The sequence below is a fragment of the Ptychodera flava genome, chromosome 15 (assembly GCF_041260155.1).
Source record: "Ptychodera flava strain L36383 chromosome 15, AS_Pfla_20210202, whole genome shotgun sequence".
NCBI classification, from domain to species: Eukaryota; Metazoa; Hemichordata; class Enteropneusta; family Ptychoderidae; genus Ptychodera; species Ptychodera flava.
The window spans coordinates 17,866,814-17,987,988 of NC_091942.1; the positions used below are offsets into that span (position 1 = coordinate 17,866,814).

The window sequence follows — 121,175 nt, forward strand, 5'->3', positions numbered from 1 at the left end:
GGTTGAGATGTGACATTGTTCAAATGAACATGTCAGTGTCAAAAATATGCAAATGAGGTAAGAAAAAGGGGAAATCCTGCGAATGTGCGGGAGTGGTATCATTAACCTATTTGTATGCAGTGTACCTATTTTGTGTAGTAGTGGTGGCAGTGACTGAAACAGACTACTCCACTGACCTCGAGTCATTTCCTGTCATTGTTCATGAACTGATACATATTGGCAGACCTGCTGAAATCATGAAGGACTGTGTTGAAACATTCCTCTGCTAAGCCTGTTCCTAAAGTTGACCTCCAGTACCTAAAGCTTCAGACCGTATTACTTTTGTCATTCTTGTTTTTCTGGTTTAAATATTTCTTGATGGACCAATTCAAACCAAACATGAGCACACTGTCCTTGACGGTATTTTTATGAAAACACTTTTGTACAGACAGGAGTCACTGAATTTGAACCTTTTTTAAGTGTTTCAGAAAAGCCAATATTAACATGTCTCAGGGTAGCATTCAAATCAAATTTCATTATGATGAACATATTGTCCGAAGAAATAAGGGAGAGATAGATGAATAGGCGTATGACTCAAATAGTGATGCTGAGACAAGCACATGCAAATTTTTGAGTTTTTTTGAAAGGGGGTTGGGGGTTAGGGGGTCCTGTTTGATGGGCTAGAATCGTTTATTGAACCATCAGGAGTTAGAGGATAAGATAGGATGTAACTACATCCTCTGTCTGTGTACGTAGTATAGCTCAGTATGATTACTTTGCACCCCCTTTTTGTTGACAATGTGATTTTAGTAGTGATCATTGGGTCAAGGCAACCATGATACAAAGCAATAAAGCTCCTATATCACAGTGATGCCTTGTTTCTCAAATATAAATTTTACACATCAAACCATAAATCAGAAAACTTCAAAACTATTCAGCTTATATATTCTATTCTACCATTGCATGTTGTCTGCAACATGGGATTGAATGTCAATATTGACATCTAGTTTTTGAGGTCATATGCCCAGACTAGCTGCCGATTGTTTCATTTTTCACTCTGATCAAATTTATGTATGAGTCTTATTGATCAACCCAGAATTTCCTATTGCTTGTTATATTGCTATAATTAATGTATACCAAGTGTATGCACTCTCAGCTGTTGTTTGTCTACATAGGTGTATGTAAAGTGTTAGTCACATTAAATGAAAGCAACAAGTTATACATGTATCAATTGTAAATTGTAATACATCATATGTCAATGACCATTATAATGACATGGTCTTCTTGTATAAGCTTCTATATTTATATCAGTGAAGCATAGTGTCAACTTTACACCCGTCTTTTAGGCCAGATGATGAAGGAGACAAAAAGCTTTTACCAAGAAAATGCAATTACCGTACCGTGTAATATTGTATGTGTTCTCAATAGCAATTCACAAAATTATAGACACCCCTAGTAGTTCTCAGCCCTTAGCGTTTAAGTTTTTGGGCAAAGTACGATCTCTTCGCCTTAAAGCTGTGGTATATGACTGACTATTTTTCTACTATGTGTATTTTTCACAGCCACTCCCCTTGTTCATCTGCAACTGGTTGGTACAGACAGCTTGCAGACCAATGATGGTAGGTCAAGCTTGATAGTTTGAGCAGGAAACTGTACGGTCGATCGGTCAGTTCTTCTTTGGAATTTTTGGGCTTTTTGGAGAAAATGGTGACGATATTTGTTTTTAAAACATACATAGGGATCAGCTAATTTCCTGCCATTTTGCTAGAAGACTGAAGCTCAACATTCACTCAGAGTAGGACTTCTCAGAGCAAAGCAAATTAGTTGACTTTAATGGCCTCATGGAAAATGTTAAATGCCATTTGTAAACTTCTTTACATTGTAGATTTGATAATTTGTCATTTTGAGGACCTTAAAGAATCCGTACAAATTCAAATGAAAGTCATGTTATTTTATGTTGGTGTTTTTTAGTTCCCCGGACGATGTCCGTTGGGACTTATAGGTTTAGTCATGTCAGTGCGTCTGTGCGTGCGTGCGTGCGTTTGTCCATTCATGAAGATATCTCAGAGATGCCTGGAGCGATTTCATTCAAACTTGGTACAAGGATTACTCCCTTACCTCAGACATATGCACGTTGATTTGTTAGGTGATCCAATCTGATATGGCCGTGAGACAGCCATTTTATTAGCTCGCGTGTTCACACATGTGACCTAATGTCGCAGCGATGTCTGTCTGTCCATTTGTCTGTGCGCTGGATATCTCAAAAACGGCTCATTAAATCAAAATCAAATCTGGTACATAGATTCAGTTTGCAAATGGCAAGAACTGATTAGTTTTTGCTCTTTTGCATTAATTATTTTAGAAAAAACGGCTATACATTGAAAATGACAGCACACAATTTGATGAGATTTGCTACAAGTGATGATCACACCAAGATATATGAAAGATGTTATGGAATGACATGAAAGATAATTGCTAATTTGCATACTTAATGAACTTTCCTAATTAGAGATATATGTCTGAATCAACTTGATCAAAATTGACACAACTTGATATGTATATTGAAAATACTATGATTTAAAATGATTGAAAGTCATTTAGCATTTTAACTTTCAGCCAATTCCTAATTTGCATATTAATGAACTTTCCTAATTAGGGATATATATCTGAATTGACTAGACCAAAGTTGATGAAACTTGCTACATACATTGAAGATACTGTGATATAACATTATTGAAAGTCATTAAGCATTTTTACTTCAGCCATTCCTAATTTGCATATTTAAATGAACTATCCAAATAAGGGATATATATCTGAATTGACCAAAGTCGATGAATCTTGCTACATATTTTGAAGATACTATGATACAACACTCTTGAAAGTCATTAAGCATTATTACTTCAGCCAATTCCTAATTTGCATATTTCAGTGTTTGATCTAGAGTGCGCCATTGCGCATTTTGCGCAAAAAAATCAGCTATGGAGCTATTTTCACAGACCATGGCGCCATTTCGGGCGCAATAATTCAAGGCCGGCACCTGGTAATTTGTTTCCGCGAGGCCGCTATGTTTTACGCCAATTCTAGCTACGACAACACAAGGATATACCGTAACGTGGTATATATTCAATCACGACATTTTGCGACAATGACGTAAGTTGGCATGACGTCTTTGACGGGACGTGTGCAGAAGGCCTTTGTCGTGCTATGCCGTGACTGTATGTGTATCTTGAGTAAAACCTTCAGATTGTCCCCTCACTCACGCTCGACGATGAAGGAGGTACAACGATGGAAGAGTCAGAAACTGAGGCGCAGACCAATACTGCCGGTACGCAATACAACCGCACTCCGCAGGTGAGTAACATTTTGGAATTTTACCGTTGACTTCGATATGTAACTATGCAAGTCTGTAGTACGTTATGATCAAATAGCAAGCAATGCTTTAGCTGCAGTACAGTAGCTCGAGGTTTTGCCTGGGTATTTTGGGTCAGACGGCAGCTGGTTTTGCCGTCCGACCTAAAATACCCAGGCAAAACCTCGAGCTACTGTACTGCAGCTAGCAATGCTTATATGGTATCACTATTTTACACGATGGAGTTCGAGTGGCCGGGACTGGTATTCAGTGCATTGTGGACGTTAATTTCTGACATGTCTTGGGTTGATCAAAATATCCGAGTGGCACAGACTAGTTATGTTTGTAAACTGGCTGCGAGTTTCCAAGGTCAAGTCACTTGTTTATTTATTCGTTTGGCAGTGACTCGCATACCAGCATGGTAGCCACATGGGGTTTCCAGTCGTACAAAAACAGTTTAGATATTTCATATTTCCGTCATCAAACAAATAGAGAAGAGCGTGAGTGTGTTGAGTGTGTATTTTGTCTCTACAGTTTAATTTTTCTCTAGTATACGCAAATCTAGTATTTTACAGTTTTGATGATTTATTTTTTTCAACTTTTTTACCGTGAACCCCAAATTTTATTATAGTCTTTTACTCTAAACTTGAAATTTTGAAGAAATATAAAATAAAGGAAACACTCTCAAATCTAAGTTTACTATTTCTCTGGATACCGAAATCTAGTATTTAACATTTTTATAGTTTATTTTTTTAATTTATTTACCCCCTCTTTTTATTTTATTCCTTTACTCTTTACTTAAAATTAATTCAGAAATGGTACATGTTAGGGTAAAATCTTTATTAAAATCAGATTTGGCATTGTTCACAGCTCAATCAAAAAATAAATCATATTTTCTTCTTTCAGGTGAAGTGGCTGTCACAATGGCACTGGCTGTACTATGGACATGATGGATGGTACTGATAGCTGATGGTACATGTCTGCAATAAAACATATGCATAATCATCAGTATTGAGTTGAGAAAATGGTCAAAATTTGGAAAAAAACCCGAATAAAAGTGTGTTATTAAATGTTGACTCACCTGTACGTCTGTCTTTTTTTAGAGATCCTTCTTGTGGGTGAACTGCCAGTCACTGCAGTAACTTCATATTATTTGATTAAAGGGCCAGTAGCTGTCACTTTTAATAGGCAGCTTTCAGTGTTTTTATTCTGAGTATCAAAATATTTTTTTGTAATTCTCAAAAATTCAAGTTTGTCAACAAAATCTGTATATCCACTCTGTTTTTAGCAATATTTCTAGCAGCGTTATTGTTGACAATCCAATCTAAATTAGATTGTGAGCAATAAAGGTTTACTTTACAACTAAAATGTAAATAACTAAAACGTAGTTGACAAACTGAATGCTAGTGAAATAACTTGAAGCTCAATAGAAAATTGCCGTTGTTGAATGACACACAGAAATAAAAATATCAATAGTTGCAGCTACTGCACCTTTTTGTCAATTCCTTTAGCACACAGTGGAATCTGTCTTTGCAAATGTTGCCTGGCAACCCAATCTGTCCATTATAAGCCTTTCAAAAAACAACTGATTGCAATTTTTATATGATTAATAATTCCGGGGGGACCACTTTTTATTCGCTCTTTGGGATCAACAAGGGCCCTCTTTAAAAATTGCAAGGGGCCCAGTATGGCCCCCTTTTTTTTGCCAATGGCCCCTTTTTTCAAGGGAGTGGGCCCACAATGGCCCCTATTTTTGGAGTCCTAGATCAAACACTGATATTTAATGAACTTTCCTTATTAGTGATATTTATCAGAAGTGACCAGACCAAAGTTGATGAAACTTGCTATACAGATTTACATTAAAGATATCATGATACAACACTATTGAAAAATCATTGAACATTTTTACTTCAGCCAATTCCTAATTTGTATATTAAATAAGAACATTTCAGTAAATTCCCAATTTGAATATTTAATGAACTTTCCTAATCAGGGATATATACTTTGATTAGCTTGATCAAAGTTGGCAAAACATGCTATGTACATTGATGATTATACTAATACCAGGTTGTAACAATATTGAAAGTCATTTTGCATTTTCATGTCAGCTAATTTATAATTTGCATATTTAATGAGCTTTCAATGAGCTTTGGCGTATGTAGCTTGAAGGACTTTACCAAAGGCAATTATACTTGCTATATAAAGTAAAGATACAATGACAACAGTCAAAGAAATTAAGTATTTTTATTTCAGCTAATTACATTTTTGAATACTTAATGATCCTAAGAATTAATCTGTGGTGAATATTGTTCATATATGTTGATCATAACATTTTCAATGAAGTTGCAAACATGTGGCAAAGGTTCAAATTTACACATAACTGCAATATATAATGAAACGTGAGCATTTTCAGTTAATATCTGGTTAATAAAGTGGGAACTATGTCATTGACAATGACTTTTTAAAAAACAGGTTTCTAGAGTGACTGCACTAAATTTTATGAAACTTTGTAAATATGCTTGTCATACAGAGCTTCAATCGCACACAATGAGATATGTCAGTACTGCATCAATCAATTGTTAATTTGCATATGTGATGAATTTTTGTAATTAAGGTGATATGTCTGGAATACTGCAGCAAATTTTATGAAACATGGTACAGATCTTTGCACACAGTCTCACAATACCGTAGTGTACAAAGACCCATTAGTGTCATGTGAATTAATTGCCAATTTGCATATTATATGAACTTTCCTAATTAGTGGGCTATCTCCAGAAATACTGCACCAAATATGATGAAACTCAGTACAGATATTGATCTCTCAGTATTATACTACCGTGTGAAGACATTAAGCAGTATCATGTCAATTAATTGCTTATTTGCATATTTGATGAACTTTCATAATTAGTGTCATATGTCTAGAAATGCTTCATCAAATTTGATTAAATGTGACACAGATGTTGACCTTTTGGTGGTTGGTAGTAGTATCATGTCAATAAATTGCAAATTTGCATATTTAATGAATTCTTGTAATTAGGCTGATTTGTCAAGAAATGGTTCATCAAATATCATGAAACTTGGTACAGTTGTTGAGCTTACATTACCTTAACTTTAACATTTGAATGAAGACATTTATCAGTGTCATTCAAATTAATTTGCATATTTAATGACCTTTCCTAATTAGTGGGCTATGTCCAGAAATACTGCATCAAATTTGATGAAATGTGGTACAGATGTTGATCTCTTAGTATTGTAATACTGTGTGAAAAAATTAAGCAGTATCATGTCAATTGATTGCCAATTTGCATATTTGATGAACTTTCATAATTAATATGATATGTCCAGAAATTCTGCATCAAATTTTATGGAACTTGGTACAGATTTTGATCTTTTAGTAGTGATATGGCACACAACGATATGTAGTAGAATCGTATCAATTAACGGTGATTTGCATGTTTAATACATTTTCGTAATTAGGCTAATATGTCTAGAATGGTTCATCAAATTTCATGAAACTTGGTACAGATGTTGAGCTCACATTGCTTTAACATTGAATGGAGACACTTAGCAGTTTCATGTTAATTTTTAATTTACATATTAAGAAACTTTCCTTATTAGAGTGACGTCCAGAAATACTGCATCAAATATGATGAAACTCGGTACAGATGTTGATCTCACCGTGCTCATTCGTAGCAGTATCATTTATGAAATGAGGTACAGGTGATAATCTGCCAGTGTTATGATAGAATGCAAAAATGTTTGGCAACATCCTATCGATTAATTACTAATTGACTTATTTAATAACCTTTTGTAATTAGGGTGGCAGCCAAGATTGGTTTTACATTTTCACCACCATGGAACTCATACTTAATCACAGACCCAATCAATGAACAGGGCTCTATCCTCTCCATGGACTTGTAATCAAAGTACCTATTAACAAGTAGGGACTGTGTCATCAATGATGACTTGAAGTTGTTATTTATGTGGTTGAGTTTAACCACTTTAATGTAGATGTTGCCATACTGCACATCTGTAGTCCTTAAGTTTAGAAGAGGAAGTCTTTGCAATTTGATAAAAGCCTTTATTAGTTGTTTGCATTCTGCATACTCTACATGTACATGGATTGAAATATTCAAACGCTGTGGTTTATGTTACTGAAATTATTTTTTATACTCAGAGTTAATGACATAGCCATTACTAATACCCTCTAATTGCCACTGCACTTTAAACAAGCATCATCAAATTTATTTGCCTGTCTCTCACCAGTCCATGTCCTTATCTCTCATTTTGACATTTCTGTAATATTCAATCATGATTGGAATAATCCTGTGAGCACTTTCTGATTACATGTATGTTGTAACATCTTCACCTCCACGGTTTGGCCAAAACCCATTGTGGTCAATAGTGATTTGTGACGTGTTTATTTGGCATTTGGATAACTTAAGAGGCAGTCAGGTGTACATAAAGGCATTTTATTTTCAGTGCCCCAAATCCTTCTAGAAATTAAGATATTCCAACACTTGTTCACTTAAAGGGAACTCTAAGTGAACAATATCACTGTGGTGCACTGGAATTTGCATGACCCTCATTTGACCATCCATCCTTCATTGATGCATAGTCAGGCAACATAGAAGTCCTTGCCATGACTGAAGAATACTGACCCATGCTAAGTTGTGTTATAAATCAACATTATCTTAAGGGTTATAATTGTATTTATTCACCAATGAAGGCACCCTCAGACTACTGATTTTTACCACAAGGAGACTGTGACCCAGTGTTCAGGTGTACCCTCCTGAACCTGTGAAGTTCTGTTCTGAGCGAGTTAAAGAGGTTATGACCATTGCCTATAGATGTGAAAAGTGGTGTATATGAGAGGATCAGTCTGAATTTACTCAAAAGAGGACAAGCAAATATAATTTGAATTATCAACAACTCTATTGTAATACTGTACATGAATTCTATTTTGTGACTTGGAAGTAATTTGTTTTCAGAAGCCTCTAAGCATAACATCACACAAACATACACACATACACACATACATACAGTACATAGCTCATATATATATATATATATATATATATATATATATATATATATATTTGTGTGTGTTTGTGTGTGTGTAAATACACACACACTACACAAAGAAAGAATAAATAAACAAATATGTTGCACATTACCAAATTTCTTGTTCTCTTCCAACAGCAACATCCCCAACACGAGAATACTATGATGGTTATGAGAGTCTCCGCTAACAGTGAGCAGCATCATTTGACAAGGCATTCAGCTGTATGGGTACATGATTGGTTGGCAGCTAGGGTACCACCATGTGGGTTTCAACTTTTGTCGTGTGACAACATGACTATGATTCAACAAATGGGCAGAGAATGATCATCTCCTTTGTTTACCAACAGCTACATTCCAGCAGTTTTCTGTTAATAATGCTTTGTCTGTCAAGAATCAACTCACTATCACTTCTGAAAAACAATTGAACATGATTTAAATGTGCGGGCAGCTTAACACAAGTGAATAAACCAAATACATCATTGGTGACCATTGTTACATACCGGTATGACACACCAACTGAACTTGACAATCCCCATCAATATAAGGTACTTTAATCGCACACAGCCAAGGTTCTCTCCCTTTCAGTGTTCCTCAACTCAAAAGCGCTGCTCCAATTCACTGAAAGTTTTTTTAAAATCATTTCATGAGGATTATAGTGTATTCAAGTCATAGATAAATCGTGTATTCATTAAATTCGGACTCATCATTGAAGTTTGAGTCCAATGTTCTGGAGGTAGTCTGTCAGTTTTTTTGCGGTCTTTCATCTGAATACTGAGGTGAAACATGGAATTCAAGTGCACCACTGTATGAACAAACCATGTGCATGAACACACATAGAACTACATGTATGTATATTCCTCTGCATATATTTATTCTCATGTGTTAGTTCAGTGTTCATCTTCTATAGGAAACTTGTGAGGCAGAGAGTATGACTTCTTTCCAAAGGAAGCCCATTGACAGACAGCATGAGACAAAGGATAAGTTGTTACAATATTTCCATATCCTATACTTTCCATTTGCAGTTGACTACAAAGTAAATTTTAGCTTTTTTCCATCAGTTGCAGATCAATCTTTCTTTATTACTAAGCAAAGCTGTCATCATTCTGTTGTGATATTTCAAAAGAAATCCCTTAATTTAGGTAGAACTCCTGCGTTCACTATTATGATGGCTTTGAGATATTACTATAATCTTAATCTTTATTTCGTATTACATAATGAAATACATCTGTGTGCTTTACATTAAAAATAACAATCTTAAATTTTATGGGGACGTAATAAAGTATTTCAGTGTACTTTGCATTATATAAAGGTGAAAGTGACAACAATAAAAATGATCATGAAAAGTATTGTTATATAAAAATCATGGTATGGTTAAAATAGATTGACATACTAGTACCGATGTAAAAAATGAGGTAGAAGGGTAGATTTTTCAACGTAACTTCAAAATTATCAAGTGTCTGAATTACTTGCAAGTAGGGTGGCAACAAATCTTACAAATGAGGCTTAAGTGTTAAAAATGGGAGAAAAAGAAGATAGGAAATTGGCTTATTTGCATATATATGTAATTACATTACACTTCTTTCTTACCCAACATACATACAGCTTCCTGTCATGTTAACGAGTGAACCCAACCAATATTTTAAATCATAGATTATTTTGATGAAAATTGAAAACCTTTGCAAAAAACTAATTTGAGCACAGACATTTTGTTATGTGCAACGCCAACACAATTTGACAATTACAATTTGTATGGAGCAATAGGGTGGTCTTGAAGATTTTGCTCTGAGTAAGGAAAATCTTGAATGGGTAAATTGTATGTTATTTATCAACACAAAAATCACCTTGTAATTGAATGATACTCCTAAACAATACTAAGGCATCAAACAATATTTGTAAGACAACAGTTCTCCAATGAGATAGTTTGTTACAGGTAAATATCAAGGCATAATATTTAAATAATAACACATGAGAGCAAGGGCAATATCACAATTTATTGCCTGCCCAAGGGATGGTGGTCATGATCGAAATATTGATGATGCCCGAGCCGTATCATCAGTATTTCGATCATGACCACCAGCCCGAGGGCAGGCAAAAAATCGTGATATTGCCCTAGCTCTCTTGTGTCATTATTTTTATTTCACCGTACAAGCAAACATGCAAAGAAACAAAAACACAAAGACTTCTTCGAGTACAGTTCCCCTTCTGAGTCCAGATCTCAGCGTAAAATGTTGTCAGTGCCGAGTCTTGGGTTGCCACTAAAGTTTGCCGAATTCCTTGGTGGCGTATCCAAATTTGTTGCTTGCATAGTCGCTGAACACAGAAATTGCATTCCTTGTTGCCATTTTCGTTTGTTTGCTGTTTACTTGCATCATAATATTGTCTAACTGTGCCGGTGACAGCTCTGCATGACGTTTCGCAGCCATAAGTTGACGACTGCAAAGTACAATAAGCAAACGACAATTTGTTTTGCGCAGAAAGGATGCGCAGTAAGTCAAATGATGTCATCCATGTAATATCAAATGAAGAGGGCATCATCACGTTCTTTTACATGTCACGTGAGTGCACGCTGAATGAGTGAGGTGTAATAATCCTTTATCTTGCATATTCACTTTTCCTTCACAAAGCTTGTCTCTCAGCATGATCAGGAAGCACAATGTAAATTTTATGAACAATTCAATAATTTCAAAATGGCTCTATCATCCATCCACCAAAAATGAGTGTCCTTTAAAAAATTGAAAAGGTCTGTCCATATACAATTAGATATTTGCCAGCAATACATATATCTTTACCTTTGTTTTGAATAGGACAAAGTCAGTAACACTGTATTTAGTAACATATATCCCTGTATAAAAATGTTCAGCAAATTTGTTTAAGAAATCGACCAATCTTTGGCTTTTATATTCTGTGCATGGACTCTCCAGGATCGTTTTATGTGTGTGTTGTTGTTTATTATAACAAAGCTACAAAAGTTTTATTTTGCAGTCATTGATATGTAAAGCAGGGCTACAAATTAAACATCAGGTTGGGTTAAAATTTACGCCTGTAAAAGTGTATGTACTTGATAAATAGTACATTACAAGTCATGAATGAATCAATTTTATGGAATCAAAAAAGGTGCACAGAGCAATTGACACCAACTTTTTTTGTCAAGCTTCACAGAACATGCAGACTTATGTTACTCTTAATATTTTCTTAAACCGTTTTTAATAATTTCTGTAAGAAAACCTTGTAAAATCAAGATGACAAATAGTGATTCATCATCAAATCACAAATTTTGACAGGAAAAGATTTGCAGAGTTGTACAGAAGGAAAAATATGAATTAAAATAAAAGATAATATTTTATGTTTCTGTAAATCAGTTGATCTGTGCAGTGTTTCTTGTAAGACTGTACATTTGTTCATCACTGCTGTAATACTTGTATCTTTTGGTTATATTGATTCAAAAGTAGCACATCACACTTGTATGATATCAGGGAGGGGTGTACTTATCATTAGCATTCATTAAGCATGTTTACCAAAATATGAAAGTGTGATGCACTAATTTTGAATTTATTTAACTGAAATGCAAACCCAATCCGTATCTGGTAGTTCCTGACTGCATTGAAAATGGCCTGAATTGTCAATAAGGCATCATTTCTCTTTGGCCCAGGCTTTATATGTCACAAGGCCAATGGTATAAAATAAGGTCTGTTTGATGCTTGACCTATCAACCTGCCCAAAAGGGGCAGAAATTTGGAAATTAAGAAAAAACAATGAGAAGCTGATACAAACTGAAAATTCTATCCTGTCTCAGTATATATTGCAAGTGTAATTACCTTCAGTCAAGTCCTTCAAACCCCATATGCAAATTGTTAAAGCTCATTACATATGCAAATTATAAATTAGCTGATATAAAACTACAAAAAAATATTTCACCAATACAATATAATTTTCTCCTCAATGTACATAGTAAGTTTCATGAACTTTTTTAGAGTTTCATCCTATGACCCTTATTTGGAACGTTAGTTAACAGATGCAAATTAGTAAGTAGCTGGTGTAAAAATGCCAATACAACTTTCATGAATGTTATACTGGTATCATGGTATCTCCAATGTACACAGTAAGTTTCGTACATAGCAACAAGTTTCCTAAAACAGTCTGTTTCACGAAGCTGTAGGCCGAGGTAAACGGTACTGTTTTTGGCGACACTCAGGCCAGACTGATAACAAAAGCATTCTGTTACCCGAAAATGGTAAGTCAATGCGTGTCTTGTGACAAACCTCATCCAATTTTCTTTCCAAAATACTGGATAATTCCTTATTATCACTCGTTTCGAAAGCAGTCGGGGATCGCGATTGCAGACGTGTGCGTGTGTAGACGACACAATCAAACTTCCCAGTAAACAGTTTTTCAGAACTTTTAAACGGTCAATAGTTTTGGTAACATTAAATGGAATGCAAAAAATTAAATGGTTGGAAATGACAGAGACTCCACACTACAATGTAATGTGTTTGGCAAATAGATTAGTATAATGAAAGCAACCGGCAAAAGTAACTTATCAAGTCATGAATATGAAAGAACAAGGTAAGAAATGTAGAAAGAGAAATATCATATATATATATATATATATATATATATATATGCTTATATATATATATATATATATATATATATATATATATATATATATATATATATATATATATATATATATATGTTTGACACTTTCATAAATGTATTTATTACGTTCACGCAAAATTTTACCGATTATGTCATTAGCCCTACGACTTTCTGTGGTAAAATGTGAACATCATCAAAAATGTATTTCCAAACGGTAACATTGCAATCTCTATCTGTCAGTAATGCTCGGCACCTTTAACGGTTTTGAGCAAGAAGGGGAAGGAAAGATTGATCTGAACGAATTACCTTCATTTGCTGAGCTTACACGACAATCCTGATAGTGTGCAAGTTGGTTTGTCCACTGTATTATAACCTACCTGCATGTGTTCTCGACTTGATCTGAGGCTAAACCGTGGGCTCAACACGATCTCTTTGACCATTCTTAGGACCTTGATCTGCTGGATCTGAAACTGATCTACAAAAAGGAAGTAAATGCGCACCTAAAACTTATTCTAAAAACTAACATTTGAGAAGCAAAACGTGGCTCTATAATCATAATGCAAGCATACCTGATTACCATAAACTTGTTTCACCTTATTAATTTACACTGCAAGATCCGAGATGCAAACTTGTTATAGACTCACCTCTGTACGTATCGAACTGTAGCGAGTGTAGCGAAGGCTTGGGAAAGAAGTGTAATTACAGCAAGATATATCAATGCGCATCGTGTTTAAGTCGGGACTATTTTAAGTATAGTGTCTCGTATGCAACCATTCTCTCACGGTCACGATCACGGTCTCGTTCCCTGTCCCCGCGGTCGTCCCGCCTTTCATACCTGCGAGCACAGGTGTACGGAGTTGCCGGTGTACATGCATAGAGAGAATGGGAATAGAGAGAATTCTCTCTATGCATGTACACCGGCAACTCCGTACACCTGTGCCTGCGAGGCATCACCGGTGGTTCATGTTTGCGAACTGATCGTACTGAAGGTTTGTTGGGAGTAGCTGTGGGTCCATAGCTGTGGTGTTTTCAGACGGGATTCCTGCCTTTTACGGGCTTGTTTTGACTTTTACGATTTTAACCCCGCCTCCATAGCTATGGGGAACTGCGTAGAATAGCGTCCACGTTACGCCCGACAGCACCCTTGTCGCAACTTTGTTCGGTGATATTTCGAAAAGTTTTCATCCAAATTACAAATTGCCAACACTAATCGACAACTTGGTTATTAGGGAGCCTTCAGTAATTACAGGGGGGTGCCTGGGGAATTGGGGGATGGTCACTTTTTAGAAAACAGTTCAAGGGGGAGGGTCCCTTTTTATAAACCTATCTTGGGGGGAGGGTCACTTTTGACAGAAGCTGATTTTATGGCAAATCTTTGATTGTCCATGTGATATTTCCTAAAAAGGAAATAACCAACAAAATAGCATACATAAATGCACAGATTTAGGCCTATATAATTTTGTACTGAAAAAAAATTATTCATAGTTTCACCATAGACCGCTATGCATAGTGAATCAACATTTCAGTGAAATTCCAAAATCAAATTTCTTACACAACCATAGACTTGTAACCACTCTAGTCTAATCAAGAACATTAATATCAATAATCAAGAGTATACAAATGCAAAGATTTACCTATTTTTGTATTGGAAAAAACTATTCATAATTTCATCATATAGACACCATGGATAGTGAACCAACCTTTTAGATGAAATTCAGAAATCAATTTCTTTTACACAAATGCACATTTTACTTCCCTATTCAAGCAAAGTACATTTAAATACATTATCAAACATATTATAATATACAGATATAGCATGTTTTGTGGGGGTAAATTGTCAATAATTTGCCTGATAGACTCCATGTATTATGATTTGATATTTTTGGATGAAGCACTAAATAAGCCACATCTTGCCTTCTTATAGTTTCACAAAATATGGTGACCCTCCCTCAAATGTATGAAATACCATATCTCTTCAAAAATTCTTGCGTGATAAATTGTGACTGTCCCTCCAAAAACACCAGCCCTCCCTTCTGTAATTTGTCGCTAACGTAACAATTGAACCAATTGTTATGTAAATTAGCTGATACTGTTTCAGTTTTTCCTGGGGAGAATACGGCAGTGGTTGGGGGGGGGGAGGGTCAAGTTTTAGAATGTCGGACAAGGGGGGGTCACATTTTAGACAGGAGGATAGGGGGGTCACATTTTACGGTGCACTGTACGCAAAATTCCCCCGGCCCACCCCCTGTAATTACTGAAGGCTCCCTTAGGGAGTCACCACGACCAGAAATCCGCCTAAAATTCACTGAAATATCACCTTTTTTCTAGCTTTAATCGACATGACTACCCGGAGACCGCCATTTTGCTAGCGTAAAACTGTTGGTCTGAGGCTCTTTGCAGAACGTCACTACAGTGACGTAGGCGGTGACCTCTCAACTTATAAACACAAACTGAGAGATTATGGCCAGCATTCGCGCCCCATGAACAATCGCAATCAGAGATCCTTGGACTGAACTTTTTTCCCTGTAAAGTTAAAGTTTGATTTCAGTTATATGAGACTGGCAATGTCCGTAGGACGAACAATGGTCATCGATGTCACAAGATGAATTACTCAGTTTGTTACAGAGGTTTCTTGCCAATTTTCCTCTTGTCTTCAAAATGCGGGAAATCTGAGATATGTTGCTCTAGCACTTACACGAGTATTTCTTCTATGTTACATGCAATATAATTCGGCGGTTGACGTTTACTCGAGCTTCAAGTTGGAATATCATCTCATCCTGTTTTGACAATATTTTACGACGTATCTGTATTAATGAGAGTATACGCCTGGTCATTCATTCATTACAACATGCAGATTTGGAAAATATTTAAGTTGTACACTTTCTGGAGTAGAATGGAGCTGCGAATTGAGTAGAGCTGAGAGTTGGAGATTTACAAGTCGAGTCTTCACCGGTACTGTTTAGTAATAAAGATTTTAAGTGGTTCTTACAACCGACAACTTCGTGTGTCAGCTTCAGTTACTGCAAGCACTACGATCCCAGAGAGGTACCTCAACCCAGAAACCGCAAAGAAAGCGACCTAACAAATATCCAGATTCTCCACCAATTTGTTACGTCGCTTCCTTTGCATATCACTGAAAAAGTAACATCAAATCTGAGTGTATGATATCTAGTTCTAGAAGATGGCGCTTTAATCCAACATATTGTGTGACCACAACTTGCTCTAATCATTGTGCACAGCCAAACACATGTACCAAGTACTTGCTTTGTAATTTCGTTACATTTCCTCGCAGTCATCAACAATACTAAGGGCTCAACACATTCATGATGTGGCAGTCTCCTTTTAATATTCTAATGCTACAGCTTTTCATACATTTAATAATGATTGGCATGATATGAGGAATGCATGGGATATCCTATGCTGCCTTTCTTGATCATCAAAAACGGAAGATATGAAAAGACAAATATATTGTCAGCTAGAAAACGTTGTGTAAAATCGAAGGTATATAACAAACTAATCAAGGGAGAGAGAGCTGGAATAATGTAAATGTGACAAAAAGATAATAAGAATTGATCTTAAGTATCTTTCTTCATAGAATTAAAGATAATGAAACGTACATGATTGTATTTGATAGCATGTAATTGTAAATTAATTGTAAATGTAATTGCCTCTTGTCTAGAAATTTATGCTTACAGTCTACGCACGATAATTTGCAGAATTCTCGAGCGGAGATATAATGCAAACGGGGTTAAAGTTGTTGGCCTGATTAGCACCTGTTGGTTCTGACACCCTATGTGGAACCCTCTTTCTCCGACTGGACCACATACTCCACAGGAATGCGTAAATGGCCATAAAAGGCCAATTCTCTTATTTTGGTATGAAATGGCTCATAAATCAAGATTTCAAAAACAGTAATGTGCATATTTTCATTGCTTGCTGCTATTTCATGCCTGTTACCCTGGCCCTGTACTGGTACTGGGCAATGTACCTTAGCATATACATATGCTCAGGGATTAGTGCGCTCTTAAACAGTGGCAATTTCCAAAAACCATGACATTATGGTACAAAGTCAAGACGAGGCTGTTCTTGAGGTCATCCATGCAGGCCATAGACACTTAACAGTGGTGACATTGGGGATAAGTCAAGTTAATGACATAAAATCAAAGAGTACACACACCTCCTCATGTTTACATATTCAAAGTTATTTAAAATTGTACTTTTTTATTATCCTGCAAGACTTGGTCATAATGATGTACAAAAGCAGCTAACCTTATTACAAAAACATAACAAAATTAATGCCGAGATGCCAATAAATTCACTATACATGCAGTGCATTGATATTTTATGAAACCATTGTGATATGTTATTATGAAGATGGGTACAACACAACTTCACAAGAATGATCCAGTCTCACAGAATTTTATTCCGTGAAGATTTAGTTTTTAATATCTGAACTGCTCAGTAAATGAGTTCCAATGATAGTGCTGTTTTGTACATTTGTAATGTTCAAAATGTTAACTTCTGCAAAGCACACTGCATATTCCAAACGTACATTAACTTTTGTTTTTCACAGACCTAACATTGTACAAATATTATCTTTAAATTCACCAGAAGTTTACATTTAGTACATTAGAAATGGACAAAAATAGGCCATTTGGATTACATTAAAAAGAATATACAGAACCATATTAAAAAGTTTCGGTTCTCAGGAAAGGATGGCAAGACGCCCCTACCGTGGATAGATAGATAGATAGAAGGCCATCTGTTACCCGAAAATCCATCTTTGCCTTTTACATGTGAAAACTTTGCTAAAACATGATTAAAAGAAAACATGTTTGCTCGAAATAAAAGGATATGTAATCAGCGTCTGCTTGCTGACTGGTACCACCAGAGCTTATTAACCACTAGAGAATTGTTAGCTTAAAAAGGTCAATTTCTTGTCTTGGAACCTTAACAGATTGATTAAAAAACAATAAATTACTCTAATACATGAAAGATACACATGAAGAAGCAAACCAATTACACAATAAATTGGTCGTAATATCACGTACTACAACATAGGAATGACATACTACTGTAGACTTAGACAAATAAAATAAAAGACTCATTATAATAATAGCCTTTGCTTTTTAAATTAGCCTCTAAAAGGAGGTTAACACTTTGAATAAACAAAGGAACCATAAAAAAAAACATCTTGCTGCTTTTAAGCAGTCATATTTGGACTTTGACTTTGAAAAATATTTCACACAGGATGTTATCTGTGACCTTCACAGCCAAACGGCCACTGAAAACATTGGACAATTATCACAGTCCTGAGGTGACAGGGTTAAGATTCTACAAAATACATTGTTACATGACTTTGATTAATTATTTCATTGTTGCATGCACTTACTCCATGATATTTTACTTTACAATTTAGCATTTAGTTTTAATTTTATATGGTTTTTATATGAAGTTGTTGTTTCTTCTCTTTTTAGCTCCTCAGGTCTATTTATAGACTGTGGAGCTATTCCAGTTAAAAATGGTGTAGTAGCACTTCCGTCCGTCAACCTCAAGGCATTCTGATGGGTCATATCAAAAACTGGTTGGGGTATTCATGGTTTGTGTTGAGGTGTGGGAGAGCGATTTTGAGCTGTGACAAAAATCAATAGGGACTTAGGCACTGTTTAGCCTTTCTTTATGGCTACTGAGTTGACTGTGACCTAATACAGACTACTGAGCTAACGTTGTAGGGGTACAATCTTTGTGTTTGCTTGCTCTGTATACACTAGGTTTGTTGGTACCTCTTTGTATGGTAAAATCCTTAATGGCCTCACACGACATGGACATGCTGCATAATCAGATGGATCACATCATGGAAGTGTAGGGGTTTCTCTGGTCATTTCTAATTAGTTTAGCATCTGTTGTAACAATACATTACTCAATGCAAGACAATACCGGTAACTTCAAGATTGGGAATGTAAACAGACTTAGAGAAGTACAGGAAGCTACGTCTGCTCGCAATCATCAAGGGAATAAGCATAGAAAACCAGCGTAGTCTTAGAGGTTACTATCAGTTGGGTTGATTACTACAAGTCAATCAATGTTAAAAGACAGCAACATTTTCACTTTAAGTCTATTTAACCACAATACTTATTTGTTAGCTCCGCTGTCAGCGACGCGGAGCTTATCAAATAGCTTGATTTTCCGTCGTCGTCCGTCAACAATTGCCTTCTCCTCTGAAACTGCAAGTCCAATTGCTTTGAAATTTTATATGCAGTTCACTTGGGGTGACCACACTTAAGTTTGTTCAAGTCGTGGTGAAATTTGCATATTTGTATTTTTGGGGCAATTTTTGGTGTTTTTGGTAAAAAAATCTTCTTCTCTGAAACCGCTTGTCCGATTGCTTTGAAATTTGATATGCAGTTTACTTAGGGTGACTTCAGTCAGATTTGTTCAAATCGTGGTGAAATTTGCATATTTGTATTTTTAAGGCAATTTTTGTCATTTTTGGTAAAAAAATCTTTAAAAATCTTCTTCTTCAAAACTACCAGTCAGATAGCTTTGATAAATTGGTACATATGTCCCTAGGGATGATCCATTTCAGATTTGTTCAAATTGTGCAGAAATATGGAAATTTGCATTTTTAAGGCAATTTTTGCCATTTTTGGTCAAAAAATGTATTTCTCAAAAAGTACTGGTCTAATAGTTTTAAAATTTGGTATACACGTTTCTATAGATGAACTGAGTAATATATATTGAATTTCTGATGAAATCTGAAATTTTGTATTTTTGGGGCAATTTTCGCCATTTTTGGTCAAAAAATGTGTATTTCCAAAACTATTTATCTGATAGCTTTGAAATTTGGTATACAGGTTCCTACAGATAAACTACATGATATTTACTGAAATTGTGATGAAATCTGCAATTTTGTATTTTTGTATTTTTGGGCAATTTTTGCCATTTTTGGTCAAAAAATGTGTATTTCCAAAACTACTCATCTGATAGCTTTGCAATTTGGTATACAGGTTTTTACAGATCACCTTAATGACATTTGTTGAAATTATGATGAAATCTGCAATTTTGTAATTTTAGGGCAAATTTTGCCATTTTTGGTCAAAAAATGTGTTTCTCAAAAATTAGTGTTCTGATAGCTTTGAAATTTGGTATACAGGTTTCTACAGATGAGTTCAGTAATATATAATGAATTTCTGATGAAATCTGTAATTTTGTATTTTGGGGGCAATTTTTGCCATTTTTGGTCAAAACGTGTATTTCCAAAACTACTCATCCGATAGCTTTGAAATTTGGTATACAGGTTTCTATAGATGAACTAAATGATATTTATTAAAAAATAATGATGAAATCTGCAATTTTGAATTTTTTGGGCAATTTTTCCCATTTTTGGTCAAAAAATTTTGGTCAAAAAATGTGTTTCTCAAAAAAAGTACTGGTCTAGCAGCTTTGAAATTTGGTATACAGGTTTCTATAGATGAAGTTATGAACTAAATTTGATCTCTTGAAATTATGATGAAATATGCAATTTCATTTTTTGGGGCAATTGTTGCCATCTTTGGTCAGAAAATTTTATTCTCAAAAAACTACTCATCAGATAGCTTTGGTTGACATGTTCTTAGGGATGATCTGATGTGATATATTCAAAGTATGATGAAATCTTCAATTGTGTATTTTTGCAGCTTATTTTAGCCACTTTTTTCTGGCCTCTGCATTAAGCTATCAAAGATTTCCACCTTCCTAATCAACATGTGTAAAAAATAGTTATTCTCTACATAAACACAGCGGAGCTATATCGGCCGCGAGGTCGCTTGTTTTAATACTTGTTCCCGTAGATTAGTACTGTTTTTATTTTTTTTTAAACTTGACACTGAATGGTCTGGTTAACTTTCATGGGGTTTCACCTCAACACTACCTGAAATAACAGACACAAGGTTGTGCATTACACATGCACTCAGGTCAGGGGAAGTACGTCATACTCTTTTGAGATTTTTATTTCTTATTTCTGCATTGAACTATCTTTGGGCAGTTTAATGTAGCTTAAAATTTTTCTGATTTATCATATATTTAGTCATCCTTTGGGGGTTTTTTGGTCCATATCACACCCGATGCCACTAAATCATCTACTACTTGCCGCCAAATCCATGCCAGCACCCAATTATCTGACCTAGTCACACACTGGAGCAGCCACAGTGTCATTGACACGATTTTTGTTACTTAGCTGCTAAAAAGTTATGGCAAGCAATCTATGAAGACATTTTTACCACACACACCCACACACACTTTGTAAAACCTAATTAAAACACTCTGAATATCAAAGCATGTTCTTCTCTTTTTGTTAATAGCTGCTAAACATTTTTGGCAAGAAATCTGTAAAAATATTTTACCACCTGCTTTTGTAAAACATAATTATAACACTTCGAATAACAAAGAATGACTCCAGTGAACTATAATGTGCAAATGTTGTGAATAAGAAATCTTGCTACTGAAGATAATAAACGTTTGTAAAATCAGTGCAGCAGTAATTGAGTGTTGATATGGCATGGATTACAATAATCTGTTACTTGCTGAATGATTCAACAATATCGTATCCATCAAATATTACACATTATTCATTCAATCTTCAGCATGAAAAATCTTTTCTGTGCACTTTTCTGGTGTATCTTACAATGTTGGTCAAATGCAGAGCTATATAAACCATCAATTCATCACAGTCAGATTAAATATACAGATTGTTGAAATAACTTTTTGAATATCCCAATGAATTTAAAATTTGCAAATATAGTTGAAGATTTAACAAAATTAGCAAATGAGGCCTTTCAACCCTTTACATGATGACCTGATACTGTTGCCCATATCATTTTCAGTGAAGTCAGTTTTAAAGTATGTATAATCAGCATGCCCCACCTATCTAAATTTTGTTTTATCATAATGTGACATTACTTGATCCAAGGTACTGCTACATCACTTAATGTAAAATTTGCTTGAGCAATTCCTGAGATTTTTTTCAGATCATTGGTTATTCAATTTACCTTTAACAATACTACCAATGGACACATGCAACTGTCCAATTAACATGTTTAAATCTTCAAATACATGTGCAAAATACCAAACCATATGATCTTTTACGCTGCCCATTTTCAGTTACTACAAGTACATTATTGTCAATTCATACACGAGGAGGACATTAGACATACCACCTTCACACACTGTAGAGTTTCAACACATAGGATGTACACAGTGGTACAGTTATATGCTCTACTTCTTGTATATGGTATCCATGAAGGTTACATTTATGCGTTAACTTTTCAAATTTCATGATTGTGGAAAACTAATAATCTGTTACAATTTCCAAATTCTTATCAAAACTTGACACAAATTTACTGCGCGAGTCACAAAATGGCAGACTGCATTTAATAGGCCAAAGTGTACAGAGTTAAACAGCATTTCAGTGTATTTACCAGTAGAAAAAAATAATAATTCTTTGTATTTTACACCAAAAAAGTAAAGTCAATACAGATGTGTCACATGACACTAAGTATGGCAAAACAATTTTAAATTATTAATTGACAACCTGAAACACTATATTTTGTTATTTTGTGATTTTCTCAACATGATATTCATGTAATCACTTTTGAAAATTAATATAATTTCAAGACATAAATAGCAAATACATATGGTACTCAAAAAGTAACATAAACATAATTCAAGTCAAAATATCTGATACCAAATTACTTGTTTGATTGAGTCCAACAGATGGCAGGGTGAGAGGTGCTAATGTTGACTGAAATGTCTCTTGTACTTTAAAACAATCCCCAGTAATCTGTAGAAGGAAAATATAAAATTGATCAGTTAAACTTTTCATTCAGAAAACTGCTGACACTTTTCCATGAATCTTGACTGATGCTCAGTTTCAGTGTTCATAGGTACCACATTGTAACGGATTGGAATGAAAATCAGGAAGGCATTATACTGGTATGGTGAACCAAAAGACCTTGCTAAAAATGTATACTGAAGAGATGGCATGCAAGAGACTCTAACGTGTAAGCAAATCTTCGAAATTTTCATACCATCTGTGTACACATTATCTCTATTTAAAAAACCTTCACATATTTGCTGGAGTTTCGAATATCAGCCCCTAGTTTTTCCGCTGTTTTGTGTTGCCGAACTGGGGCTAATACTTCGACGAGTACGGTACTGACTTGAAATGAAAATTGACTGCTCTCTCATGGTTAAAACATGATTGTGAAGATATAGGGGTACAATTGAGGTCGATGATGACTCTGTCTTGATCTAAAGTAAGAATGAAATTCGCCATGGCACTAATTTACAAATATTCATTTTCAGCGATAATTCTGAATGTCAACAGATGGTAACTAGTTCTTCAAATCCATTGTTTCTATGTATTACCATGTTGATTACTGCAACACATGCTTTATTTACTCCAGTTTATTCACATAAACATACTAGGACATACTACATCCTGGACTTGTGTATGGAATCATTTAAGTCTAAAAGATGTAAAAATGGTGAGAAAATATTACACTGGTATGAAATTTAAGATTGCAGTGTCCAACCGGGTATGAGTCCCTTTTTCGTCATTATGATTGAATAGGGTATTGTTGATTGGAAAGATAGTTTGAAAATGTGTCACTTAATTTCCTTACCGTGGCCATAAATACACCGAAGATTACACTTCCCCAAAGTATTGTTATAACTCCTGCTAGTAAGGCAACTGCACTGTTATGTGCTATTATCTCTGCAACATGTCCATAGTGAAATCCCCAGTACAGCAGAGAAATAAACATACAAACACCCACAAGCATATATATTGCAGTCAGAATTCCAAGCCCTACAAGCTGTCCTTGGTTTTGAAGAGGGCAACCATATCCTGCTCTGAAGACGGATATTGCCACAATTGCTCCGACAAATGAAATTAATGCACTGGTTATACAAAATATCTGAAATAAGAATAAGAAAAATACAATATCAGATATGTAAATAGTGGAGAAATCATGGTGCAAGAAGTTGTATGCTGTCATACGGGGTTGAAAACATGGTTACTGATCATGCAAACTTGTTTTTGTTCAGCTGTTTCAGTTTCTATCTTTATAGTTATACACATGAATATCATCGGTTCACAAATACCATAATCACATTAGCTGAATATTTTCTAAATCAAACTTGGCCTTTATAAAATTCTGCATTTCATACAAGTATCTTACGAGGTTATTACAAAATTATCATGAAGGATTGATGCACAAGGACATTAGCACGGTATCGCTTGACACGAAGCGGAGGGCGATGCGCAGCACCAACATTGTCTGAGTGCATACTTTGCTGTATTTTCCTGATAACAGTTAGTGATGATAATTATACATTTTTCAAATGTGACAGGGGCATCGAATTGTCTGAGTAGTGACTGTTTTCGTGCAATGTCATCAATTTTTCTGCTGATTCATAGCACAAGTGTTGAATGCTATCTTGGATGTGCTTCTGGATAGCCTGTGCACTTCAGCACGTGAGACACCTTCTGGCACTTGTCCAATAGGTCCCTTGAAACCATCTAACAGTGAATGCGCAGATACAGCCACAGAGGTGTGGGCGCCTTGAAACAGTAAAAGCCATACAGAACATCCATTCAGTACAGCTTTTTCAGCGCATGCAAAATTCTGTTGTTCTGGATGGTAGATGAATAATAATACACTTTATTGACTATTGTTCAGTTATTCAAAGTTGATCATGGCTCTATACTTTGTGTTTTCGGTGTAATTTTCCCAGCCATCTTATCTTTTCAAATTTGTTGACCTCACGTATCAGCTTTAGTTTTCCTTCATGACGTAATTCTTGAACTGGACCAGCTTTTTATCTGTGTCAATCAAACTTCACCTCTTCACAGAACAAGATGTTCACGTCAGTTGGCCCCTTCAACATGGTTGACGCACTTGACTGTACCACTTCCTATGCTGCCTTTCGCTGTTTCATTTTTCAAACACTCTCATGCGTTTCATCTTTGGTATTAAAATGAAACATGTTTTCCATTTTATCATCTTCACCATATGTCTCTTGTACTGGACAAGTATTTTTTCTTGTGTATAATATGTACTTTTTACCATTGTGGTGGGTCAACTTCTACTGGTATACAGTGATGCCGTGTTTGGGCTGGCTACTTTACGTACTCCTGTACACAGCTGTGCAGAGCTTGGCATGGGGCCGAATACTCTGTATGGTTACATTACACACTGGGTTGCCACTCAGAGCAAGGAAAGTGTGCTCTAATGGAAGTACCACCATCGAAACACCAAAGTGACAACACAAACCATCCAGGTTTGTGTTGTTGGAGCCCTAAACCATCCATCTTTTCACCATGATAGCAGACTACCTGACATCTTCAAGAAGTTGGTATCAAGTTAGCTCTGCATCGCAGGGCTGTGTGTTACCCGCATTATACGGCCTCCCCCACAGCCCTGCAGACTGCCATAGACAAAACCGCTTGTGGCTCCTCAGAATTACGGCACGCAGTTTCTCCGCCGAAAACAGCCGATTTTGAATCCAAAACTTGCATTGATCTTTGTTTTCGAGCACACCCATGCACCTCCCCTAGGTACACGATGTGCTCAGCCGCGCTTGTAAACTTACGCAAAGCCCACTTTTCTCTCTCTATGCAAGGGAAGTGTTCGTATCCACTGCCCCTGTTAAAGCCGCAACTTTCAATCCCAGGTTCTCGCATTAGTGGAGTTCTCCTCCCAGTCAAACACTTGGCCAGTACGATGTTTGATTTCTATTACATTAATTACACAAACTGATCTCAACCTTTGTCACCTTTTGCTAATCCTGCAAACAGAGTTTATACAAGCGTTTGATTGACGGTCGGTTCAAATCGCCAATGGTCATTGATTCCCCATCACCAACATTCGAATTTCCTAAGAAATCGTCTTCCAGCCGCATTAGAATTTGAATATAACCACAGAGTTTGATCGGCAGCAGCTTCGCGCTGACTGCTTGGCAGGCAGTCTGCGTGTTTGCGACCGGAAAAAACTAAAAAGTGGCATTTTCAGGAGCATGTGCCCGCGCGTTGCCTGTTTGGTGTCCACTTACACAATGAACGCCGCCATAGCTTCGCGTCCTTTTAAAGGGAGGCTCCGCCTTTAATCTCATTCAACCCATGAGCACTCGGGCGAAAACCAGCTGTGCAAAGAAAAGAACATCGCGATGTAGCACTCTGTAATTAACATTATTTCTAACCACCACTCAGCTATGTACAATCTATGTTTATTATTTTCTGTTGACAAATAATTTTTCTCTTCAGAAGTTTTACATATTTCACAATTTTCTCTTGTTCAATTCCTCTCAGAACGTCGACTTTCGAAGTTCGATATCGCGCGATGCTCTTTTGTTTGCAAAGCTCATGAGTTGAATGAGATTAACAATGGCCGCGGATATGAAGGCTTCCCTCGCATAGAGAGAGAAAAGTAGGTTTTGCGTAAGTTTACAAGCCCAGCTGAGCACATCGTGTACCTCGGCGAGGTGGATGTGCTCGAAAAGGAAGATCAATGCTAGTTTTGGATTCAAAATCGGCTGTTTTTGGCGGAGAAATTGCGCCCCGTTTTGTAATTTGTTTTAATCTGCGATTTTCCACACACTCATGTAATTCATTGAAGGCAAGGTCATGGTATGGCTTGCCTGTTATATTCATTGTCCACTCACCATTTTCAAAACAGTTTATACACCAGCTGGGAAAAAGTTAATGTCATGCAGTGTATTTGCAACAAGTTCTCCATATCTGTCTCTTGCATATGCAGAAAACAGCAGAGCTAAGATTTTCATTGATGATATGCGTAGAAACCAGTTTCCAGTACGGATAGCAATATACATTGCTATATACCCATTCAGAAAGAACAAGCAGCCATACCAAAACCTTGACAATTCATCTGAATTTCTTTCAGTGCTGTTGTAATCAACCGAGTCCAAAAATGTCATTGTAGTGTCAGCTCTCTGCCATAAATCTTCAGCTTCTGAAAGCAAAGATTCGTGCAAAGAACTGTGAATGTCCTGCTATTGGTAAACACTGTCTGGGTTTTGGTGCCCACATAGTTTTGCTAGTTCTTTTAAGCCTGGCCCATCCAACAAAAGATTTTTCAGAACCTCACTTGCTGTTTTAAGCATATGCCAGTCACCAGGAACTGGTAGGCACTAATTATATAACTCAGGATCTTGTTTTGTAAATTTTTGACTACTGCATATGTCTGTTGGTCTCCTCCTAGTACAACTTGTGTTGGCCCACCATTACCAACATTTAAGTCTGCCTTAAGATCAAACAAATAAGATTTTTTATCTTTTATGTTTGCATCAGCTTCTCTGACAGTTGCACATACAATGTTGTCCTCTGCTGATGGGCTCCAATGTGGCAAGTTTGGTAAAAGATCATCTAATAAATTACCACAGGAACCATTTCTAAGCTGTGTAGTTTTCAGTAGTTCAACTTTCAGCTTTTCATATGCAATTGTGTCTTTTTCATTTTCTTGTAGAATAAAGTGCTTTCTACTACTGAACCAGTACATACAATGCCATGTTGACCATTAGGAGATGCAACTTCATTGATTGGGGGAGAAGCTCTTTCAATCACAGTGGAATCATTTCCAGTCTGGTCATCCATGGTTTGACCTGATGTTAGAAGATTAGCTGACCCTGACCGGGGATAAAGTTGAATTTGTGAACCATGTGGACTGTTGAATGATTCATTCAAAGTGCTTGGAGTATGTACATTTGACCTGTGGCTCATTTGTGATTAACATTCTGGCAAGGGGTGCCCTGCCTGATTTCAGGGTCTTAGCAAATTTCATTTTAAAGTTTAGATTGTCAAAAGTAACACGCCAAAACTTTGTTTGTAGCAATTCTTGTATTGCTTTCCTTGTTCTTGACCAAAATGAGCCATGAGCTCGAATTTGGGATATGCTACATAACACTCCAAACATGTTTAACACCTGGAAACCGTGATCTTGCAAGCCATTTGCATAGGCAGATAATCCAAGAAGGGTTTGAAGGAAAATGGTTCGCTTATCAGATATGTTACAGAGTAATGGATTAGTAGTGGATTTTAGCCCTTCACTCTCTGTTTCATGTGTAACACACTCTCTACTTTGCAGTTTGTCTTCAATATTACAAATTTGCTCTAAAAATTGAAGTAGCTCAGGCTCTAAATATTGCCACATCAAGGAGAAATTGTTGAATTTACCTAATCACTTTCAGAATTTGAAAACATTGTGCGAAAGTCAAAGTTTGCTGTTGATGGAAATTTTTTGCATTGGTTTTTGAGGAGTTGCTGTATTTTTTCAATATTTATTGCATTTGTCTTTGTATCCTGCAACATTGACTTAAGATTAGACATCTCTTCCTTAAGTGTATAGATATGGCTTGCAACAGCCAACGAGATTGATTTGGGATCAAATATCATGTTTCCTAATTTTGAACTTTTAAAGCAGGTCATTAGATTGTGTTCAGTTATCATCTTTGTGCAATACTTATAGAAAACAGTCTTTTGTCTTTTCTTCACAAAAGGAATACCAAGACGTTCTATCAGCAATTTTTCATACAGACTCATTAGTTCACTTTGAAATATGTATTGACGTTCACTGATCACATTAAGTGCATGCTTTGCTACTATTTCACATGATTCAGTGTATACCTTTGAATTACATGTATCTGTGTCTGCAATATCTGTATCATGATCTGTATGAAAACACAGACTACAGTCAGTGCAAATTATGGAGGACTTTGTAGTAGACTTTACCTGCCCTTCATCACCAGCAAAAAGGAATTGATGCATATCGTCTGCTGCATCTTCAGCAAATGACCAATTTCCCATGCATTCTCTTTCACAAACAGAACATGTTGCAGTTTCATCAAAGTACATAAACTCTTTCCAACAAACATTGCAAACTATTTTTACACAATAACAACATGGGAGCCTGCCAAGTGCAATTCATATGTAGGATTAATAAGATGAGCAACTAAGAATGACTACACAAGACAAACAGAATAAACAACAATTACCCAGTAAATTTTACAAATTTAATAAGAGACACTCACTTCTTGCCAAAGCTACTTGTCGAAAGGGACCCGTGGATTTCCAATACATTTGTTCACCGTATCATTTTGGCATTATCAAATTAGATTCATTTTCCTTTCCTATTTTGAAAATTATGTTTCTTTGAAACAATTATTTCAGATCATTCGCCTATTATTGCAGTATTGTATCATTTGGTTCACTTCGAAAGATTAAATTCTTTTCACTTATATTTCCTTTTATTATTTTACTTTTGAAGTGAGAGAGGGGGAGGGGGACAATTAACATATTTAATATTATTTACAAACAGACTGAGTTTGCACCCATTTTCCAATTTGACCCCTTGTAGACTAATTAATGAAGATTTGTGCCCTTGTGTGTATCAATGTTACGACGCAGGGTCCAGGTTTTGCCAATGTTTACAGTACGTCCGTTGCCGATGACACACAGCGGTATTTCCCTGTCACATTTTCAAGTAATAATAGTATGACCATTTTCCCTTTTCTTTATTTTCAGGTTGCCTTGAGTACATAAGCAGCATGTTTTCACATGTCCAATGGCAGTCATCGATTTCTGGTATGGGACAAGGGGATGAAGTATGGAGAACCAGGTTTAACATCAAGCAGCAAGCTTGGCCCTCTGAGCAGAGAATTGGTTTTGAAGTTGGTGGTGACTGCATGGGACAAACTGACAGATGTTCGATTATATAGTCAGCCGATCCTTCATGAAGTGCGGTATATCCAATTGTCCAGATGGCACCAAAGATGAATATCTCTACAACGACCTTGAAAGTGATAACGAGTCCTTTGATGAAGACTTGATTGACCGCTTCGTTGACATCTTTTGGTCTTCAGACTCTGCTGATTCAGACTCTGCTGAGTAGTCAGACTGCGGTCACCGTCTCTCGTACTTCTATGACACACATACCAAACGGCCCTTTTCAGGGCCACCACATCCTCCAAAAGAGAACTATTGTAATATAACTGTTTTTTAATTATCTGTTTTAAAGTTCCATAAGCTGTATCTTTTGGCTATTTTTTCAGAACTTTGGTTTTGTGGTTTCCCTACACTTTCTGCATTGAATCCCTAAACTGTAATTTAATGCCAAGTATTTAGCATTTCAACACAACCTATATGAGTTATCTACATTGTTATTGTTGAAAATTGTATTCAAGTCCGGACTAGAATTCATTTGTAAACAATAAACAATGGTCACTACACACATACAAGCTGTGTTGACAAAAAGAATACTCGAAATTTCAGCATGACAAACGGATTAGGGTTAGACATGGTAGTTGATATACAGAAGCAGAATACTGAAAAACTTTCCACAAATTACAGCTTATGTCCCTTTAAAGTTATTTATTCAATAAAGACAAACTTCCATCAGTTCATGTTTTGTGTTGCTCCGCACCCCCTCCCCAAAAAACTGAAAATTTCCATGTTTTCAGTGTCATGCCTAGTTTAAAAAACATTAAAAGTATGTATTATCAGTAGCACCTAGGCTCCATAGAAATAATTTGAGTTCAAAATTTGCATCATTATAAAATGTATTATAAAATGACTTTAACGGTAACTGTTGCACATTAATCAAATTCAAATCTCACTCATACAAATATTATCTTGATCAATCATTATGACAACATGTTTCCTTTCTTGTTCTCACTCATAATTCATGTAAACTTACCAAACAGTGACGGCCGTCTGACTGTAAAGCTAAAAAAAAGCAGAAAAATAGAATCAATGATTTTGTTCTCCTGTTTGATCAGAACTAAAGTGATCGGAACTACAGTGACTACATGTTTTTGACATATAAAACATGAAAGCTGCCAGTATCTAACAAGCCATTTCAGACAACATGTCTTTGCAAAAAAGTTGGTAAATTTGGCTCTGAAAATTCACACATGCGAATTTTACCATCATTTAACAAAATCTAAATGAAGTTATTATTGGGCTACTAAGGACCAACTTTTGGAAGTGTTAAGAAAAGAAGAAAAAATTGTTGAGAAATTTGATAGTCATACGGCAAAAACCATAATTTTTGAGGAAAGTTTTTTTTATCAAAGTGAGTATATTTGTTCAAAAAAATTTACATATGCAAAGTCAACATCATGAATTATATGAATTATATCATTCCTAGAACTTAAGTAAGATAGTCAAGTGGTTAAAGGATGAAACCCCAAAAATTTAGGACAGTTATCTCAGTGGACGGACATGCAAATATACCGTACATACATACATACATGAATCTGGTACACTTTGGTTAGACATATGGTCTAATTATGGAATATCATAAAATATGTGAATGTGCAGATAATCAGTGTGTCCTTCTCATCAGTCATTCTGCATAAATTAAACCATGAAGCCAATGTAACAGAAGTCTGACCACATTCAGTGCATATAATGAGCTAACTATCTGTATGTCATGCTCACAAAAAGTTTCATAACTTAATCTTTGTACCTCAGTGTTCAAATCCATATCAGTGCATTAATTATGATTATGGTCTGAATCGGCCTGATTACAGTAAATCATCCATATGCCAATGAGCTAATAATCAACATGTTATGATCATGAAACTTTTTAACACAAACTAAGTGAGACTTGTGGACCTCAATGGGTCTAATCAAAATTCTGTTCAACTTTGACAGATCACTTCATTGCAGAAATTCATCAAATATGCAAATGAATTAAAAGTCCATATGCCATTCCCAAGACTCAAACTATGTAAAACCAATATGCTGCAGGCGTAAAATCAAATTAAGTGTTGTCAGATTTTATTTATCACCTGAGTACAGAAGTTCACAAAATATGCAAATGATAAGGCTACCGAAAAGTTAATATGGTTGCTGTTACCTGCTCTACCCTTATTCGCATTTGTTGACTCTTAATTTTTAATGCCTTATGTAAACAGAAGAGTGAAGGATAATTTTAAACAAGCTACCTAGAGCCAATACAGCTCCACAGTGTTATGTAGAGAATAACTATTTGTGGCACGTGTGATGAAGACGGTGGAAATCTTTATGAGGCAACCACCTCCTCAAAACAAAAACCTGAGTTTGGTATTGAAAACTCAGGTTTGTAGGTTTAAACAGAATGTTTCCATTTTCTCTTTGAATAGAATTGGTAGCATATGCTAAAAGTGCCTTGTGTTCATTTTGACAAATGGGATCAAGTAAAGTGGTTGTACAGGGCGACATCACATGTAATCTTGCAAGAGTAGCTGGCAATGTGGTCCAAGTGAAATGTGCTCAAAAGTGAATGTTTGACAGGTTCCCTAGGTTTTGTAGAGGACAATGAATTGCAGTAAAATACTTCTGGGATAGAAATCGAGATAAAAAGTACCCATTGAAAAGTATGATGTACATAGCAAGTTTCATGGACTTTGATCTAGTCAATCAAGATATATCCCCAATTAAAAATATTTGTTAAATAAGCAAATTAATAATTACCGGTAGATGTTCTAAAAAATCTTAACCAACTTTTGTAATATTATACCATAGTATCTACAATTTACTTCATTGATCAAGTCAATTCAGATAAATATCATTCATTAGGAAAATTCATCAAATATGCAAATTAGCAATTAACTTTAATGTCACCCCTTTATGTCTTTCATGGCAGATAAATTACACAATCACAATTTGAACATTGAAAGCTATTGGACGAGTAGTTTTTGAGAAACAATTTTTTGACCAAAGATTGCAATTAAAAGAAAAAAATTGCAGATTTCATCATGATTTCAATATATCACATTTATATAATTCCAAGGAAACTTATTTATACCAAACATCAACGTTATTGGACATGTGGTTTTTGAGAAAATAAAAAATAGACCAAAATGGCCAAAATTGCCCCAAAGATACAAAATTGCAGATTTCATCATAATTTTTAATATATCACATTTTAATCATCCCTATGAACCTGCATACCAAATATCAAAGCTATCAGACAAGTGATTTTGGTGAATCATGGAGATAAAAAATCTTTTGTTGGCTGCCCATACTAAATGGACAAGCTGGGGACTTTTGAACAAAATTTAGAACATCATCATATAAGTGTTTCTCATCATAAAACCCACTCAGTCCATCTTAATGTACGGGCTACGTTGCTAGGCCATGGTTGGAAGTGCAGCAGACAGCATTAGTGTTAGTGATGAACTAATGTGAGTGCAATTTTGCTGAGACTAGGAAGAACTTGAACATAACATACATTCCTTTTAGTCGCGAGAGATTTATATGGGGAAGGGCTTCTACTTGAGCAATCCATGTTATCTGCCATAAATGCTTTATCTATGCTTATTTATTTTAGACCACTTGAACTTTCAAACACTTTCAAAACTTGACTTACATCCAAAGAAATTGTAACGGATAAAAAAATACCGACAAGGATTACATTCTCACCATCTCGAAAACTGGCATGCCATGATCACATTGATATTGATAGTTAGACAACCATAGCCAAAATCACAGTATATTATACAGTTGTTTCAAATCACACTATAGTATTATCACAATCTCTTGATATAGAAGTGACCATTTGTTGAAATTTCCTCTTGAATCATATCTTAAAATAAAATGTAAAACTTGGAACAAAGACGTTATGTATGTTGCCAATCAACAGCATAGTGTGAACTGTGAATCGGCATGCATTGGTTACACATAAAAGCAACACAAATTTCCATTCATTTGTTAAATCGAGGTCAAAGGTCATCATGGTCATGTGATATTTTGGCAGAAAACTTTGCTCAAATCATCATCCCTGTCCACCAAAAATCAGACTTCTAACTCTATTGGCTAGCTTATAATTATACCCTTCTGGTAGGGTACATGTACATAATTAATGAGGTAAAAATGGGTCAAAGGTCAGTGGAAACTTGAAATTTAGGTGACGTGCATTTTGGTCCCATACCGGCCATTGTTCAATAGACACCAGCCTTCTTGGACTCTTATATAGGATTAGATATAGCTACAGCATAGCTGCAGAGGTATAGGGTGCAGGTCAAAGGCCATAGAAAATTGTAAAAAAATAATACTTTTTAGGTCTTCTCAAATTTTGATAATAAAATTTTATGCAAGTGAGGTAAATTTTAAAGTTAAAATCCAGATGGCCTCAATTGAAAAGGTCTAAATAGCATTGATGTTGACTGTGACATGTTGGGGAGGGTCAGTGTTTGTTGTGCATGAAAATTAGGGAGGGTCACTTTTTATGTTGCAAACACTTTTGAAGAGACTATTTTATGCAGAGCATCATTTTGAAAAACACTGCCCCTCTCTCCCTGTAATTTCTGTCCATCCTCTTACTGTTATAACCTAGGCCCCTACATGTAGAATTCATGAGCATAATTACACCATGGATTACCACTTCCTGCAGATGGAGGACGCTGTTGAAGCCCTAATGGCAAGTTATCAGTGTAAATGAATCAATAATGTAAATTGAGGTGTGTCTAGCTTTAAACTGCAGAACGTGAATCGTGAAATTTGGCGTGTGGCACGCAGCAAGTGGCCTGTGGCACTTGAATTAGTTAGTCCCAATGTGACTTCAAAGTGGGACTATTCTATAGGTAATTGGGGATGGAGGGTTTATGGAATCATAAAGGTAGTGGAAAAACGTGCCATTTTCCTTATGATGCTGTCACACGAACTTCAATGTTCGATTGCAAATTAACATCTTTTAATAGTTTCTCTGATCTGAAAACTAATCTTACCAACTGTAACGACCCATTGTACTTTCCTAACCTTTCCGTATTTGAGTTAAACTAGGGTAGGGGATATATACACAAGATGTACAGCATGTTCAACAGTCCTCCGCAATAAGTGGAGGTGCTTACATGTATACACAAGTATACACAATATACTCAGACGAGTATGATACCACTAGTTTCACTTTACTTGTTTATGTTGCTGAATTATTCAAAAGCAGAAAAATCTAGGAAAATCTCATGTATTTTGCAAGTTTGTAGAAGTTTGTAGTTTGCTGTAATTTTGCAGACACAACACTGATTTGGACCAATTCATCAGGATAAGTGTTGTAAAGTGTCAAAAGATAGGACTTATTTGTGGCTTGCTCATTGACTGTCACTTACCTGTGCGTAAAACTTGAGTTGTTGATGACTGACGATTGACACCAGCCATTCCCCCTTTGGTCCGTGGGGAATCAGGTTGATCGTTCACAGGACTTTGATCTGGAGTTGATACACCAGCTGTCATTATGGTAAAAAGAAATTGAGCCATATATGAATTTTACTTTGCTTATGTCACAGAAATTGTACTCATGACATTAAAGCTATCTTGCACAACAAAAGAAGCTGCCTTGTAAGACAAAGTACCTATCAAGTAATAATGGCACGGGAATGATCAAACAACGATATTATGTTGAAGGATATATAACATTATAGCACCTGACAGAATCAAGTGGGTACCATGTGCAAAAAGGAATGCATTAGAAACATGGTGTAGAAGCGAAAATAAACATAATACAGGTGTTCATGCAAGTTTATGTTATATACAACCCTTGTTGTTTTATGTTATATATAGCCCTTGTTTCTTTATTTGCCCATAAAGGTAAACATAGATCATTCGCAAATGTCATACCTATTCAAATTTAGTGTGTTCAGCACTTTCATATACAGCCTAATTACAGAAAGTCATTAAATATGCAAATGAGCCAATTATACATTGACAAACTTCCACCAAGACTTAATCTAAGTATGACCAACGTGCTCCGATCAAATTCAATTCATTCAGATTTTAATATGGCCAAATTGTGACAAGTCTTTAAAAATGCTAATGAGCATACTATACTCACCAAACTTCCAGCATAACTAAGTCTCAGTGTATTGAATGTACAATGAATCATAAGATATCACACTTATCAAACTTTGTGCATAGTTAATCTAAATATAAGCAATGTATCAGAGTTGTATCATATAATTTTTTTATTTTTTTTGTGATCTGGCCGAATTGGAGAAAGTCAAACAATATGCGAATGAGCTGAAAATAAACATGTCATTAACTTGCCCAACTAAATCTGAGTATAACCAATGTATCTAAGAGGTCTTATAAAATGTGTTGTTTTAAGCTTTGCTATATGGCATAATTACAGGAATTCAATTAAGATGCAAATTAGCTAATAATAGACTGTAGTGCTCATCATACTTTTAGCACACACAATCCTCAGAGTGATAAAGAAATGTCAGGGATCTGGTCAATATCAGTGCATTCAGTAGTAAAATACCGGTAAAACCTTATATCAGTAATTCATTAATTTTAGTATGCAAATGAGCTAATCTTCAAAATATCACACTAATAAAACTTTCAGCATAACTAGACCTACATGCAGGTATGACAAACATATCTCAGGGGTCTGGTCTAAATTATTATATCAATGCATTCAAAATTGATATACAGCTTGATTACAGAAATTCATTAAATATGCAAATGAACTGATAATCAGAATGTCATGCTTATCAAACCAAAGTAATCAGCGAATCGTAAAGGTTAAGTCTAAATCAGTGCATTCAGTATTGATGTATAGCCTTATTACAGGCATTCATTAAATTTGAAAATGAGCTAATAATCAGAATGCCATGCTTCATTAAACTTACAGCATACATATATTAAGGTACATGATCAATGAATAGCAGAGCTTTGGTCAAAATCCATGATTCTGTATTGATAATGATATATGGCTTAACTACAAAAAATTATTAAAATATGCAAATTAAGCAAATAATGAGTATATTATGATCATCAAATTTCACCATAAGTAGGCCTAAGTATAACTAACATAACTCGCGAGGTGTGATGAAATTTCATTCAAGTAATTTTTATTTATGGCCTAATATACAATTTTTTGTTAAATATGCAAATGCACTCAAATCTATAACTATATCAATCTGTAACTAAATCTAAACTACACCTACCAAACTTTTATCACAGTTAGACACTAGAACAGTTTGACAGCCAGAAATGTTAAATCACATTTTGCTCTGTAGTACCTGAGACATCTGAGTCACAAATTCATTAATTATGCAAATGACCGTTAATTATTGAGACCACAACCACCAAAATCTAATCAGACCTAGATCTTCTCATGATTATGCTATGTACCAAATTGCATGACATTCTGACCAACATTTTTTTTTAATTTATGACCGGAACAAAATCTGTCTACACACAGACAGATGGATGGACATGTGAACATACAGACATTGTGGCAACTCAAGCCTGGCCCATGGTGTCCAAATAAACTAGAGATATGGAAAGCATTCATGTGCAAGGTTAGCAAATGGTATATGTAAGGGCTGTGATGCAGGATAGTGTGGAAAAGTGCACTCATCAAGCCTGTGGTAGTTCATGAACTTGTTTTATTGATGAATGCATGTATTGGAAGAGAGCATGAGGATAAGTTTGTCCATTTAGGAAACAACCAATGCATACAGTCACACCAATGCATGCACATAATAGACATACATGATTTACCTTAATCAGAAAATACCCAAACATATATTCAAAATGTAGAGTTGAAGGAACCTAATCACACACTTTAAAGTTGTCTGACTCAAACTTTTCACAGAGTATTATGTCACTCACTTGAAATTTGGATAGCCTCACTGACTGACAGCAAACTTGAAGTATGTCATCTCTAAGCACCAACAATCCAAATTTGAAACACTATCACTCAAGAAATTTCAGAGAACACACTGTTTTAATCAAAAAAGTGGTAATTGGATGAAAAACTTTACATAAGGAAATTGAATTTTCAATGCAATATAGAGCAACATTAAGTAAGCATCTGTAGTAATGCATACTCATAGTATCAAGGTAATTGGATCAGTTGTACTTGAGTTTTCTATTTTGACCACATGCCCATTTTTCAGCTCATTTACATATTTTGCAAGATATCTCATTTTGCAGAATATAATCCTCACAACAAATGAATGCGGTAGTTTTCAAATTTTTGTGCTTGATAAACATACATTCATACATACATACCAGGTACATGCATGCATACAGACATATACATTCATACATACTGTATTTATTTAGGTCCCTTCTACTTGCCCCTCCACTGCACTGTGTGCTTCTTTAACAGCACAGTTATATTCTGGCAAACGCACCAACCACAAACCCCTAACAGGCTCTAGCAAGCGAATGTGATGAAGCAATACTTCTTACTTTATACTGATGTTCAACAATCTGGTGAAATGAAATAAATTGTAAAAGAAAAGTGTTTCAAAATTTGTAGCTAGAGCAAGTCAAAATCACAACACAGTGTGGTATGCCAACCTGAACAAGTGCAAAATGAGCATAATTTTCTGCTCCCCTAGGTTTCTTTGGTACAGTTATGGTGTCTATTCAGATTCAAAGCTCCTATCATTGATGGCAAAAACAATGACTAAAAGGTCTAATCTAATATAAATTTTCACAGCAATATAGCTAGTAAGTTTTATGATAGTGTGTAGGAGTAACTTCAGCTGAAATTCCAAGAAAACTGCAAAATTACTGTAGACTTTGCCGAAAAGATCAATACCAATAGTTTGAAGTAAGTTGACCTCAACAAAATGAAGTGGTTTCTGTAAAGATTGGAACATCATGGCGACATTTTGTCCTGATTTGAACAAATCTTGATGAGCAATCGTAAAGCTTTTCAAGGAAGAAAGAAACCATTCTTTGCTTTAGCTGGCAACTAGGACTAAAAACCAAACAATTTTCAAAGCTTTCATCTCCCCTCCAAAATTTCATGCTGTTCATAATACCTTTGAGCAGTATTTCTACATATTTTTTCAGTAAGCTTTTCAACTATCAATGACTTTATCTTTAATGAATAAAGATAGGAAACTAATTGTTTCACACATCTTTATTGACATTGTTGTTTTATACAATAATAATTGTGAAAACTAAAGGATTGAAAGATTATAAAGTTGGAAGTAAATTGATATTCAGGTGTTATCACGTATTAGAAGGATACCCACTTGTAAACAATGCATTTTAAATACTTGTATTTAGCTATTTAAAATTCCTTTTCCTTTAACTCCACACATTACATTCATTGCTATGATTTAGGAAGGAGCCCTTCCTATCTCCTCAGTTGCCCTTACATCTTGATGTGGAATGTAATCATAAAATGTACTCATTTATACATACCTGTGTTACTGGAAGCTAGAGGCTCACTTTCAGCATCATCAAGCAAAGGCCTTGCAAGTGATGCAGCATCATTCAAGGTACTTTGATCTGGATGAACTTTTGTAATGTAATAAACAAAGAATGATTAATTCACATCTAAAACACTCTTTTAATTATTAAGTCATCAACAATGATATGGAATAAAACTTTCATCAGATTAAACACAAAACAATGCCAATCACAGCATATAATCCTTCAAATATAACCTTTGATTATTCCAAATTGAAATAAATGAAATATATCCTTACTTTCCTCACCTGGCATAAACACACCAGATACACCACTCGTCAAAAATTTTCTAAAAAATTATGGCTATAGCCATTATTGACCTCTAGTTTCTAGCAGATATGACATAAATCAGATTCAGTACATCAGTTATTATCAGAGCTGCAAATGACCAATCAAACTTGGTTTTTTTCATTTAAATTGACCCTTTCCATGATAGTTAGTAAGACACTAATGTAAAGATTTTTCCATGTTTATAAAATTTCAATTTGAAAGGCAATTGTAACAATAAATGAGTACAGTAGAATCATTGCATACATACCTCTATTCACAGAGGTTGCACTGTTAGGCTGAACGGGAATGGTCAGAGAGTAATCTGCACTGTTACCATTGGTGGATATTTGTCCTGGTTCAGCTGATGTAATGATAATACATGGACGAAAAGTAAAAATTACAAGACAAAATGGCAACAAGCTGGCCTTCTTGATAAGTAACAAATCACACTGATGATAATAGCGCTGATCGCAAATGATCTCATTTTTCTCTTATTAAAGGGAAATTAGCTGTAACTTTTGACTAATTTTTCACTACTCTGTTTCAATCTATCAACTACAAAATTTTACTGTAATCCGATCATTATGACCAATGCCCAGTGTCCTGCTTACCAACACAACCTGCATATATGAAATGACCATTGTTATTGTTTAGGTAAATGTATTCTAGTCCGGACCTAAATACAAAATTTAAACAATAACAATGCAGATTAAACTGATATAGGGTATATTTATGAGCTAAATATTAGGAATTTCTCCATGGTTCAGGGATTCAAACCAGAAACTGCAGATGATACACAGAACAAACAAAATTAAAAAATGACCAAAGTAACAGCTAATGGATCTTTAATATGCAAAAATAAATATTTTTCTGCGTTTTCTGCAAGAATGATGAAAATATAACCTGCTAGTGCTACAGTGGTTACAAAAGTCACAGTTAATTTACATGAATTTATAGCTCAGACTACAAGCTGCGCCAACAGCCACACATGTAACATCAAAATTTGTCAGAATTGCAGGCAGGGATGTCCGATGTCACTCGGTGCAGCTATATTTACTAACCTGAAATGGCGATCAGTGCTATTGGTTTAAAATTTATTTATTGGGTTATGATTTGAATAAATCTGAATGAGATTATGTCTAGAAATCTACACATCAAGTTTGGAAGTTATCAAATAGGCTTGCCAGAGAAGAAAGACACAATTCCTAGCTAGCTAATATGGCAACTTGAACGAAAGCCTTGCAGAATTTTCAAATCATTATGGAAGGGTAGTTGCACACTGTGATTTCAACTCCAAAATTTTTTATGTTATTCATAGTACCTTGCAAAAGCAGTTGTATGAAAAATATAACTCTGAATACTATCTTTTTTTTAGTGAGCTTCCAGCTACCCCTGACATAACTATCAAATGTGAGCTATAAATTATTGGGTCACCATGTTTGATTTTCTACAAAATGATGATTAAACGTAATTTTTTCATGAAAATCACTAAAATAAAATCAACATACCAAACAATTCATTTCAAGTTAATACAGTGAATGCATGCATGAAATGTCCACATTCTCATCATACAATAACACAAAAATAAAACTTCAAACAGTAAAGATTCTTAATTTATGATAGAAATGCATCTCAGGAACAGATATCTGGATTCTCAATTTTCTGCTTTTCTGATCTATCACTTATTGTGGGGGCTCATTTTAAAGCTCTTGAAGAAAGGAAAATTTTCATCATCATACTATCATAGTTTTGCAAAAAATCCAAACTTTGATTTTCTCCCTTAGAAGTAACTCGGATATGGTGGCCATTTTGAATTTCAAATACCATTAAATGTTGGGTAATTTGTTATCTCTAGTTTGTAAATTTGCATGGTGACCCTCAAGTTTTATTGTCGAGTTGGTAGGAGAATGGTTGAAAGTTTCATTTGCAAGTTTTGAGCAAAAGTTTGAGTCTTTCACTTTTGAGGTGCTTACCATCTTAAATGAAAATAACATGCAAATAAATTGAATCATTTATTTTTACCAGATTTGCCATTATTACACCAAATATCTCAGGGGTTTAAAGTTATATTGAATGAGATATGACAATCTTACAGTGTTGTCAATTTTTAAAACTTTTATAAGTTCTAGGTCAAGTACTACTTTCAAAAATAAAAGTTTTTTGACATGTCACCATGCCCACTGTTTTTCACTATTTTGTCAAAATTTATTCAGGAATTCACAAATTGTATACTTTCTCATGCATGATTGTCATTTGGGAACTCTTCAGCAGGTACCATTGGCCCAGTTGGATTTGGATTTACTCAAATCAACTTAGACTAATAGATCCCAAAAGTCAACTGATGCTTTTGCAAATGACAAAAGTGTGAATACTCAACAGAAAAATTTGAATCCATTTAAAACTCGAGTGAGAATTCATGGCTCTACATACTGCTAATGACATGAATTATACTCATGGCGTAAAAAGGTTGAGTCAAAAATCTAGACACAGAACTGCACAATGTGTTTATCTTTTCTGCATATACATCCTCAATAAATATTTGGCCATAAGATAGAGGGGAGACAGAGACTTTTTATCACATAGAGGGGGATTTGAAATATTTTTGAGGGGATTAAGTGGGGTTCTTTGTCTGGTTTTTAAAATTGTCCATCAAGGTGAATTAGTTCCAAATTACTTATCCGAACTAGTAACAATTGATAGTACAGTACATAATACGAGAAGGAGTGTCGGTGTAAGATTGAACCCCTTTTCTGTCAAATATCACAGGAAACATTTTTCTAGAACATATCGTGACAGAGCTTTTAACGTGTATGCCCCTAAACAGTGGAATAGTTTGCCACCTGAGCTTCGGATGATTAAGAATTTTGTTCTTTTTAAGAAGTCTCTTAAAACTCTTATTTTTCGTCAATGCTACTGCTCACTTGGATATAATTTTTACCTGCATTTTTTATATTTTTTTTTTATTTTTTATCATTCTCAGGGAGATTTTTTTAAAATACTTTGCTGTTTTTGGGGTGGAATCCTTTTTGCTAGATTTTAAGCCTGCTTGATTTTATCGATTGGTTTTAATTACGCTTTCCTCTGATTTATTCTGTATTTTCTTCGCATTTTTTATTTCTACCAGTAATTTTCTGTAATGTACAGACCACTGAGACAAGGTGTGTGGTGGTTTTTTGAACAAAAGATTATTATTATTATTTCTCAAAAATATTACGATTTCAATCGCTGTACAGTGTTGCTCCCAAACCAAATTACAAAGCTATCAGACAAGTAATTTTGAGAACAAGTTTTCTTGACCAAAAATGACAAAATTGTCTTAAAATTACAAATTTGTATATTTCAGGACAATTTCCATATATCTAACAATTGTCATCTCTGGACATCTGTGTACCAAATATAAAAGCTGTCTGTCCAGGGGCTTTAAAAAGAAAATACTTTTTACGATTTTTTGACCCAAAATGAAAAAATTGCTCCAAAATAGTAGTTTTCCCAATTTTGTCATAATTTCAACAAATTAGAAGAGTAGCACCCTTGCAAACATCCAACCCAAATTTGAGAGCGATTGGGCTGGCGGTTTCAGAGAAGAAGAATTTTTACTTAAAATGAGAAAATAATTCACAAAAAATTCAGCAAAAATACAAAATGAAAGATATCTTCACAATATCATACAAGCGACCTAGCGGCCGATATAGCTCCGCTGTGTTATGTAGAGAATAATATTTTTGACACATGTTGATGAAGAAGGAGGAAATCTTTGATAGCTCAATGCAGTGGCCAGAAAAAAGTGGCTAAAATAAGCTGCAAAAATACACAATTGAAGATTTCATCATACTTTGAATATATCACATCGGATCATCCCTAGGAACATGTCAACCAAAGCTATCTGATGAGTAGTGTTTGAGAATAAAATTTTCTGACCAAAAATGGCAACAATTGCCCCCCAAATAAAAATTGCAGATTTCATCATAATTTCAAAAGATCAATTGAGTTCATCTATAGAAACCTGTATACCAAATTTCAAAGCTGTTAGACCAGTACTTTTTGAGAAACACATATTTTGACCAAAAATGGGAAAAATTGCCACAAAATTCAAATTGCAGATTTCATCATTATTTCAATAAATATCATGTAGTTCATCTATGGAAACCTGTATACCAAATTTCAAAGCTATCAGATGAGCAGTTGTTGAAATACACATTTTTTGACCTAAAATTGCAAAAATTGCCCCAAAAATACAAATTACAGATTTCAGGAGAAATTAAATTATATTACTTAGCTCATCTGTAGAAACCTGTATACCAAATTTCAAAGCTATCAGACCAGTACTTTTTGAGAAACACGCTTTTTGACCAAAAATAGCAAAAATTGCCCCAAAATTACAAAATCGCAGATTTCATCATAATTTCTACAAATATCATTAAGGTGATCTGTAGGAACCTGTATACTAAATTGCAAAGCTATCAGATGAGTACTTTTGGAAATACACATTTTTTGACCAAAAATGGCAAAAATTGCCCCAAAAATACAAAATTGCAGATTTCATCATAATTTCAATACATATCATTTAGTTCATGTGTAGGAACCTCTATACCAAATTTCAAAGCTATCAGATGAGTAGTTTTGGCAATACACATTTTTTGACCAAAAATGGCAAAAATTGCCCAAAAATACAAATTACAGATTTCATCAGAAATTCAATATATATTACTAAGTGCATCTATAGAAACCTGTATACCAAATTCAAAACTATCAGACCATACTTTTTGAGAAATACATTTTTTGACCAAAAATGGCAAAAATTGCCTTAAAAATGCAAATTTGCATATTTCTTCACAATTTGAACAAATCTTAAATAGATCATCCCTAGGGACATATGTACCAAATTTCAAAGCTATCTGACCGGTAGTTTTGAAGAAGAAGATTTTTAAAGATTTTTTTACCAAAAATGACAAAAATTGCCTTAAAATACAAATATGCAAATTTCACCACGATTTGAAGAAATCTGACTGAAGTCACCATAAGTAAACTGCATATTAAATTTCAAAGCATCGGACAAGCGGTTTGAGAAAAGAAGATTTTTTTACCAAAAACACCAAAAAATGCCCCAAAAATACAAATATGCAAATTTCACCACGATTTGAACAAACTTAAGTGAGGTCACCCCAAGTGAACCGCATATAAAATTTCAAAGCAATTGGACTTGCGGTTTCAGAGGAGAAGGCAATTGTTGACGGACGACGACGACGACGACGACGACGGACGACGGACGACGGACGACGACGGAAAATCAACCTATTTGATAAGCTCCGCGTCGCTGACAGCGGAGCTAAAAACTGTATAATGTTCACCTAAGGTACTTGCACACAAATTTTCAAAGCAATCAAAACAGCGGTTCTCTTGACCATTTTCACATTTTTAAGCTCATTTGCATAATTTTGGCAATGCAGACTTCATTTGAACAAAATCCCATCTATAGCCCAGGATGCATCAACACACTAAATAACATGCTGAAAAGTGCAGCGGATTGTGAGTTTTTGATGTTGACGGACATACTGTACGTATGTACGTACATACATACATACATAATACATACATACATACACACATACATAATTACACAGAGCTCGAAATTAGCGGTAGTCCCGCATCCATAGACTACCAACTTTTCCCTGGGGCTACCAAAACCCATGAAAAATGGTAGCCCACAAGGACTACCAAAGCCTGGGACATGAAATTACTTAGTGAGCGACATGATGTTGGTTGCTGTGAGATGACTGACGCTCATACAGTCAACCCAGTTATGAAAATTAAAAGGCGACAGTGCAGTTGAATTTGTTGCGACAAACTTTCAATAAAGTGTCATTATGATGTACTTGGATGACAGGGTTGGGAAACGATAGCCAATGAAAATTTATTTTCATAGTTATTTAATCACAATGTGTCAATCACAATTAAACACAAAGTTATTAAAACTTCCAAGAAAAAGCTGTCCGGCCATCCACAAATTACGCTTTCTGAAGTTTACGAGATCATCCCATGATAGTGTGCTATGGTGGAGAAATATAGCCAAAATTGCCACTAAAGTATTAGGAACATGACTGTACCAAGCTGTCATCCTGAATTCATAGCCAATCTATTTTAGCCATGTTATGTTTACAGTTGTTGAGTGAGTGAAAAGTCGTTGTCATGGCAAACATCAAAATTTGCATATAAGCTCTGCATATGAGTGAATAGGTAATCTAACTATGAGGCGTCACTGTTGTCCACTACACATGCTCTACCGTTCTCCTAAGGCTATGATCTGCGGGTATTGATGTCAAATAACTAGAAAATTCACTTCCTAGATAGAATGATAAAAACTGAATCTTTCATTGTCTAGATATAAATAAAAATAAATAAAAATATCCTCTACCAAAAAAAAAAAAATCTTCATTCATGCATGGGCTACCAGACATTGTCACTGGGCTACCAACTTCAAAAAATGGTAGCCCAATGGGACTACCAGGGAAAAAAGTTAATTTCGAGCCCTGATACATACACACATATCTACAGACGCCACCGGCTTCAGCTTATATGATAACCTCACATTGGTATACCAAATGTGAGCTAAATATGAAGAAAAATAAAAATATATTTGGGCTCAGTAAATTTGAGGTTGTTATTATTATATTATTATTGTTGTTGTTGTTGTTGTTGTTGTTGATAGTGTTTGCAGAAACAAAGTATGCGCTGCAAAATTCATTACAGCCAATTTATACACCTGTGCTGCAAAATTCAATACAGCCTAAGTATACACATGCGCTGCAAGAGTCAATACAGCCTGAGTCCAAATATATTTTAACTTCTCTTCATTTTTTAATATTTAATCATTATCATCACCATCATCATCATCAACATCATCGTCATCATCATCGGAGATCGAGGCCCCCGTGACTGTCCCTGGGCTTATGCCCTTTTCCATGGGGATCCTTGCTATGTGGCGAAGGATACTTTACTTCTCACCTCCGATGACTGCCACAACTGTTGTAGAAGTCGTCTGAGATTTCCCAATGGAGCTGTTGTGTTGTTGTGTGATGAATGAGAAACTTACCGAAATCGTCCCCGGCACCATGTCGTCTTGACTTCACAACATTTTGCAACGTCGAAGCAAGTTTACTCAAGAACTTAGGCGCGGTTGTTTTTATCGGCTGGAATGTATTCAGAAAATGCGGTATTACATGTACGTCACAGTCCTTCAAAACGACGATTAGTCGCTCCCGGTTTTCCTCTGTGTTTTCTTGCAGGTATGTTTCAAGGGTATACAGTGCTTTAAAATAGCACAACTCATTTTGACTGTTCTCACTCAGGAGGACAAGAGTTCGTTCACTTGATTCGATACCAAATTTGACTAAGTCCATTTTATATCCCCCTACCATGGCATCTGGGCCGTCTTCGTAAAATCCAGATATCCGTTCTTTTTGCATATACTCCACAAACTTTTCGACCCATTCTAAATCTGCCTCGGCGTATAATATATTAAAACGATACTTCCTCATTTCCTCGTCAGCAGCAGCCATGGATGTTAATGTCCCGCTGAAAGGGTCTTGATTTTGCGCATGCGTAGTGATAGGTATGCAGCCTCCCGCTAGCATTTTCAGAACTGGTTTAACAAGTGAAGTGCAGTTCTACCGGGGTACTACTAGTGTAGTATTAGACCTGAAAATGAAGTGTGTGTTTCCGGTAACATACCTCTGCAAAATATAATAATTAGGTCGAAGAATTTTTAATTTTTTTTATTTATTCTTTTTATTTATCTTTGGGAGGAATTGGCAGCGACCCACAAAAAACGGGTAAAAATTTAGAAAAATCCACGCTGTTTTGAGGGTGAAAATGCGACAGGTACCGGTTTTTCGAGGGAAGGTCAGGTTACCGGAAACACATATATTGTTTCTATTTTCATTTCATTTTGTTTAATTTTATGTTGCATTACAAGTAGCACAACACCGGGAACAGTCTCAGAGAACAACAAAATTATAATTAAAATATAGTATTATGTAGCTTTAAGCAGGGAACAGTCAAATCCGTGACATTTTGCGGCCAAACAATAGGCCTATATCTAGTTGATATAGGTACATCGATGTTTCAGTATTTCGACAATTAACTAATTTCCTACTTGATTTTCACACGACTTGCATTGTAGGTCTTTCCCTACGTATAATGGTATGTCAATATATCAAGACGTGGTCACTGAAATTTAAAGTAATCTTGGAAATGTAATTTTTCTGTCACATCATATGATGTTGAAGAATGTTCAATTCTAACTTTGTTATTGATCGAATGCTCGATACTGTAAACAGAGTATCTCGGAACAAAGGCTCGCAAAGCGTGACCCCAGGCAATTTTATTGTGAAGTAGATAAAAATTAATGATGCCATCATCATCATCATCATCATCATCATCATCACTTTCATATCGGGAACCCTCGGTCGATGCATTGTACACAAATTTGCTACTTCAACTTGTCATCTGCCTTGATAAACATGATGCCGTTCTCTCGGGACCATGCGACTTTCACGATGAAGGAGGATTGCAAAATGGTCGATGTATGCTCAGAGTTGCTTAGGGAACGGATGAAAGAGCCCCTGACGTATAGCATCCAAGGTATTACTTTCACATAGCAATAAGTAGCCCTCATGTCGTGACAGCCAAATTTAATCATGCGAGCTCGATAATGTACACTACGACCTTCACAGTCGTCGCCACATTTCCTTTTCCACACTCTCAGTTTTTTTATGGCCGACACTCGAAAATAACTTGAAGTAAAACCATCCACAAAGAAACTACAAATAACGACCAAACGAACGCAGATACGTTGCCACCTTCAAGGCTCTATTATAAGATTTTATAAATCTTAAACTTTTTGACATTTTTCGACATTTTTGCTCTACATCTAGCCGCAACGTCATCAAAATCATCCTAGCAAAGAATTTAGCCCTCAACACGTGCACCCCTCTTTCTGCCAAATCGAATGCAACATTCTGGCAATAAATCAGTCTATTAGGCTTAAGGTATTATGCACCTCGAAAGTGAAAGACTTAAACTTTTGCTCTAACTTTCCTTAATGAATCTTTCAATCATTCTCTTTCAAATCAGAATAAAAATAGGGGTCACCATGCAAATTTTGGTACTAGAGAACAAATTACCCATATAGAAATTCAAAATGGCCGCCATCCCTGTGTTAACTCTATGGAGAAAAATAAAAATTTTCGAATTTTGAAAAACTAAGCTGGTGAAAAGTTTTCTTTCACCAAGAGCTTTAAAATGAACCCCCACATGTGGTTTATCAGAAGAGAATTGTAAAAGTTTGAGAGTCCGAATGTCTGCCCCGAGGTGCGTTCTACCTTAATGCCGAATACACATTATTAAATCATTATATCAAACCGAATGAAATAATCGAATGGCCGCATTGTGTACAGCGAAAAAAGAATGGAATGTTGCAAGTTTGTAAAAGCGTGTCGTTTTGACGTACTTGACAGTAAGGAAAATGACATTTTAGACATTTTAGTGATAAACCTATAGATCGATACGGATATTCAAAATACATATGGCCGCGAAATGTCACGGATTATGTACATTTTACATGATGAAATTGCCTTTTTTCGGAAAATTAAATATGATTAGGTTAATTGTATTACATAAGATACTTGAGAACTTTCCTTGAGTCATTCTTTATTACAAAAAATACTAACCTAATAGTCTTTCCGATTTTCTTGGCAAGTCTGCCCCCTTATTAACAACTTTCGATATTTTTAAAACCATATCATTTTCTCACCAGTATTTTTTATTTTGATCAATATGCTAAATAACCACTACACCTAAGACAAAAGTGACTACCGTCATGCACTTTCCAACGACTACACCATTCCGTTTTTCCACCCAAGACAAGCTTTCACAAAGTAAATGTAATATAGAAAATGCAGTGACCAACCTCTGGAATTCACCCACCACTGACATAATAAATACAATAAGAAACATATAACAATATAATGGTAATGAAACCATTCATATTGCCCGAACATCTTTGACAAAAGGGTGCTTCCTATGCTGAATTATGGATGAGTAATATGGCGTGTATAGATGGTCACACTATCCAAAAAGTTAATCATAACTTTTTGGATAGTTGATATATATTAATATATCCTTCGTAAATATTTTTTTAAAAATAAATACGTAACAAATGTATAGCAGCGTAAGGAGAGCTTTGAAGTTTTCGTTTACAATGACAATCTACAGAATGTTGAATACCAGCGAGACTTTCAAAACTGAACCCTGAGAGATGTCCGACTCTGGAGGAAGTTTGAAAAGTAAAACGCGCGAGGCTATCGACAGGGTCAGTTACCTTCCGCATTTGCTTTGTAGTCATTAATCAGGTATACATAAACGGACAGTCTCTTGACACTACTCTGGTTGTCTTTTGTTTTACCTTAAAAAGTTTAATACAATTGGTTTTGTCGTTCTACTTCCTGAAAATGGTACATGCTGAATCATGATTGTTATGGTGTTACGTGATTCGATTACGGTACTGACCAAAAATTACGTCACTGAAGTTTTTCCAGGTAATACATCTTCAGAATAGTGAGGCTGGCTTCAGTAGTTAAACAAAGGAAATTCTTACACACAAGAAATCGTCAAAATAACTTAATATGCTCAAAATCTGAAACCTTTTCCCTCCAAAATTTTCGAAGCACTACTAGTAGCAGTAATCTCCAAGTAGTGACATGAAACAAAAACGGCGCTTCGCACACATGTTGGCCCCATTATTCCCAGACTAATCAGCATATATTTTTAGGTCATGAGTTCAGAACCTTCTGGCTTTTTCAGGTAATTACGGTGCAAAGTTTACACCGAAAGAATGTTGCTCCTCCATTTAAATTCGATACATTTATTTCTGATAAAAAAGAGAAATGGCACTACTCCAAAGTCACATTAAAAAGGGAAAATGTATGCTTTATAATATTGGAAATTTGAAAGAAAGTTGTTTGAAATCAGATTTGCAGTAGGAAAAATTTGAATAGCCGTAAAATGTCATCTTCTCAGAGTTATCATAGAAGGTTGTTTATATGTCCGTCCCCAGGGTTGGGTTGGGTAGGGGTGTCTTGGTCTCGGCACAGGTTTCTTCTTGGTAATATTTACTTTATTTCGCCTTAAATTTTTGTAGAATGTCTTATTACTAATTTGCATATTCAAAAAAACTTTCTCAATTATAGATCTATTTCTGGATTGGCATGATCAAAATTGACGAAAGGTGCCACGTACATTGGAGATACTACGATATAACATTATTGAAGTCATTTGGCAATTTTACTTCAGCTAATTACTAACTTGCATATTTAACGAACTTTGTTAATTAGGAATATATATCTGCATTGACTTGACCAAAGTAGACGAAAGTTGCTATAAACAATCGTAGTACTATGATGTAACAGGATCAAAGTCGATGAAACTTGCTATGTACGTTGAAGATACTATAATAAAATATTAATGAAAGTCGTTTGTCATTTTTACATGAGCTAATGACTAATTTGCATTTAACAAATTTTCCCATCAGGGACATAAGACTGGAAGAACTCTAAAAGAATGTGTAGGATATATAACAATATTTTGCATTTTCATTTCAGCTAATTTATGATTTGTATATCTAATGAACTTTCACTGTTTGGCATATAAAACTTGAAGGACTTGATCAAAGGCAATTACACTTCCTATACAGTGGTGATAAAATGACAGCAGTCAAAGAAATTTAGTATTTTTATTTCAGCTAATTACATATTTGTATACTTAATGACTTTGGAATCAAGGTGGTGAATGTTTTCATGAGGTCGATCATAAGAGTTTCAATGAAGCTGCAAACATATGGCAAACGTTTACACTGATAGACATCTGCAATATATACTTAAACACGTGATTATTTTCAGTTCATATCTGGTTCATGCAAAGCTATAATTTACACACAACCTGACTGGTTTATCTCGCAATACAGCAATATGGCTTTCATTTCCTTTTTTACTTCTTTTCTTTCCAGAGTCATCAATCAAACATGACTGGATCGTGCAATTTCATTCAAACTACTTGGCAGGACATATTGTACTGTGACATACAGCTGCACATCCACATGTTTTGCAATACTGTGACAATCTAATACGTATGCCTGGTGGTAATTTTGTTTTAATTTTTGTCAGTCTCTAGTGCCCGTAGTGATATTGCCTAGACAAATTTCAGTCATTTGTTGCACTTGTACTGTGGGAATGCGAGTTGAGGTATCAGTCTTGAGGTATCAGTCTTGATCGAAATGCTTCAGTAACTGAAGCTGACTGTCACTCACAAGTTGTCAGTTGTAAGCACCACTTCAGATCTTTATTACAAGAGAGGTTTAGATTCTCATTCTACCATATTTTCGTCCGTTTATTTTGCCATGTGATCTAATATGGCCATGTGGTAGTTTATTTTTTGTCGTTCGTTAGCCACTACTCAGAAATTTCAGGACCTATTTCAATAAAACTTTGCACGAGGGCATAGTACCATGAAGTACAGATGCATATTAATTCTCTTATGTGATATGATCCAGTTCAGCTGCCTGGCAGCAAGTTTGATTTACTTTTCGTCAGGCTGCAATTGGTCTCAAGATCAATTTCATTTAAACTTGGCATAAAGACAAGGTGCTATGATGTGTAGTATCTATTTCTGCTGGTCACACATTCTAATTGGTACATTGACATCGAATCAAATCACCTACATTACCGGTGGGGACTGTTTCATTTGCAATGGCTTGTGAATAAAAAAACAAAGTAAACAGAAAAAAGGGTCCCATCCTTGTTTTTGGAGCTGAACCTGAAGTACTGCTACCACACTCTTTTCTACTATAAACATGTTTTCTCATATTTTGACATTTTTGACAAAGACACACGTATAAAACTTGTAAAGACATTATGCATTTTTTAATGTTTGCCTATGTTATGTAGCGTTCTGTGAGGAGACATGCAAAATGATGAGATGTTGTACTCTTACTTCTACAGATACATCTTCAAGAAATACGCCATACGCTTTATGTAGGTGGTGTTTAAATAGCACAACTTGTTGCTTTGAACAGTCCTCACAAGTGAATATTTTGAATAAGCCCCTTTTTGTTTATCACCAGGTGTTGGAAGTGGAAGTAAATTTTTGACGATTTATGGCCGATTATGTCGTTTTTGATCAATATTTAGTTTGTTTCAGATCTTTTCCAGTATTATTTGGATCGTTCTTTGTCATTTCTAGGTAGTTTTGTCTTATTTTGCAGTTTAGTAATGGCCATTTTATGTCATCAAACATGTATCTAATAATGCAGTCAGTTAAAAATCTATCTGGCTTCAACCTGTTCCAGTATTTTATATGCTTGCCTTTGTTGCTTCTCTCGGTTGGAGGATATTGGGAAGGTTTATTGTTTGTAAAAATGTAAACATATGTATGTTTGATGTACAACTTCAAACTTGTGGCCAAGCTTGTGGAGCTAAGATGTGATTAACTTATCATTAAGTGTTGAACATGTCACAAAATGACACCAACACTATTTCAAAATTACATTTCCAAAGTTCAGCAACAAGGGAGGGGGGAACTTCCCTTCCTGGCCTCCCCATGGGGTGATTTCTTCAAAGCTGCTTACTTATCAGACATTAGTTAGAGATTTTTTCATGTTACAAACAATTAACTTAACAGCTGCCTGGGTATGTTGTAGCAGTGACTGAACGTAGAAGGTTAATTTGCTAACAGTCATAGAGAGACAAATTTATCAGTTTTTGATGATGTAATTTTGGAATGATACAACGAGAATGATATAAACATAGGTCTCATTGCACCAGCTTAGTGTCAGACTGATTTGCATAGTCAGGTCAACCTTGACAGGCCTAGATTTATAGGCCTGTTGAATGAAGGGTTGTTTAAGGAAGGGTCCTTGCCTTGATGAACACAACTTGGCTGACAAGATGCCCCAGGGATGGCCACACTCACGAGTTATTCAAATTGGCCTAAAATTTGCATGTGTGGATTTCTAAGGATTTTTCCTCATTTTCCCGTCCATATTTCCAAAATCGTTACAAAGGCAATTCCAAAGAGATTAAACAGAGAGTAAATTGTTTCAACTAATTTAAAATTCAATCAAACACAAAGACTTGCAAGGTGTGAATTAGATTGGTATACATGTACACATAGAATAATAGGTGTACTAAGTCGAGGAATACGTCCCTTTAAACGATGGTCCATAACCTAAACATTGACACTGGAGATGTACAATATTAAGTTTTATTACTATTATATCACTGAAAATTCTGTATATACAGTACAAGTTCAAACTGTAGTCTACAGTTATTGAAGAATTCTTCCATGTCTGAACTGTCTGTTTATCAAACATCTCATTGGAGTAAAAAAAGTAAAAATTGCATCAGTTGCAACAGATCACATTTCAAGATCATACATAATTTTGCAAGGAAGAAAAACATGTTTACGTCATGTTGTACAGACTGTATATGAAGAAATGTTAAGAAATATCAAAATACATTAAGACACTTGTCGACACATTTTCACTAAAATGTATTTTACAACGTGACACACAAATTATTTCATTGTTTTTAACAATGGATTTAAAATATATGTAATGAGGGACATGCTTCTAATTTGAGTTTGTGAGAGAGCTATATGTTGAGCTGGTTTTGTGGTAAATTGGAATGAAAAGTTCATTATCATCATCACTCTTCTTAAACTGTTGTGAATTTATTTTTACAACCATGATTTTGGAAGTCTGTGTGTGAGATAACAAAACTTTCCCCACTAATGAAGGTCATTCATACAGAGGGGGAGGTTCTGATACTATGGATGGACTTCATTTGAATAGAAGTGTTTTAAAATAGTAAAAAGGCTATAGATTGCCTTCTACAAGGTTAATGGGAGCTGTATAACTTTTCTTTGACTAAATGTATGACATAATATTCCTTAAGAGGGCTAGCTGATCTTCTAGATCCATGTAGGAAATCTAGCTGTGGCACGTAAGTTATATTACAAAGATATGACCCTGGGTAGACTATTATCTGTCCCTCATGCTAATTATAATTGTATCATGATGACTGGCAGTATAGCATTTATTGTTAAGGAGTGCATGGTCAAGTGCCAAAGGTATGAGGTCGGAGTGCCTTTCTGTAAGGGAAATGTTACGCCACTACTGAGCATAGTCAAAGTGCCTAAATGGTAGCAACAACTGTCAACAGTCTGGATCTTGGATCTCTGTATGAGATCAGACGTACACGTAACAATGGGCAAAATTTCATATGTAGCCTTCAGACAAATCTTAAACATGATTGCTCAAGAGAAGGTTCTTGAAAACTAATATTATCAAAACAAGTTTCATGACAATGTGAGCCCACACATTGAGAATATGTAGCAATGTTTTTCTTTACAATGAGTTAAGCACCTGGCAGTCCAAGAAATATTGGGTACGCCGCTTTCTTCAAAGTAAACATCTCATGATCCAGGGAGTACACATGTAATGGGCAGAGTTGATGCTTTGAAAAAGACTTGATTTCAAGACTTCCAGTTGTGCCATGTCGTCAATTCCATCATTTGCTTCTGATAAAGAGTATAAAAAAAGGAAGAAAAATGTGTGGTTTAGTAAGCTGTATTTCCTCTGCCACTCTCAAATTCGTAAAATTACTAATTTTTTAGATGATTTACTAATTGTTTTCATTGTTGATTTGTAAATATACGAATGCAAGGAAGCAGCTAGTTGATTGAGAGCTGAAGGCCCCCAAACCTCAAAATAGTTCTGTCTAAGCACATGTTGTACTTAATTTGAATTTGATTGAATGATATTCCGTATTGGAACGGTTAAGTTTACTTATGAATTTCAAAATTTACGAAAAGTTTCAATACCCAATTCGTAAATTTACTAAAAAATTTCAGAAGCCAGAGGAAACACAGGTAAGCGCCTCAAAAGTAAACGACGTAAACTTTTGCTCAAAATTTCCTCTAGGAATCTTTCAACCATTCACTTTCAAAATCACGGAAAAAAATCAGTGGTCACCATGTAAATTTTGATATCAGAGAGACAAATTATCCAAGATTTACTGGTATTTGAAATTTGAAATCGCCACCATCTCTGTGTTAATTCTATTGAGAAAAATACAGTTTTTGGATTTTCAAAAAAACTAAGACAATGAAAGTTTTCATATTCGAAGAGCTTCAAATTGAACCCCACAAGTGGTAGATCAGAAACGAGTTGAAAAAGTTTTAGAGTCCAAATATCTGTCCCCAGGGTACATTCTACCTTAAAGTTTAACATAGTTAGCTGAAAAGACTTGTGATTCCTCACATTATACCTGTACTAAACTATCAGGCCCATGTGTGCTCAGTGTACATAACTACAGTTGAGTTCATATGTTGTTACTGTGGCAAATGTTATCATCTGGCTAGGCCACAAGCAATCGTGTTAATTTATGGCTTTACATTGTCGAAACAATTCCCCCATTGTGGTGTTTTTGTTTAGCATTATATTTTTACATAACAGTATATGTATTGTATCACAATGAAAATGTGAATTTCGAAATGGTTGTCAATATTCTTATTCCTTGGCTTGATCAGAAACAGCTCCCTCATAGATGAACTCACTTTCATAGTATATCAGCTGAACAATCAATACACCTAGACATACACCACTTGGATGCCAGAGTATTCAAACAGTTTGTGTTGCCAAAGAAGCATACAGCTAAAAACGCATCTTTTCCACAAAGCTTTGAATTAATTGTCTTTTTAAGATTTTTAAAAATTTTCCTGTGCCTGTTTTTAGTGTCAAGGGTTTGTTTATTTTTTTACATTTGTGAACTGTTTAGAGCATTTTATGGATTAACCCTTTCACCCCCAGTTCCATGTATACAGGTCCAACTTTACCATAGAAAACAATAGATTTGGGACAAACCATGGTGGTGAAAGGGTTTATGGTATAGAAAAATAAAAAGTATTATTACTATTATTATTATATGGCTTATGGGCTTCTAAAGATGACATTGGATGAAAGCAAACAGCCCAGCAACAAAGTCACACTTGGCTTGAAAAATCTTCAAAATATCTTGCATCAGAATTGCAAGCTTCTGTATCATAAAGCAAGGACAACTTGATCTGTGATTTGTGAGTAATTGCTTTGAATGGGAGCAGTGCTGATTCACTCCTTGCCTCTCCCTGAATGAAGATTGCAGTCAGTTATATACTCTATTCACATTTAATCTTTCAAATGTGGTCAAAAATTTGAGTGACTGACTCCATGTTTTTTTTTGCCTGTGCACAAAACCCAATTGATAATGCGGGATGTCAGCATTAAACTATCATTAAAACTGATTACATATTAATTCACATTATGATCATTTCAGGTCACAGCATAGCACAAGCCAGTGTTTTCTCTGCCACTAGAATTGTACATCATATCCAAAACAATTTCCCAATTTTTTTTTAAGTCACTCTGAAGTCACTTGCTTGTAACATACAATCCAATAGAAGATGGTAATGGTACTCACCCAAGCTGTGTGCCATATTTCAAAGAATACCTGAAAAAAGAAGCAAGAAATGAAGTTTGATGGGCTTTTTCTTTTCAAAGTGTGTGATAGACTGTAACTTTTCATAAGTGACATATGACGACTATTTTACCAAGTGAACAGAATGACCTGATTTATAAAGACACTGGACCCAAGCCATTTCACTCACAAGTAGAACAAATTGTAAACAGAACTACTCATTTACCAATTTACAGTGGAGCCACTATGGAAAGCCATCATCTTGTTGGTAACAAAGGGAATTTTTGAGTTGCAAAACTACTGCCATGATCACCATAATAAATGGACTTACTGGTATATTCCTACAAGATTCTATTTTATTTTTAAAATGTGATAACTGTACAGAAAATCACATGAATGCATGCTGTGCATGATAGTTTTGAAATTGGTCATCTGGCCATCTTGTCCTGACTTTGAAGCCACAGATAATGAATGTGACTTCAATGCAAAATTTGGAACAAAGTAAGAGTTGCGATTAATGGACACAGAAAGTATTTCCAGTCAATGATAACTGAAAACTCAGATAGTCGTCAGGGATCAAGTACAAAGCAGAAAACCTGAGGAAAATCATGTTGGTTCATATCAAAAGGTTTGCCTTAACAAAGTCACCATCTCCGTTTTAGTGTATGTCATTTTGTGATGTATTCCTGGAAATCTATGAAGTGCTATGCAACACTGCACATTGATGGGATTCAAAGAGAAGCATACAATGACGCATCCTTGTAAAAACAATATATAAACTGATCGGAAAGTTAATGGATGAATAGCAAGACCGGCATCAAACCTTTTTCTCTCTGTCAGAACTTGTAATAACATTGCAAAAAATCTTTGAAAAACACAAAAAAAGCTGTAACTTGTGATAGAGGTAAGAAATAATCTACTTACAACAGCAGCACTTTTGTTTATTACTGGCCTTTGCCTCTTTCGTGCATTCTTCACAAGTGGAAGCCTTCCCATGTTCCCTATGTTCTGCATTAGGTGGTGGGTTTTGCTCTGGTGCACGCCTTCGAGAGGATTGTGAGGCTGATCATGTGAAAATGAGAAAGGCAAAAACAATGAGGGTTCACAATACTGATGATGTCATATTGGCAACAGCAAAGACTGATTCTTTGTAACAGCAAGAATTGTTTTAATGGAAAATTTGCACCCAAAACCCCAGAGTCCGTTTTACTCTGCGCCGATAGCTTCATGTGTCACTCATAACAATGGTATCTTTTATAACCTCAATTTCATGGAAAATTATGATGTAAAATTTGAAGACATCCTCGTGTCTGCTTGCCTTCATTCACGTCCATGTTTTTTAACCCTTTCACCCCCAGTTCCCTGTATGCAGGTCCAACTTTACCATAGAAAACAATGGATTTGGGACAAACCATGGTGGTGAAAGGGTTAAGTCACACTGCCTAGTGAAGGAACGTGCAGATGATGAAGGTGTTGTATCCTTATCATCCTCAGTCAAATGTGGTAAATAGTCAGAAATGATAATAGAATACTTCAACTTACACAATGGCACCAGTAACTAGAAACTAATGTCTGGTCAAACATTTTTGTTTACCACCTTAATAAAATTTTGGTCTAATCACAAATATAAAGACAAAAAGAAAAAAAAATGCAGTATAAAGGAAAATCAACACTAAATAACTGTTTAATTTTTTTGCAGTAAAAATTTTGAACATTCCAAATTTCACCCATTATGTCATTCTCACAAGGAAAATTTGATCTAAATGAATTCATTTTGTTTGCTGAGCTTATGAGACAATCTGAGATTGTTCCATTACTGGTTTGTCCTCTGTTACCTACCTGTGTTGTTGACTTGACCTGCAGATGGGGGATTTTCTATAATAGGGTCAACCTGTGCGGCATTTAATGGATCTGGCTGGCCATTCACACGGCCATGATCTGGAAATGGTTGAATTTATTATGTCAATGCAATAAGAAAAGGAAATAATCTATGGTTGTCATTCTGGAAAACTACCATTCGAAATGCACAGAAGGAACTACCGGTATATATAACAGGAACCCTGGCTAATCATATTTAAATCAAGGCTTAATGTTAAACCAGCTGAGTAACATCAATGCTACTGTGGAAGATAGTGGACGAGTTTAGCATTATACAGGCATGTACACAATGTGATATCCAAGGTGCAGTTGTAAGTTAGAATTTTTCACAAAGTCTGTGCCTCACTGTACTTTATTCATTACCTAGTGTGTGCAGTTCCTGCATTGAATTCGTTGGGGTATATTGTCAGGCAAAGAGCAACAGAAGATTCAGCTTTGCAAAAAAGTACCAAAAAAACACAGAAATAGAGCAATTGTTGCCATATGAAGTTTAGATAATCAGATAGACATCTATTATGTTCTCCATTATCATACTACCGGTATACCATGCATGTTTATATCATGCTATCGTGAGGAGCTGCTTTTTAGATGTTTGTAATTACCTGGCCTGCCATTGTGTATGCTCACCTGTGACTGATGCCGCGGGTATTTGTTGATTTTTCTTTGCTGGTGCAATGGTTTGTTGAGGCTCTTTCTCTTTATGTTGGGGACGAGCCGATGGTCACAGTAAAAGAAGAAAATTTACAAATTTAAATAAATATACAGCAAAGTACTGTGTGACAATTTCATCCCTTAAATATTGTGTATGTAAAGACTTCACATTGTCAGGGCCAATGAGGTTTCATCAAAGCACTGTACATGTATGATCAGAAAGCCTTACTTGCAAATATACACTATTCTTTGCCACCACTGATGTATCTATAGCAGCTACGCGTTGCTGAGATGAAGACATGATGGCACCATGGACACAAAATGAAGTGTTTAATGCCCATGTACTGTACTTGTCACAAACAAAATAGTTTGCTACAAATATTTTCTATGGAATTTGTAATTTGTCAAATTTTAGTCTTGATACAAGACAAAAGAAAGTATTTTGAGCAACTTTTGAAGGTCATATCAAGGGTTGCCAAGGTTACACAACTGAATATATTGCACTTCAATAGCTCAGTGCAAGGGTGGACAACACTCACGATTTTTGTAAAAAGGGCATTTTTTTAGGATTTTAAAGGGGAAGTTCACCAAGGATGATTTTTGGACACCGTGGTGCGAAGCACCAAAGGTGTCCTTTGTCGCCACAATGTCTGTGTGTGTGTCTGTCTGTCCGTCCATCCGTCCATCCGTCTGTCTGTCCGTCCGTAGACAGATTTTGTTCCACTCATAACTTAAGAACCCTTAGGTCCAATGTCATGCAATTTGGTATTTGGTATTATCATGATGAGACTTAGATCTGATTAGATTTTGGTGGGTGTGGCTTATTAATTAATTGCTCATTTGCATATTTTATGACTTTTTTGCCATAGGGCTATATCTCAAGAAATATTGAACCAAATTTGATGTGACTGTACACATACTTAATTACCCTATAGCATAACTATGGTAAAAGTTTAGTAAGTTTGGTTAATTAATTCTAATTTGCATATTTAATGAATTTTTCTAATAAGACTACCAGTATACTCAAGAACTTCTTAAGCAAATGTGATGGCTATACTTTTATCAGCTTGTAGAAACATCATAGTTAAGAAACAATTATTTTTAAAATAATGCTACACCATGAATACTGTTTTATGTGTGATTATTTTTTTTCAATAAAATAAAAATGTGTATAGTGGGTTTTCTCATAGGAGTGTACGTTAGCAGTAAGGGGTTCGTAAAGTTGTGTTTGCGGCGCCATCTAGTGGTCAGAACCAGTAAGGCCTTACGATGCTTTAGTTAGACTCTGTTTCAGATTCGGTTTCGGAATCGGTTTCGGATTCGAGTGACTGAAAGAAATTTTATATTTTCAGCCGATTAAGTTATACTGTGGAATACTTTATTTTCACTTGGAATTTATTTTCGTTACTTTCGCTGGACTTTTTTTCAGCTATAATAAAATCCAATCAGACTAGACGAAGTGAAAATTAGACACAAGCAATCTGTTTTCAGCTAAAATAAATTCCAGTGAAATAAAATAGTCCGCAGTACTTCGTATGCAAAGATAAATACTTGTCGTCAAAGTAAGTTTTTACTGGAATAACTGCTGCCATATGTTGTGCATATTTTAAAGTATAAATTGTGTGCGTATGTTCACAATTAAAATAGTCAAAAAATAGAAATTACAGAAAACTTCAAAGCACTTTAATTTGAAATTGAAAGGAAGAGTCGAGCAAGGAAATGACATTTACAAAAATATTTATATTTATATGTCACAATGTGTGTCACATGGTATGATGCTAATGTGCTGTAATACTTTGATGTTTTGATTGATGTTGTTCTCCATAGATTTCATTTTGAATGTACCATACTAAACTCCCGGACTAAACTATCACTTAATATGTTGTATAATAAAGATTGCATTGAATGTATTTCATTGTATTGTGCGAAGTACTGTTAGCTTGAATAGTCCAAACTGTATAATGCCCATAATTGCTCAAAAGTTGTAACTTTTGACTAATTTTTCAGCAGTTTTGTCTGGTGTATTCATGCACTATAGTTTCTTACTCTACTGCCTAAAGTGTTTTGTTTTTTAAACTGTATAAATTATGATTATGTGCGAAACATTTATGTCATGAAATACATGCTACTGAGTAGGGTGATCTAGTTAAAATATCTCCTTGTGTATCAGTAGCTATCATATCCTTCGAAAAAATAATAACATAACAATCCTTCGAAAAAATAATAACATAAGCTGGAAATAAAACTATTCTCTGTTATTCGAATCCGAAACCCAATCCGAAACGAATCTGAACTGAGTTCAACTGTTCAACCTCGCTCACCTAGCTCTCATGCATCGAGCAGCCATACTTTCTGTGTGTCGCTACGAGATTCAGTTCCTGCTACGTCTATCTACAGTCACACAGTGGAGCCAGTACGACATTCGGTAAGAGGTTTATTTTTGTATCCGTATTTAGAGCATGTATTAACTTTGCGTGTACCGATAATATCTGTGAGTGAATGAGAGGTGAGAAGCTGTGTGTGGAAAGAAATGGCCTCGAAGGTTATCCAAAGCACGTCACTGATAAGTCGTGTCAAAACGTGTGGCAACATCTCACCACACATCGAGTATACAGTATGGGCCCTAATTATGGTCTAGTTTAAAAAGAGTATCTAAATTTACGAGGGATCGACTGTAATCGTGTTTTCAATATTCACGGAGTTCATTCGAAAAATGTTAGTCGCGTGATGACGACGCCATTGTTTTACAATTAGGGCTTGGGCGTGCATTAAAAACAACCGTTCCCCTGATTTCTACCACACTTCGATTGAAATGATTCTTATAGTGGAAACTGAAAGTTCAACCCCGATTTGCGAGAATTTTTGGTTGTTTTGGGCATCGTAACATTTGTGGAGTACGAGTCGTGGCCCCTGTAAGGTTGTGCCGTCACGGACATAGCGGAGTAAGCGAAATGTGGTGTTTACATGGTTCAAACTAGGATATATATTTTCATTTTAGCATACCGAGTCTGAAAACAAATGACCCTCCTGGTTTCACTTTAGTAAATTACTATATCTTGTATTTTCACTGATATCGTGAAACTTGCCAAAAGACATTTAACACTTCTAAATAAACAACAATTATCAAATGTTTATAACCCATGTGTTGCAAAATGTAACTGGCGCATTTTTCTTTCCGACCATTGTACGGCGGTGCACGGACAGTGGGCTATCGCCACCGGAAATATTCACAATATATAGCAAGGCATTTCTGTGTTCAAGATATGACGGTCGATGAATTTCATTCGGTTGTAAAACGAATTTTAAAATTCACCCTCTGTGTCATAGTGTGGCGTTCAAATTATGGCTAAACATTTCAGTTTAAAATGTTGAAAAATGAAGTGTAGTCCACAGTTTGTTTCAACATATGCATATTTATTACTGGTATGTTATTTCATTTCAATAATTTAGCCCATCTTTAGTGTGTATTTTTTTATTTCTTTAGTCCATATTTGTTTAGCAGTGTTCTAAAATTTCTGAACAATTTGCAAATTATTCTGATGATATTTCAGATGCATATATTTGTGGTGATGATAACATAGTTGGTACTTTGTACAAAGATTGTAAATTTTGTGCAGTCCAGCTGCAATTGAAACATCAACTGATAATGGTGTATTAGTTTCCTATTGGATTTATATGTCAGAATTGCACAAATCTGTGCTGAAATTAGAATAATGACACTGATCAAGAATCCCATCTGATTTTAGTTTTACAGTGGGTATTGGGAGAATGTTGTTTGCAGAGGAAATGCATAATGTGCATTGAATGTAAAATCAAAATATTTAATATGAAATTTAAATCATTTTAGTGACAACCTATCTCCGGCATATTTTTCTTTCTTTTGCAGTACTGGTATTCACTGTGGCTGTACTGCAGCTGCTAATTAAAACAAGCGACCTAGCGGCCGATATACCTCCACTGTGTTTATGTACAGAATAACTATTTTGACACATGTTGATGAAGAAGGTGGAAATCTTAGATAACTCAATGCAGTGGCCAGAAAAAGTGGCTAAAATAAGCTGCAAAAATACAAAATTGAAGATTTCATCATACTTTGAATATATCACATCCGATCATCCCTAAGAACATGTCAACCAAAGCTATCTGATGAGTAGTTTTTTTGAGAATAAATATTCTGACCAAAAATGGCAACAATTGCCCCCAAAAATAAAAATTGCAGATTTCATCATAATTTCAAATATCACACTTAGTTCATATATGGAAACCTGTATACCAAATTTCAAGCTGTTAGACCAGTACTTTTTGAGAAACGCATTTTTTGACCAAAAATGAGAAAAATTGCCCTAAAATTCAAAATTGCAGATGTCATCATTATTTCAATAAATATCATTTAGTTCATCTATGGAAACCTGTATACCAAATTTCAAAGCTATCAGATGAGTAGTTTTGGAAATACACATTTTTTGACCAAAAATGGCAAAAATTGCCCCAAAAATACAAAATTACAGATTTCATCAGAAATTCAATATATATTACTAAGCTTATCTGTAGAAACCTGTATACCAAATTTCAAAGCTATCAGACCAGTACTTTTTGAGAAACACATTTTTTGACCAAAAATGGCAAAAATTGCCCCAAAATTACAAAATTGCAGATTTCATCATAATTTCCATAAATATCATTTAGTTTATCTGTAGGAACCTGTATACCAAGTTTCAAAGCTATCAGACCAGTACTTTTTGAGAAACACATTTTTTGACCAAAAATGGCAAAAATTGCCCCAAAATTACAAAATTGCAGATTTCATCATTATTTCAATAAATATCATTTAGTTTATCTGTAGGAACCTGTATACCAAATTTCAAAGCTATCAGATTAGTAGTTTTGGAAATACACATTTTTTGACCAAAAATGGCAAAAATTGCCCCAAAAATACAAAATTACAGATTTCATCAGAAATTCAATATATATTACTTAGTTCATCTATAGAAACCTGTATACCAAATTTCAAAACTATCAGACCAGTACTTTTTGAGATATACATTTTTTGACCAAAAATGGCAAAAATTGCCTTAAAAATGCAAATTTGCATATTTCTGCACAATTTGAACAAATCTGAAATAGATCATCCCTAGGGACATATCTACCAAATATCAAAGCTATCTGACCAGTAGTTTTGAAGGAGAAGATTTTACAGCGAACGTCAAAATGAACCGCAGACCAAGTTTGATAAGCCCCTATCAATTTCCCTCGCAATCTTCCAATATCCCTTGGAAAACACCGAGGTACTTTGGTCAGTAAACATACAAGTGCGCCTGCTGTGCTATCTCCATTCGATCTCCCTATGCAAGCTTCTGCATGGATCAAACCATTTTGCGCCAGTTTACAGCTATGGCTGTTTGATATCAGTGTATTCGACGAAGCTCATGGCACACTTGTTATATATTACAAAACAATGGGACACTGGAGTTCCCGAGACAGTATCATTAGGAAAATCACACGTTTTCCCAGTACTTTCTCGATCCTTTGACCCTGCCCACCCCCATCACCTAAATAGTATAGTCCATTACACAGTTGCGTCGGCCATTGTTTATTGTCATTAACCGACCACGATGTTTGTTTTCATCATCTGAACATGGAGTTTCTTAGTTTGAAGCAATTATCCTTTCATCTGTGAAGAGTTTTTACTGGTGACTATTACAATTTTCACTGCTATGCTGTTGTTTTCACAAGATGCAGACTGCTTTTCCGTGCAGTCAATCATAGACAGTTTCTCTACTCTCTACAGTCCATGGAGTCAATGCATGCCAGTTCACACGTGCACTATGCTGTTGATCGGCACATGACATCCTCATGTCAAGTTTTGGGATTTTTTTGATGCTGAAATTTCACCAATTGCCATTTCTTTATTCAGAGATTGTGTAATCAGTTTGATGTAAAACAGCGATATAAACACTGTGTCAGTTAATCTCGGAAATTCGGCTGAGTTTTGCTGTCTTTTATCTATGGTTGTCGATCAGTATGTGCACTGCATTAGGGCCTGTATAGAGAGACCCTGATGTAATCAAGGTATGCCAGTTCATAAAATCGTGAGCATATTTTTTCTCTGTCGACGTCGATTTGCCTTACAATGGATTTTTAGGCAAGAAAGAGCATCATAGAAAAATGGTTGACAGACGTTTCCCAAATCAGTATCGCCGCAGAAATACATCGCATGCTCAGCACTGTGAACGATGTCATAATGAAATACCGGAGAACAGGAGTAAAAGTTCACCGGCCGGCCGAGAGTCAAATCAGGGCCTCACTCAGTACAGCGACATTGTCTTTCACTAGATATACTAACTGGCTGTATCTCAGTCGTTCCGTGTGAATGTTTCTAATTTTACCGTGGAACTCAACTTGTACTTGAGACATTGCCATTGCCTATTCCATGTGCTCTTACACTGACATTTGTTTACTTTGCAAGCTCATGGAATTTACTATTCAGTTTGGGTAAAGTATGTCATGTGACATGACTGCATACGGGAAATACTTCACGATAACAGGATCGACGCACGTAACAATGCAAAACAGTTCTGTGAAAAATCGAGTTTGAAATTATTTTACAATTAAAGGTCTTAAAATCGCATGCTTTATTTCATTTCTTGTCAACCACTTTGGGCTTCAAAATGGTTTCTTCCAGAAAGGGAGCCAGAAATAGAAGGGAGATCGAATGGCGATAACACAGCAGGCGTCTGTATGTTTATTGCCCTGTTTATCGGCAACACTAACCAAAGTACCTCGGTGTTTTCCAGGGATATTGGAAGATTGCGAGGGAAATTGATAGGGGCTTATCAAACTTGGTCTGCGGTTCATTTTGACGTTCGCTGTAAAAGATTTTTTACCAAAAATGACAAAAATTGCCTTAAAAATACAAATATGCAAATTTCACCACCATTTGAACAAATCTGATTTAAGTCACCCTAAGCAAACTGCCTTTTAAATTTCAAAGCAATTGGACGAGCAGTTTCAGAGAAGAAGATTTTTTTACCAAAAACACCAAAAAATGCCCCCAAAAATACAAATATGATATTTCACCATGATTTGAACAAACTGAAGTGAGGTCATCCCAAGTGAACTGCATATAAAATTTCAAAGCAATTGGACTTGTGGTTTCAGAGGAGAAGGCAATTGTTGACGGACAACGACGGATGACGGACGCCGCCGCCGGACGCCGCCGGATAATCAACCTATTTGATAAGCTCCGTGTCGCTGACAGCGGAGCTAAAAATAAAATAAATCAGAATACACACACTTAGTACACATACATTTGACAACAACATCCAACAGTGACATTGACATACATACTAACAAGCAGAGCTTGTTAGTTCTAGAATATACAGAATATTATCTCACATAGTGAGTGTCTGAATATTATTCTGAATTGTATTCCAAAGCACATTCTGAAAGTACTGTTCTGGAATATACAGAATATTATCTCACATAGTGAGTGTCTGAATGTTATTCTGAATTGTATTCCAAAGCACATCCTGAAAGTACTCTTCTGAAATATCCAATTACAGTACCTTCTGAATACTTTCTAGAAATACTGAGCTTTTCATAGTTCACCTATGCAAGTATTTTGAACTATCATTGATAGTGAAGGCATTGACAATAAACATTTAATATTTACGTGCATTATATATTTAATTGAACTTGACATTTTAGAAATACACTGACAAATATGACACAGAAAAGAAAAGTCAAAAAGCATCAAACCTTGCAAAGACATTATACATGGAGAGTTGAAGGTCTTCCCCAAAAAGCCAATATGAGATTGTCTCAATCAGAGGTGATGGCAATTGTCTATATCGTGCTATAAGTTATGGGATGATTACACTGTCGCGTGACTATGCTATTCAAGTTTAGTCAATTTCACATTCTTTGCCACTGCACCATCTCCCTTATACATACTGATGACCCAAGGTGTCCACTTAAGTCTCACTTTGATTACATATGTGCTAGCTTTGTGGTCACTTACCCCGGAAAAGCTATTTTCGCCATTTATAACTCGCCTGATATTTTACAAAAACTGATAGAAATAGTACAGGAAGTTGCCCATGTATTTGAATCATGGGAAAAAGCGCCAAGCTTGGAGCTTGCATAATGTGATATGGAAGGGACCATCTTCCATGGGTATGGCATTTTCCACTCACCCATGCTTAAACCAGCTGTGTGTATTTTCATTGCTTTTTGTTAATACTGAGTATCCTTGCATAACGATGATTCACTTGTAAAAACTGTCTACTTTCAGATTTTGTGTGGCTGTTCTCTACTGTGTTACTGTGAGTGGACAATGTGGGGGCCATACCCATCCGAAGATGGTCCCTTCATATCACATGATGCAAGCTCCAAGCTTGGGGCTTTTTTCCCATGATTCAAATTACACGGGCAACTTCCTGTAACATTTTTATCGGTTTTTGTAAAAAATTGCCTGAGTTATAAATGGTGAAAATAGTTTTTTCCTGGGTAAATGACCACAGAGCTACCACATATGTAAAATTAATCCTTGGTGAACTTCCCCTTTAATTTACCAATTAAAAGCACACACACGAGAAAATCTTAAAGCTTAAGCCTCTTTCTCCCATGTTGCATTTATTTCTATGGTTTGTCTATGGAGCCTGGTAGAAAGAGGATTATAATGAATAGAAGTAAACAATGCAATGTTGAAAAGTGTATAAGGTTCTTGCCCTACTGATTTAAGTTACAGGGTTTCCCAGCCCTCTTATCCTCAAGACTGAGGAAATTTGTCATTCGAGTTAAGGTAGAACACACCTCGGGGACAGACATTCGGATGCTCAAACTTTTACAATTTTCATCTGATATACCACATGTGGGGGTTCATTTTAAAGCTCTTGGTGAAAGAAAACTTTTCACCGGCTTAGTTTTTCGAAATTCGAAAATTTTTATTTTTCTCCATAGAGTTAACACAGGGATGGCGGCTATTTTGAATTTGAAATATCTGTAAATCTTGGGTTATTTGTTTCTCTAGAACCAAAATTTGCACGGTGACCCCCGATTTTTATTCTTGATTTCGAAAGAGAACTGTTGAAAGATTCCTTGATGAAATTTTAAGCAAAAGTTTAAGTCTTTTACTTTCGAGGTGCATACTACCTTAATATCCCTCTTGCATCAAGCCATTGAGTGTCATGACCGTGTGTCTTTGTTAATCTGTTAACATTACATTGGTATTTTATAGATTGTCTTTTCTATATTACATGCAATAAAATTTATTCTGATGTGGTTTTAACTCACCAGTGTACTTTCTTTCAAGATTATGAGCGAGCTGCATGTTCCTTATTCCCTTCAATCCACCGATCAAACAATCAAGTGATGCGTCTTTGCCCAATCTTTCCTGCCATGTCATCAAGAGTTGGTATTTCATCTCCTTGGCATTCCCTTGATGATTGTGCACAACATCTTCAATATCTCCTTCCCGCAATTTGAGCCTCCTTACAAGAAATTTACAGTCTCCTGGGGAGATATTCTCAACTACATCAAGAATAGCATCGTCCAGATTGCCAGCAGGAGCATCTCCTGCCTCTGTAAATTTGATAAAAAAATAAGATATACCCCTTTTCCTGCCAAGTCCATACATAAACTGTAAAGTTGATTTTTTTTGGACAAAAGATGCTATAACATACCAAGCCAAGTGGATGAAAATACGTCATGTTTTGGCTCAATACCGCTTTTTACTGACTTGGCTGATGGGGAAGTGATACAGTTATTACTGTCTGGCAGGAAAAGGGATACATGTATAAGTCAACATAATGAGCATATACATGATTCCAGCACACAGACTATTACATTATCAAGACGCTTGTACCTTTATGATAAAGGTTGCTGCATCATGCACCAAATGAACTCTAGGCTAAAGCCAGCACACAATTTAATCTGTGATGTGGATGCCAGCATGTCACTTCCCTCTCACATTCTCAAGGCAATTGTGCATCAGGCTTACCATACAAGGTTTTTTGTACATGTTGTAATACAGCACATGTCATTTAATAATCGGTTTCTTTACGTTAACGGAATTACAATAACACTTACAAATACACAATGGCATTACCTACTTAGAACATGGCACATGTCTGCCAGAATAGAAGAAAGCCTATACATCCAGTTCGCCCATCATGTCTCATGAACGGTGAAAACATAGGGTCATAAGGTGTTATCAGTCATGGCAAGAGTGTAAAAAAATTAATAAATTTATCATTATGAATACTGTCCATAAAAATTATATATTTCTGTCATTATTGCATACTTCCAAAAGAACCCTACCTAGAACCTTGACCGCGTGCATCAAGTTACCTTGCAATGCTATTGCTGCAACTATATTGACCATATTTCTGAGGGTCTGTGCTACAACTGTGTGAGTTTGGCATAGGCCTACATACTGATCATCATTCAGGATTCGAGTGCTGTAAGGTACTATTTGTAACTGTACAATAATGACAGAAATATTATTTTTTCATTAAGAATATTCGTAATCATAAATATATTCTAACAGGGTCTGTAGGACAACTGCGTGAATTTTGCATGAAAACTAATCGTCATTCAGGATTCAAGTGCAGTAGGGTTCTTTTGGAAGTATACAATAATGATAATGATAATGATATAATAATAATGATAAATCTATTAATTTTTTTACACTCTTGCTATGACTGATAACACCATATGACCCTACGGTGAAAATGGCTTTTCCAGAATAAGCGATCCCAAAGCTAGCACACATCATGAAAAAATTAACCTTGGTGAACTTCGTGTTTAACTAATTTCTTTGCATAAATTATCTCTTATCATTATAATTGGCACCTACATGCTAGCAATGCCTCCTGGAAATAACATATTGTCTGCCAGAATGAAAGCCAGAATGAAAGAGTGTGCATCCATTTCATCTATCGTGTCTTATATATCTGACTATCAGAAAACATATATCTTACTTCTTTGCTGATTTCTTTACATAAATTATAGCTATTATTATACTTTGCACCTAAATGCTATGCCAATGGAACACAATGTACCGTCTGCCAGCGAAAGAAAGTTTATCCATTTCACCTGGACTGATTCCCAAATCCTAACGAATGAAACCCTCGATAAAGTTTCTCACCGTTGGCTGTAGCATCTGGTTCTTCGCACGCCTCGGCTTGGTGAGCTAGTGTGCGTCCAACTCGAATCCAGAAGTTTTGGCTTCCCCATTTAATGCACTTGATCGACTGAAGGTAAGTTGGCAGTACAACTTCGTCGTTTAGCTGTATCGGTGCGAATCGGTTTCTGTTCTCGGGTTTGTTTTCTTCAAGGAGTCTTGTGACTGCATTCAGGCCGTCAAAGTGGAGTTGTTCGTTTGAATGCCTTGGCAACAGTACGAATGTAACGGCAGAGTCCCGTACTGCGTTCTGTATATGATCGTGCTTGTACCCTCCGATCGGGAAATCCCTATCTGGCGAGCAGCCTTTCTTGCCCTGAAATCGCTTTTCGGCTTCATTCACGAATTCTTCCGCAACACTCTCACTCTCGCTGTCGTTCGTATCGTAAAGCACAAAAAAGTCGTACTTAAACTCACGCGACATAATTTGCCGAACCGTTTTTCCTCTTCTTGACAGTTCTTTCGTCTTTCATATTTCTGTTTAACCTTGTACAGGATATTTCACCCCTGACCCCTCTGCATTGTTTGTTCGTATTTCTACTCTCATGAGATGCAGCGCCCTCACTGTCGGGCAAACATTTAACAGGCAACTACAAGTATAAAATCATTTCTCCTTCTATTTCATTCTACTTCTTAGTATGGAAATCCGGTCACGACATGCGATATGCGACCTGCGACTTCAAAACTGCGACCTGCGTCCTGCGAGTTTGGAACATGCGACCTGCGACTTCGGCATTTAGACCTTGTGTAACATGCGACTTCACACACAGTATGGAAGACCGGTCACGTATGGAAATCCGGTCACGACATGCGACATGCGACCTGCGACTTCAAAACTGCGACCTGCGTATTTGTCAAACTGCGACCTGCGTATAGCCTACTAGGGGTTAGTGGTTAGGGTTAGGGTTAGGGTTAGGTTTAGGGGTAGGGTTAGGTTTAGAGTTTAAGTTAGGGTTAAGGAAGTCGGACCCCCAACCAGAAGACAAGTTTTGAGCCTTGCTTCTCCCCAACCCCGCCGGCCAGGGCAACGTTGGGCCGCCGGGAGCCGACGCATCTCTGCGGCTGAGCGCCCACTGCAACCGTACCCCGAAGTCGGACCCCCGACAAGAAGACAGGTTTTCAGCCTTGCCTCTCCCAAACGCCGCCGGCCAGGGCAATGTGTAGCTAGGGTTAGATCGCAGATCACAGTTTAAAGACGCAGGCCGGGGATGCAGGTCGCATGTCGCAGGTCGTGACCGGTACCTGCGTCCCCGGCCTGTAAACTGTGATCTGCAACCTAACCCAAGCTACATGTTGCCCTGGCCGGCGGCGTTGGGGAGAGGCAAGGCTAAAAACTCGTCTTCTGGTTGGGGGCCGACTTCCTTAACCCTAACCCTAACCCTAACCCTTAACCTAACCCTAACCCCTAATCCTAACCCTAACACTAACCCTACGCAGGTCGCAGTTTGACAAACACGCAGGACGTAGGTCGCAGTTTTGAAGTCGCAGTCGCATGTCGCATGTCGTGACCGGATTTCCATAGTCACGACATGCGACATGCGACCTGCGACTTCAAAACTGCGACCTGCGTCCCGCGAGTTTGAAACATGCGACCTGCGACTTCGGCATTTAGACCTAGGTGTAACCTGCGACTTCACAACAGCGACCTGCGTGTTTGTCAAACTGCGACCTGCGACTTCACAACTGCGACATGCGACAACAACACGTAACGTTTCATGGTGTTTTCCTCAGTATTAGATTGGAGGCGTCTTGCGTGAACTTTAATCCTTTGAGCGCCAAAGTCTATTTTTGTCCCCTTTATATAATAAACCCCTGTCAATTTTTCTCCAATTTTTGGGGAAAAACCTGTAGCCAATGAAATGTGATGTCGATTTGGTCCAAAATTATCAAAAAATTACAGAAAAATCATACAATTGGTAAAATTTTGCACTAAAATTTTGGTGGGAGAAAATTACAGCGCTCAAAGGGTAAAACGTGGAAAGGAGATTTAACGTTCAACATCGATCAATTAATAAGCCATTGCTTTCGCTTTGGTAAATCGTTCACCAAGTCTGGCAAAACTCAATTCATGTACACACCAGTTCACTCATTTTCATCTGGAGAGAGAATTTTATGACGGAAATGTTGACAGTCCGTGTTAATGCATGGAAAATAATATGCTACGTGATAGGCATTTATATGTTTATATTATAATTTCAAATTATTTTAGATATTCTTCGTCTGCCTTACCTCGCTTCTTTCCTTATTTTATCGACAAACTTTTTGATTTTTAGAAATCTCTGGTATTTATCCTCATTTCACTGTGGTATAACCATCTAGCTGTCTGTTTAATTCATCAGTTGTCCCCCCCCCCCTGTATCATAACTGAGTCAGTGTCATTGCAAACATTAGAATTTTCAGTTATTGTCGTTCATTTTCTAACATTTCCAGTTTTGTTCCAATTCTCTAGTGATTGATCATCGGATGTTGCCATCTTTTCGTCTAATTTCATTTTTACTTTTCGTCAAAAAATCGAATTGATCCAACTTTTGTTCAGTTGGAAAAATAAAAATATTCTTACTGGTTAACTTCGGACTACATTTGTCTACACAAATAACATATGCAAAGTAAAGCAGTTAAAATAATACTGATATTGACAGAAGTGCAAACATATTTGCTAACCATGAATAGCCAGAGACCGACTCAAGTTCTTTATAGATAACGCGAGTTAAAACTGTAAAACAGGACATAATTAAACCCTCCTACAATCCTATTTTCAGTCTTTAAGCCTAATATGTACATACTATAATATGTACATATTATTTTTTGTGTGTATATAATATTTTAGATCATGTAGGCAGAAAGTTCCAGAAACTATTAAACACTGATGTAGACGTTTAAAACCCTATTGCTATTGCATTATTTCAGATCGGTTTGCCTTTCGTAAGAAGGAAAATAAATTTGTGCTCTTCGTTTGTGGAATTCTCTACCGTCACAGCTTCATTCACTTCTACCGCTGGTTGAATTCTTTCGCTGGCCGATTTTTGCGTAGGCCAGCGGTGCGAAAATAATGCTCTGGTCGCGAGAATGCGGTAAACCGGCTGTTTTAATATAGTGCAATGGTGTCCCTCGTGTTTTTCAGGCTCGTGGTCAGAGCAATGGTGCGAACAAATCAAGACTGATATCGCAGTTTGACAAACACGCAGGACGCAGGTCGCTGTTGTGAAGTCGCAGGTTAGGCCTACACCTTGGTCTAAATGCCGAAGTCGCAGGTCGTATGTTTCAAACTCGCAGGACGCAGGTCGCAGTTTTTGAAGTCGCAGGTCGCATGTCGCATGTCGTGACCGGTCTTCCATACCTGTTGCGACCTGACCTGCGTCCTGCGTGTGTCAAACTGCGACCTGCGACTTCACAACTGCGACATGCGACAACAACACGTAACGTTTCATGGTGTTTTCCTCAGTATTAGATTGGAGGCGTCTTGCGTGAACTTTAATCCTTTGAGCGCCAAAGTCTATTTTTGTCTTCTTTATATAATAAACCCTGTCAATTTTTCTCCAAATTTTGCAAAAATTTTGGGAAAAACCTGTAGCAAATGAATGTGATGTCGATTTGGTCCAAAATTATCAAAAAAATTACAGAAAAATTCATACAATTGGTAAAATTTTGCACTAAAATTTTGGTGGGAATAAATTTGTGCTCTTCGTTTGTGGAATTCTCTACCGTCACACCTTCGTGCACTTCTATCGCTGGTTGAATTCTTTCGCTGGCCGATTTTTGCGTAGGCCAGCGGTGCGAAAATTATGCTCTGGTCGCGAGAATGCGGTAAACCGGCTGTTTTAATACAGTGCAATTAGTCCGGCAGCCAAATCCACTTTTTGTCCTGAACCTTGTGTTAGGGTCTTAAGTTTTTTTTAAACCGGATTTTGCTAGTCAAGATAACCAAAGTGAAAAAAATAGTTACTGGATCTCTGTCAGTATTGAGCAATTTTAGATAATTAGCATAAACAAAATGGCCGCCAAATTATCACAAATTACCATTGGAAGCAGTAGAAGTAGGCTTTATACTGTTAAAGTTTGCTAGTAAAAGCACATTTCTATTAGTGCTTCAACTAAAAAAGGTTAGTAATCATAGATGAATAAATTTAAATACTAATTTGCATAAATTAACACAAAATTATCACAAATTACTATTGGAAGCAGTAGAAGTAGGCTTTATATTGTTAAAGTCTGCTAGTAAAAGCACATTTCTTTTAGCGCTTCAACTAAAAAAAGGTTGGTAATCACAGATGAATAAATTTAAATACTAATTTGCATAAATTAACACAAAATTATCACAAATTACCATTAGAAGTAGGCTTTATATTGTTAAAGTCTGCTTGTAAAAGCACATTTCTATTAGTGCTTCAACTAAAATAAGGTTAGTAATCATAGATGAATAAATTTAAATACTAATTTGCATAAATTAACACATAAACCATATTTTATAGGAAAGCTTGAACTGTACCAAAGTAGATTATAAACAATGCTACAATGAATGCTAAATGACTTGGTGCGGCAAAGGGGAAGGCAGCTCCACACACCATACTATTTTTGCGGATATTCAGTGTTTTCCTATCTTACTCGTAATATGTTTAATATTTTCGTCTTCTATAATTTTGGACACAGTGTTGGGACACTATAGTCTACAACGAGGTAAAAGTAGGCTTCGTGTTTCATACACCTCTCTCAACATTATACACGTGCCCGAACACAAATATAACCGGTCCAATAACTGGCAAATGAAAATATAGCTGAATGTTGCAGTATCACAAATTACTTATAAAAACAAGTGTGTAATATAAAAGAAAAGCAGATTAGATTACATTTGAAGATTAAATCGACATTACGTCACCATCCAATTATCCCAAATTAGTTCCAATTGTGTTAAACTATTAACTTCTGAAATAACATGGAATAGAGACTTTTATCCCTGGAAAATTCCGAAATTCATTTCAATACAACCAAATCTACCATAACATAGGCAGAAAAAATGCCATTAAAACACTATCAAATTGAACCATGAAATTACCATAAAACCATTAGATACAGGGGAAATGGAATAGCAATATCAAATTAAACAGATTACATTGACGAAAGTCACAGACTTTTAAGCCAAAAGAGATTACGATACAAAAGTGCATGTAAATGACAGCGACAACACAACCAGAAAACTACACGGACATGTACTAAAATAAACAAATAGACAAATGATACGTTCAAATATCATGATCCTTTGAATACACATAATATGCACACCAACGCAGTATCCACTCCAAAAATTCAAAAAAGTCACCAGCATCAGCAAAATTCATTTGTCGTCACGGTCCAAATTATTTATGGCTGCTCTAGCCCAACACACAAAATATCGGAATACATAAGATAGACTATTTCTTAAAACTGATTGTACAAAACCAGCCAATGTACATTAAAGATACAACGGACTTTACCAACAAACTAAGCAAGATAACAATACAACATAATGCATTACTAGTCACTCTGGATGTAATCTCGATATTACACAAATACTCCACAAACTGAAGCAAGCTGTCACAAACGCACTTGATTCAGTATCAACTATCAATAACAGCTGTAAAATATAAAGAAAGATCGAAGCGTTCCACTAAAGAATTACCAACAATAATTCTGCAACATAACACGGTTGAATTTAACAGAAACGTCTACCAACAGATTTGTGGCTGTAGCCTGGGTTCACTAGTTTCGCCGGAAATCGCTGATACAACATTCTACAACCTTGAAACTGAGGTCATTAAACTACACAGAAGCAGACTTTCCTTTTGGAAACGATTCAGAGATGATGTTTTCATGATCTATGCGGGAACAGAAACTGAGCTGAATGTGAATTTATGGCTAACATCAATAAGTTACACTGAACTTTCAAATTTACAATAGAGTATTCTCCTCAAAGTGTCATTAATGATTTACAAAGTCAACGATACAATAAAGGGAGAACTCTCGACACAAAAACTCACACCAAAATAACAGACCATTTCAATATCTAGCCAGAAACTCGTGCGACCCAAAAAGGTATTTTTACTGGTTTAATTAAGGTAAATTGCTGAGATATGCCCTTGTAACAACATATAATAATAACCAAGACTTTGACAAGAAAGTTGAATTTAGGACAAAAAACAAAAACAAAACAAAAACAAGGTTGTAAGACCACAGAAATCGCACAATCAGAAAGAGGAAGTTGGGCATTCAAAGTGCGAATCGTACCTCAAACTAGGGAAAATCAATAATAACAAAACTAATATACATACGCAACCAAATACAGTCCACAAATTAGAACAAAGGATATAAAAGCACTAACAATGAAATGGAAAATAATTGAAAGCAATGAACGTCTTCAGTTTATGATCCCTGAAAAACCAATAATAGCATACAAGAGAAACAAAATTTAAAAGATGAATTACTTGTAGTAAGAGCCAAAATCAACGCAAAGGATCAACGAAAAGGAGAAAAAACAAACAAATAAACACATTAAGTAAAGAACAAAAAAGTTCAACAACATCCAAAGGAAAACAGGCCATACACAGACAATACAAATATACAATCTCACACTGGATTGGATTCAGATCCAAATATATCAATAATAGTTTCGTTACTAAATGAACAAATGTAATTCTAGAGGTCATACACGAACAAAATAAAGATAACAATATTAAGAGACTGAAGAAGAACTCACATTTAAGAGTTTCGAAATGCATGTTGAAATGGATCACAAATGATTTTGACACTACAGACCGAACGACGAATCGTCATAGTACATCCAAAAATAAATTAACCCCCCCCCCCCAAAAATACACATATTAAGAGTAACATACGAAAAAACTGAACATCCTCAAAAATAGTATGGTGCGTTGAGCCGCCTTCCCCTTTTCACCTTTAGAGAACCCGAGTAACTTTGGAAATATCTTCTATAAGTCATTGTACTCCAAACCCGTAGTATTTTTCCGATACACAAAGTGTGACTAATCATGGATTCAATGTGACGTCAGCAGATTCCATATCAACCTCGAAAGTAGTGTTAATCACAACGTTTTTTTCTTAAATGTACATAAAATGCATTGACAGTCAAAATGGGAAAAAGTTACCACTTTACTTAATCATTGATTCGGGTTAGAAAATCACAACTCAGGTTGGTTTCAGCAATGGCATAAAGATCACTAACTTACTTAGAAACATAACAGAGGCTCTTAGCAGAGTGAAACACAATTACCAGAACACTGTCGGCATCAGTTTATATCTTTTTACAAGTAAACAGACAAGTACTCGAAAATGGGCGAAGGCTTAACTATTCGGCTGCTTACATGTCTGATTATGAACATTAAATTTGCAACAGAAAAAAAAGTTTATGTACGTGCAACTATTAAAACAGTGATGTAAAACCTACTGTGTTAAAATAACTGCACGAAGTACAGTAAATGATAATAATGTAGAGTTACGCTTAACAAAGAATTGTTTACAGCTGGCCGCTATCTTGAAATTATGCAAATTAGCATGTCATTCAAATAATATATGCCAACATTTATGTTCCAGTTTGCCGTTAGCACCTGCTTGGTGATTGAACGAGAAAAACAAAGTTACAGTATGTATAAAGCCATTTGAGTCTTCTTTCTCATACAAAGTGCAATAAGCTGGCAGCCATTTTGATTATGCTAATTTTCTCAAATTGCTCAATGCTGACAGAGGGCCAGTAGTTATACTTCTTTTTGTGGTGGTCTTGGCAAACGAAATCCACCAAGAAAAAACTTAAGACCACAAAGCAAGGTTTACCCCACTGGCAGCTGGCTGCCGGACATGTTTACAGCTAGCCGCCATCTTGAAATTATGCAAATTAGCATTTCATTCAAATAATATATGACAATATTTATGTTCTAGTTTGCCGTCAGCAACTGCTTGGTGATTAAACGAGAAAAAAACAAAGTTACAGTATGTATAAAGCCATTTGAGTCTTCTTTCTCATACAAAGTGCAATAAGCTGGCAGCCATTTTGATTATGCTAATTTTCTCAAATTGCTCAATGCTGACAGAGGGCCAGTAATTATATTTCTTTTTGTGGTGGTCTTGACAAACGAAATCCACCAAGAAAAAACTTAAGACCACAAAGCAAGGTTTACCCCACTGGCTGCCGGACTAAATGGTGTCCCTCGTGTTTTTCGGGCTCGTGTTCATAGCAATGGTGCGAACAAATCAAGATTGATGTCGCAGTTTGGCAAACACGCAGGACGCAGGTCGCTGTTGTGAAGTCGCATGTTACACCTTAGTCTAAATGCCGAAGTCGCAGGTCGTATGTTACAAACTCGCAGGACGCAGGTCGCAGTTTTGAAGTCGCAGGTCGCATGTCGCATGTCGCATGTCGTGACCGGATTTCTATATCTTAGTAAGTTTATCAGAACGTGAAAACGAATTAAATATCCTTATTGCTGACTATTAAAGGGACAAAGTCGGCCATTTTTCATGAATTTTGTTTGATACGAGATACATTGTTTGACATGTTGAAAGATTTCATTCAATATCTTTTAACATGTTAAACAATATAAGTAGTATCTGGTATGAAACAAAATTCATGAAAAATTGCCAACTTTGTCCTTTAAAGAATGCTCCAGAACTGAGTGCAAAATATTTATAAAGTTAAGAAGTCCTTGAATCTCATTTTTTATCATTTTATATGGCTTGGCAATGGCAATTGAGCTGCACATATAATCATCAACTGCAAAACTGATGATGTACTATATACACAAAAGAAGTTTGGCCCAGTCGTACTTTATCAATGACATTGAACACGATTGGAATTAATTTGGGATAATTGGATTTTTATATTTTTCAAATTTCTCAAAAGTGTTAGGTGCCATATAGCTGAATGTTGCAATATTGCAAATTACTCATAAAACAAGTGTGTAACGTAAAAGAAAAGCAGATGAGATTACATTTGTAGATGAAATCGACATTACTTCACCATCCAATTATCCCAAATTAGTTCCAATCGTGACATTGATGAAACACTCACTCAGAATGCTGTATTCACATTTGCTATTTGCTGTACAAGTGTTTATATCGTCATTTTTGTATTTTCTGTACACAAAGCATTTTTTCCAGCTAATTGGGCTGAATTTTTTCATGTCAATTCCAGTGAACTGTGCCCCTTCAGTGTTTCTTGCAATTATTTATTAAATGTATTTTTTTAACATTTTCAAGACATTTATCGAGCTTCTGTGGGCCACATCCAGGGTATTCCGATTTGTCTTTCAATTTTTAATCTTACAATGTGTACACACTGAGATCTGTCTTCTTAGATGTACCGTTACCAGGGCTCAAACTAGAAGCGAAACACATCATAGGCAAGGAATACATCTCAGATATTTGGACAAAATAACAAAGACACAGTGTGTTTCTGGTTTTGCATTTTGCCATTGATAAATATGTTGCACATACCCAGCATGAGGTTGGCTGTAGATAGATATTTTGTTGCGTGGTCGTCTTCTTCAAGCTTATAAACTGATCTCAAAATATCCTGAGTTTTCCAAGAGTTTCTTTGAATAAGACCCATTAAAGACTGAAAAAGTGTATAACACTGTCATTAGTGTTGAAAGTGGCATGTAAATTCAAATATTTTAACATCAATTTTAGATTTAAATTTCTCGCCTTTTCAAAAACTAATCTTGTGACAGAGAAAATGAAGATTATAACAACAAAATGTTGGCCATCTTGTGCTGTGCATTCAAGTAATGGCATCATGTTTGTTTCTTTTATGATCACGATGTGTATGTGCACTAAATACAGAATTTTTTTGTACTTTTCCATGGAGAGACCATTTTAATGAGTGCAGTACCCATTTATTAAACCTGTTAAAATGCGTAGGCATGGTCCAAATCGGCAAGCAGTGATACTTCTATACATGTCCTCCAGTTACCACATTTACACAAACCACCTTTGGTTTGAAAATAAAATCATGAAAATTATGCATAAAATTTGTAGCCATTGGGGCTTTAAGTGACGTACCATGAAATCAAGAAAATTCTCTCTTCCATGCAGCGTATGGAATGACATGCTAACCCAATGGCCCTCACTCAGGCTAGCAGTTTTCATGTTGGACCAGTAACTCTTGAAAGATGTCCTAAAGACACAGGCCAGTAACTTTTCCTATATGAAAAGAAGTTTACCCAACTGTTTTGCTTATAAGCTAAATACCTGACAAAATTATTCAAAGATAAAAATTTTATTCTTTCAAGAGATTTGCAAAACGTGAAATTTGCAAGTAAATAGAATTGAAATGGCGGTAACTTCACACATCAGATCTACCACTGTTAATGTATGATATAACAAGTAGATCAATGCAGTTTGTGTTATTTTGTGTGACATACAGGGCGAGACCCTTCATAGTGATTTGACCTTGATGACCATTTGCCTTGGTCACCCATACACCTACATTTTTGTGATTCGTCTTTTAACATGGGTTTCGACACTTAGTATTTTTTCTCATCAGTTGCCCTAATTTTCTGTATTCCCTTCCTTGGAAGAGAAGCCAGAATCGTTTTTGAAAGAGTCAAAACTGTTGTATTGACTCCATTTGTGTGTGACCCTGTGTTTGTGCCAAATTGTGGTGCCAAATGTTACCCATCCCTGATCGCCGTGTAGTTCTGGACACTTAGCTTTTCCGTGTTGGCGCATATTTCAAGCCCATGTTTGTGCTCATTTTCTCAGAGTTGGAAATATTTGTTGTGAAAGGCTGTTTTAAGAAATAAAACATATTGTGTGTTTGTTTTAAGTATTCTCTGATTACATGTTTTTGGCACTGAGATCAGTTGCCCAAACTTTTGGTTTTGATAGTCATCTTCATTTGCTTTCCTCTAAAAGAATTAAAAGGCACAAAAAACAGTTTGTTAGGACATTGAAGTGGTGTCTTTTTATTTTTCCAATCAAATGTTTTCTAGGCCCCTATACTGAGTGCGGGTAAAAAAATCTGCACTATATTTGGAGTGACCTGAGGATCGGTACAGTTGATTTCCTTCCAGATCAGTGATGTTTTAAAGTTGCTGGCCCACTTGGCCAGTACAGATTTTGCGTGAATTTTGCACACCGCTTTCCATGTGATGTGTTGACAGTTCCACATACTGGTGAAGAACTGCCACAAGGAAAATTCAAGGAATTCTTTAATTGACTCAACAAGGGCACAGCCAGGGCATGCATGACCCATTTTCAAACAATAGCCGTTTGTTATATTGCTGAACATTTACATCCTTGAGCACAAAAACTAGTCTTGTGATAATTGAGGACAATAATGTATGCATATCCTGTCAATATCACATAAATACAGTATAAAGCCTTTTTAGGTCTATAGACTTTAAAGGTATACAGTCACTTGTAATCTGAATATGCCCATATATGGTCAAAGGGGTGTTCCTTGTATTCAAAATCCCATGTGAGTGCAGTTTTTAAAAAGCGGCCACTCGCTTAAAATCTGTGATTGGTTAGATTTTCTCTTTCCATGGTAACTGTGGCAAAATTGGAACAGGTGACAGTATACCTTTAAGTAATACTTTTGAAAGTCAGGTACAATCATTGGAGATTCAAATGATGAGAATTTGTATGTGAACTCTGTCCAAAATAACTGGTTGAACTTAACATGCAGGCAAAGTTTTGTTTTAAAGTTATCAGGACATAACAACATGACACCGACATCAGACACCAATAACACGATGCAATAATGATTTTATTACATATTATTTTACAATCTGGCAAGTCACTAATCTAAGAAAACTTGAATGTTAATCTTTTACATTTTTACACTTAAAACGGAAATGAATTTGAGGAAGTACAGTTGTCTGGAAGTCTGTTTTCACAGAAATAAATTTACAAGATCTAACAGATATATCAATGGTAATAGACTCCCTACAATGAACTTATGAAGAATAAACGCTTTTGTTTCAAAGAATCGGTGAAAACTTCTTTGATAATTATGTGTTCCTTCACTCAAAGGTAGGAGTTCTTAGTGTACATAAATTGACATGTGCAAGAAAATTAGTATCTTCTCACTTTATTATCTCCCCTTGATTTTTGGCTTTAATTCTTGAAGAAAGGGATGTGACAGAAGGTTGACTAGGACAGGAGAGGCACAGTAAGTGAGGCTACTCACAATTCTCCACGATCTGTACACACGGAGATCACTCACTGAACTGAAGCAAATTCTTCTGTACACAGAACAATTTTGTCCATATTTCAAAATTCTGGCAACATAGTTCTGATTATCACAAGTTTCTGATTTCTCACTGTGAATAATGAGAAGATCAACCCATTTTTGGCGGAGGAGATAGCAATTTTGTAATTTTACTGCCATAGATTTTTGACAGCCATACACAATATTTTCAAGGAAACTAAGGGAGTAAGTTGCATCTGTGTTGGCAAAAGAAAGGGTATTAATTTTTTTTCATGTTCGTAACAAAGGAAATTTGCATGTCTGACAGGTGGTATGATGAGACCATCTTAGTTGCTGATAACTTTATCTTGACAAGTGTACAATTTTTAGCACTTCCAAACATCGACTTTTCATTCAATTTCCTTTTGCATTTTAAACATAATCAGTAATTTTGGAACATAGTTTAAACAAATAATCCTGAACTTAAATTGTAAGTTTAAAATTGTAAGAAACTGATAAAATTGAAAAAGCCTTTAGCAAAAAATGTCTCAGTGAACAAATCAAGGGGAATTGTGGGTAGCCTCACTTACAGTGAGAGGGTGATACGTAGAGGGTCTGCAATTTTTTATTTTGCTCTAGTAATGAAATGAAAACAAAAGCTTTAGAAGAAACAAAATAAACACAGGTTTGAAGACTACTTTTTTGATAGTCAACGTACTAGTATTACATAAAAGTGATCATCAAACCGTATGTGAAAAATTTCAAGACAGCTCATTGCGTCAGCAAGACATAAGACATATACACTAAATTTGTATAATAAAGGAGTGGCAGAGAACCTAAATAGGTTACTCGGAGGCAGTCATTATAAGAAAGTAAAAATACTTTCACACATGACGATAAATATCAAATTGTGATCTTACACCAAGAGTTTATTTCTTTTGAATTAAAGGCCTGTGTTGGCACCAGATTGTCTCATCAGAAAATTTATCAAGCAGATTACAATTTCAATGGAAAACAAAAAACTATCACACCTCCATAATCCTCTTACAGACTAGAACAAAGGTGATCCTAGGGATGGCGAACAGTGCCTTTACGCAAATGTTGGACAACATTTTAGTTCAAATCCTGATACAGAGACTTCTCACCAAAATGTCAGGGACAACATGTTTGCTTCTGATGGGAAAATGCAAACTCCAGTCACAGTTTAATTGACTTGAATGTTTGACCTCTGATCTTTACACCTTATAGTCACGATGAGTATGAATGGTTTTCTATACCTCAATTGTCAGATCTTTCTTTACAATTGATATGCACCTATGAACACTTTAAATCAGTGAGATAGACTCTAAAGAGGAATGACCTTGACGAAGATTTATGCATGACCTTCAGCCTGATTTTTGGTGGAGTAAATCGAAAGTCAATATTTTTCTGCAGGAAAAACTGACTTTTATATCCAAAACATTAAAATGATTATTCAGTAAATTGTGATCATGGTCAGGTGTTACACAATCTGTTTAAAAAAAAATGAAGCATTCGTGTCAACAAAATTGCCAAGATCAATAATGCCATAATGAGGTTCACGAAAAAAAACCAGCTGATAATCTGTCTACATTTCTCCTGATTTTTGTCATTTCATACAATGAGCACGATGCTACATTGCGTTACTGTGACTATCAGGCCTTCATCTCATGTGTTCTTGTCCTCTGAAAATTTGATCTGACTTGGAAAAGTGCAAGCTCCAGAGAGTTGCTTTCAGAAACAACACTAATCAAACTATATACAAATTATTCTTTTTGACATTATTTAGTTATAGATTTTAACTTTTGAAATCTGCACATTTCATTTGAGGCAAACTGTACAATGCAAAACTACCTGCCCTGAAATGCTAATCATGTTACGTTTAATTTATTATTATTACGATTATTATTTTTCCACAATTAACGCTTCCAGCAATCACATGATTTTCACTATTTTACAGGACTATACCGCTCGGCCCTACTTGACCCATTGAACCCTGACTTCATCGACTTTGACACTATGTGGCGTTCAATCTGACGAGCGTAAAGTTGGCGTCATCCTCCTCCTCAAAATTGGCTTCACATAACTTTCAAGCTGAAAATGATGTCACTTCAGTTCCAGCCTCATTGTCAGATCTGAATATAGGCAGTGACTTGACCTGATGATGAGATATATAGTGAAATTCACTATGCTACTACAAGTTACCTGATACTTTCACGATTTTCTTGTGAATTATACAGTTGGTTCGCACCAATTGAACTTATAGATTAAAATGCTGTGTTATACAGTGGCATTGTCGTAAATAGATATTAAATGTCATAAGCTCATAAAAGGCAAAGGCTATAAACAATAGTTTGATTAATATCCAAAGTGATATAAAGAGTGGAGTATATTATTTTACATTCTTTGAAATGTAATATTCAGTAACTATTCCATCTGATAAAATCAGGAATAGTCGCATCTGACGTCAGTGAAGCTTACACTATAGCATCAGACTCTAATAATTTTTCTTGAACCCGTGAACTTGAGGATGAGGCTGACGCTAACTTACGCTGGTGTTTATCCTGTACTGGTTTAAAACGTTTACACTAGTGATGATCTGACATAAACCTTGACAAAATCACGGTTAAAAGAATACAGTACTGCTAAGTAGGTGAGACTGGTTGAAAAACCTGGTTTTGATACTTCTTTACACATAAATCTGTAGATATTGATATGGCTGCTTCATAAAGAATACCAATTTGAAAACTTATTTTATGCATAAAAATTGGTCTATCCATCTCTTATAAAAGTAAATTTGCATATACCCTGTCAATGCATGAGAAATCTTAGATGTAAAAAGATTTTCTTTCTGAGTCAGATTCTAATCCAACGAACAGAAAATGTGTCTCTCCATCAATTGTGGCCTGCACTTTCGGGAGCGAAGGCACCTGCAAGGACATTCAGGGTGGACGGTTTGAGGTTCAGTGAGTCCAGGTAATGCAAAAACCTAAGAACAAAACGAGACAAAAATAAAGAGGATCAGACTTCTACTCAAATGATGACTGGAATGAAAGAGTAATCCTCCTCCTTGCATGGTTCTATCATAATCATGGAAAGCAATGCAGGAGGACCAAACCGGGTAGAAATTCTCACACTGGGATCTATAGAGGGCAGTATATAGACCCCAAATGTAAAAGTAGGCTATCTGCCATGATATTGGAATGAAAGCATATCCCTTTACCTGCCAAGTTCATATTTCATCATCAGGTCAAGTTGGTTAATTAAAACTAGTGAAGCAAAACATGTCCAATATGATGCATTTTAACAAAGACTTGAAGATTTGAAGGTCCCTGAAGACAGAGATACTGTTAACATGATATTTATAGACTAAAGCTGCTGTAACATACCAAGCCAAGTGGGTGAAAATAGATAGGGTTTTGGCTCAATACCGCTTTTACTTACTTGGCAGATGGGGAAGTGATACTGTCTTGCAGGTAAAGGAATATAAACACAGAATTGACAACGAACACCTTCCTAACAAAATAATGGTAAGATTTGCAAAGACCAATGAATGCTACAGCATGCAGCGTCAACAGTGAGACTGATAACATGTCAATCAGTTGATAATTGACATGTATTCGACAGTTCTACAAACAATTACTCCACTTGTCACCCTAACGTTGCACAGCTGTCAATGTTGGCATCTGCCATCAGCAAAACCTTCATGCATAGTTTTCATACTCAGGCCACTGTAAGTATCATGTGTATACTTCATGCATCTACTGCTACAAGAATTGTATTGAATTGTAATTGTATTGTATGACACATTGTATCCCATTGCGCATTACTGAGAATAAAAAAAATTGCACAAAAATTTATTTTTTCCAGGTAAAATCTTTGCAAACAATACCTTCTTTTCATGTTGGTCTCTTCCCTATGCTTCTCTGCTTTGCATAGAGTTCTCATTGCTGGTATGTAATCAGTGGTGATTGCCCTGTGATTGCACTGGATTGCAAGAGGAAGAACTCGACAGGCGTCAGTGTTACTGTCTTTGCACTGCTGGCTGTGTCTGGGGGAAAAGAGTTTGTAAATTGGTCATAACAATTTCTATTTTACTTTAAAACTGTATATTTTTGTCCCCTTATTAGTGCTGGGTAATACTGTACTCGTCAGTGGATAGTGTGAGATTTTATATCTGTAGTTTGTTGTCCCTTTGAATTTTCGTTTTGTGAGACCCAGCTGGATTATAACACTACCCTAACCACCTTGAAAAATGAAGTGATTTCAGTTTTCACTTTTGTCCATTTATAATTTCAGTTTGCACTTTTGTCCATTTATAAATACTCCATCGCAACACAGCTCTTTGAAGTCGAACAACATGACATGTCAAAGAAGGGGTCGCATGTATTTCTGAGTGTAAATCTCTCCTAAATACAAGCCAGTACATTTCTCTCACTATGGAAGCATTAAGTCACTTTTATAGCAATTGAAATCCAGTATGTCATTGTGTAAGTGTGAGTTATATTTTTCAGTTCAAAGCTCTTTTTCAAGTTCATGTTTCTAGTGGGCATTTGCAAACTTGGAACTCGCATTGCAAATTGTGCTCCTACTGAAATTGATTATTACATAAATTTGCATGAATTAGAAACATCTTCTGGTTTTTGCCGATTTCATGACACCAAAGTTGGGTAACTAAGATCAGAAGAATAAGGTAGTTCACACTGGCTAGTTGAACAGAATTCAACTTGGCGGAAAAAGTGTTGTTTTCAATTACAATGCATCACTTTACCAATAAACTTGTTCATGTAGCTACAGCCCTATTGTATCACTCTAGTGTCAAGTTCAAACACACAGTCAAATCATTTCCCTACTTCAGTTCTGTTGGCAACTCTACAGAAAACATCATTGCCACAAACCTGTGTTGCTGCTGCGTCCAGATACTCAGCTTTAGAGCATCGTCGTCTTCTTTTCTGACCAATTCAAGACTATCACAGATATCCTGCAGATCAGACACTTCACAATGTTGGTGTCCAGAGTGCATCTGCTCAAAGTCTCCTGGCTTGTAAAAGTCCATTGCTTGCTGTAGTAGCTTCCTCTGTTGAGAGCAGAATCGATCAGCACTTCCAACAAGGAAGCAGCTATTTAAGTCTCTTGTGGTCACCTCTGATAACCAATCACAATCCACACATTTGGTCAGCTGATCACTCAGCCCGTGTGATTGGGTAGCTGTCCACCATGAGCCATCACTGCAGTGGTTAGAAACATTCTTACTGAATCCTAGCAGATCAGCGCTTGAAACGTTGTCAAGGTACTCTGACCAAGACTGGAGGGACTCGTCCACAATTTCTGATTTCTTGTCGCAATTTTGCTTTCTCACGTTACCGTCTTTGCTGGGCTTTGTTTCCAGGCAGGGTTGCTTCTGTACAAGGCAGTGTAAATTACTCCTGATCAGATCTTTGTTGCGGTCCCGCATGGCTGCTACCATGGAAACTCTATTTGATTGGTGACTACTGTTGTCCTGTCAGAATGATATCAGAGAATAGAAGATTCAAATCATAAAATAGCGAAACAGTTTGGCTCAAATTACCCAGTACAGTTCACCCTTATCAAGATCTCTACCTAAAGAGGTATGAATAATTAAGGCGCAGACTACGACACGTGGTTTGCACCTATTTCAGCCATCCTGTATTCCACAGGGATATTATCTGGATAACACAAAAAGAAACTAGACATTTGTGCAAAAATGCAATCAGAAAGTTTGCCCATTCTGGCATCCGTAACCTTGTTTCAATATATGTAGGTTGAATCATAAACATGAACAAAAATTAGGAACGAAGGCAAGTTTTCTGGTGAAAAGGATATGACAGATTTTCAATAAATAACGTCTAAATGTCTTAAGGCCAGGAAGAAAAAATAAATTGTTCATCGGAATCGCCGCTTCTACTTTGGCATATTTGGAATTTTTTTTTTTTTTGATCGCGGCAAATTCTTACTTCCGCATTACAAATATTTTTAGTACTGCCACTGGTGGCGCCCTACACTGTGTCGGGTTTTCGCGGGCACGGGATTCTGAATGAGACATCATTCGTGTTCGGACTTAGTTGACCGCCAACACGTTGTTGTTACGTCTGAATTTGGCGAATCACGACGCAAAGTGGGTCGATTTGGCCAGAAATTTGCTCGTTTTGTAAAGGTTAGTACATGTCACATGAGTATTAATTTGATCGCCAACATTCGACGTGATGGCCAACAGTTAGTTCCAGAGACGCTATTCAGTGCAATTACGTTCGGCGATTTGTTCAACAAGATCGTGACAGCAGATGGACGGTGCACCCGATTGAATGAAAATTGCATCGAAAGTATTAAAATTTACGGCAATGACAAAACACATGGTTGCGTCGATGTTAAAGTACGATCTGAATGATGACTATATAACTTCACTCCGATCACAGTACAGTGTTGTTAGACCATTGTGTAAACTGTGTATATATAGACAGTTGTAAAGAGGCCAAAACATGGGGCCAAAGTAAAATGAAAAAACTCAGATGCTAGGTCCCACCAGGACAATATTAAAGGACAATACTGAATTGTTGAATTTCAGTGATTTGCTGTACATTTCAGTTTTATTCTGAGAGAATGTTGAAATGCTCAGAATATGTTGTGCAAACACTAACTGTGAATGTAATGGCCTATGTTATTGTTGGGAAATACAGTATTAAATTCAGTTACCATTATCAGTGTTTCTTGTCTGAGATATTTCTGGTAAAAAGGGAAACAATTATCTTGCCTTGTCTGCATCTGTGCAAAAATGCCACAGCGTTTACCTTCGGCCTAAAAAAAAATAAAAAAAAAATTTTTCGCTCGCCGCTCCTGGGACTTGGTCCAAAAAATCCGATGAACATGATTTTTTTTTTCTCTGGCCTAAGCGCTCTATGTACATGTAGTTGAATTGATTTGCAAAGCCTGACATGCAAATACAGACATTTTGGTTTTCAACTGTACCACAGAAGTGAAAGTAGGTATTACAGATTTGATAAACACATACTTCTGCAGCTGTATCACACAACACTAATTTCATGCTACAAAAGTAGAATACAATATCCGTTACCTTGAGGTGCTGCAGAAGGCTGCCACTTTTCCAGGTCAAGTTCAGCAATCCCAGAGAACTCTCTGTTGACAAACAATTAACCTTTGGAAGATTGACATTTCCGCCCTCAATAGCTAGATCACTCATTTCTTGGGAAGAAACAATGTCTTGACTGTCCTTTGTTTCCTGACTGTCCTTCAATTCCAAATTATGTTCTCTTTCTTTTTTCCTTTCTGCTGGCTCTCCTATGTCCTGACCCTGGTAATATTCTGATATTACTATCGTCTTTATCTCCATGTCAATAAGTTTAATGAGAAGTTGCATCTCAAAGTCCTGAGTTTCATCTTCCACATCAGCACTTTCTACCTTTTCTTGCATATTACTGTTCATAGGGTCGTTGCCTTGGTGTAAGTGCTCTGACCCCTGACCTTTGACCTTATCCGTTCTGCACGACATAACACTCTCCTGTGTATATGGGAAGTCAGCATTCCCGCGATCCACAGAATTTTGATCAGTTTTTTCGGAAGCATCTACACCTGACAATTTCCGGTCAGCCCCTGATTCAGCCCAAAACTGCAGGTTCAATAGACACTGCCGAATATCACAGTTGTGAAGTTCTACCAGTCTTTCAATGTCATCACGGTCCGTTCTTATGTCCTCTGCCAGGCAAATTAACTGAAGGTTTGTGGCTACAGTAGACTAGTGGAGAAATGTAAAACATTGCCCATAATTAGACATCATCTCTACCTTCTGAAGGTTCAATTTTCACACTGTCCTAATATCTACAATATGACCATTTTTGGGGTAATTTCTTTTTTATGTATTTTGGTGGTAATACACTTCCCTTTATTCACGCTTCAAATTTAATCAACACAGGAAAACACTTACAAATAAACTTCTCTGATAGGATATTCAGATAAATAAGGAAAATTAGTCCCATATGTATTATTTTGCATACTACCGGTACAGCACTGTATTTTGATTGAGGATTCATAGATTGTTGTTCACCAAAAAAAAAACAACCAAAAAAGACATAACCTGAGACCAAACAAATTTTTATCACTGAATTATACACTAATCAACCAAGAAAATACATAATAATAGTTTGATTAGTGCATATCAGTCAGAAATTCAAAAGAAAAAGAAATCAGTTTCTTCCTATTTTGCAGATTTGAATCACAACAAAACGATACAGGTATGCTTGGAACATCAAACGTTGGCAACTGATTGGTTTATAACGATATAGAAATTTACAGCAGCCAATTGGAAAAGGTATACTGGAGCTTGATTCCATCAACAATATCAACACAAAGGTAAGTCATCATTACCTACAACTATTTTTGCAAGGTACCTATGGAAAAAAAAAGAGTACTAAAAACAAATTTGTAAAAGCTAGAAAGGTCAACTTACCACAGAGAGAGGTTTGAATGTGTATTCTAGGAAGCATTCATCAATGGGAACAGCAAATGTGGAATCTGGAATAGAAAAATTTGTATTATTTTTATGTCACGTCAAACTGCTGCTCTTTGAAACACATTCCACTGCAGATTTTAATACTGCAGATATGTTTTCATACAGTATGTGATGATTAATTTTAATTTGATTAATTTTCTTATTATCAAAAGAAAAATCAATTCAGCTTATACGATAACCTCACATTGGTATACCAAATGTGAGTAAAAATGGGGGTAACTAAAGTTAATCTGTGATGAATATTTTTTATGAAACAAATATCAATATTGGTGCCATTCCATGATGCTTATATTTAAATGACTTCATTTGTGCACTGGTTATGGTAAGTAGTTCAAAGTTGACAAGTTTGCTGAGATTGAGACACAAAAGTCGGTTGAATCAAGAATCATTTTGTGGCTCATGTTGTTGTTGTTTGAGATTGGCATGGCCACAGAATCAGCAGCGAGATTCTCAACAAACAATGTGAATACAACACAATGTTTTCCTTCCTTTAATTCCAGTTTCATTTATGTACTTTATGTACTGATTCAAATATACAACAGTTTCAAATTCAAGTTCTAGCTGGACACTTGCATCTGCAGAGTTAACATGACATACAATGATCAACAAAAGTTCTCATTGACCATAGGAAAAATTTTCACCTCACATTTACTACCTCAGGGTTAAAGTTCAAAATTGCAGGATAGAGGGCGCACTGCTGAACACGTCTCACCTGAGGTAGTCATGACGATTGGCCTTTTTGTCGTACTCATCAGAGTATTAATAGCTGACCAGAATCCTTTGTCTTCTTCAAATATCAGGTCAACCTTTTTAGAAAATCAACAAAACAGAAAATGTCGCCATAATCTAACACAAAGACAGATAGCAACACTTTTAAATTTTTCTGGGTGACTATTCCTGATAATGATGTGCTTTAATTTGTTGGCTAAAATTTTGATTTTCTTATATACCTTGGCTTAATCTTTCAACTATTCCCCATACTATGCGTATTTGTCCGACAGATTACATTTGAGAATACAAACTTGTCACTCAGAGAAAGGAAAGTGGGGTATTTTCAAGGAACCCTATCAACTCAAAATATTTGTATCATACATGGAACTACAGAGGTGCAGTCAGTAGCTGGTCTGAATGTCCAGATGAAGTCAGCGTCAGACTGTAATCCAAATGTTAATGTATACAGAGTGTGTGTACTGCACTACCATAGTATTTTGTTTTTGTTGCTTTCAAGTTTGAAACTTTTCCATAATCCGTGCTTGTCTCTTTTTTCATTGAAAAGTGAGCTGTCTTTGACAAATGCATGGCGGATGAATCAACATCAGTGATCCAGTACATACAGGAGAATAATTGAGCTTACCTCTTCAAATAAAATCAATGATGTACTTGCTATTTTCATCCTTGAACTGGTACTGGCCTGCGGGACTACTTGACTTGCTCCAGCTTTTGCTGCAAGTTGACGACGAGAAATGATGTGCCAGAAATAAAAACAGGTTTCCAAAACTCACTCAAAAAACAAGACTTAAACAAAAGATATACACTCTGAACAGCTGCAGTATGTTGTGTTGATATATTAAACTGCATGACCCGTAAGATAAATTTGACAAATGATGACATACTATCAGCTAGAATCGTTTGGGATAAAATTATAACTCCTCATGTTACAGTAGAATATGCAGGGACAGATATTACGAATCGCAAACTTTTACAACGCTGTTTTTGTCTACCACTTGCAGAGACTTACTTTGAAGCTCATGGAGTTAATAATGTTTTCATAGGATTCTTTTTGTGAAAATCAAAACTTCATTTTTCCTCATAGAGTTAACACAGGGATGGCGGCCACTTTGTAAAATTTTGTAAAATGAAATCACAGCCCTTCAGGTGAAATTTTTTGGATGGAAAACGACAGCTCTAGCTTATACCATACTTACTTTCACTTTCTTTCTTTTTCTTAGTTTTCTTCCCACCACTGTCTGGCTTTTTCAGGAAGGAAGCAAAGGCAGAATGAACTGGCGGTTTCTTGACTTCTTTTCCAGGGACTTGGACATTGTGACTCACAAACTTGGAAAGCATTCCACTGCCTTGACCGTGCGAGACTTGGTGAGACTGGGTTGCTTCTTTCAGCTCAGACAGAATCTGCTTGCCACTCCGTTTGGATGATGCATTTACTTCAAACACCTATCGTGATTAAAATATGTTGAAAATCACAATACACCAGCCTGACTTTCTATCCAATATGGGAATCAGACAACATTAAAATATTATCAGACGCATTAATTATAACTTGTTTAAAAGATCAATTGATCTGGTGTCAAATTAAACATAGTATGGTAACATCTTCAAATGTTTTATCTTCAATATTCAAAATAAAACAATGTGACAGTGTGATGATGCTGAGGTGGTTTATCTCCCTACCTTGAATCCAAGTTCCTGGGCACAAGCATATACAGCAGCTGTCTTGCCTATACCAGTTGGCCCCTGAATCAGGACAGTATTACAAATGACGTCTTCCTCGTCATCATAGTAATCACTGTCACTTTCACCACTTATGTCAAAGTCACTGCCATCATCATACCACCATTCTGAAAAAGATAATTTACAAAATTGTTTTGTATACAATTTCAACACCATGCCTATAACACAGAAACCATGTGACTAAACTTACATATACCTTGTGCTTTGAGAGAAAATTGGAATGAGATGTCACAGTAGAAATGCTAATTACTTTTAAAGGCACATTTTTCAATCCAATGGCCTGATTATAATATCATAGTGATTTATATTCAGTGAAATTCCTATGCATATGTGATTCCACAGATTAGAATTACACACAAACACACACACACAAACTACCTGCCCACCGAGCATCACTGCTACAATGCATGATTATCATTGTTCAATTATGGATAAAATTACCGTCAGATTTGTTGTCAGACTTCTCCTTCGATTTCCTGGCTTCTTTCTTCAGCTGTTTTTTCAGTTGCTTTTTCTCCCGGTCGCTTCTCCTCTTCCACTCGCTCAGCCAAGAATGTAACTTCCGGACGGTTTCCTTGTTTCCGATGATTTCTGAGGACTGGGTAGGCTGGTACTTATCTGTCCACAGCACGTCCTTAGTTTTGTCAACTTTGAAAAGAAATGAAAAAATGTCAGATACGTAAACTTTTCAGTGAATCTCGTTTTCCTGTTAAAAGCATATTTACATCAACAACAATTTTCGGTCTCTTGTTTGATAAAGCCAACATACCCATTTCATTCTTATCATTTTTCTCTTTGTCATCCGTTTTCTTTTGACTATCTTTCTCAGTTTTGGTTTCCTTCTCCTTGGTCATCTCCTCAGCCACAGTCTTGCTTTGAAGACGTCTGCTGCTCCTTCGCACAACATTCTCTTCCGTGAGGGAACTTCTTCTGGACGATTTCCTTGGATTTGTCTCAGAGCCACTGTCCGAGACTTCAGGTTTCCTTTTTCCGCGCTTACCACTTCTCCCTCCTTCCTTGGTTTTTTCCGATTTTTCCGTTCCCTTGATATTATCTGACAACAAAACATGAAATCATCTCAATTTTGTACTGATAAAAAATGATCTACTGGAAGAAAGCAGAGAGTACCTGAAAGTGTGTACTGTAGTGTTAGATATATTTGAATCATCCATGGTACTGGACATCCACTTGAAAAAATATTGTTCGTCAGTGAAAACGCAGATTTACAGAAATGACAGCAAATTGGCTACATTTAACAGTGCAGGTCATAATAAGATCTAATTATCTTGTCTTCAGCTTTTGAATGAAAGTATATTGAAATCTTGAAATAACTCTGCATTTTTTCAAATTTTCAGGTCATATTGAGTAATATCAAATTATCTTCGCAAAATGAATCAGTGTTGAATCTAGGATTTTACTTTCAGGGGCCATTTCGGCCCCTTTCACACAAAATGAGGGGGCCATCACAGATTTTAAGGGGCCATTTTAGAAAATGTATACCAATAAAATATTATTACAATACACTCAGTCTATTACAATACACTCAGTCTACACATTTATTCTGTTCATTTTTCATGTTTGTTCTTTATTGTGACCGGTCAAGGGTATAGCATCCCACACAGAGCCACAAGCACGTGACACTTGTAAGGACTGACTACAAACACTGAATTCTGAACAGTGAACACTTGTAATATGAACGTTAAACAGACGAAAAGAAAAACTAAGAAACGTTCATTTTGCTTGTTAGTCCTTTCATATAGTACATAACTGCATTGGTCGAGTTTTACTCAGTATTGTTCACTTTTTGTGAAAGATTCTACGGTCTTTTTTGGTAGACCAAACACGCAATGCTCTGTTGAAGTCAAATGACTCGATAGAAGGTCCTTCAATGTTTATAAACATGAGTTTATTTAGAGTGTCTGGTCCAAGTCTATTTCTCAGTGAAACTTTGATATTGTTTTGGACACTAAAGCCACGTTCACAATCTGCTGTTTGAACTGGGAGTATCAGAGCAATTTCACACAACTTCAATAAGTTTGGAAATAGATCATGATGAAACTTGAAAATCAACCCCCATAAAGTAGACAGTTTATCCCTTGGATATTGCTGCTGTAAGACCAATTCTTTGACTAAAGCCCACTCTTGTCTGGTGGCATCTCTGTCAACAATACCATCATATTGATCAAGAAGTTGCTCTAACTTTTCACAAGTAAACGTTGGCAGCTAGTCTTTCGGTACAAATGACAGAGTGCGAAGAGACAATACTGCAAATGAATCAATAATATTGGTAGAGTGTGTTGGAAATCTTTTATCCAGTTGCTGAATTAAATTGGTAATGAAATCTGCCCTGACTTTTCTAAATTTAGTTTCCTGTGCATTAGAGTAACTGATTACATGGCCATTCAATTCATACGAGTCTGAAGAGGTCTTCTTTAATGAGGACAAGAAAAGCTTCAAATAGTGACCGTCTTCAGTTTTAAACAATTCTAACTGACGTTTAACAGCATCTACTGCTGGTCGAATGGTACTGATATCAATATTTTGCTTTTGGAAAACAAGACTGAGCTCTGTTAATGGGGGCATTACATCCATTAAAAAATGCATTGTTGCAATAAATTCATAGTTAGTCAGTTTTTTTCCAAACCCTTTCGCTGTCGGATCGCGATCACCGGTTTCAGAAGCGTAGGTTACCAATGCATCCCAGCTACGGTAAACGGCATCTAATGCACCATAAAAAGAAAACCAGCGAACAGCGTGAACTTCCTTTATTTTGAGTGTCGGGTCATCAAGGACATCTTGTATACGTTTTAATGCGGACGTACGAACTGCGGAACGGCTGAAATAGTAGTACAAATCCGTCAGAGTTTTCTGATAAACATCGTTGAGATACGCGCTCACGCCAGTTTTAGATCCCGTCATTACAGACGCTCCGTCGGAGCCCAACGCCATCACTTTGTCTAGTCCGATATTCTTCTCTTTTAGAGTTGCACACAGTTTATCGTACACGTTTTCGGCAGTACCGCGTCCACTTTTTAGAAGCACGTTTCCAAAGAAATAAGTTCGCGGTTGAAAGTCAGTGGGCAATACAACACGGACGTACACATTCAATTTCTTGGACACAGAGATGTCTGTACTTTCGTCGATAAGAACTGCTACGTAGCGGCTGGCATGGACATTACTAACAACATTTTCCACGATCACATCGGAAATCGCGTCGATGAACTCATCTGCTGTTGCTTTTGACGAGTAGGTAGCATTTTTCCCAACATCAATGTATTTGATATTTTCACAACCTTGCAGTTTGATCATTTTCATGAGCGAAGGATATTTATGCACAGCGATATTTTCTTTTGCCATCCAATAGACTGATCTCAGACCCGTTATAATTCCATCCTGAGATTTTGTTCGTGCCGTTTTAGCAGAGGTTTGAAAAGCTGACCTCATTGTCATTTCAGTCAGTGCATTTTGATGATCAGCATAGGAAACGTGGCGAGTTAGAGTCGAGGTACCGAAATTACGGCATCCTTTACCTTCCGTGAACGCGTTAGATTTCTTGCCATCGATACAGACTTGGCATTTCATGCTGCCGTCTTCCTCAGAGTAGCGTACCCAAGGAAAATCATTCAACCATCGACGCATAAACTTCCTCGTTTCAGTTCTTGGCTGTTTTGAAGGTGGCGGTTCCGAGCCATTCCCATCTGCGTCATCAATATTTGAAGTGTCGTCTGCACTGCCGCGACAGTGCGTGTCTTGATCTGAACTTTCAGCATCACGGCGGGATTCAGTATTGTCACTCTCCACCGATTTTTCGAATTCGGTCATTTCGATGTTCTCTGGCTCTGTGGAATTCTTGTTTCCCGAAAAGATCGGTTTGAAAAATGACGTTATGCGTGACATATTTGCACTCAATCGGACAGCTAGAATGAAATAGAACTTTTCTGAACTTTCACTCGAACGCAAATTTCGGAGCACATGTTAATTTGATTGACAACTGAATTAACGGATAAGAGTCGTTTGACACGCGGTTTGAGGATGAAAATCATGACTGACAGACACTTTTGCTGAAAACCAATGAGAATAATTATTATTACATCGCGGCATGCCAATCAGTGATGTAGGTGTTTTCTCAGGCTTGAAAAAAAACTACGTATTTGTAACATTGTATGTCAAGCTGTCAATTATTTTACTTGTAGACAAAACATCGCGATATGCCGATTATCAATGTCAGTATCAGTATTTGTCGCTTAACTTTGTGGCTGAGCTGAGAGACGCGCCGCATCAGGCGCCTCGGTAATTTTTTTTAGGGCCATTGAAGAAATCATAGCGTCAATGGTGCGAAAACGCGTTCTAGATTCAACACTGTGAATAATTCTGCAAGCACAATATTCATGTTAAGAAACTACTGTCTTACCATTTGCTTGAGACTGACTGATGATGGAAGTCCCTTTCCTCTTGGCAAGGTATTTCTTGAACCATCGATTGACGGGAAAGTTAGGATCAGTCTTGCCAATCTCTTGCAATAGAAGCTTCCTGACAGAATAGGAGAACTCTGGCCTCTTGGAAACCTGATGGATGTTACAACAAAATTGAATACGAGCAAAATGAGTATAATGGATACAGTTATACACACTGACATTGACTGACAAATATACACATGAAAGCAAACACTTGTCTTCTTTCTTGTCAATTTGTTCTACCTATTGACTTTGTCTTATTAACATTTAAAGGTATACAGTCACCTGTAATCTAAATATGCCCATATATGGTCAAAGGGACATTCCTTGGTATTCAAAATGTCCATGTGAGGGTGCCATTTTTCAAAAGCGGCCACCAGCTTAAAATCGGTGATTGGTTAGTTTTTCTCTTTCCATGGTAACTGTGGCAAAATTGGAACAGGTGACAGTACAGTATTGACACTGTTAATGATCTAGGAAATGCAGAGTGATTTTAAAAGTTAGCACAAAAACAGTGTTCGCGCTACCGCTCGCCAGACGGCAAAATGGCGAATTGATTCACTCATTGGCGACTCAGACGGTCAGAACAATCGCCAGACTGGCGACTCAAAATTCGCACGTTCGGTCACTTTGTTCTACGATGTTCTGTTGTATTGCGGTGTTTGTTTTACTTCTTGGGAAGTCTTTCACCATAGTACTACCGTACTCATCTAAGTATAAGCCCCGCCACTGTTTTCAGAGTAAAATGGGTCGTACAAGTTGGTAAAATTACTTTTCAGATCAAAGAAACTAATGGGACATCGAAGTTCCCGTGATTAGTATCGTGAGGAAAATGGCACGTATACATGTACTTGTGCCCCTCTGAAATGTCCCCGTTACCTAAATAGAATAGTCCCACTTCAGTGACGTCCGCCATTGTTCACGTTCACGCTGTCCTGTTTTCCCGGGAGGTTGTCATAGTCTAAACATGCAATTTCAGTTGTTTTCAGCGATCATCCTTTCATCTGTGAAGAGCTTTTACCGGTGACCATTACAATTTTCACTGCTCTGCTGTTGTTTTCACAAGACACGGACCGTTTGATCTTGGAAAGTAGAGTTGCTTTTACGTGCAGCCAATGCACATGCCAGTTCACGGGTTCAAACCATGCTCTTGAACGTGAACGGCAGCATACATGATGTCTTTGTTTCACGTTTATATTTTATTTCAAGGTATGATTCAAGCTGAAATGTCACCAAAATGTCACTTTTATAGCGAGGGATTGTGCAAACCAGTTTGATTTGAAACAGCTTTGTAAAACACTGTTTACTTAGCTCGGAAATTGTTACTGAGTTTTGCTGTCTTTTGGCCATGCACGGACGTGTATCAGTATCAGTACAAGTGATCATGCATGGCATGCCATGCCACGTTCATGAAGATCTTGAGGATGTTTCTCTTTTCTGTATTTTTTTGTACTTCAAAGTTCAAGTGGTGATCAATGGTCATGCATGAGTTTTGATACGAAGCATTCTTTTTATTGAACTATTAAAGCAGCACTGAGGATACATATGATGATGAGAAAGTGGCAGACTTCTGAAATATTTGGTTATGATTACTCTTGAGCGTTTAATGATATCACCTTTGACCCTTCGAGATGAATGTGTGTGACCCTTGACCTCACCTCTCAAAAGAAAAATCTGGCTACTTGTGTTCACACTGTATTAGCCAAAAAGGCTAATCAGCTTGAGTAGCCAGAGCAAACCCTGCATAAAGGATTTACATTCAAACCCATTTTTACAGTGCAATTTTCATGGTAATGCTCTCCAGATTGAAGTCACTGATATATTACACTGCTTGTAATCTACACTGGAAATAATTATTGTAATCCTCTCACATTGTGGGCTTTTTTATCTGAACTGTCATAACAATATCATTGACAGACTTGTCTTACCATATTCTCTCTGAGGTGAAAACCAGACTTCTCCAATGCCAGTGTTAACTGTCCAAGCATTAAGCCAGCCGCCATACTAAGATCTATCCTTGTGTTGATTTCATCCCTTCGTGCTAACCCTATAGCTGCTGGTATTGCTAAACTCCAGAACTTTGAACTTGAGACTTCTGTATTGAGAAAAGAAAGTAGAGCATACTTAAAAAGTGTTTTGGAACCTAATTGTATATTCGCATGTTATTTTCCCAGGGTTTGTCTATACATGTAGATACCAATGAAAATAACTATCTGCAGGTGCAGCAAAAAACATTCCAAATTCTCTAGCTATTTTCACATGAAGTTCCTTCACTTCCTAAATACTATATAACAAACCTGGATGTTATTTTATAGACTTGTTACACTATGAGTAGCACATAATCATTACAATTAAATGATACAGTTATAAATTTACAAAACATAATAAACATAATAAGGCAATGCAAGCTGAATTAAAACGCAAACGTTTTTTTTGGTTTTGTTAAAGGCTGTAACTAAGTAAATTTTACAGGTGTAACCAGCAGGGAGCCATTGGTTTTTGCTTTTCTTTGTTCAAATGCAACCAAGTGGACCTCATGGCGACATATGAACTTGGCAGGATAAGGATTAATGCTGTAATATATATGCAATTCAATAAGTTTTATGACGCTTTAGAAACCGATTGCCTTTTTCACTCACATGCGCTTACATTAATCAAATATTACCCACTAATCAAACTCATAGTACCCAGTGATATTGGTTTACATGCATGATAAATTGTGTGACAAATAAAGAATGACTTTTTTTTTTTCATAATTTGTTGAGGAAAGAATTAGTGGTATTTTTGTCTGACCTTTCTGTTGGACATGGCTGACAGTGGGCCATGGTGCAGGGTCCAACTTCAGGGCCAGTGTCTTCTTGGCGCTCTCAGCAGCCATTTTGCTCAGCAGCCTATCCCTCTTTGCGAGGAAGCCATCATCATCTTGTGAGCTATCCATACTGCTCTCATCAATGATAACAGGCTGAAGCTTTGCTTCTGGGGCAGCGTCACCGCTGACCCATTCGGCTGTCTTCTTTCCAAAGTTGGCAAATATGGGAGCCAACTTTGCAGGCGTTGCTGAAAGGATATAATTTGATATTGTTTTATTTCATTCACTCTAGTGTGGGGCACATTTTGACAGCTATTGAAGATTCTGACAATGACAAAACATCTTTCTTTTTACATCTTCCTACAATATCCTAGCTTTGGTATTTTTTCACAAAATGTCAACATTACCACATGTAGAAGCTAGTTTCACATTCAATTTCACTATTCTAAATATACTAATTGGGGGGGGAATTACCTTTTTTAACACTTTCATTATCAGTTGCTATTTTCCGTTCACCACAGGTGCCTGACTGTGTTGGCTTTTGTCTGGCAGGAGGCTTTATTTTCGCTGGTTTCTTTCCCAGCACGGCATTGATACTCGGCAGTTCTTTCTTCTGTTTGGACTTCGCGTCTTCGGGGGAATCTCCAAGTTCGATGACCTCGGTAACCTTGGTAACCACCAACTGCCTTCTTGACTTGCTTGCTTTGTTTGTTGAAAGTGTCTTGCGACCGGAAGATGGTATCGTCTGGTTTCCTCTTTGCTTGGACTTTGTTGCAGTCTTCTGCAGTTGTTTATTTCTTGCCTTGTGAAGCAATTCCTGCGCTTTGGTGGCTTTGACATTTGTTTGCTTCTAGAAAAAAAAATTTAAAAATCAACATATTATTAACCTCGCAGAAATTCTTCCCATGACCTTAACATTTTTGCTCTTTGTTGTATATTTAAATTTCAACAGACATATATAAATCATAATAACTTAATAACTCATGAAAAAGGATAAAAATATCCAAATAATGCTGATATTCTTAAAATGACAATTTTTGCCGTTATTCTTAATAAATGTTTAGTCAGTATAAATATTGTCTTTGGGAAAATAAAATTATATTTACAAATCTTTGCTGTCTTTGTTTCGTTTTTCACGTTACAGATGCATATATTTTCTGCCTTTTAAAAATAGGATTTCATGTGGATTATAATATCTTGTTCACATTGTCCAAGTGACAACATTCTTATTTTTCAAATGTACATCTAAACACGCAACTATCCATAACATTAATGTGAAGTACTGGTATAGCATGTGAATTATTGTTTCACTGTTGTCCTGGTATGAAAATTGGGGTCTTAAATAAAATTATCAAGCTTATTTTATTTGTACATGTATCGGTATACCAATACATGTACAAGTTATCAAAGTAATCAATCCAAAATGTCTCTGATGCATCAGAAACGCTTACCTTTGCAGCTCTGGTGGTTAGATTTCTCTTTTTATCCTCACCCTTTGAAGAACCTTTGGAAGGGCTCCTGTTGACTTTGGTGAGTCGTAACCTAATAGGGCTATTCTTGTCGGGGCCAGTGTCAACAACAACAGATTTGTAAAGCTCCTTTTTATCCTGACGCTTACTTCTGGTACTCCTTGTTCTGGGTGTCTGACATTTCTCAAAGTCAGAATCAGATTCTACACTCTTACTTTTCATGTTGAATATCTTCTGTAAAGCCATTTTCTTTCTGGGTGTGGCAGCCACTGATGCTTTTCGCTTTCTCACATTCTTTCCACCTTGACTTGAAGTCTCACTTTCACTCTCTGGTACTGTGCTTTTCCTTTTTCTTCCTCTTTTTGGTGTTTCAAGTTTCTCTTTCACATCTTCAGTGCTCATGAATTCTTGGCTTTCTTCCGACCTTTGCTCTGAAGACTGGGTCACATTCTTCCTGGCTGACTTTCTCAAAGGGGTTGTCAGCTTGTCCTTTCCAGTCTGCTCTGTCATTTGCTGTCCGGTCCCACTTTGCTTCTTTTTGGAACAAGACTTCTTACTGCTTTCCTGTGCCTTGCTATCATCACCACTTTTCGATTCGTTGACCAGCAGGCTGCTTTTTTCTTCAACAGATTCCTTTTTTGCAGTAGTAGTCTTTACCTTCTGAGGTTCGGAGGATTCTTGTTTTGCTTTACTGGCATCTTGCTTCCTACCTTCTGCAGGTTTCTGTTTAGTAAAGAAGCTGTGGTATTTCACAGGACCCTGAGGAGTCGCGCCCTTTGCACCGCCTTTTCTGTCTTCTTCAGTGACAGTCAAATCAACTTCTGTCACGTCAACAACTACATTTGATTTCCTACGCAGGTGCTTCCCCTCTGGAGAGGGAGAGTTTGTCGATCGTGATTTGTCTGTCATGTCGCTCGATGCAGGCGAGGGTGGCCCGTGTATCATCACCGTGGTTGTGATGGTCTTTCCACAGGGGATGGGTTCAACTTTTGGAAGGTTGCTTGCATTTTCCAGAAGCAATGGCTCTTCCCTACTGCCCCCAGGAGCTGGTTCTTTTCCGGCATCACTTCTCTCCTCAACATTGTTCTTGTTTCTACTTTCATCTGCTGCGGTCTCCGTTTCTGAGGTTTCCAGCTGACTGCACAGGAACTGCTCATAGCTGATCACTTCCAATTCCACATCTTCTTGTTGTTGCACATCTGTTACTTTCTGTTCACTAGTTTCTCCATGCCCACTGCTGACATGCACAGCAGATGGTTCAGTTTCAAAGCCAACACCGCTTTCTTTTCCCTCCGTGGCAGTAAAACGTTCACCTTCTACATCAGAATTGTCCATTTTCTTTTCCTCTGAAACTGGAGACTTTCTACATTTCTTGCTATCTTTAGATAAATCTTTGTCAGAAGTGTCAACATCACCACCCACTCTCCCACTTCCTCTCTTTTGACGACTGCTTTTTACACCTTTGACCTCTTTCTTTTTCATCTTTTTCGATGCCGGCACATCCTCAAAGTCATCTGCAGAAGATTCTTGACTCTGCTCAATTTTTCTCTTCTTCTGGTTACCCTTCTCCTTGCTGACATCAGCAAGACCTTGTATCTCCGTGTTTCCTTCTGAAAAAGAAATGTTTGGACCATCACAGTGATTACCCGGAGGGGACTTCTTTTGATGAGGCACTTTCTCATGTTCTAAGTCGCCATCATCACTTCCACCGCTGGTCTGAACTTTTTCACCTCGTAAAGGTTCAACCTTCTTCCCTGATAGATTGTCTCCAAATTCCAATTTACTCGGCTTCATCTTCTTGCTTTTCCTCTTTGCCACGTTCTCAGTCTTGACATCTCTGCCACAAGTCTTGTTAGATCCATCTCCTTTTCCCTCTTGTGAGACGCTTTGATTTTTTACTGGAGAACTGGAACTACTCTCAGCTTTGGCATTTTCACTGCCAGGAGGGGATTTACTCACTTTCTTGAAATATCCAAAGAGGTCTTTCTTTGGCTCGGGTTTTTGCACTGGTGGCTTGAAGAAGTTTGTTATTGGGACCATTTTCTGGGGATTCTTGGCAGATGGAGATTTGTGGGGAGTCTTTTTGGCCTGCAAATCAATACAGAATGGCATTTTGATTTGTGACTCAGATATTTTGTGGGTGGTGAAAACTCAAAGAAACTATGATGTGCAAACTTTTGGAATATATAAGCCAAATATGAGCACAGTTGCACTGTTTTGACTATGTATGAAAACAGGATTTCCAAAGAAAGTTTTATATATCTTGACAGACATATTTACACTTTCCTCTACAAAATTGATCTGCAAGATGTCAGTCACTCAGTAAAATGTTTGTATACAGTATATAAAAATACTAAGACGTGCGACTGATGATCTATACCTGCCAAGTGCATATGTCACCATCAAGTCAAGTCTGTTATTGTAGGTAAGGCCTAACATGTCCCATACCTTTTGCACTTTAACCCTTTTCCTGCCAGATAGTAATAACTGTATCACTTCCCCAAGCCAAGTCAGTAAAAAGCGGTATTGAGCCTAAACATGACGTATTTTCACCCACTTGGCTTGGTATGTTATTACAGTATTGTTTTCAACAGCCTTCAAATGTACAGTATTATGTTAAAATACATCATATGGAATACGTTGTGTTTCATTAATTTTAACCATCTTGACCTGGTGGTGAAATATGGACTTGGCAGGAAAAGGGTTAACAAAGACTTGAACATTCCTGAAAACAGAGACACTGTGAACATCATTTTTAGTGACCAACCTTGCTACAATATAACATGTGAAAAAGGTGAAAACATGCATACGTTTTTGCCCAATACTCATTTTCACTGACTTAAAAGGCAGCTTGTATGTATGTTAATGTTATTGCCGTTTTATACTACAGAATTGTTATTTCTCAAACACTGATGTTAGTTATGAAAATATATACATACATGAACAAACATTTGGAGGATTAGTGGTTATCCAAGGCTGATGATAATCCAGTGTAAAAGCACATTGTAACAGTCATAAAAAATTTGTTTTACCTGTATACTGCCAACAGACTCCTTGTTTCCAGCCATTCCAATCATTTGTTCTGTTTTATAAGTGTAACATTCCAAAATGAATCTGCAAAACACAAGGACATCACAATTCACTTCATGAATATAACTGAACAAAATTTGTACCAATCATGGAACAGAAACATAAGTGAACAACGTTTGTACCGATCATGGAATAAAAACACTGTCCCTTTGTTTTGCAAAGCTGCCCTATTTCAAACATGGTGAGTAAAACTGGAACATTTTGTGCTTTTCTTGTTGAAAATATTTAAGAAATGGAATTATATACTATCTTGAACCGCCTACCAGCTATCCTATTGAGAAAATCTTATGGAAACGCATGATTCTATTTTGGTTCAATTGCAAAACATGAGGTTTCATAATTTAAAACGATTTTTCTGGAATATTTCTTACCATCTTATCACTATGACCTGCACTTTTTAATTCTTTCCATATTTTCATCTTAAAAGAAGAAAATGTATGCTGCAGTCACTCTAACTGATAGTTAGTTTTGCAATCATTGATTTTTCTTTCTTTCCTTTGTTCAGGGAAATAACGAAACTGTGCCTCCACCGATTTCTGAACTTGAAAATTCTTTGTCTTAAATCTACTCTGACTAAAGTTCTTCAGTCCGAGACAACTCATAAAAGTTACAATTGCTGCAATACAATCGATCCGTGCTCTGACATATTTATAATTCTGTGTCCCTTCTCTGCATGAATCGGACACAAAGGTTTCACAGCTAACTTCCGCACTTTCGTGGAATGCATTTTTTTAAAATCACGAAGTCATAAAAAAAGAGGCAGCCTTTTGCATTTGTTCGCGGACATCTGAAAACTGTTGCCAAAGAGTCCACGGTCATGACATGAAGCTTTTTGGTTCTATACCACGTCCCACTCAACCATGGACCCTGGCCCTATAGTATGACTCGGCTGAAGCCAAACAAGAAACAATCTTTACATGGTGCATCGCGCCATCATAATTATTGCTGTTATTTTGAGTTATCACAATTACAAAACGAGTTGCTAAATACCTTTTGCAATTTCAGTGCTCTCCAAAGCTGAATAGCGGTGATTTCCATAGTTCGTGTCTAAAAAATGTACGAGTTTGTACAAAACAAGCTGACAAGAAAAGGCGCCAATAGATTTTGACCTTTGACACTCAGAGGGCGAACCAATCCTGTGGCTTCACGGCCGTCTTTACTTGAGCAAAGTAATCAGAAGACAACAAACAGACCTGGGACAAGTCGAGTCACCTCCGACCTCGACCCGTGCCATAGAACGGGAGTAATGTGTGACGGGTCCTACAAAGGGAAATAATTCCGAGCTTTATGAAAATCCAGGCAAGTTTTAAAATATTCATTGCAGAGAATATCGATACTTACATATTTGAGGGGCAAATGCAACAGTAATACGATACGAATTTGTCAAAATAACATTGAAAACTAACGTATAAAACCGTTGACCGAACGGAAGTGACGAGGATAGAGTTTACTTTATAGCCCGTCCACCGACTGTTCCGTGCCCCGCCGTCTCGCTGCTAGTACTAGTGAGTACTGCCACTGTACATTATATCAAGCAAGCATGTTTCGAAGCCCTGGGGTAACATATCAGCGCTGAATGTGTGTTCCTTCTAGGGTGCACGTTAAACGATTCACCTTTATTTGCACAACCACAGTCCCTCCGCACTGAACACACTCAAAATATGAGAGGTACCCTCGATCTGTCAGAGTGTGTTGAGGGCTGCAGCCACATGGCTGGCGAGTGTTCTGTTGAGCAAAGAGATAGCTACCATAGTACCAAGAGTGCAGGTACAGGCTCCTCTTCCTGGGTCTAAGAAAAGTGTACCAATCAAGATAAAATCAAGATAAAATATGACATAAGTGCAAGAGCAAAATTGCAGTCAGGCAAATTGCACAAATTTCTCTATTCACTCCAACCTCATTTTCATACTTCCTTGACATCCGGTTGATTGATTTATGAAACTGAAAGATGCTGCAGCAGTAGCGTTACATGTTATCATAAACCCAAGTTTCTAGGGTCTGTTGACTAACAGTGCAAAGCGAAATCAGAAGAGAGCAAGACCTTCAAGAAAACGCTATTGTTCCTCAAAATTGTCTGGGCACTTTGGGAGGGTCAGCAAACAGTTTTTCCCTAACTATTAGCAATTTTTGTTATGGTGTAATAATAGTTTAAAACCTACTTGTAATCACTGGAAGTGGACATTAATAGGGTTGTGATAAAAATGAAATGTTGTTTCCAAGGTTTGTTTTTGCTGCATAATGAAAAAATACATCACTGGTTATATACTTCAGTTGCAATTCATAGTTGCTGATATTGGCAGAAGCATAAGTGGTGATCCCAAGGAATAAATCTTAGATATGACTGTCTGACACAATCTTTTGCAAGGTTCTTAAGTTGTGCTTAAGGTTTCTATCTTAAGTTGACAGTAGTGAAGCCAGTATGTATTTTTTAAAATTATCATAGGTCATCTTGTATTTTGTAGAAATACTTTTTGAGAAACGTTCGCAAAATATCTTCCCATAAATATGATATGGCCTCTCTATGGAATTTTATCTAAAATTCATAGGGATTCTGTCATCTAACTGTGTTTGTAATATTTGTAACTATTCATCCATACCATGATGATGGTAATGCACATTTTAAAGTTAGGCTCCCCAATATATCTCAGGTGATAATGAGTACGTTTGACCACGGTCTGGAGGGACCATGGTTTGACATGAATTTGTCAATTCTCATTAAAGTAGAAGTAAATGTTAACACTGATACTGTTTTCAAGGGAAAGGAGCTTGAAAATAAGTAAATGACATCAAAACTTTAACCTTCTGCAAAGTTTTACTTGAAATATCCTCAAATTTAAATTTATCAAAGGGGCAGTGGACCATTGGTATTAGGATTTGGCAACCATAAGGGTGGTACCACTTTAAATGTTATCAGGGTTCCATTTTGAATGGATAACTGCAAGGACACTATTCACTGCTGTTCAAACTGCAGTAACCACATCAGCACGTACATGTGCATGTAATCACCGAGTGGTCACAGTTCACAAGGCAAACCCACAACTGACAGAAGACTAACAAATCTTGTTCAGTGATGGTTCTTTGACCAAAAGAGTCCTGTTGAACAGATCAATTACCCTACATGATACTGAAAGAAAACTAGAAAGAACCAAGCCGGGCTTAAAATATCATTTTGCAAAGTAATTGTGTATAGTCAATCTTTCTTTTTTTTTATCTTGCTTCAGAGAATATTTTTGAATAATCTGATCCTATCAGTTCTTGTTGAGGATTTAAAACTGTAATGAATGCATATATTATATAAACAGTCCAATAAAAATGTAATTGTTGAGAAAAATAATCCATTTAGGAGCAGCACTTTTGCATTAAAGGGAGGGGACATCAGAACTGCGCTACTAGGTTGTATTGGACCCATACGACAATATTAACCCTTTTCCTGCCAAGTCCATATTTCACCACCAGGTCAAGATGGTTAAAATAAATGAAACACAACATATTCCATATTGTGTATTTTAACATAATACTGTTGAAAACATAAATACTGTAAACTTGATTTTTTTGGACTAAAGATGCTATAACAGACCAAGCCAAGTGGGTGAAAATATGTCATGTTTTGGCTCAATACCGCTTTTTACTGACTTCGATGATGGGGAAGTGATACTGTCTGGCAGGAAAAGGGTTAATAATGCTGTATACAAGGTACAATGGCAATTGATGAAAGTTAAAACATGTGATGATGATACTATTGAAATGTAGCTATGTTGACATCATGCATCCAGATATCATGCATGAAACACATTGTTTGTAAACAAAAAAGTTTCACAGGCGCAGTTCTGATGACCAACTCCTTTTAGCCACTGGTAAGTCGGTTCAATTATCATACATGTATGTTGGATCATCATAAATGGTACTGCAACTCCAAAATCCTAGCGAAAACACTGGGCAAGATTCACACCATAAAAAGCAGTACACAAAATGAAAGCTTAATGGTGAAATTATTAGATTGTAAATGTAATGCCTTGTTATGTTTCAGATGAACACAGTTATGTTGTTGAAAGATTGGATGTGATCAGAATGTCCAAGTACGACACTGAAAAGTTTGTAAATCCACCTGATGTGGAGCTGGTGTGCTGCATCTGTCAAGGAGTGCTTGACATGCCAGTGGAAACGCCCTGTCGGCATGTCTTCTGTAAAACTTGCATCGAGACATGGTTGAACACGAACAGCAGCTGTCCCACATGCCGGAAACGCTTCACAGGGAGGGCCAAGCTGCAGCCGGTTCTCCCAATCGTTGCCAACATGATCAACAAGATGCTGATGAAATGTGACTACGCCGAACACGGATGCTCAGAAGGCATACAGCTGGAACACCATGCCCTCCATGTGAAACACTGTGAGTTTGAACCGATTGACTGCTGGAATGCAGGCTGTGACAAGAAAATACTCAGGCGAGAGAGATACGAACATGAGAAAGAGTGCATGTACAGCTCAGTGAGGTGTGAAAATGGCTGTGGATGTATCATCATCAAAAAGGACGCACCTACACATGATTGTATCAAACTACTGTCGGAGAAGCTCAAAGGTCTGTAAGATCTCACATACTGCCAAGTTCATAATATGTCACCATCAGGTCAAGTTGGTTAAAACCATTGCAAAGAAAATGACTTTAAAATGCCAGAAAGTCATATGTTGATGTTAATAGAAATAACCCCTCTTCGACATCTAAACTTCAGGATTTAAAATGATCTGATTACCAGTTTTACTAAGTTCTAATTTTTAGAAAGTTATGGATAAGAAATTCAAGAAACTCCATAACAGTGGTTTTAATATATCAATTCTCTATTTGATGATGAAAAGCATTCTGTTTTTAAGGGATTTATGTCTATTTGAAGTCATGTATTTGGAACATTGTATTGGAATATTTGACGTGCCAAAACTAAATTAGCCTTTTCATTCTTTTTTTTCTGCTTTAGTCTAACTATCATGGCATCCAGATTCTACCCAATAATGCCTGCTTAACCTTAAAAACTTTCCCTTTAACAATATTAACCCTTTTCCTGCCAAGTTCATATTTCCCAATCAGGTCAAGTTCATTGAAACTAGTGAAGCACAACATGTCCCATTTTGTGCATTTTAACAAAAGATTGAACATTTGAAGGCCCCTGAAATCACAGATACTGTAAAATTTGTTTTTATGGACTAAAGCTGTAAGCACAGACCAAGCCAAATGGGTGGAAATATGTATAGTTTGGGCCAAAACCGCTTTTCACTGAGTTAGCTGATGAAAAAGTGATACAGTCTGGCAGGTAAAGGGTTAAGACTGCAAAGAAAATGACTTTAAAACGCCAGAAAGTCATATGTTGATGTTAATAGAAATAACCCCTCTTCTGCAGACGGGAACACACTCATTTTTGGTACAGCTCATTCCTTACACCACAGGTGTAGGTACTCGTGCAGAAGTATTTTCAAAAGCTTGAAAAATCTGACGGGCCAAAATTTACCCAAGCACTTATAATTTTCATATTCCTTTTGTTGTGAAAATGTATTGTTTTGTTTTAACTTGTAAATAGATTGCTTAAAAGACAGAAGGATGGCCAACCCCTTAAAATCAAATTATGTAGAACCACGTGCTATATCATACATACATGTATTTGTTGTACATTGAATCCAAATTCTATGTGTACAAGCCTTCAATGGGGGTCATTGCTTGCAGCTTCGCTTAAATTAATAGTTGATATTGTTTATGTTTTTATTTTCTGTTATCAGCTAGTGAAGATGAAAACAGGACCTTGAGGGAAAATCTCAAAAGTCAAGAAGAACTTCAACATAGAGTCAATGCTTTAGAAAGGTACATTTTGAAAAAGAAGCTTGGAAGCCGAGCAGAAGTGTCAGAGTATACAGCTCGTTGGGTCAGCAGTGAGGGCGCCAGTGGATCAAACGGATTTGCTGTAATGAATAGCGAGGAAACTGTGAGACAGACAGGTAGTCCTGCACACATCAGTGAGCATACAGACGCCAACATTGGGGAAGTTGTATATCCAAGTGAGAATACGCATGTTCCGTCTTCAGCCAGCAGTGGGAGTGATGCCTCCGTAATATCTGATTCAGACAGTGAGGACTATAGGAGTGTTACCCTGGCCCAGGAAGACTTTGATGCTCAAAGTGGTCATGCGAGTGACCATGTCTCCCTTAATCAAACTGATGCTGCTTCATCGGACAGCGATGAATCGCACAACGACTCAAACTCTGACGCCGAGCATGACCCCTCAGAGGGCGCTCTCATTCTCTCTAGTGATGAGAATGATGGAGAAGATATCGTTGTGAGTGGCAACTCGGGAGGCGAAGGCAGCGATAATGACCGGGAGCCGAGTGTGGAAGCAAACTACGACTCCACTTCTGATGCATCGTGGGTACGCAGCCCTCACGATCGGTCGTCGGATGTGACCATCAGTGTCGAAGTGTCTGAGGATGAGTACTTTGAACCCGAAGGAGTTGTGAGCTACACAGATGCCCTGAATGCATACAGGTCAAGTGAAACTGACCACAGCTGGACTCCTGGTCAAGAGGGCGAGTCTGAGGGAGAAGGGAGGCAACATTCACGGCGTCGACGTCATAGTGACTCTGATACCAGCGGCACACACAGGCGCAGGAAGCGACGAAGGCGGTATGTGTCCACCTCCAGCAGTGAGAGTACCAGCACGAGTAGTAGCAGCAGTGGCTCCTGCGCCGACAGCGACGCAGACAGCATCAGTGTCACCGGCAGTTACAACAGCATCTCCAGTGACACCTCTGAAGACTGATATCGTCAATTTCTGACTCGCCAAGTGTGATAAAGGAGATGTCAATTTTTTTTTTAGTGTTTTTCCTTGTAGCAAGGCAGAACGCATTTCAAGCAAATTGCGTACGGCACAGGGTACACAAAACACCAGCTAGGTGGATCTCCCGTCGGCCAGTAACCACATAGTAAGTTGTTGAGACAACCAGTGTTCTTGATTTTGATGAAAATGAAGCCATGAAGCCTGCCACAGTTTACTATGTCAAATATCTCTGCCAAAAACAATATCCATCTATAGGCCAGTCTAACTAAAAATTCAAGCTTTTTTAATTTTATAGTTTATTTTTCTTAGCTTTGATGCCTAAATTTTACTTAACAAAAATAGCATTTTCTTTGTAGTTCATCTGATATTTTGTTTTGGTACCACAATTGTATTGGGGCATTTGCAAGTGATTATCAATATTGGTCTTCAAAAACGTAATTTGGCAAAGATGATGCCAAAATGTTCCATGAGCCATGATGGAATACTTTGCTCAGTATGCAATAAGCTGTGCAAGGTACATGTATCTCATCAACTGAAACAACAATGAACATTCTGAAATCGTTGCCATCTCTGACATGCTCGTTTTTGTATTTTGTCGTGCACAAAGGAAATGCATGATTAATGCACATAGATAAGTAATTTACACTTTGTCATCAGCTTAGGCAAAGAGACTTTCTGACGTAATGTTTTTTCTCATATGGGGCATTAATTTACTACCTGTTGCAAACTTGAAATGTGGCATAGTACCTCTAAGATACACATGCTACTCAGATCTTACGAAGTTGTGTGATGTCATGATAATCGTAAGCAGCTGGAAGAATACTTCAGTGATGTGAGTGTGTTGCAGTGATACTGGTCAGTTATGCGTGGTCAATGAGGCAGAAATCTGTTTTGTGTGAGACATGACAGAAGTATACGTTTTGTTAAATGACTCTATAGACCCTTTTCATAAGTCTAGCGCCCTCCTGTGGCCACTGTGAATTTGAAGTCAAAGCAAGACCACTGGGGAAAACCCTCCAGCCCCTGCCCAGGGTTTTCCCCAGTGGCCTCGCTTTGACTTCAAATTCACAGTGGCCACAGGAGGGCGCTAGACTCATGAAAAGGGTCAATTGGCATATATAACCTTGCATTATTTACTTGAATGAGTAAGAGAAGTATTCAGATTATCAAGTGACCACCATATGTGGAACAGTAGACTGATATATGTCACAAAGACTCGCATAAAAAACAAGAAGATTTGAAGCCTGATTGAAATTAGATGTAGAGAATCAGATTGGCTCTGTCTTTGAATCATTGGTTCTGTGGTGCTGTCATCTCTCAGAGTGAGAACTCAAAAGAACTGCAAAGGTAAAGACAGAGCCATTTCTTCTTCAGACACTAAGGTAGTAGTGCCTTGAAAGTGGGACCTAAACTTTTGCTCAAACTTTCCTCAATGAAATTTTCAACCATACTCTTACAAAGTCAAGGATAAAAATCAGAGGTCAGCGTGCAAAGTTTGATTAAACAAACTGCCTGGCATTCACTGATATGTGAAATTCAAAACAGCTGCCATCCCTGTGTTAACTGTCATATACAATGTTCAAGTTTCAAAAAACTAAGATGGTGAAAATGTTTCTTACTCCAGGAGCTTCAGAGTGAGCTGTCACAAATAGAAGATCTGAAAAGAAATCGTAAACATTTGAGAGCCGTAAAATCTATCCCCCAGGCGCATCCCTCATTTTCATCAAATGTTTCCTCTAAGATGTAGAACCCATCTTCAAGGAAGGTCATTGCCATTGTGAACCATTCTGAAAACTTCATTGATTCAATTCAATGTATACGAAACCCTGCCCACCCCCACCAATTATTTATATTACCCGTTTGTTTCATTCTTCTGAATTTGCATGACAGGACCTCTACACCATGTCACTTGAGGGCGCTCCATATGATTGCCCCTTTTAAGGGGGAAGGCGGAAAGATGTGTCAAGCAATGAATTTTGTAGTCTGCATGCATTCTATCGTTTTAATTATTGCTTGCCCATAGCTAGTTAGGTTGACTCAATAGTATGTGAAGAAATTATTGAATATCATCAAAGGCCACTTCCAAGTGGCTGATATGCTGTTACCATGCAATGCACCTTATGTTGTCGTGGCAAATATTTACAAAGGCAGCAGTATCCGTAAGAGGTTTCAGAAATCTTTCAGAGTGTTCATCAATTTAAAGGTTTAGTCATTGTGTTGGTACCAGTGTCTGTTCTTTGCTGAACTTCACACTTTTAATGTTGATGCTCCCCAACCATTCCCCCCCCCCCCTCCCCTCAAAAAAACCCGATACCAATGTAGTAGTCCACCACATTAAAATACAATGGAGATTGATTAAAAATGGATGTCAAAGGGTGGACTTGAACAAGACAGTGACAGGTTGAAGAATACAAATGCTGTGTAGCAATGCAATTTAACAATACGACTGTGTTTTGTGTTCCCACTTGAAAAGGCATAGAATGTCACTTTAAAATGTGTAAGTATTTGCATAATGCTGTGTTTATTAGAGTTTCATTTTAAAAAAATTCACACTGGGTGAAATGTTTTGAAAGGTGTTTTCTGATAGGTTTGCAGTGCAACGGAGGTAATTCACTGTTTGCTCTGGCCAACCATGAACCCACCGCAGGATGGTTCATGGGTCAACGAATGCAAATAGCTTTCGTCAGTTCAGTGAAAAATGAGTGACAAAGTCTGAGTGAAAGAACAGTATACAAAGACTTTCATCTTGTCAACATCTTCAAGGTTAAATTCCCTGAGGAGAAAAAGTGCTGTCAGTGACGGTCACATTAATTCCCGTTGCTTAACATTGCTTAAAGCATGTGGCATGAATATCTCACTGTACTCTAGTCAGACATATGTGATATAAATGTGAAGTTTTCATCTACGTATGAGAACAGTACACCTGTTCATATTTCACAAAGTTATTATAATTGTTGTGAAAAATTGACTCTTGTAAAGGAGATCAATACAACTTCCAAAAATACAAGAACCAGATTTGCCAAATTCAATATTATATTAAAATTCATTTTCTTTTCTTATATAAGATGTAGATTCCTACTTTATTTTCTTATGTTTGTACACTAACATAAAAAAATCACTTTTAAATCATTTTTCCCATTCTCACAGAATCTCCAGAGATATATTACTTCATAAATTCTTTCTGGTGACCACACGGTTCACAGCTAGTACATGTATAAGACTGATGCAGTGTTGTACTGTCAAACACTGAAATACCTGCATGCTATTTTAACGTTTTCTGATTTTCATTGCACTAACCAGGTTTTAGATATAGCTAAAAAGACCTAACTATAGTTCAAGGGAAAAGTTTAAATTAGTCTGATCAGCAGCATCTTAAAGTAGCGACTTGATAGACTTAGCTAAATTTACAAAAAAAAAGATGCCAGCAAAAAAAACTTGTTTTTACGATATGGAAGGGGCAAAGAACCCTTTCGAGATCAGTTTATTTCACTCTCCGTTCAGTTGCAAGTACATAATGAGGATCTCTCTGACAAAGCTAAGGGTTTCCGTAACTCACCAGAGACATTTCTAATGCCATTCAGGAATCTTTTGTAGTGTGAGGCAGATTGAATCATGGGATATGTCCAGTTCTGTGCGCGTGCAGTGATGTTACATCAGTGATCCTACCACTAGAGGGCAGTACTCATAATGGCACTAAAATTGTATGACTTTGTATTTTAGAAAGTTTTTCATTGTGATTATTGAGTCTAGCCCAGACTATTGTCCATAAGTTCTCTCATAAACCAATAAACTCATAACAACAATGGAAGCCTAACAATCTTCATTTTTGTACAGTCCATGGAGGGACTATTATTTTTGACACAGGGTTTCAGGAGTTTGTTTTCTTGGAATTTATAAATGTTTTGTTTACCTGTCAGCTTGAAGGTTGTAGTCAACTCAAATGATTATAGCTCTGTCAGATTTAACATTTGATGCTTTTCGTAAAATGCAATTTCTGGTGTGATTCCCAGTTCATCAGGGAGCGTCTGGTGTGAAATCTCTCAACACAGCTTACATGTATAATGCCCAATTTTACTGTTGACCCAACTCAATGCTAGTCAAGAATATTATTTCATGATCAACAATAACATTGTACATTGGGCATGATGTATTTGTGTTTACAAGGCTCATGCTGCGTGCTTCAGTACACCCTAGGCATAAGAAGGAAAAACTACTTGTTTTCCAGGACAGAAATTATTGAAAACATCAAAAGGCACTGCTATCGTCACTTGTGTAGACAACGAAGTTTCAGAGACAGGGAATGAAATTTTTTTTAAATGAACTCAGTTATTAGTCTGTCAGATGCCAAGACATTCTAGGACAATAGAATCACAAATATATTCAGAATAAATTAAGATTCAAATCATGGGTACTTTTCAATTTGAAAGCTCATTAACTGTTGCATTTGATGTATTTCTCATTTTTATTCTGTCCATAAAATACAGTTTCTTGACTGACTACCAAAACAATACCGACATCCAGAAGGTCCATCTAGTCAATATGTAATATTCAATGTTACTGTTGACAATTGAATGCTTGTCTCATCTTGAATTCGTTTGGTAACAATAACACATTGCCCACAATGCATTAGTGTTTGCTGGGGCTCATATTTTGCATTTTAACAATTACATGTACTTTTAGGGCAAAAAAGAGCTTGTTTTGTTAAAAATAATGAAAATATCAATTCAATGCTGCTATGTAATCCCCCTAGACATTTCATCAATCTAAATTTCAGAATTTTCCTCAAAAGTTTGAAGTGGAAGTTGCTGATAAAGATTCAAATCCTGTGAAAATTTTGCAAATGGGAAAAATTTTTAAATTTTTTAAAAATTTTTAACAGATAGACAGCAGATGGGCAGTTTTTCAATTCATTGAATTGTGGTTCGGCTCACATGTATAGGTATGATGCCAGATGTCTCAGACAGGCCTACAAGGGAACCTTCTGGAGAAGTATATACTTGTTTGTGCAAGTACTCCAGTTACAATATGAACTGTCATCAAAATCTTGATTTTTGATAAGTTTTTGTAATAAAGGCACAGAAATGGTCAATATTACTACTATTGATCTCAAATGTATGAAAAAGAATGAATATCGGATGAACTTGATCAAACTATAGTGGAAAATGACATTGACTAAAATTTTGAATATTTTCCTTCAAGCTACAGAAATACTCCTTGTAAAATACTTGTAATACAAGTGTATTTTAGGCCTAATTAGAAAACAGACAACCATTGACACTGAAGTCAATATTCATTTTTGTGACCGAGTTTACCTGTGCAGGGTAAAAGAAGGGGAACGTCCTCCCATGATGCAGGGCTGTTCCCTTAGCCATAGGGAGACACTATTCATTTTGTTTGGGCAGTATTTGTTTTGTAGTATTGTAATTTTGGTAGTTTCTGCCTCTTTTGTTTACCATGGCGATTCATTTCTGCTCTAAAAACATCGGCATTCCTTCCATACCTATATGTTACAGATTGACTTTCTCCAGATATTATTTTAAATGTTATAATTTATAGTTTCAATAGAAACAAGTTTATCATAAAGTCTGGAACTCTTTTTTATGAAGAATTATGTGTTCAATGTTGTATTGTCATTTTGGAAGTTTGTGATGGCTGAGAGTGGCGCGTGTGATTGGTAAAAATATGTATTTTCACGATTCATCATTTGTAGTCAGTTTTGATAAACCAGAAGTATAAATAGACAAAACTTTAAGATTCTTGTGAAATATGCTTCATTATATCATACCAGTATATTGATGACGCAAAAACAGTGATCTGATTGGTCGAGACGCGAAAAGAACCATGGTATATTGGCGATATACCACATCTGGCATACGCGCGAGCTCTCAGTTTGAGTAAAAATCCGTTTTTTACATTCAACACCAGAATTTCAATATACTGTTATGATATAATAGCAATAAATCACACCCGGCTACGGTATACCATTCTATTTTGACCAGTTCACTTCATATATGCACTCCCTATCGCTCGTGCATATATGTCTTGAACTGGTCAAAATCTGGTGGTATACTGTCGTTGGATGTGCTTTATTGCTTAATCGTACCGCTTTAGTTGGGCCAACTCAGTTGTTAACACTGCTGTTATATATGGGAACTGATGTAGAACTATGGTCTCCCCATATGTCTATGGACAGCATTTATCAAAAATTGCTGATCACTTTCATCAAATATTTGGTGTAAACAGGTGCAGTTACTGAGTATGAAGTATCTGCTGAAAATAAGTTGTATCAGAGATGCGTTTGGTTTACAGCTTCAGTCGTTACATACCATCTTACAAGTAATGTCAGCACCTGATTGCCAGCAGGCATAAGGGACCATCCAGTTTTTACGGCCGGGGGGGGGGGGGGGGTCATTGTAATTTTGGAATCTGCGAAGGGGGGTCATCCCTTTTTCACTGGTAGGAAAGGGGGTCACCACATTTTCAAAAACATAGTACCTACAATAAAGTTCAATTTAAGCCATGGCCATGATCGACCCTCTTTACCGGCAGGCTGCCTTTGGCGGCCCACTACAATAAATATACTTTATATAATGGCCCACGACCCTCTTAACAGGTGCCCCCCTTTGCCGGCCCACTCAAATAAAGTTTACTTTACGTAATGGCCTATGACACTCTTTACAAGCTAGAATAAAGTTGACTTTACATAATGGTCCATGACATTCTTAACCGGAGGACTGCCTTTGGCGAACCACTCCAATAAGGTTCACTTTATACAATGTCCATGTACATAAGTTGTCTATGGAAATGAAGTTAAAAATTGCCTTACAGTTGTCCTTATAACAGATGTTTGCATGGATGTTGCTGGGAAGTTTCTGCACTGGCATCTCTGCTACACAAATAAAGTGCGCCGCATACCGGAGTTCAAATCCAAAACGTGCGGGTAAATTTGACATATCGGTTTTGGTTTTTGGGGGGGGGGGGGGGGGGGGGTCATCAGTTTTTTTCGTGTGACAAAGGGGGATCATCTTTTTTTCACGAAAAATGCAGGGGGGTCTACATTTTTTTTAACACCGGCGACAAGATTTTGCCGGGCCCCCCCCCCCCAGGCCATAAAAACTGAACAGTCCCTAAGGTGATAAAAGTTGTCAACAAAGCTAGACTTGACAAATCCCCACGCTGCCTTACTGATGGTTGTTCCAAAACAACCTTAAGAGGGCCTGTATTCAATCAAAATTTTGCATGAAACTAGAATTCTTAATATGAATCCAACTGTACATGGAAATGTGTCAAACATAAGTCTGAGATTAGAATCCAAGGATTCAAACTCCAACATCTGTACACTCAAGTTCAACAATAAAAACCCAGTGTGATTCAATATGGCACTCCAAACTGATGCTTGGTGATGTAGTGAATGCATTTTGAGCAGCTCAGTAAAAGGGACCTCATAGACATTGGAATGTACACATGATCTATTTGTCACAGTAATTTTTTTAAATGCAGGTCATAACTTTTTCTGAATGTACTTGTAGAGAATTTTCTGATTTCTAAATATGCTTGAGTAAAAATGTACTTGCACTCTATACAGGTCTTCTTCATTTTGACACTCAGAAAGAAAGCAGAGTGATCACCAAATTGGTTTGGGGACAATTGTCAATTGAAATATTTTTTTTTATTGCCTGACACTGAGTTTAAATATTAAAATTTGAGGTAATTTTTGCCTGTTATTTCCTTTAATACTTTTGAATGGTGACCTTGTTTTTTGCATACTTGATTTTTTTAAAGCAGCATAGGTCTGAAAATTTTTCTCTATTTGAGGTGCTCTTCCATAAATTTGGGAAACAATTTCAAATTTATACACACATGAAAAACTAATGCATGCCACGCATCCATGTGAACTGAGAGGGCGCACTACTTGAATCTCTCTGCTCCTTTGGCAATGGTATTAGTTACTCTGACAGCATGTAAAGTATTAATATACATCTGAACAAAAGGAATTATTTCAATGATACAAGACTAGTTTCGACCTATATCAGAATTTAAATATTGATGAAACATTCCCACTCTTTCAATTATTCCCCGTTTGCTGTCATATTGCAGCTGCACGTTTCTCAAATTTTGCAAAATGTTTTAAAGTTTAATCGTACAATGCACTTCAAACTGCCTTTATAGCATGGTACATTTTCAATGATTCATCTATTCTTTGCAATGCCATGATTTTCACGAGCTGTACTGCAATGTGAAGATAAATTCTACTAAAATAATTATAGTCCCTTATAATATATCATGCAGCCTCAGGGTCTCAGAATATAGCCAAGATAATTTGGGGCTTGACAACCACTAAGTAGGGGAGCAGAGCCCCAACTTAAGGTAGTATGCACCTCGAAAGTGAAAGACTTAAACTATTGCTCAAACTTTCCTCAAAGAATATTTCAACCATTCTCTTTCAAAATCAAGAATAAAAATAGGGGGTCACCATGCAAATTTTTGAACTAGAGAAACAAATTACTCGAGATTTACCGATATTTGAAATTCAAAATGGCC

The 121,175-nt window shown here is 36.5% G+C and overlaps 5 protein-coding genes and 1 long non-coding RNA gene across 11 annotated transcripts in view; 3 read left to right on the forward strand and 3 right to left on the reverse strand.

The window, feature by feature from the left end:
- LOC139151386 (uncharacterized) overlaps positions 1-11,730 on the forward strand; it is a 13,234-nt gene extending 1,504 nt beyond the window's left edge. The window contains exons 2-3 of one of the 2 annotated variants that reach the window (XM_070724154.1): positions 1,542-1,598; positions 8,531-11,730. In XM_070724154.1, the coding sequence (XP_070580255.1) occupies positions 1,542-1,598; positions 8,531-8,580 (107 nt within the window). In that variant the 3' untranslated portion in view covers positions 8,581-11,730. The remainder of the gene's footprint in view (positions 1-1,541; positions 1,599-8,530) is intronic. The other variant, XM_070724155.1, reaches the window with a different exon arrangement.
- LOC139151385 (uncharacterized) lies at positions 2,632-4,404 on the forward strand. Its single transcript, XR_011556416.1, has 2 exons — positions 2,632-3,330; positions 4,235-4,404. It is a non-coding gene; the product is annotated as an uncharacterized lncRNA (long non-coding RNA).
- Positions 11,731-17,185: 5,455 nt separating the features above from the next.
- LOC139151387 (uncharacterized) lies at positions 17,186-47,103 on the reverse strand. Of its 3 annotated transcripts, XM_070724156.1 has the most exons (8): positions 46,606-47,103; positions 39,762-39,876; positions 39,198-39,332; positions 35,135-35,251; positions 30,739-30,767; positions 23,653-23,946; positions 21,684-22,808; positions 17,186-18,497 (listed from the first exon to the last, which is right to left on the reverse strand). In XM_070724156.1, exons 4-7 carry the CDS (start codon positions 35,181-35,183, stop codon positions 22,692-22,694), a joined length of 489 nt encoding a protein of 162 aa, XP_070580257.1. In that variant the 5' UTR covers positions 35,184-35,251; positions 39,198-39,332; positions 39,762-39,876; positions 46,606-47,103; the 3' UTR covers positions 17,186-18,497; positions 21,684-22,691. The 3 variants fall into 3 exon arrangements, with proteins under 3 accessions (XP_070580257.1, XP_070580258.1, XP_070580259.1); XM_070724157.1 differs by lacking the exons at positions 39,198-39,332; positions 39,762-39,876; positions 46,606-47,103 and adding an exon at positions 38,229-38,249; XM_070724158.1 differs by lacking the exons at positions 39,198-39,332; positions 39,762-39,876; positions 46,606-47,103 and adding an exon at positions 38,087-38,222.
- A 6,711-nt stretch (positions 47,104-53,814) lies between these two features.
- Positions 53,815-71,321, reverse strand: LOC139151389 (uncharacterized). 2 transcript variants are annotated; one of them, XM_070724160.1, is made up of 7 exons: positions 70,758-71,321; positions 68,903-69,190; positions 59,585-59,653; positions 58,919-59,017; positions 58,004-58,141; positions 57,083-57,112; positions 53,815-55,142 (listed from the first exon to the last, which is right to left on the reverse strand). In XM_070724160.1, exons 1-6 carry the CDS (start codon positions 71,215-71,217, stop codon positions 57,102-57,104), a joined length of 1,065 nt encoding a protein of 354 aa, XP_070580261.1. In that variant the 5' UTR covers positions 71,218-71,321; the 3' UTR covers positions 53,815-55,142; positions 57,083-57,101. The 2 variants fall into 2 exon arrangements, with proteins under 2 accessions (XP_070580261.1, XP_070580260.1); XM_070724159.1 differs by having other exon boundaries at positions 53,815-55,145.
- Positions 71,322-82,530: 11,209 nt separating this feature from the next.
- LOC139151390 (ATPase family AAA domain-containing protein 5-like) lies at positions 82,531-106,949 on the reverse strand. Of its 2 annotated transcripts, XM_070724161.1 has the most exons (19): positions 106,813-106,949; positions 105,765-105,846; positions 102,715-104,820; positions 101,738-102,113; positions 101,248-101,511; positions 100,383-100,549; positions 98,412-98,565; positions 94,770-95,054; positions 94,442-94,648; positions 93,941-94,107; positions 93,457-93,703; positions 92,886-92,974; positions 92,244-92,337; positions 91,469-91,533; positions 90,080-90,757; positions 89,701-89,802; positions 87,888-88,489; positions 86,882-87,040; positions 82,531-85,978 (listed from the first exon to the last, which is right to left on the reverse strand). In XM_070724161.1, exons 2-19 carry the CDS (start codon positions 105,807-105,809, stop codon positions 85,885-85,887), a joined length of 5,901 nt encoding a protein of 1,966 aa, XP_070580262.1. In that variant the 5' UTR covers positions 105,810-105,846; positions 106,813-106,949; the 3' UTR covers positions 82,531-85,884. The 2 variants fall into 2 exon arrangements, with proteins under 2 accessions (XP_070580262.1, XP_070580263.1); XM_070724162.1 differs by lacking the exon at positions 89,701-89,802.
- Positions 106,950-107,013: 64 nt separating this feature from the next.
- LOC139151391 (protein rtoA-like) lies at positions 107,014-118,242 on the forward strand. The gene is made up of 3 exons (XM_070724164.1): positions 107,014-107,121; positions 109,850-110,398; positions 111,583-118,242. Exons 2-3 carry the CDS (start codon positions 109,891-109,893, stop codon positions 112,614-112,616), a joined length of 1,542 nt encoding a protein of 513 aa, XP_070580265.1. The 5' UTR covers positions 107,014-107,121; positions 109,850-109,890; the 3' UTR covers positions 112,617-118,242.
- The last annotated feature ends 2,933 nt before the right edge of the window (positions 118,243-121,175 follow it).

Bases quoted from the DNA above. Each gene is read 5' to 3' on its own strand.
- LOC139151391 (XM_070724164.1), top strand. From the start codon at position 109,891: ATGTCCAAGTACGACACTGAAAAGTTTGTAAATCCACCTGATGTGGAG. The intron at 110,399-111,582 runs GTCTGTAAGATC...TTCTGTTATCAG, and splicing joins ACTGTCGGAGAAGCTCAAAG to CTAGTGAAGATGAAAACAGG.
- LOC139151389 (XM_070724160.1), bottom strand. From the start codon at position 71,217: ATGTCGCGTGAGTTTAAGTACGACTTTTTTGTGCTTTACGATACGAAC. The intron at 59,654-68,902 runs GTGAGTTAAAAC...CCCAACATAAAG, and splicing joins TCTTGAAAGAAAGTACACTG to AGAAAGAGCCTCAACAAACC. The intron at 58,142-58,918 runs GTAGGTAACAGA...TCACATGATCAG, and splicing joins AGGTCAAGTCAACAACACAG to CCTCACAATCCTCTCGAAGG.
- LOC139151390 (XM_070724161.1), bottom strand. From the start codon at position 105,809: ATGATTGGAATGGCTGGAAACAAGGAGTCTGTTGGCAGTATACAG. The intron at 88,490-89,700 runs GTAACTGAATTT...TCATTCTGACAG, and splicing joins GACAAGAAACACTGATAATG to GACAACAGTAGTCACCAATC. The intron at 85,979-86,881 runs GTATTGTTTGCA...TTTTGTTCTTAG, and splicing joins GAGACCAACATGAAAAGAAG to GTTTTTGCATTACCTGGACT.
- LOC139151387 (XM_070724156.1), bottom strand. From the start codon at position 35,183: ATGGCTGGTGTCAATCGTCAGTCATCAACAACTCAAGTTTTACGCACA. The intron at 30,768-35,134 runs GTAAGTGACAGT...GCTTTTTTTTAG, and splicing joins AACTCAAGTTTTACGCACAG to CTTTACAGTCAGACGGCCGT. The intron at 23,947-30,738 runs GTAAGTTTACAT...TTCTTATTTCAG, and splicing joins CAGACGGCCGTCACTGTTTG to ATATTTTGTATAACCAGTGC.